At 44.1% G+C, this 144,179-nt stretch overlaps 2 protein-coding genes across 6 annotated transcripts; both read right to left on the bottom strand.

The window, feature by feature from the left end:
* Window positions 1-43,621: 43,621 nt before the first annotated feature.
* Window positions 43,622-96,189, bottom strand: LOC102451581 (hexokinase HKDC1). Of its 3 annotated transcripts, none has more exons than XM_075934937.1 (18): window positions 95,897-96,189; window positions 84,691-84,853; window positions 77,909-78,057; window positions 77,702-77,821; window positions 76,660-76,755; window positions 72,931-73,030; window positions 71,526-71,709; window positions 68,693-68,848; window positions 67,081-67,314; window positions 65,924-66,228; window positions 65,116-65,264; window positions 64,906-65,025; window positions 62,952-63,047; window positions 62,774-62,873; window positions 60,105-60,288; window positions 57,095-57,250; window positions 47,886-48,119; window positions 43,622-44,250 (listed from the first exon to the last, which is right to left on the bottom strand). In XM_075934937.1, the coding sequence occupies exons 1-18, from the start codon at window positions 95,957-95,959 to the stop codon at window positions 44,106-44,108; spliced, it is 2,754 nt and encodes a 917-aa protein (XP_075791052.1). In that variant the 5' UTR covers window positions 95,960-96,189; the 3' UTR covers window positions 43,622-44,105. The 3 variants fall into 3 exon arrangements, with proteins under 3 accessions (XP_075791052.1, XP_075791053.1, XP_075791054.1); XM_075934938.1 differs by lacking the exon at window positions 95,897-96,189 and adding an exon at window positions 89,920-90,052; XM_075934939.1 differs by lacking the exons at window positions 64,906-65,025; window positions 65,116-65,264; window positions 65,924-66,228; ... (7 more) ...; window positions 84,691-84,853; window positions 95,897-96,189 and adding an exon at window positions 64,249-64,289.
* Window positions 96,190-104,189: 8,000 nt separating this feature from the next.
* On the bottom strand, window positions 104,190-142,723 carry SUPV3L1 (Suv3 like RNA helicase). 3 transcript variants are annotated; one of them, XM_006111257.4, is made up of 15 exons: window positions 142,558-142,723; window positions 131,014-131,091; window positions 130,532-130,639; window positions 128,100-128,214; window positions 123,662-123,830; window positions 120,260-120,371; window positions 118,682-118,759; window positions 116,593-116,684; window positions 115,504-115,684; window positions 115,031-115,124; window positions 113,905-114,124; window positions 113,439-113,519; window positions 112,260-112,436; window positions 105,073-105,221; window positions 104,190-104,744 (listed from the first exon to the last, which is right to left on the bottom strand). In XM_006111257.4, exons 2-15 carry the CDS (start codon window positions 131,045-131,047, stop codon window positions 104,246-104,248), a joined length of 2,109 nt encoding a protein of 702 aa, XP_006111319.1. In that variant the 5' UTR covers window positions 131,048-131,091; window positions 142,558-142,723; the 3' UTR covers window positions 104,190-104,245. The 3 variants fall into 3 exon arrangements, with proteins under 3 accessions (XP_006111319.1, XP_075791055.1, XP_075791056.1); XM_075934940.1 differs by lacking the exon at window positions 142,558-142,723 and adding an exon at window positions 141,977-142,309; XM_075934941.1 differs by lacking the exons at window positions 128,100-128,214; window positions 130,532-130,639; window positions 131,014-131,091; window positions 142,558-142,723 and having other exon boundaries at window positions 123,658-123,802.
* Window positions 142,724-144,179: the final 1,456 nt, after the last annotated feature.

The raw sequence follows: 144,179 nt of genomic DNA, 5'->3' as shown, positions 1-144,179 counted from the left end.
TGTTTTATAATCAGCATAAGAATGTCTGTTTTTCTTTGAAAATATCTAATGAAAATATTCATAAAGAGCTAGCTTGTAACTTTATGAACCCCCTTTGCAGAGAGGTGACATATACCTGCACTTGCCCAGGAGCACATCGGAGGATAAACTTAGTCTCGGAGTGAAACCTCCTCCTTGGCTCCTCTCTGACTCAGAGAAAGGAGTCACTTACCTCAACCGTCCTCTCTCAACTTTTCTACAGCAAAGGGGGGCAGCCAGAGCACATGGGTGCAGCCGGGGCGTGGTAAGGCTGTCCCCACTGAGGCAGCCTTACTGCGCCCTGGCTCCAGCCACAGCAAACGGGTACAGTTGCCTGCCACATGATCCGGCCATCTGGGCTGCCTGGTGTCCACTATAGCTGGAACTAGGGCAGGTGAGACTGATCCAGCAGAGACAGCGTCACCGCACCCTGGCTCCAGCTGGAGCACAAGGGGAGGCGGGCAGAGCAGTGGCCCACCAGGCCACCGCCACCACCACTCGCCTTCCAGTACAAAAGTGAGTGGTGGATGCTGCTGCACGGCTCTGCAAAGGAGGCTTAGGAAACTGCTCCCCAGTGGGTGGAGCTCATTAGAACTTGCAGGCGTGGCCTGGCAGTGTGGGGCAGCAATTCACAGACCAATGGTTGGGAACCACTGGCTTAGGCCACTTCTTCGCTGTTAACTTTTGCTAGCACAGCTGTGTTGGTCAGGGATGCGATGAAATATTTATGACAAATGGAATAGTGCAAGAAGCACTTTTTCTAGAAGAGCTTATTTCACTCGGATGGGCTGGAAAAAGCTGCATTGCCAAACCCCCAGCCCAAAAAAAGGTTCCCTACACCTGCCATCGAGCCATCAGAATAGTAGAGAGCAGCCAGACTGCACAAGCAGCCTACAATGTAAATCTGAGGCTCTTGAAAGTTTAGATATTTCAGATTTGATTTCCAGACCACTGTCCCAGCCCTTCGGATGCTGTCAATAATTTTACAAGACCATAGAAGATGGTAATCTACCTTAGGCTTTGGATTTTTATTGTAAAACGTGCCTTGCCATCAGAACAGTAAAAGTACATGTTAAAAATGAACAGTCACCGCTATTTTTAAAAGACCTTCTTCACATGGAGATTTTTGAAGGAAATCCAAAGATAGCAGGTTTTCAGCCAGCTGGTGGCTGTGCTAGAGGAAAAATAGCCATTAGAGTTAATTCTATACTCTACTGGCTATGTCTACATTGGCATGATTTTGCGCAAAAGCTCTTGCTTTTGTGCAAAAACATGCTGCCTGTCTTCACTGGCGGAGAGTTCTTGCGCAAGAACACTGACATTCTAATGTGTGAAATCAGTGCTTCTTGCACAAGAACTATGATGCTCCCGCTCAGGAATAAGCCCTCTTGCGCAACTGTTCTTGGGCAAGAGGCCAGTGTAGACAGGCAACATGAATTTCTTGCACAAGAAAGCCCGATGGTTAAAATGGCCATGGGCGCTTTCTTGCGCAAGAGAGCGTCTACACTGGCACGGATGCTTTTGCGCAAAAGCACATGTCAGCGTAGACACTCTCTTGCGCAAATACTTTAACGCAAAAACTCTTGCATTAAAAGTATTTGCGCAAAATCTTGCCAATGTAGCCGTAGCCCACTGTGTTTTGACAGTTTGCTCTCCACCTTCACACAAGGAGTTAATGACAGTTGCCATGCTGGTGTCCTAATGGCAGTACTCTGGTGATTGATTCCTAGGTTAACTTCTTCCTTGGATTCAAATGGCACTATTCTAAAAGTCACTGAAAGCTGTGCCCAGTTATTTAAGAGCCTTTCAGTGCTGTCCCTTGTCCTGGCAGGGACTAGGGGAGCTGCAGAGCTGGAAGCTCAGCTTTGTTGGGGCTGCCTTGTATTTTTCATGAATTACCTCTACAATCAATTTAAGAACAGCATATGCAGGCAGTGAAGAGACTCATATTGACTAATCACTCAGACACACTGGGTGGTGCGCAAAAACTAAGGATAGAGAAGCTTAAAATGAGATCGGGGAGAAGTAAGGAATATATAGCCAGGACTTCATCATGGAACTGACCAAACATTCTCCTATCCTGCAGTAAGAGTGATCCATACCCAAAATCGTAATCTAAAAGTGTGATTTTCAGAGGTACAAATGGCAGCTACATAGATAATCCTCCTCACACTCCTTCACATTGAATGTCAATAACATTTAAGCATCTAATTTTCATTTGCCTTTTAAATATCTCCCCCTAAGCTGTTAGAACGGTTGCAGCTACATTTAGCAAGCATTAAAAAAAGTAATTAAGTCTCTATTACATGTGTGCATGCTCATAAACATGTATTTATATGAATGACAACTGGTACCTGATTTTGTACTCAGAGATCTTACTACATATGGAAATGAAAAGCTCCAGGCCTGCGAACTGGGAGGAAGGGGACAGCAGTGATGGCCGGAGCCCCAGGCCTTTTAAAATTGCTGCTAGAGCCCCGCACCATGCACTCCAGCCAGCTCTGAGGGCCAGCGGAGGCGGGGTGCCATGCCATCCAGGCAGTGCTGGAGTCTGGCTGTCCCAGCTCCATCCTTTCACCTTAGGCCCTACCCATTGCCCAGGGACCAGCAATCCTGTCAGTTCCCCTGAGAAGCTCATTTAAATTTATCTTACAGCAGCAGCGTAATATCTAGCCTTGTAGCTCAGCATGATACACAGATTTGGGAGCTACATTGGCTTCCTTGGGAGAATTGCTGCTGCATTACAGAGGCATAAGAACAGCCATGCTGGATTAGATCAAAGGTCCATCTAGCCCAGTATCCTGTCTTCTGACAGTGACCAATGCCAGGTGCCCAGAGGGAATGAGCAGAACAGGCAGTAAGATGTAGTAAGATCTCTGAGTGCAAAATCAGGTACCAGTTGTCATTCATATAAATACATGTTTATGAGCATGCACACATGTAATAGAGACTCATCACCCATTCCCAGCTTCTGGCAAACAGAGGCTAGAGAGCCATTCCTGCCTTCCTAGCTAACAGCGATATATTCTAATCCAGGGGACAGAGTTGAAACTGTATCCCGCTTCATTAGTCTGAAGGCTGATTTTCCCAAACAGTTAGTAGGGTCCTGTTCTACTAGGCAAATCAGAGAAGATGTCTTTGGTGGCCTAGATGTTACTACTGACCAGCCAGGAAAGGAAATGAGATGAAAACAAACTTATTTCATATTGTTCATCATCTTGTGTAGGCCATTCTATAAATAGACCAAAATACTGCCCATTGATAGAACAGCAATATGAAAGAAAGGATTATAGGAGGGAATGTCATTTCGAACTCTTTTCAAATTTTGTGAGACTTGTCTTCAGATCTAAAGACACTATATAAGGTACATGAATTATTAGATTGCTAGGTTCTTGTGTTGCATAAATTGCAAGGTTTCGTCCCCTTGGAGGCTAGTCTGATTTACCCCAAGAAGAGAGTCACACTTTCAGGCTGGGTCCAACTCAAGTTTATTGGTTGCAACCAAGGTACGGCTAAGGAACTCAATGTTCAGATCAGAGCCGACCCCCAACATCTCATATGCAGGGGTTTTTATAGGGTTCACATCCTTCCTGGTTTAGGTGCCTTAACATGATAGGTTACTTCATTTTTGACGTTTAGCATTCCTATAGGTCAGGTTAATTTTCCAAACGAGGTTAAATACAATGCCTACTTGCTGACTTTGCGGTTACAGCTGTATTACATTCATTCACTCTTGCTGAACAATGGGCAAGCCATACTTCCCTTTTCCCTTTCCTGCTTGAGCCGGTCACAAGTTTAAAGGATGTGGAATCTATCCATATCTCTACTTAACAGAAGACTGGTTTCACCTCCCCTCGTCTCCTTATTATAAGTTATTACCTGTGACAGGCCTTGACCTTTGTCATGTCTTACTCCTATACAAATAGCAAATATATCTAAGCATTAGCAATGTATGTATATTGTACGTGCCCCTCATAGGGGAATCAATGGCTCCGCGGGATTTGACTTCCCTTTTACACATCACTTGTAAGCTCCCATTACCATAGTATCTGAATAATTCGTATGTTATCCATACTGAGGAGGAAAAGGTTTCAAACACAGCAAAAGTCACACATTTACCTATTAATAGATACTTCAGTCATAATTGCTTAGCATGTGAACTCTTTGAGGTGAGACTGTATTTTTGTTCTGTGTTTGTACAGCACTTAGCACAATAGGGTCCTGGCCCACAACTTTGAAAAATATTTTAGAAAGAATATGTTGGCGATCCAGAGGCTTTTTACATGCTGAAGGGCGAATTCATTCTCCAATGTGCTTGCACAGCTCCCATTGACTTTAAACTAGAACAACAGCCTCCACTAACTGAAGCTAGGGTAGGAGCACTGAATTGATTGCTAGGAGAAGCTAAAGGAAGTTCCCTGCAATTAACACTATGAGGAAATGTATTGGCTATGCTAAAGGTTATTGAGAAAGCCTGTAATTCCCTAAAGACAGCCTTGACATTAAAACATTGCCTTGACAATGTTTGCATCAAAGTCAGTCACTACAGGCAAATAATTAAATATTTGGCCTGTAGGTGCTGTCTTCCTTTTCAAAACTGTTCTGGTGAAATCAGTTCTTTGCATTCACCAAATTCCCAAGCTTCTTTGCAAGGCTTATCTTCCTTTATCTCTGGCAAGTCAGCCCCATTGAGCAGGATTTAATTCCCTAGATTTCTGTATTTATTTAAGCTCAGTTCTTGTGGCATTTCCATCAAGAGTTTCACTGATCTGCATACGTTATTCCTTTCTCTTTTGTTTGGAGGGGGAGGGGAAAGCATCCTTGATTTCCCCTAAGCATGCTTTGAATGCTTAAGGAGAAGGGAGGGATTGCCCTGCCCAATCTGAGAGGCCAGCAGTAATCTTGTGTTTAAAGAATAGGGATCTTTTTCATGCACCAGAGTTTCCTTGTGTGTTCCTACTGGCTTAACTGGATTGTATTGGCTTCCATAGAGCAATTCATCTCCCAAAGACTCCCCTCTATCTCAGAATGTAGTGACAGATGATCAGATTTCTTAATCTGGGAAAGGAAGAGATCTTTCCACTTCTGCCCACCCATTTTGTTGCTGCATTTATAAGTTGCATTAGAGAGAATATAAATGAGCTGCTTCACATGTGACAAAATGTTTTAGAGTAGCTACTTAAATTAATCCTTCTCTCTCCAGGTAGCAAGACTGGCACATTCACTATCAGCCCATTCCCCTCCCCGTTTTTTGAGTTGCGTGAGTAAGAACTCCAGGCACATTCAATAATAATAATAATAGACAAAAGCTCTGTGTGGCTCAAAAGCTTGTCTCTCTCTCACCAGTAGAAGTTAGTCCAGTGAAAGATATTACCTCACCCGCCTTGTCTCTCTAATAACTTGGAACCAAAAAAGCTAGTCTGCATATAATAAATTATTAATAATAATAAATAATAAATAGCACTTAACATGTTATTTTCCTCTTTAAATTATACTCAGCACTGGATGAGAGGGCTGGAACAAGAAGACTGGTTTCTGGATCACCTACATGGCATTCAGCACTGTTTCTGGGCCCAGGAAACCAGCATGAATTGGTAGGGGTGGATTGGTCTGGAAAGCAGGCAGAACAACAGAACTTCTGGATGGGTAATGCTACCTTTTTTGAGATCTGTGCAGAACTGACTCTGGAGTTTCACTGAGAACAAAGTAACAACATGTGCTGCCTTGTACCTGTGGAGAAACAGGTTTCTATTTCCATCTGGAAGTTGGCCACCTCAGAACGTTATTGGTCTGTAGGCAGCCAACCAATTCCAAGAAGGGAGGATTAACTGCTGGAGGTGTTCTCATGCAGATCTGCTATGATACTGATAAGGTGCTGTCTAACCAAGGCATTGAGGCTCTGTAATGCTCAGGAGATTACTTATGTTTTTGCACATATCACTTCCCAAACTCTTTGTGGGGAAACTGATGGAACCCAGGTTCTTATCATTCCACAGGCGGGGCACAGAATCTATAAGCAGAAAGGGGTATTTCTCCATGATACTCCAAGGGCTGGTGAACCACCTTGGCATGTTTACAGACATGAATGCGGGTGGGCTGGGTGGTCCACAATGCCAGGATCCTTTAGAACTCAGTACTATTTAAATTAATGGAGAAATGTACAGTTGCTTAGTGGTTTGAGATGCCAACAACATATCCCACAAAGAACACAAACACCAGAGAGAGTGCTATCAAGGATGCTGTTGTTCATACTTAGTGTTTCCTGCCTAAATCTGTCAGCCTATGTTGGGCGTGTTGGACTGCAGAGATTGTATGCACAGAGATTGTAAACCCCCTGAATTATTTCAACTTTATGTAAAGGATTGTCTGTGTTAAGAGCAATGACTACTTTAATGGATGTATTGTAAACAGTTTTATTATGAAAGAACAATAAAAAGATAATATTTTAATAACACCCATAGAAGAATATATCTTTGCATTTGGAAATATACTTAACAAATCTTTAGTCATCAACTATATGCAAACATTTAATTTCTGCAACAGTGCAAACAAAGCTCACAGTACAACAATGAGAACATTTCAAATACAGTAATTGGTGGGAGAGGGTATCCATAAAGTTAAAAGTGAGTACACACTTTGCCTCTGGCACTTCTTGTCCACATGCATTCTCGGGTTCGGTGCTGTGGCTGATAAGAGCTAGACTCGTAGGCACTGCTGTTCTTGGTGCCCAGAGGTTAGATCTGAAATGTGAATGAGAGCCTCTGAGAGCATTATTGCAGGGATACACAGATTACAAGTGCTGTAATCACTTGGGGGAGGTGCATTTCTTTCTCATTATGGGCCCTCATGTGCAGCCTCCAAACTCAGAAGCTGTCTGGTTTTCCTCTGTGACTCTGCCATGAGTTCTGCCAACACATTGTACAAGTCTTCCTTTTTCTTTCCTTCAGACTGGCAGCCTATTAGTAGTAGATAGAGACTCTATCCTTGATGGCTTGGCTGTTGCAGGTGCTGTGACTATGGGAGTAGAGGCAGAGGAAAAACAGTTTAAAACATATCCCAACCAAGGCATGATAGTTTTTTGGAGGTTTGGAGGGGCTTTTTTTTTTAGATATAAGCAGAGTCTGAATCAATTCTTCCATTATAGCCAGGTGGAATGTGAAAGGAAATACATGTTTCCCATGTTTTTGTAAATACAGTTCACTCAGTTTCTTAGGCCTACTAGATATTCAACTGTTAGAATGGTGTTTTGCCCATTATAATCAATTTGGCCGTTGTGGGGTCACAAACTGTGTTAACACTAAATGCAGGAATTGTGAGATATGATCACCAATGCTTGCAGTTATTAGGGAAATGCAGACTGTGTTTAACTCAGTTCAAAGGAGAGAAACTGTCATGTAAAGAACCTTGGGTACAGAAGTCAAGTGAGGGGAGGGCAGAACTCTGAATCAGCAAGAGCATGAGTGTGAGTTATAAGACTGGTTTAACGTATTTCTCTCCCCCTTCCCCCAATGACAGAACTAGAAAGGACTCCATAGGGAGTCTCTTTTATGATTTTAAAATTTATTCCACGGATGCTGGAATTTTGCGGGGCTGGACTGTGTTTTGGGTCAAGACCTGAAATCACTGAGCAGCTGAAATCACAAGGTTTGGCTCAGAGTCAAATCCATCACAAGGTTGGCTGGCGGGAACAGCAAGTGGGTGTTTGAGGGGAGACTTAAAATGGGTGGCATTGCTCCCTATGGACAGAGCCATGAATGGGGAGTTTGAAGTGTGGGGGGCAAGACACACTATAAGATTTGGGGATTGGACTAACAATCTTGAAGCAAGAGTCTCTGCCCTACAGACATCTGGGGATGGTGTCTTGCTTCTGGGTTTTCTTTGTGTTTCCTTAGATTAATGCTAGATTACTGTTATTAAACAGACTGCTTTTATCTCCAACTCAGTGCTTGTGAGAGGGGAAGAATTACCTTTAAAAGTGCCCAGTGGGTAGGTTGGATTTTTCCCTGTTTACTGGGTGGGAGCTCAAGCCAGTTTGGTTACATTGTTGAAAGAACCCCTAGATACTGAACCCGGCCCTTCTGGCTGCCAACTGCTACTGGCAGAAGGGTTACATAGGTATATGTGATTTTACTTCTGAGACACTCCCCATTATTAGGAGAACCCAGAGGTAAGTGGTCTGTATGTGCACAAAGAGTGTGTTGGGATTTCACTCTATTGTATCTGTTTTCATGCTGTTAGGAGTGTGGTGAGGTGTTTGGAGCTATGTTCTAGTTTTGTTATTACAGCTTTCTTTGTGGACTGGAGGTGCTACTATGGCCTCAGAGGTGTAAAGGGTAAAATTATGGGGAGCAAGCGTAAAGTAATCTCCTATACATCCCTTTAAGCTGCTCTGACACTCAGTGATGTTACACTAAGGGTGTGTCTAGACTACCTAGTTTTGTCGACAAAAGTGGACTTTTGTCGACAAAACAATACCAGCGTCTACACTACCGCGGAGTTCTGTCGACATAACGTCGACAGAACTCCGCGGTTTTGTCGACGCTGGTATACCTCATTTTACGAGGCAAAACACCTTCTGTCGACAGAGTTCTGTCGACAGAAGGTGTTATTGCCTGTAACGTTGCGTCCAGACTATGGAGTTCTGTCGACAAAGCGGCTTGCTTTGTCGACAGAACTCCATGTGTCTGGACGCAAATTGTCGACGGAAGTTTTGTCAACAGTATCTGTCGACAAAACTTCCGTCAACAAAACGCAGTAGTCTAGACGTGTAAGGCACATGATTAGGGGGCAGAGGATGGTCTCATTTAAAAGGCAAAGGGCAGACCACCAAGATACACTGTAAAGTTATTCAATGGGATTGTCTTTCCAGAAGTGCTGCAGGAGTGGAAAGGTTTTGCAATTGATATTGGGGACATGTGGGATAATTCCCTATACTGTGCAAAACAAAAACCAGCTGTTTCTTAGTATGAAAAGTTTTGATATATCTCCCCTGTACAAAGCAAAATTGGTAGGATCCTGCAATGGCTGTCAACTACAATGTGTGTTACGGGATGTCTGTATCTCCATAGGAAGCCTCATTGTCTGTGCTTTGACCAGCCACACAGTGTGCACTCAGGCCTCATGGAAACCATGGAAACTAACCACATTTCTTCCTCTGTAAGCTCTGCCTCTATAAACTGTTGAATTTTTCACAGCTGAATGCTTTGTTATTCAAATCTGCCACAGGGCAAGGCAAGAAGAGGGGACAAAAAATTGTGACTGTACCATGCTGAGGGAAGCCATTTTGAAGCAGCAAAAAGAGGGGAGAAAGGTGGGACTCCTAGCCTACATCCACCACCACCACCACCACCAACAGGAACTTACATGCCCAAGTTCATTCCATAGGATCTGACTCTTCAGGCCCAGCCTGAGTTTCTGGCTGGGATTCAGGTCAGTTGATGCCAGGCAGGAATCAGGGTCTATTGTAGTGGGGCAGGACTCAGGCTGCCTCTCCACTTGGCCATTAGCAGGTTCCGGAGTCCAGAAAAGACCCTGGCTCTCAGAGAGTAGCTTCTTTTCCACATCCTCCTGCTCATCCTCCAGTTGGCCAAGCTGATCATCAGCGATGTGGGGAAACTGCAGGCAGCAAAGTCTGAATAAGACTGGATGGAGTCATATTATAATTTGTAGAATTCACAGTGGGGGGATGTGGATACAGAAGGCGGGGGAAGGCATTGCTTTCCCAAACCACCAGCCTGGCCCCCCACATTCTCCGGCCCCAGAACACTTGCTGTAAGCACACTGGGGGCAAAATGTTGCTGTCCCCCACCACCTGCCCTCCCCATGCTTTGGGGCCAGGGAGGCTGGAGCCACATGCCACTCCCCAACCCCCATGGTGCTGCAGGGGGTGGGGCTGGGACCGCGTGCCACTCCCCCTCCCCAAGGTGCTGCAGGGGGGTGGCTTGGCTCCCGTGGGGGCAGGGCCTGGATAGAAGGGGTGGAACTGGGAGTGGGGAGTAAGAGTGGGGGCATGCCTCCCCCAGCCCTACCTTTACCCACCACCCATGAGAATCCTTACCACTTGGAGTTGGCAATCCTGCACTGAACTTGGGCAAGTCAATGACTCTGACTGACCTTTAGTTTACTTACTAAAATTAGTTTACTTACCTCAGAAGGCGGGGAAGCTTGATGGTTGTTTGTATCCTACTTTAAGCTCCTTGGATTAATGGACTTTATTGTAGTGTCAGGACTGAGGAGAGAGAGAGTAACCCTGTCCCTGCACACGGAATCAGCTCACAGGTAGAAGTACCGCCCTGTGATCATCCTGAATTCTGATTGGGAATTAACTTCCAAAGTCTCCAGTCACTTTGGCCAGTGGCCCTCCTCTTAGGTGCACCACAAGACTAGGGCAGCAGGACTGCAGCCTGCTCCATTGGGAACTATGCACTAAATCCACAAAGAATTTTAGGCACGTAAGTCCAATGTTTGGGTGACAATGAGATTCTCAAAACCCCTCAGCTGCCCTCTGACTGTGGGGGAGCCTAAATTCCTGCCAGTAAATTTCAGGTATATGCAAAATTGCTCAAATCCTGATAACACCAAACAGCGCAGTGTTGTCCTAGCACATCATCTGCTGGGCCCCAATCCATCAAGTGTTCTCAGAGCACACCTAGCACATTGGGCCTCATGCACAAAGACAGCCAGAGGTGAGCTGATCAGGAATGTTTGGGTCTGAGTGACTGGCACAATCACATGTGTATGTGTATCCCCTGGAATAACCAATACCCCCCTGGATAGGTGTTCATCTGGTTGTGTCGGCTTGTTTGCAAATCCCCACTCTACTTTGCTCAGGGCAGGCACCCAGGTCACTCTCATCCTAGGAAAGCACCTAAATCAGGGGTGGGGAATCTTTTTTGGGTTGGGGACAACTGCCATGGCCCCTGACTGAGAAAGAGAAAGACACTTCCCACATTCCTCCCTCACACCAGAGCCTAGGGAGGCCCAGCCTAGTAGCTATTGTGTGCTCCAGCCTCACAGGGAGGCAGCAGGGGAGGAGCTAGAGTTCCAGCTTGGGCTCCCCAATGCTGGGGAGGGGCTTTGAGCCTCAGGGGCCAGATCCACACAAGCCAAGGGCCCTCGAGCCTGAGGTTCCCCACCCCTGACCTAAACCGCTGGGCTGTTGGATTTCTGGCACAGATCTCAGTCTCTCCTGTTGAAGCTGGTCCACACTTCGTATAAACTATTGACTCGTCATTGGGCTAGAACTGGACTCACTGCATATGCCAGTGATTAGAGCCCTCCCTGGGAAGTGGGAGATGCACATTCAAATCCCTGATCCAATGAATACAAAGTTGAAGATCTTCAAGAGGAAATACAGAGAAAGTCACCCCATATAGCCAATAACCCAGCAGTTAGGGCTCTCTTCCAGGATAGGGGAAATCTGGACTCAAATCTCTGTTCCAAATATGGCAGAGTGCCCTAGTCATGGGCTATTGGCTATAACGGGGTGGAAGGTGTGTGTATTGGGGGTTGTTTTTCTGTGTTTTTAACACAGGCCATGGAACTTCCCCTCCAAATAACTCCTAGAGCAGATTTTTGACAAAATCATCCAATCTTGATTCAAAAATTGTCAGTGATGGAGAATCCACTACAACCCAAAACAAATTGTTCCAGTAGTTAATTATCCTCACTGTTAAAAGTGTACACCTTCTTTCATGTCTGAATTTGTATAGCTTAATTTCCAGTCATTCAATCATGTTACACCTCTCTCTGCTAGATTGAAGAATCCATTATTAAATATTTGTTCCCTATGTAGATTGTAATCAAATCACTCCACTTTGATGTTCTCTTTGTTGAACTAAATAGATTGAGTTCTTTTGAGTCTATCATGATATGGCATATTTTCTAATGCTCTTCTCTGAACTCTTTCCAGTTTATCAACATCCTTCTTGAATTGTGTGCATCAGAACTGGACACAGTATTCCAATAGTAATCACACCAGTGCAAAAATACAGATGGAAAATAACTTTTCTACTCCTTTTCAAGATTCCCTGTTTATACGTCCCAGGATCACATTAAGTTTTTTGGCCATATCATCAAAATGGGATCTCATATTCAGCTGCTTATTCACAATAATCCCCAAGTCTTTTTCACAGTCACTGCTTCCAAGAATAGAAGGTTAGGAACCTAACTCTCCCTATGCATTCTACAGAAAGCCTAAATGTTACATGTTGCTACACTGAGTCTTGCACGTCTAAATCCTAGATCTAGGCTTGAAAGACCAGCAACACTTCTTTCACTTCTCCAAGGCCTGACATTCCCACTAGAAAAGGGTGGGGTGGAGGGAGGAAACAACTCTTTAAAATAAAATTGTGTGCAACAATTACAGCTTTCCTATTATACAACAAAGTTATTCTGTATGGGTTCACAGGGAGGATACAGATCATTCTGAAATGCTTGGTAGGAGCTTCACACCAATGCCCAAATGTCTGTTTTTAGCATTGACTGTTTCTGCAAAATGTTTAGCATCTTTAGAGTAAGTCAAGAGAGTGAGTTCATTTGACACCCTACTATATGTCACAGATCTGATGATACATTGTAAGTTTTCCAGACATGAACAATTTCACTATTTGTGCACAAGCCTCCCCTATTGGTCAAACATAAAACAGCACAAGAGAATCGTTTGCAATCTTTCTACAGAGCTGCTAGAAGTAGAAGCAGCAATTAAATCAGTGATCTCCAACCTTTTACACCCAAGATCACTTTTTAAATATCAGGGCAAGTCAAGATCTACCCCAACCCTTTCCCAAGACCCCACTCCTTCCTTCAGGCCCCGCCCTCTCTGTTCCCCTCCACTCCATCACTTGCTGTCCCCAGCCCTTACTCACTCTCACTGGGTTGAGACAGGAGGTGTGGGTTCTGGGGCCGGAATGAGGGATTTGAGTGTGGGAAGGGGTGAGAGGTGCAAGCTCGGGGAGGAAATTTGGATGCAGGAGGAAGTGGAAAAGAGGATGCTGGCTCAGGGAGGAAGCTCCAGGCTGGGGAGTGTTGGGGTCAGGTGGAGGGTTGGGGTGCTGAGCAAGCCACAGGCCTATGGATGTGGGGGTGCAGGGGGTTGGGTTGGGATGCGTGAGGGGCTCAGGGCAGGGGGGCTGGAAGTATGATGGGCTTGGGACACAGATTTGCGGTGTGTGGATGGTGCAGTAGTGTTGTGGCAGAAGACTGGGGGTGCAGAAGTTGGGGATGTGAGAGGCTCTGGGCAGGGGGTGTATGATAGACTCAGATTTGAGGTCGGAGTGGGAGGACAGGAGTGTTATGATGCTGCGGCCACATGGTGGCTTGGCCCCAATTGGGGACTTGCTGGCCAGGCTTCATTTTTAAATAAAATAATATGTCAAACACACAATGTTTCAGCATTGTCTTTATTTATGGGAGAGGTGAGGAATGTGTTTTGGGTCAGAACTCACTGACTCACAGAAAAATCAGTCAGGGACCACACAAGTGAGATGTAAAAAAACAACCTCTCCAAAAATCCCCAAGCCTCACTGATGTGCCCCAACTGAGACACCTCACTCCCCTGGCACTCTAGCCCCATGTGGGGGGAGGGCAGATAGGACTGAGGTTCAAGGCCTCAGGCCAGATTAACTCTTCTGGGGTTCCAGGGTTAGTGGAATTTGTGGGCCCCTCTACATTCTAAAGTGGGGCCAAAAATGAGAGATCCAATGTGCGGGACAGGGCTGCCAGTGAGTGGGATAGTGATGAGGGTGCAGATTCTGGGTGGAAAATAGGATACAGGAGCAAGCTGAGGGTAGGTGCCTGGCCAGGAGGGAGGGGGCAGGAGCAGGGTGCTGGATGGGGTCTGGCCAGGTGGCAGGGGCAGGGATCTGGCCAGGGTATAGGGTGCTGGTGGGGCCCTGGACAGGGTACTCGTGGGGGTCTAGGAAGGGGGAGAGGGTAGGGTGCTGTTGGGGGATCTGGCTGCTCCTCCCCTCCTCCAAACAGCTGTCGCACATCCTGAAAAGCCGGGTCTGGTACACAGCAGGGGACTTCATTCCCCCTGTTGCCTGCCTGCTTTTCCTTCCTTCCTTCATTGGTGGCTGGGGGAGAGGGGGAGGCAGGAGTCCCAGGCTTCATGCCAGAGCCAGCGTCTCAGGAAGCACACGGGCTGTTCCTCCCCTCCCCAAAATAGCTGGTGTACTTCCTCAGAAGCTGGATCTGGTGCGCGGCTTAGAACTTCCTTCTCCCTGCTGCCTGTCTGCTTTCCTGCATGGAGGAGGGTCCCGTAGCCTGGGATTTCCCCTCTGTCCCTCCCTCCCTTTTTCCGCCTTCCTCCTCTTCCCTCCCGCCCCCGCCGCCGGATCATGATCTGGAGCACTTTTTTGTGGTAAACACATTGATGAAGCAGAGATCTCCTTTTATTACCTAGAGCAGTGGTCCCTAACTCAGTGCCCGCGGGTGCCATGGTGCCCAATGGAGCATTTATGTGCACCTGTCAAACAATCTGGACTGGCCCTGCCCCTGGTGCGTGGCACATGTGCGGTGGCGGCCCTGAGCATGTGGCGCATGGGCAGCCCCTGCCCCAGGCACACGGCACATGTGCAGTGCCGGCCCCGAGCATGCAACACGTGAGCAGCCCCGCCCCCGGACACACGGCACGTAAGCGGCCCTGCCCCCGTGCGCCAAACAGCCCCAAAAGGTTGGGGCCCACTGACCTAGAGGCAGGCAGTTTATAAATTATATTTCAAAGCTGCCTGTGATAGAATACACCCCAGTGTTCATACCCCATAAAAGACTATAATCATTTTGTGGAAAGCATATCTCGTAAAGTATCATTTGAAAACTCTTAATTTGCTGGTCAGTATTCTCTTCATAAAATGTGTGGCAACACTATATGTAAAGTTATAAGATTTCCTTGTCTGACGTTGTTACGTTATGCTCCAAACCCCACGGTCCTCCACAAACAGAGGTTGGCAAACAGATCTGTCCTAAACAAAGGAATGTGTGCTCTGCTTAATTTGTATTTAAGAAGTAAACAAAGTCATCAAGCTGGTGAGAAAAAGCCAGCAGGAAACATGCTTCTACATAGATTCTTTGACTCCTAGGCTTCGTCTACACTTCAGCGCTATTTCGGGATAACAGGCTTGCTATGCCAACATCCTGTAATTCTCATTCCACAAGAAGTAAGGGACATTTCAGAATAGCGGGTTATTTCGAAATTTGGCGCTGTGTAGACAATGCCAAATTACAAAATAAGCTATTTTGAAATTGACTCAAAATAAGCTACGCAATTTGCATAGCTCAAATTGCACAGCTTATTTCGAGCTACAGGTGCAGTGTAGGCGCACCCCTAGTGTCCTGCTGGAAGTATTTTTCAAGAGAGGGACTGAATCTATAAAAGGAGGCACAAAACACCCCATGACACTTTCCCCTTTCTCCATGTCCATTGGATTCACTTCACCTGACATGACAAAGGAAGCATTTGTTAGTTTCTAGGGGAGAGTCCTGATTTACATAGTTGAAAGCATGTGGTTAGAAATTTTTATTGAATCTCTATATAGTTTGTTAAGTTAGATATTAATAAACAACTTAAACTCTTTGTAGTTAATATTGTTCTACCATTTTATCTAATCTAATGCATTTAAATCAAAGGCTACGTCTAGACTGGCATGATTTTCCACAAATTCTTTTAATGGAAAAGTTTTCCGTTAAAAGCATTTGCGGAAAAGAGCGTCTAGATTGGCACTGACGCTTTTCCGCAAAAGCACTTTTTGTGGAAAAGTGTCCGTGCCAATCTACACGCACTTTTGCGCAAAAAAGCCCCGATTGCCATTTTAGCCATCAGGGCTTTTTTGCACAAAACAGTACTGTGCTGTCTACACTGGCCCTCTTGCGCAAATGATTTGCGCAAGAGAGCTTTTGCCCGAATGGGAGCAGCATAGTATTTCCACAAGAAGCACTGATTTCTTACAGTAGGAAGTCAGTGTTCTTGCAGAAATTCAAGCGGCCAGTGTAGACAGCTGGCAAGTTTTTCCGCAAAAGCAGCTGATTTTGCAGAAAACTTGCCAGTCTAGACACAGCCAAAGTGTCTGAATAACAATTTCAGGAAGAATAAACTTAAAATACTTGGGTCCATCCAAGAGAGGGCACAGCAGCAGAGGACATACATTTCTGGGGGTGGGGCATGGGGAGAGAATCTGAGAGTGTTGGGTCACCTTGCTGTATAACCAAGGCTGATGAGAGCCAGAGTGTAATCTAAGTATGGCTGGCTGGCTGCAGCTACACACAGGCACCGAGGATGTGGTTGCATTCTGGAGATTCTTTGTGAGCAGCCTGCCCTAAATGAGAACTTCAACAAAGCTTCATAAGGCACCTGAAGTCACACGGGATGGGTGACACATTAGCTTATTGTTCTGGTACATCACACTGGAGTAGGACAGATTCTACTTAATTTTGACAATTTCAGATTTCCATTTGTGCCAAAATAAAGTGTGGTGGTACCACCAGAAATAGTTGGCATTTTATTTTCTCTATTAATAAGGCTTAACATTCTAAAATGCAATTTTTGTTTCACAGTTTAAGAGAAAGTTCTAAAGAATGAGATGAAAATATTCAACACAAGGATGTTTTTTCTCTTCTGTGTTACTATAATCACCATGTTGCTTCCTCTTTACTTAATGAAACAAACTTCCAATCTGTGCAGTGTACTTTACCTTGTATCTCTTTAGATTATTAATCACTTACTTTACATTCTGAGGAAGACCAATAGGAAGACTCATCTAAGGCATTAAGGTCTTCCTCTGTGGCCATAGCTGGAGCACTTCTTGTGATGTCACATTATAATCCCAAGTGGCTGTGAAAAAGAAAGTAGGTAGCAATATATGTTTTCAACACTTCCTCTTACCCCCAAATGCACATATATTTTTTCCTATTTAAATAAATACATCGGAAACAGTTGTACAATTAAAAACACAACCCAAGGCCTTATGATCCAAATAGCTATTAACTTCTCACCATGATGCATTCAAGGCTCTAATAACAAGTGAAACCAATCCATTTATGTGTTTTGGCTTTTGCCTTCTTCTAAGGAAGTTGATCAGAAACAGCTATTTCAGAGTAGATAACTCAGCAAATTACCAAGCACCGACAAGCCAAAAGGGTAAGAGAGATGCCTCAGTGAATAGGATGCTTATGAAACTAATTTCTCTTATATTTATTACTATGGGTTAAACCTTTCTGAAGCCTGTAGGTGGAACAGCCACCCTTTACTTAGGATAAAGGTAGGGAATCGATAAAATCATTTATGCAATCGGTTAGCTGAAACAATAGCAGCCTCTCTCCAGAACACAGCCAAATGCAAGGCACATGTGGATTGACTAGAAATGACAGTGTCAAATACAGATGGACAAAAAAAACTTCTGGAAGTAGTGAAGTGAATGGGAATTCTGCCACTAACAATGGGGGTCCCCTAGATGATCAAGCTATAAAAGGAGCAATCAAGGACGATACAGCCATTGTGGAGAAACTAAATGATTTCTTTGCTTCAGTCTTCACGGCTGAGGACGTTGGGGAGATTCCCAAATCTGCCGTGAAGACTGAAGCAAAGAAATCATTTAGTTTCTCCACAATGGCTGTATCGTCCTTGATTGCTCCTTTTATAGCTTGATCATCTAAGGGACCCACAGGTTTTTTAGCAGGCTTCCTGCTTCTAATGTACTTAAAAAATATTTTGTTATTTCTTTTTGAGTTTTTGGCTAGCTGTTCCTCAAAATCTTTTTTTGCTTTTCTTATTACATTTTTACACTTGATATGACAGTGTTTATGTTCCTTTCTATTTATCTCACTAGGATTGGACTTCCACTTCTTAAAAGATACCTTTTTGTCCCTCACTGCTTCTTTTACATGGTGGTTAAGCCACGGTGAGTCTTTTTTAGGTCTCTTGCTATGTTTTTTAATTTGGGGTATACATTTAAGTTGGGCATCTATTATGGTGTCTTTAAAAAGTTTCCATGCAGCTTTCAGGGATTTGGCTCTAGTCACTGTGCCTTTTAATTTCTGTTTAACTAACCTCCTCATTTTTGTGTAATTCCCCTTTTTGACATTAAATGCCAGGGTGCTGGACTGCTGAGGTGTTCTTCCCACCACAGGAATGTTGAATGTTATTATATTATGGTCACTATTCCCAAGCAGTCCTGTAACAGTTATTTCCTGGACCTGATCCTGTGCTCCACTCAGGACTAAATCGAGAATTGCCTCTCCCCTTGTGGGTTCCTGTACCAGCTGCTCCAAGAAGCAGTCATTTAAGCCATTGAGAAATTTTATCTCCGCTTCTCTTCCTGAGGTGACACGTATCCAGTCAATATGGGGGTAATTAAAATCCCACATTATTATAGAGTTCTTTATTTTGGTAGCCTCTCTAATCTCCCTCAGCATTTCAATGTCAGTATTGCTGTCCTGGTCAGGTGATCGGTAATATATCCCTACTGCTAATTTCTTATTATTGGAGCATGGAATTACTATCCATAGCGATTCTATTCAACATGTTGATTCACTTAATATTTTTATTTCATTTGATTCTACATTATCTTTCACATACAGTGCCACTCCGCCACCCGCCTAGCCTGCTCTGTCTTTTCTTTATATTTTATATCCCGGTATGATTGTGTCCCACAGATTTTCCTCATTCCACCAGATTTCAGTGATGCCTATTATGTCAATCTCCTCATTTAATACAAGGTACTCTAGTTCACCCATCTTATTAGTCAGACTCCTAGCATTTGTGTCGAAGCACTTTAAAAATTTGCCACTGTTTATTTGTCTGCCCTTCCCTGATGCATTGGATTCCTTTGAATGCGGTTGTTTGTCAGCTCTGGCCCATGGTTTGCCCTCTCCCCTCCTCTCTTTCTGACTACAGCTCAGAGAATCTCTATCAATAGATTCTCCTCTAAGAGAAGTCTCCCTCTGATTTACGTGCATCTCCGCACCAATCGGCTTTCCCCCATCTCTTAGTTTAAAAACTGCTCTACGGCCTTTTTAATGTTTAGTGCCAGCAGTCTGGTTCCACCCTGGTTTAGGTAGAGCCCATCCTTCCTGTATAGGCTCCCCCTCTCCCAAAAGTGTCCCCAGTTCCTAATAAATCCAAACCCCTCTTTCCTACACCATCATCTCATCCACACATTGAGACTCTGAAGCTCTGCCTGCCTACCTGGCCCTGCGTGTGGAACTGGAAGTATTTCCGAGAATGCCACCATAGAGGTCCTGGATTTCAGTCTCTTTCCTAGCAGCCTAAATTTGGCCTCCAGGACATCTCTCCTACCCTTCCCTATGTCATTGGTACCTACACGTACCACGACCACTGGCTCCTCCCCAGCACTACACATAAGTCTATCTAGATGCCTCGAGAGATCCGCAACTTCCGCACCAGGCAGGCAAGTGACCATACGGTTCTCCCGGTCATCACAAACCCAACTATCTATGTTTCTAACGATCGAATCACCCACTACTAACACCTGCCTCTTCCTAACTGGCATTCCCTCCCCATCAGAGGTATCCTCAGTGCGAGAGGATAGCAACATCCTCTGGGAGGAGGGTCCCAACTATGGGATGGTTTCCCTCTGCTCCCATTGAATGCTCTGTTCCCTTGAGACTTTCATCCTCCTTAAGAGCACTGGGCTCTCAGACTGGAGGTGGGACAGTACTACAGTGTCCTGGAAAGTCTCATCAGCATAGCTCTCTAACTCCCTTAGCTCCTCCAGTTCAGCCACCCTGGCCTCCAAAGCCCGAACTCGGTTTCTGAGGGTCAGGAGCTCCTTGCAACGGGTGCACACATATGCCACCCACTCACAGGGCAGGTAATCATACATGTTACACTCGACGCAATAAACAGGATAGCTCCCACTCTGCTGCTGGGCTTCTGTCTCCATTTTTCTAATGAATAAGTTTAAGTATAAACTGGTATTCTTTTTAAACCTCTGGAGTATAGATTATTCTAAGAGTTATGTTTTAAAGAAGGTCAGAAGTTACTAGTGCCCTCTAACCTCCCTCTCCAAACTCCCTGTTAGCTGTTCCTGTTCGCAAGCTCCCTGGTCACTGAGTCACAGGCTTATATAGCTCTGGTAGCCCCTCCCCCTGACTGAGGCTCAGCCAATTAACAGAGGCTTCTAGATTTCAAACCTTTTAGAAGCTCCTTCAAACTAACAAACAAACAAACAAACCAAACAGACAAACACAAGCTCAGCGTACAGCAAATAACTTCCCCACACACAAACACACACTCCAGACAGCCACTTACCACAAGGGTCCTGTTTTTACTCCTCTTTTACCAAGACCCTTCAACAACCTCTCTCCTCCCCCGCCCCATTCTAGCCAACGTCTGCCCAACCCCACCCCTCAAGCCTGATCCTTCCTGGCCACCCAGATGGCCAGGGCTCTTTGCAGCTCAGTCCCAGCCCTCCCTGGTGGCTGGGGAGCCAGGCTGGTGCTTGCCTACAACATTACCCACTGCCAATGCTGTGATCCTTGTGGCAGACTGTGAATTCCTGGGCAGGAAGTGCCATTGATCTCTCAGTAGCAAGCCTTTTTAGCTGACTAAAAATCTCATTGATGGGCTGTCAGGAAAGTCCTGGTATCACATTTCAGTGGTATGAAACCTCATGAAAATGTGAGGTGGGGTGGGGTGGAGAGAGAAAGAAGAGGGTAAAATGTATAGACACTCGGGACTTTTTAGAACACAAAAGAAACTTTGAGAAATTGTTGAGAGCAGAAACTCAGCTGCTGAGGAGAAACTCACCATGGTCTGTGAAAATAAAAGCCTGAAGACCATAGCACATCATATAAGCTATCTACAACATACTGCCAGTACCAATCCCTGGCCTTAATTAGGTTGAGTAAAAGTTATACTCTCTCCAATATAAGAGCAGCCACCTGCCGGTCTATATTGTTGATTAATAACAATGGACAGACACAGGGCAGGTACAGTAACTATTCCTTCTCTTTCCTTTTTCTGGCTGCAGGCTAATACTGGCTTATATCTTTAGTTAGGAAGGCATCTAGCAGCAGGAACTGATTGTGCTTTAGGTAGTTGCTGGCAGAAGAAATACAAACTGAGAAGGAGAGGCTGGATTCCAGACTCTAACAGGAATATACAGAGAGTCACATAGACAAGCAAAAGCTGTTACTGCCCTAAGCTGGCTTTCTTCTCAGGCTCTTTGCTTTTACTTCAGCCTTTCCCACCTTCTTCTGAGCCCTTTCACGGGAACCACAGAACCATGTACAGTGCTGCTTAATAGCAGTGCAGCATATAGAACACCCTAACCTGTTGGTGCAAAACTAAGCCTCAGTTTCCCTTGATGGACTTTCAATAAGGTTTTTATATAAGAAACAGGGTCCCTTCAGAGATCTAATTTATTTAACTAAAGGCCAAACATGGTACACAAACACACCTTTTCCCAGTGCCCTAGGTGGGGGAGCTGAATTAATCTTCATCCATATGTCCCCCTTGAGTCTATGCATTCCTCCATTCAGGCACCTTATGACAAAGGTCCTCATGGCCCAGGGTTCCCCTCTTTAATCAAGCCTTTTGTCATCACCTGTGGGAACCTTCCCACTGTCTTCTGTGATGGTGCTGTGTCCAAACCTCTTAACTCTTTTCCAGAGCAAATGTAGTTCTTTTGAAATCTGGGCGGGCTGCCTGCCACTATCAGAAAAGAACCTTTCAATGGGACCAAGTCTCCCTTGGGGTTTGGCAGCTCCTCTCTACAACAGCATGATCCAGGCTACCTGCCAGCATCTGGTAACATCTGTTCACTCAGACCAGGTCTTCCTAGGAGCTTGGCACTCATAGCTCTTCCCTTGCAGAATCTATTTCCTCTAAGGATCACTCTCCTAAGTTGCCTTTCCTGGTGACTTCCCTAACTAGTTCCCCTGACAATCCCTCTTCTCAGTAGCTTCCTCTGTTTTGTGGTGTCCTGTCTGAGCCCTCAAACCTTCATTAGGGCCAAATGTTTTCTTAGCAAATTAACTGTGACCTAGGCATCCACAGATGGATCTAGAGGCTGATTCATTCTCCTTAGCAAGGCCTGTCACAGTTAGGCTGGGCACCTGAACCTTTCAGAGGGCCAGCTACCATGTAAAATGTAGAAATTTAAAGAACTGGTAGCATCAGTTCATTTTGATTGGCATTGGTATTAAAGTTTCACTAAAACAGGTACTCTCATAACTGCTATAATAACTAACATTGCAGAATACTTCCTTTTATTTCCTACGCTTATAACTAAAAAATCAATCATGTTTGGGTATTATATTTTCCATCCTGGCTTGCTTGCCTCCTAGAGAAGATTTTTTTTACGTTGCACTGAGAATGAGGGGCAAAAATCCTTTTCCCACTGCAGAAAACTCACATGCTTACATTCCACAGGCAAGCATGAAGCTTAATATTGGCTAACTAACCTTACCCCTCTATCTTTGCATGTATACATAATGATTTAGGCTTGTCTCTCCGGGTATGTCTAGATTACATGCCGCTGTCACCCAGAGCCATGTAAATTAGACTACCCAACATAGTCAATGAAGCTGGGATTTAAATATCCCTGGCTTCATTAAAATAAAAATGGACGCCACACTGTGCCGGCTCAGCTGATCGTCGGCACAGCGTGCAAGTCAAGATGCGGATTGATCGACAAAGGCTTCCCTTGTCGACTGATCCGCGTCTTGACTCGTGCGCTGTGTCAACGATCAGCTGAGCCAGCACAGCATGGCGGCCATTTTTATTTTAATGAAGCAGGGGATATTTAAATCCCAGCTTCGTTGACTATGTCGGGTAGTCTAATTTATATGGCTCTGGGTCACATAGGCATGTAATCTAGACATACCCTCCGTGTCCAAGTTCTGCTTTGTTCAGGGGAAATAGAGGCCATCATGAATCCTGTTATGGCTCCCTGAACCAGCGTCAGCCCAGCAGAGGCACTAATTAGAGCAGCCAACTGGTGTGAAGTTCCTTTCGGTTTCCTAAGGGACCTACACCAGTGGAGAATCAGCATAAGAGAGCTTTATGCCCCTCTGCTTCCAGCCACAGTCTCACCAGCAAGTGAGAGAAGCAAGAGTGGGGGAATACCAAAAGTTGAAGGGATACACCTTTCTGTGTACAGTTTCTGAATGACATCAGTGCTTCACAACAAATTCAGCCCTTGACAATTTAAGACCTTTTCATAAAACCTGCAGATTGATACAGAAACTTTCCCCTCATTTCACAAGGAGTAACGGTAGTTCGAACTAGGAAGCCTAGTTCGAGCTACCTAGTTCGTGCCCCGTGTAGCCGCGCTGCATGGGGTTCGAACCAGCAGGGTTTTAAAAATGGCGGCTCCCCGCTTATGCAAATGAAGCCCGGGAAATTCAAATCCCAGGCTTCATTTGCAAGTGCGGTATGCCTACATTACCCTCCTAGTTTGAACTAGGAGGGTAGTGTAGACTTACTCTGAGAATGGTTATCCAGCCAGTTAGACATCCACCTTATAGTAGCCCCATCTAAGTTGTATTTGCGTAGTTTATTGATAAGAATATCATGCGAGACCATATCAAATGTCTTACTAAAGTCTAGGTATACCACATCCACTGCTTCTCTCTTATCCACAAGACCCGTTATCCAATCAAAGAAAGCTATCAGATTGGCTTGACATGATTTGTTATTTACAAATCCATGCTGGCTGTTCCCTATCACCTTACTATCTTCCAAGTGTTTACAGATGATTTCCTTAATTACTTGCTCCATTATCTTCCCTGGCACAGAAGTTAAACTGACTGGTCTGTAGTTTCCTGGGTTGTTCTTGTTTCTCTTTTTATAGATGGGCACTATATTTCCTCTTTTCCAGTCTTCTGGAATCTCTCCTGTCTTCCAAGATTTTCCAAAGATGATAGCTAAAGGCCCAGCCACCTCCTCTATCAGCTCCTTGAGTATTCTAGGATGCATTTCATCAGGCCCTGATGACTTGCAGACATCTAACTTTTCTAAGTGATTTTTAACTTGTTCTTTTTTTATTTTTTCTAAACCTACCCCCTTCCCACTGGCATTCAGTATGTTAGGCATTCCTTCACCAGACTTCTTGGTGAAGACTCGAAACAAAGAAGTCATTAAGCATCTCTGCCATTTCCAAGTTTCCTGTTACTGCTTTTCCTTCCTCACTGAGCAATGGGCCTACCCTGTCATTGGTCTTCCTCTTGCTTCTAATATATTTACAGAATGTCTTCTTGTTTCCCTTTATGCCTTTAGCTAGTTTGATTTGTTTTGTGCCTTTGCCTTTCTAATCTTGCCCCTGCATTCCTGTATTGTTTGACTATATTCATCCTTTGTAATTTGTCCAAGTTTCCATTTTTTATATGATTCCTTTTTTATTTTTAGATCATGCAAGATCTCCTGGTTAAGCCAAGGTGGTCTTTTGTCATATTCTCTATCTTTCCTACTCAGCGGAATAGTTTGCTTTTGGGCCCTTAATAATGTCCCTTTGAAAAACTGCCAACTCTCCTCAGTTGTTTTTCCCCTCAGTCTTGCTTCCCATGGGATCTTACCTACCAGCTCTCTGAACTTACCAAAATGTGCCTTCCTGAAATCCATTGTCTCTAATTTGCCGTTCTCCCTTCTACCATACCTTAGAATCATGAACTCTATGATTTCATGCTCACTTTCACCCAAGCTGCCTTCTACTTTCAAATTCTCAACCAGTTCCTCCCTATTTGTTAAAATCAAATCTTGAACAGCTTCCCCTCTAGTAGCTTTTTCAACCTTCTGAAATAAAAAGGTGTCTTCAATGCAGTCCAAGAACTTATTGGATAGTCTGTGCCCCGCTGCGTTAGTTTCGCAACATATGTCTGGATAGCTGAAGTCACCCATCACCACCAAATCCTGTACTTTGGATAATATTGTTAGTTGTTTAAAAAAAGCTTCATCCACCTCTTCCGCCTGGGTAGGTGGCCTGTAGTAGACCCCTAGCATGACATCACCCTTGTTTTTTACCCCTTTTAGTCTAACCAAGAAACTCTCAACACATCCGTTTCCTATGTCCATCTCCACCTCAGTCCAAGAGTGTAAATTTTTAATATATAAGGCAATACCGCCTCCCTTTTTTCCCCTGCCTGTCCTTCCTGAATAAGCTGTACCCTTCTATACCAATATTCCAATTATGTGTATTATCCCACCAAGTCTCTGTGATGCCAGCGATGTCATAGTTGTATTTATTTATTAGTACTTCCAGTTCTTCCTTCTTATTACCCATACTTCTTGCATTTGTATATAGGCATCTAAGATACTGATTTGATCTTGCCTCCCAGTTCTGCCTTGTCCCTCCTTTCTCTCTGCTATTATAGCCCACAATCCCTCCCATTTCTGACCCATCTCCCAGGTCTCTAGGTTCTTTACTTACCCGTGGACTTTGATCTCCTGTCCCCGTCGAACCTAGTTTAAAGCCCTCCTCACTAGGTTAGCGTGTCTGTATCCAAATACAGTCTTCCCTTTCCTCGAAAGGTGAATGCCACCTCTGCTTAGCAGTTCTTCCTGGAATAGCATCCCATGGTCGACTAAGCCAAAACCCTCCTGGTGACACCTTTGGGCTTAAAGTGCAGCAAGGGAGGTTTAGATTGGACATTAGGAAAAAATTCCTAACTGTCAGGGTGGTCAAATATTGGAATAAATTGCCAAGGGAGGTGGTGGAATCTCCCTCTCTGGAGATATTTAAGAACAGGTTAGATAGACATCTGTCAGGGATGGTGTAGGTGGAGCTTGGTCCTGCCTTGAGGGCGGGGGGCTGGACTCGATGACCTCTTGAGGTCCCTTCCAGTCCTATTATTCTATGATTCTATGATTCTATCTTCGCAGCCAGGCATTCACCTTCAGGATGAGGTGTCTCTGCCTGGGTCCCTACCTTTGACAGGAAGGATTAAAGAGAATACCACCTGTGCTCCAAACTCCTTCACCCATACTCCCAGAGCCCTGTAGTCACTCTTGATCTGCTCAGTGTCACACCTCGCTCTATCATTAGTGCTCACATGGATGAGTAGCGTGGGGTAGTAGTCAGAGGGCCAGATAATCCTCGACAATGCCTCTGTAACGTCTCGGATACGGGCCCTCGGCAGGCAGCATACCTCCCGAGATGACGTCAGGGCGACAGATGGGCGCCTCCGTCCCCCTCAAAAGAGAGTCTCCGACCACCACTACCCTATGTTTCTTCTTTGCAGTGGTGGTAGCAGACCTCCCAGCCTTGGGGGTATGAGGCTTCTCCTCCTCTGTTGTAGGGGGTGATTCCTTATCTCCTGTATCAAGAAGAGCATAACAGTTTCCTAGTACCACAGAGGGAGGGTTCGGAGCAGGGGTGGAGCACTGCCTACTGCCAGAAGTAACCAGTTGCCAGTGTCCCCCCATAGCCATCTCCTCCACCCGTGGTGTGTCAGCAGTCCTGTGTACTGGGACAGCTACTTCAGCTGTCTCCACATGCACACTGTCCAGGAATTGCTCATGGATTTGGATGCTCCTCAACCTAGTCATCTCCTCCTAGATTGATTTACAGTCAATCTATCAAGATTTTTACACTGCACTCATTATCAAGTTATTTTCTTTCCAGGTGGGCATTTGGGCATTGAAAAGATGCATACAGAATTTCCTATAACAAAGCACGTGGTTGAATTTGCTGTCAGGATGTTCATGCTGTATTTAAAGTGGCTTTGATCCTATTGATTACAGCTGATGGTCAAAAGATTCAAAATTCAGCTTCAATAAAATCCTCATCGGCTCTTGTTGAGTCTACAGATTTCAGATGTAAATATGTAAATTACACAACAATAGTCTCCCCCCCCCCCCCCAACCCCGGCTTCTTCTCTCCCACCTACAAAGCTTCTGGTATTTCCAGCCCAAACAGAAACAGGAAGAGTCTTGTGTATTTTCACACTTTCAGTCCCTGTCAGATACATGGTATACAAAAATGAAGTAGAATCTGAGAGAAAAATATTCTTGAATCCCAGAATGTGGGTGGATTAAAGAGTCTTTATTTAATCTAAACTGGTTTGTTTGTTCCTGCCACTAGTCTGGTACCCGGAGGGAAAGGGAGTGTGGGAAATAAAAAAAAGGAACAACAGGAGAAAACAATTTCTAAGCAATCTATCTTTGGAGAAAGAATAAAAAGCCCATGCCAGAGAAATGAAAGGTGAGATATCTAAGACAATATTCTTTTCAGAAGTAATTAATTTTTGTTGTTGTTTGATTTTTTTAAATGTTAACGTGTTTAATAATAATGTCAGTATCTACACTCTGGAACTGAACATCTCAGTAATGTTAATAGTTGATAATCTTGTTTTGCAGAAAGAGCAACATGTACAGCTATAACATAGCTAAAGCTGAAATGGATAAAAATCATCCTATGGAGCCTATTATTATAACAGCCCCTAAGATGGGTACCTCCTTAAAGCATCTTTGTTCCCCAACATGGTTAAAATATAGTTCTGCCTTAAAATGTGCCAAGTACAGGAGCTAATGGTTTAACCACAGTCTTTAACAGTGCCTCAGTCCAGGACAAAGAAGAGAAGTAGCACAGTTTGGGAACATAGTTAAACATGCTTAGTTCCAGTCCACAATATAACCATGTTTTAACAACATTGGGAGGGAGAATTGTTTAAAAACCTGACTTTTTAAAGCCAAAAAACCCCTAAAGTTGTGATATCACCCAGCATCAATATCACTCTCTTCCCACTGCTGTTTTTAAAATAAACATATATCAAGTGATGTATATTCATACAAAGATAAAGGTAAACAAACCTCAGGTTTTGGATTATTGACTGATAACTCCAAGATCCTTTCCCCCCATGGATAGCAATGTCTGTAACAGTCTTACAAATGTTCTTTGAAGTAAGGATTACCAGCTCCAAAAAATCCAAGTATATTATGTGGGATTTTTACCTCCTTCTGAGTAGCATCCTCACAACAAATTAATCAGCTTGGCTGCATCCTGTCTCCATTTATCATTGATCTGATCTATGTAATAAACCATACTGGTATGTTTCTAAACAGCATTTTGCTTGGGGCTGAAAACTCTAATTTTGGTCTGGAAATATCAATTTTACACGCACCTAATTTTGTCTGAAGGTACAAGTCTGAGATTTGTGACAGATACATAGAGAATGACACAAGCAAAGGCCACTGGAAGAAGCAAGATACTAGACTTATTTAATTAGTGAGAGACTTCTCTATAGTCAACATTATCCTTCAACTGAAGGAAGACAAGAGTTCAATTTTGGGACTCACTGCCTATATCCAAAATACGTGAACAAACACACACACAAACTTCAAAGCATCTCTAAGTACAATAATACTTTTAACCTCAGGAACAATATAAAAAAGAAACCCAAATACTTTAGAAAACATTTAAATTGATAGGTGTTGTCCCTGAAAACTCTTTAGCCAAGACATCCTCAGAAACATCATAACTTAACATATCTATGACAGCAAACCCAAACTTGAGTGCTGAAAGCTAGGGCTGCTTCTAAAAGAATGCTAACATTAAATATTTCCCCTGTTTCTTTACACAAAGTTTTTCCCTGTCAGCTTTCTGATATTTGTCAGCATGAGACAGGCTCAACTGGGCAGCACAGTAGACTATTACATTTTTCACATTTCTATTGGCAGCAAGCCATCGTTAAAGAGATAAATATTGGTTGGATAAAAATGCTACTTACTGCTTATTCCCGCTGTTGTTTGCTGAATTAAAAGTTTGTTTGAAAGCTGTAAAACAAATTCTTTTTAATCTTTCAATTTCAGTGAATTATGCACTCCGACAATGTAACTTCGTCATCATGAATGAAGGCATTGCTATTGCTCTAATCATGATAACATATCAGCTGGTTTTAGAGTCAATTCCTTTTTGTGTAAAATTTAATGACCATGCAATTATTTAAATTTCAGACTAACAGACTGTGCTTTAGAGACACAATGTTGCTTCCTTGCACTGAAAAAACAAACATGAAAGTAATAGAAAATTTTCTAGACCACGGTTTCTGAATATATAACAAAACATCTTTAAAATTCAATCAGCAAAAATAGAATCATGCCTGCACTAAATGGAGATGCTTCATTGAAAAGTTGAATAGCAGAAGCCAAAGCATTATTGTGTTCCTCAGTGTGGCTGTGTCTACAATACCAGGTTATTTTGAAATAATAACGCCAGAAAGAACTATTTCAAAGTAAGCTTATTCCTCTTCACAAGCAGGAGTTATTATTTCAAAATAACAAGCCCAGTATTTTGAAATAACAGACTTGGTAGTGTGGACACTCACCTTGTTATTTTGAAATAAGGGGTGTTATTTTGAAATAACTCCCTAGTATAGACATGCTTTGTGTGACTACAGTACAACTTAGAACACCTTGTCAGGCCCATCACTTTAACTTAGCTACATTATAAAATCACATCTCTCTCCATTTTGATTTTTAGCATTGTAAGCTCTTTTTGATTTAATTTAATTTCCTGCAGCATTACTGCTTGCCGCACATGTGCCCTTCAGGCATTTAAACAATTTATCTCTCATGCCACATTTAACCCATTCATTTTCCACAATCAGCTATGGTTCTAAAACCACTGTCCTTAACCTTCCTCATTGAAGTTTTGTTGAGGCACCTCTAGCGGCAGCACCTTCCTTGTTTACTTTCTTTTAAAACCTATTGAGCTTTCCAAAGCTTTCTCTGTGTGCTCTTCTCATATTTTTCCCAGCAAATTCGCCTCCCTTGATCAAATTGTCAGTCATGTAGCTTAGCTGCTCAATTAACCACTTCAGTTCCAAACACCATCAATTTTCATTCTTTTATCAAACTTGATGTAACCAAAGCCAGGGTGAGCTGACTGTGACCTATCCAAGATACTACACACAGAGCTGGGAATAGACTCCTGAATTTCTGACTACCAGAGCTTTGCGTTAGCCACACTTTCACCTCCCCTTATTATATCTTCAGTGTTTTCTCTCCTGCCAGCTCCAATCCCCACTCTTTCACTCATTGGCTCTTCCCTCTCTCCCCTCTACCTCCACCTCCCACCCCGTTTTCTGTCTGCTCTTTCCTACTATGATGACCCCTCCTGGAAGGTTGGAATATGTGGTTCTGGCAACAGATGCCTGCTCAAGGCCAGGGGACGGAGCGCTTAGTTCGAACTAGGTAAACCTCATTTTACAAGGATTAAGCCTAGTTCGAACTAGCTAGTTCGAATTAAGGGCTGTGTAGACCCTTAATTCGAACTAGTGGGAGGCTAGCCCTCCCCAGCTGTCCCTGGTGGCCACTCTGGCCAACACCAGGGAAACTCTATGCCCCCCTCCCGGCCCCGGACTCCTTAAAGGGGCACGGGCTGGTTACGGTGCCCGTGCCAGGTGCAAGCCTGCCAGCACCCAGCCAGCAGACCCTGCACCTGGCACGGATCGAGCCAGCCACCCGATGCCCCCCAGCCCTCCCCCTCTTCCCGGGACCAGGCTGGCGGCTCCTGGGAGCTTGCCCGGGACCGCAAGAGGCGGGCACCCGCCTGGGCTAGTGCGGACATCGTGGACCTTGTCCATGATCTCCGCACTAGGCACAGGAAAGTGGCCGGCTTGGGCAGAAGAGCTGCCAGCCTGGCTACCCAGGAGCAGGTGTGCATGAAAATCAAGGGGGTCCACTGAGACCCCCGACCCTGAGCCCTGAGCTTACAATGGCCGTCCTGGGTCAGACAAAAGGTCCATCTAGCCCAGTAGCCTGTCTGCCGACAGCGGCCAACCCTAGGGACCCTGGAGGGGATGGACTGAAGACAGTGACCAAGCCATTTGTCTCGTGCCATCCCTCTCCAGCCTTCCACAAACCTTGGGCAGGGACACCCTCCTACCCCCTGGCTAAGACTACTCCATGGTCCCAACCTCCATGACTTGATCTCACTTCCCTTTAAACTCTGTTCTAGTTTAGCCTTCACAGCCTCCTGCAGCACGGAGTTCCACAGGTTGACTCTTTGCTTTGTGAAGAACAACTTTCTGTTACTAGTTTGAAGCCTGCTACCCATGCCTTTCCTTTGGTGTCCTCTAGTCCTTCTTTATGGGAACTAATGAAGAACTTTGCTGTATGCACCCTCTCCACCCAACTCCTGCTTTTAGAGACCTCTATCCTGTCCCCCCTCCGTCTCCTCTTTTCTAAGCTGAGAAGTCCCAGTCTCTTTAGCCTCTCTTCATATGGGACCTGTTCCCAACCCCTGATCATTGTACTTGCCCTCCCCTCTCCCAGCCTCTCTCTTCCCCCTCCCACCTCCTTTTCCCAGTCTCCCCCAGTTTTGTTCAATAAAGACAGATTCCATTTTTGAACACAATTGTCCTTTATTTTGTATATCAAGAAAAGGGGCTAGGGAAGGGTAAGTGGAAGGAGGTGAGGGAGGAATGGGGTACGAGCCCCCGATGGGGAGGACTGGACTGGCTCTGCGGGCTTCTAGGGGTGGAAGCTCTCCTGCAGCTCCCCAATTGCCCCCTCTCCCCAGATTGCAGCCTGCGGCAAGTGCAGCCGGGCTGATGTCCGAGTGGTGTGATGTGCCCAGTGTGGGCACTCCGGGCACTCCAAGCCAGGGACTGGTTTTCAAGCGGGGCACCCCTGAGAACTGTCTGTCCGGGGTGAGGGTCGGGTCCCTTTAAGCACAGCCCTCGGCTAGCCTGAGACAGCAGCTCCACGCTCTAAGTCCTCCTCTGATGCCCTTCCGGCACTGCTTCCGGCCATCCTTAAGCCCTGTTCAGGGTCCACTCAATGTGGACATGCTAGTTCGAATTAGCAAAACGCTAATTCGAACTAGTTTTTAGTTCTAGACGCGTTAGTTCGAATTAGCTTAGTTCGAATTAACTAATTCGAACTATGTTCGAATTAACTCTGTAGTGTAGACATACCCCCTGAGACACAGTGTAGCCCTATCACAGATTGAGTTAGAGATGGGAAATAAAAAGGAGAGAAAAGGAGGGAATCCAGAAGAACACATTCAGAAATAATATACAGTGGGATCACAATCTTGTAGCATTTCTCTCACACACATATTGATACTACTCACAACAACCCTTCAGGCCATTTTAGAAGTTTAAAAAGCTTCATTTCTCTATTTGAGCCATTATTATAGGATTTATAAACAAAAAGAGAACAGGACACTTAAAGCAAAAATTTGACTTTTAAAGTATCATAAGTGGCTGCAGGATTTATTTAATTAATTCAAAATGGTGGCCATTCTACATATTTGTTTCAAAAGCTATGTAGGGTTTGTCCCAGTTGCCACTGATAGCTCTGTAATTGTAGAAAATCCATACCTTTTCTGGAGTACCTTGTTCTTCTGCAGTTGTTTTATTAAAGGTATGTGAGATTCACAGTGGACTAGGTTTGTACTGCATGCTGCAGACAGCATGTGCCAGGCTCTCTCATTGTTCTGCCACGGCTTTGGCATGCAGAAGTGGGGTTGGGTGCCACACAGCATGAATCAAAAACTGAAAACATGAGGTGTGATCTTAAAGGCACATACTCAAGCGTAAAGCCCCATCTAACTGGAAAGAGTTCTTTGCTGATGTCAATAACTAAAACAATATTGATTTTTTTAAACTGAGTGTGCTTCCCACCATTTACTGCTAGTTTACATTTTACATTACATTCACCACAGTCCATTTCACTTCTCTCCATTTATCTGAGGTATTTCTAACATGCCCAATGGCACCCGCGGACTGGACCAGACATAGTGTGAAATCACCACCAGAGAATCCCCTTCTGCGAGGGAGCAGCATTGCAGGGACTCTTCTAGTGCCTTTTCATGTCCTGGATCTGCAACAGTCAGCACTGCCCAGTCCTCTCACCAGGTCAGCTCTCAGCCCAGACCCTTCTGGGATTTACAGAAAACAAACTGAATCTCAACTTAAAAGGGCCATTTGGGTGATGAAGTCCATAATATGTATCCTAGCCCTACATACAGACCCCTGGCCAGCATTGTCAAGATTAGGCCCTGGTCTAAGACAGGTTACAAGGATTAGGGCATGGAGAGCCTTCCTTCCCAGACTTGGCTTTACCCACAAATGGCCCTTAAAAGAAACAGCCAGCCCTTTTTATCTGGCCAGTTAGTCTCTGATTGGCCTCCCTTATAGGTGCTAAATGACTATCTCTTTCTGGATCTGCCTCCACCTGACCATGGGAGCCTCGTTAGGCATCCCCTGGATGTCTGAACTTTCTGGCTTCGTCCCTTTCTGCAAGACCTATCAAATCATTGAGTAGCTTGGTGAAGCAGGAAATACAGACAATGCTGAAACTCAGAACTATCTGGTTCTACATGGATTTCTGGAGGTTCTGTACTATATCCCAGTTCAACACCTACCTGCCACCATGGTTAGATGAGCTTATGGATAATCTAGGAAAGGCCCAAGACTTGACCAAAGGGCCCAGGCAAATACTCCTTATGCAAGAATAAGGGGGGAAAAGGCATTTGCCACTCCCTTGGGGCTCTTTCAGTTCACCTCCATGTCTTTTGGAGTGCACAGAGCCACAGCCAGCTTCCAGCAGGTCATGGATCACATGCTTTGTCACCATTGCCAGTTTGCAGTGGCATACCTCGATGCTGTGGTTATTTTAGCACAGGTTGGCAGTTGGCACTCGGGCCACATGTCATCTGTACTGCAGATGCCAGGAAAAACTAGCCTCACAGCAAAAATTTCTGAAGTGGACCCCCCACTGGGCTAGATGAACCTTTGGTCTGACGCAGTATGGCCATTCTTATGTTCTTAAATAATTGATTAGTATTACTACACAATTTACAAACAAATGCTTGGTTATAAAAACTCAGCTAGTTTAAAAAATATTAAAATAAGATAAAGAATAGAAGCAAAATTCAGAGGAGGGGAATAGAGACAGGGAAGAAAGGAGGTGTGTAGAGACAGGGAACTGAGAAGATCACCAGGCCTCGCGGTAATGTATGGCAGGGCACCACCACACTCCTGGAAGGGGCGGGGCCTGGGGCAAAAGGGGCAGGGCTGGGGCAGCCAGCCCCCCACACTGCCCAGATGGCATGTTGCGCTCTCTCCCGGCCAACATACTCTTGGCCATCATAACTGTCTGGAGCATGCAGACACTCCCAGCTCCCAGTTTAAATGAAACTTCCCCTTAATAAGTTCATTACTTTACCAACATGATTTGCTATACAAGCACTCCCCAGTCTCCACAGTTGAACTTTTTTATGGCCACTGGCCAGGAAACAAACCAGCCAGCTAAAGTGGGACTGCAGCTTAAAACAGCCAACTCCAAAGATGCAAAAGAAATTAGGTATTGGTTCCCTATAGACCCATTCCATTGAGGATCAAAACATGCTCGGCTCCCCCACTGGCCCTGTGCTCCCAGTCCTGGTGTCATTCAGCACGTCATGGCACTGGGTGCTGTTTAAATAAGCTGCCTCAGGTAAGGCTGAGGAGGCATTTGGGTACAACCCACCCGTGCTGTAATCAGTGGCTGAACTCTATGGTACAAAAATATGTAACTTAAGTTGGAAATGAATTGAGGCTGGGAGGAGGGGAGAGAAGGCTTAGCCCACAGTTCAGAAAAGCCTGGTGAGTGAATAATCACCTTCCCCATGAAAGTGGCTCCTCTGGCTGAGGATATGTCTATACTACAGAGGTTTTTTTTTGGAGAAACAGCGATTTTTCTGAAAAAACTTAAATTACGTTCACACTGCAATTGCGTTCTTTCGGGGGGAAAAATCGAAAGAACTGAGGGGTTTTTCTGACATTGGTAAACGTCATTCTATGAGGAAGAAGCCTTTCTGCTAAAGAGCTCTTTCAGAAAAAGGCATGTGTGGACGGGGAAGAGGGAGTTCTTTCACAAGAAGAGGAAAGAGGAAAAAACACAGGTTCCCTGGTGGCCATTGCACCCATAGTAATCACAGCTTAAATGCAAGATAGAGTCCATTCAGTGTGGACGCTATCTGTCAAAAAAGCAGATCACTTTTTCAATCTTTTGGAAGAAGTTTTTTTAGAAGATCTCTTCCGGAAAAGCTTGTTCTGAAAGAAGCCTGCAGTCTAGACACAGCCTGAGAGACGAGGCCCGTGATCATGTCGGAGCGTGAGAGAACGTGATCACCTGCAGCCTTGTCATACCTTTTCAATGTATAGATCATGGAGGAGCAACCTAGGCTAGTGAGTGGGCTGCATGAGTGGCCCTCCTTCATCTCAGTGGGCCGCAAGATTGTCATAAGCAAGATGGTCTCCCAGGATAAGGTAGTTTTGCTAAATGCACTTGCGTGCCTGGAATTTGCAGGGTGTGCCGACTGAACCAAAGCAGCATTTTGATGGGATGCAGAGGGAGCACACGTCTCTCACAGTCAATGTTGTGTGCAATCACTCAGCATGCACCTCACTTCACATGTCCTTGCTTTACATGTGTGTCACTTCAGTAACATTGGTAGGAGAAAGCTATGTGAATGGAAGCCAGCGGAATCTAGCAATCTGACGCCTGGGGAACAGTACATAAAATGTGTCCTGGGTCACACACAGAACCTCAATGGGCTGCATGTGGCCCACCACTGGAATAAATCAGACTTCTGTTAGTAAAACTGTGCTATCCCTCTGCACAAGCACGGAAACATGGGGTGCTAGCACCAGCTTAGTTAACAAACCATCAATCCCAACAGAACTGGAAGAGACACTGTAAAAGAAGGGACTCGATATAAACAAATCACAGCGGTTTTTGGGGAGGAGGAGCACTGTGTTAAACCCATGTGAGCCCTGGGGTGATGTTTGTGTGACTTATTTTAGTTTCACTTCAGCTGATTGCAATGCAGAGGGATGCAGGACTCAACCTGTAGGCATTGCAGGCATGGGGTGAGGAATGTGATGCGCAAGGAAGGGGATGAGTGGGATATGGAGCTAGGGAGCGGGACTGGGATAGGGAACTGAGTGGTGTGGGAACACTAATTAGGACAAGAGGAGATAGAGGGGCCAGGGACAGAAGGGGCCAGTTGTGAGGTGGGGCTTGAGGGGATGAGGAAAAATGAAGCAAGAGAGGGCCGGAAGTGTCCGTAACCACTAGGACACACTCCCTTCAGAATGTGGAATAGAACCAAGGCTTTGTGAGCCAGTGTTCTTCTGCAGTCAGCTGAGATCTATGAACTCCACTGGAGAAGTATGGAACACATCTTCTAGTGACTAGTGCACACAGAGGATGCCAGACAGCGGCCAACCCTAGGGACTCTGGAGGGGATGGACCGAAGACAGTGACCAAGCCTTTTGTCTCGTGCCATCCATCTCGAGCCTTCCACAAACCTTGGGCAGGGACACCACTCCTACCCCCTGGCTAATACCACTCCATGGACCCAACCTCCATGACTTGATCTCACTTCCCTTTAAACTCAGTTCTAGTTCTAGCCTTCACAGCCTCCTGCAGCAAGGAGTTCCACATGTTGACTCTTTGCTTTGTGAAGAACAACTTTCTGTTACTAGTTTGAAGCCTGATACCCATTCCTTTCCTTTGGTGTCCCCTAGTTCTTCTTTATGGGAACTAATGAAGAACTTTTCTGTATGCACCCTCTCCACCCAACTCCTGCTTTTAGAGACCTCTATCCTGTCCCCGCTCCATCTCCTCTTTTCTAAGCTGAAAAGTCCCAGTCTCTTTAGCCTCTCTTCATATGGGACCTGTTCCCAACCCCTGATCATTTTAGTTGCCCTCCCCTCTCCCAGCCTCTCTCTTCCCCTCTCCCACCTCCTTTTCCCAGTCTTCCCCAGTTTTGTTCAATAAAGACAGATTCCATTTTTGAACACAATTGTCCTTTATTTTGTACATCAAGAAAAGGGGCTAGGGAAGGGTAAGTGGAAGGAGGTGAGGGAGGAATGGGGCACGAGCCCCCGATGGGGAGGACTGGACTGGCTCTGCGGGCTTTTGGGGTGGAACCTCTCCTGCAGCCTCCTGATTGCCCCCTCTCCCCAGATTGCAGCCTGCGGCAAGTGCAGCTGGTCTGATGGCCGAGTGGTGTGATGTGCCCAGTGTGGATACTCCGGGCACTCCAAGCCAGGACTGCTGTGCAGGCGGGGCACCCCTGAGAACTGTCTGTCCGGGGTGGGGGTCGGGACCCTTTAAGCACAGCTCTCGGCTAGCCTGAGACAGCAGCTCCACGCTCTAAGTCCTCCTCTGATGCCCTGCCGGCACTGCTTCCGGCCATCCTTAAGCCTGGTTCAGGGTCCACTTAATGTGGACATGCTAGTTCGAATTAGCAAAACGCTAATTCGAACTAGTTTTTTAGTCTAGATCCGTTAGTTCGAATTAACGTTGTAGTGTACACGTACCCCAAGAAATAAAACCTGGCAATTTTAGCAAGTATGAAAAGTACATTAACAAGAGAAGATCTACTAAAGAACCTGAAACAAAAAAACCCACAATGACATGGTGGGGGAGGGGAACAAAATAGAAGATACACAAAACACAGACACAACTTAAAGTAGCTCACTTTATTGTAAATCTGCTGCAAAAGTTTATATGCTAATTACATACATAATTAATCTGCACCGACATTTGTCTGAAGTTTTCTTATTTTAAACTCCAGCTAAAGCAAAAGAAAGTATTGCTGTGTAATGTGTAAAGGATTTTAGTTCAGCTGCTTAAAATATGGATATGTGAGGCTACAAGTTTGCAACATTCCTTTCACGTTTTATGTTGGCATTATTAGAAACAATGTACCATATTGTTAGCTGGTTATAGAAGAATGTATCTTATTTTAGAGTAAGCTGAAATTATCCAAGTGTATAGATCCTAAAAGTTGTAGCTAACAATCTCTTTAGGAAATCGGTGTGGGGTACCACGCCTCACCTTTCCATTAGCTACCATTTCTCATCTCTGTAGAGAGAGACAAGCGACAGAGACTGAATGTCAGAACCTTGTTCATTATTCCCCTGCCCATTCTCAGAAATCAGCAGGCTCCACTGCTGTTATATCATCTCATTGTTTTGCTGATGTTTTATCATATCTATGTGGGTAGTGTTTGGACTGACGGTGCAACTGGTGCTTAAACGAAGGTTAGACTATATCTGGACTAGAACAATGTCCTTGGCACTTTGAGATATCTTTAGACAATGATTTTCATTTACTGTGAGCAGCATTTTGTGATCACATGATCAGATTCCACAACACCTACAGTAAGTGAAAAGTGAAGCCACAAAAATGTTGTATTGTTGGCCTGGTTCACAAGAAGAACACTCTGTAGCTGATAGGAATGTAAAAGGTTAACCAGTAATCAGTTAACTGGAGAGCTGGGCAGGGAGAGCAGCTGTCCCATCTGCTGTGACCCAGCTGGCAGGACCCCAGACACTTGGTTAACTGGTTAAAATGTTACAATTATATCCTTTAACCAATTAACTTTTTAATGGATATTTATGTCCCTAGTAGCTGAGGTGTTCAGTAACTCTGCTCCAGATTTGTGAGAATTCATTTATGTATGGAAAAAAGTGAAATAGAACATTCCTAAAATACAAAGGTTTGCATTAGTTTGAGTAAACTGATTTTGTTAAATTGGTTCTCAAACTGTGTGTAGAGCAATCCTTAGTCTCCTGCTTCCCAACAAAGTAATATGCCCTTGCCGGTACACATATCTCTAACATTTTTTTAACAAATTAGGTTTTTTAAAAATACATTTATATTAAATATCAACCAGTTTACAGGAAAATCCTATATATTTTAATAGAAAACAAATCAACATTTGTATAAATAAAATAGGAGCTCTAAAAAGTGACTTTTAAAACCTCTAGAGTGTATCGGTCATACACCACTGGAGACCATGCCCTCTCCCCTCCCTGGAGGGGACTATAATGAATTCTCCCCTTCACAGTGACAGTGGGAGCCAGGGCCCATCTCCCTCCAGAGGGAGCTAGTGGCTTTTCTACTGACTCTCACAACTCCATTCAGATTCCTCTTTGTGGTTTCCCCAGTGCTGGTATCCCAGCACACACTGCACTTTTCACAAGAACATTCTTCACTCTGGGACATAAATATAAGCTTAAGCCCATTTGTAGAGAAGCTTAGAAGGTCCCAATACAGGAGCTGCCAGGCCTTAGCATTATTAGGTGAACATTACAATTATTTCCCTAATGGCCACAGCCATTTTAAGTGCTTTGCTCCCAAGCTGGGTGGAGACTCAGGATGTGGTAGCATTTTTGAACATTTCTATTTCCCTACCTATTTGTTTTTAAATATTCATGCCAACTTTATGGCCTGCCACTTACTAATATTTCTATACAAAACTAATACAAATCAAATATCCGTCTTCTGTCATGTAGGGCCAGGATACCATTGAGTCAGTTGACATTGTGGGATTGCTAGTGAAGTTAAAATTAGCTATGCAAAAATCATATAATTATTCCTGAATATAAACATTTGATTGAGGGTCACTAGTTTCCAGCAACCCACTTTTTAAAGAAGGGAGTACTATACGGTAGGTTTGATTTAGTACCTACTACCCTGCAAGAAAAAAAGTCACTCTAGCTATGTTGCTTGTTGCTTTGGAAAAGGTGGTTCCAAATCAAGGGTGGGCAATAATTTTTGATGGGAGAGGGGGCACCCCAAGATTTTGAAAAGTGGTCGAGGGCCACATTCTTCCATGATATTAATGGAGGAAGTGCAGGGTCTGGGATGGAGGTTGAGTGCAGAAAGGAGCTTGGGATAAGGGACTGTGGTGCAGGAGGGAGTTTGGGTGAAGGAGGCAGTTGTGACCTGGGGCACTTGACTGGGGTGCAGGGGTTTGGGTTGGGACCTAGGACAGGAAGGGGTTATGACCTGGGGCAGGGAATTGGGGTGCAGCAGTTTGGGTTATGACCTAGGGCAGGAGGGGTTGTGACCTGGGGTTTTGGGTTGGTCCTTGGGGTGCAGGGTATAGGAGGGGTTCATGAGGGGACTTATGTGGGGTAGAGGAGCCGGAGTGGGGGGGGGAGAGGACTGGGAGGAGGAAGGGGCTGGGGTGCCAGAGACAAGCTCTGGTCAGGAGACTTACCTGGGTGGCTCCTGGCCAGCAGTCCAGCAGGGTTCTCAGGCAGCTTCCCTGCCTGCCCCTGCTCCATCCCCACACATGTTGCAGGGGCCAAGTGTGTTGATGAATAAGAGCCTGAGGCGGGGAGTGGTGCTTTGTTCACTGCCTGTTCTCTGAACAGGCAGCTCCCATTGTCCAGAAATTGGCCAATGGGATTATGCTGGTGGCGGGAGCAGCATGTGAAGAACCACTCTCCCCTCCCCAGGTTCACAACTGAGAAAGAGAAATGGCTGCAATAGCTGCTTTTCTGAGCTGTGTTGAGGCGGTCACGTGGGGCAAGCAGGGAGTCTGCCTGAGGCTCCCTGCTGCATCCGCAGGCTGGCTCTGGTGGCTTGGCAGGCCAGATACAGCCCATGGAGGGTATTTTGCCTAGGCCTTTTCCAAATAGTGCCTGCTTATTTTACTCACTAAAAGTTATTTTCTGTGAAGAGACAGTATTTCATGGGAAAATCCAATCAAGAGGTATAACAAAAAGAAATGTACAATTATTGATCTACTTGTAAGAAATCAAGAAAGAATTCATATGATGCACAGGTATACTTGTCTTTGCAATATGATTGCATAAGTAGCCTGTTCTTAAATATTAAATATGCATTTACCTTCTCCAGCTGGCCAAGAAACAAAAATAATATTTTAGTGTTTTATCAAGTGAAAATCAGTTCCAATTTCATTAATGAGTTTTATTTTTTCAGCCATTCTATAATTTCAATGTCACAGTGAAAGAAGGTATTGGCCAGCTTTTAAAAATTAAAAAATATAAAGTGAATGTATCTTAAAATATTTGATTCACGCTTTCTAGGTTTAAATGTTCAGTCTTATTTCAGTTTTTACATGATTGTTAACACGAAGCCAACTATTTAACACAGTACACAACTGTTATGGACACATCCAAGCCCAGATTATGGCTACTAGTGCCTGGGGCAGGCTGCTGTCAGCACAAGCGCTGTGTCCTGCTGTGCTCCAGCACAAGGACACAAGAATATACATGAACAAAGAGTTAAGAAGATATGGAAGCAGCTGAGATTGGAAACCAGAAGGTTCCTGTTTTGCCATTTTGATCCTTTGTGCCACATATTACTTCATTTCATTTGCTAATCCATTAAATAAGTGTGATATTTTTAATTCATGCCCAGGGATAGTAACTATTTTCAAGGTGTCTATAAATCTCAGCATGTTACTGTTCACTTCCCACGGATATATATAAAACAACCCTCTCCCCCAACAACAACAACCACCACCACCAACAACCCACCCCAGGAATCCTTGTTTCATCCACTGCTGACTGACCTTTGCCCAGCTGCTGAGATTCAATTTTAAAAGTTCATGTCAGTCTGCGTCTCTGCTGCTCTTCCAATGGTACTTGAGAGTCACTTTTGGAGTGAGCAACAAAACATGCTGCTCTCCCAAGAATTAATTTAGGACGATTGGAGACAGGCAGATCAACAGCCAGGGGACTAAAAAAAATGGAAAGAGAATTCCATCTTCCATCAAATGGAAATATCCTGATTTTAGCATTTGAATGGGGAGGAGAAAATAGAATGAAAATAAGGAAGAAAAGAACCAAAGAAATTAATGTGACCATTCTAGAAAATATTTCTCGGACTCAGAGGGTGTGTCTAGATTACATCCCTCTTTTGACAGAGGGATGTAAATTAGACACTTTGAAATTGCAAACGAAGCTGGGATTTGAATTTCCCATGCTTCATTTGCATATTTGCGGAATGGCGCTCTTTCAAAAAAGCGCTATTTCAAAAGTGAAACCTCAGTCTAGACTGAAAGTCCTGTAAGGATCTTTTGAAAGACTTCATTTTCAAAAGAACCACATCTAGACTGCGGTTTCACTTTCAAAATAGCACTTTTTCAAAAGAGCACCATGACACGAATATGCAAATGAAGCATGGGAAATTCAAATCCCAGCTTCGTTTGCAATTTCAAAGTGTCTAATTTACATCCCTCTGCTGAAAGAGGGGTGTAGTCTAGACACACCCAGAGACTAAGAGAGGTGTAATGGAATTAGGGTGGTCTGTCCCTTTAAAGGCTGGACCAGATGTCCGGATTTTATAGATTCATTCCTGATATTAGGGCTTTTCTTATGTAAGAACCAATTACCCCCATCTCCATCCACACTTGCTCTCTAGCCCCCTTATAGGGAACATTCATTCCTGTCCTGAAGAGAAGCCTAACAGACAAGTGCTGGGAATGGGCCAACTCAGCTAGACAACATTTTGTAATTGGATCTGATTCCAAGCTGGAGGTTATAAATGAGGGCCCCAGGTCATGAAAGAGCTTGAGATCAAGAGACAGCTGAGAGTATATTCTCCTGTGGGCTGCAACTGATTCTTGTACAGTATATCCACTTTCTAACAGCATCCACCATATGTGGAGTGCACTGCATTACAACTACTCAGGTATCAAGACAGTAAAAATATGTAGTAATTATGGGCATTGATTAATCACAGTTAACTCTTGCAATTAACTCTAATAAAATTGCAATTTAAAAATTAATCAATGAATTGCAGTTTTAATCTCACTGTTAAACAATAGAGTACCAATTGAAATATTATTTTAATACAAATATTTGCACTGTAAAATGATAAATAACAGAATCTTTAATTTACCTCATACAAGTAATTTAATACGATCTCTTTATAATGAAGTGCAACTTACAAATGTTGACTTTTGTTACATAACTGCACTCAAAAACAAATTAATGTAAAACTGTACAGCCTACAAGTCCACTCAGTCCTACTTCTTGTTCAGCCAATCTCTAAGAGAAACAAGTTTGTTTACATTTATGGGAGATAATGCTGCCCACTTCTTATTTACAAAATCACCTGAAAGTGAGAACAGGCATTCCCATGGCACTTTTGTAATAAAAAATAAATATAAAGCAAGCATTGTACACTTTGTATTCTGTTTTGTAATTGAAGTTAATACATTTGAAAATGTGGAAAACAGTCCAAAATATTTAAACAAATATTCTGTTATTGTTTAACAGCATTTTTAATCATGCAATTAATTTTTTAATCATGTGATTAATCATAATCATAATTAATTTTAATTGCTTGGCAACCCTAGTAGTAATACATATTTCATTTAACATGATACTTCATAGGACAAAGTTAATTATTTTATTCCAATAAGTATATCTAGTTTTAAAACAAGAAAAATCAACCAGTATACCCACTAGAGATATAGGCTACGTCTAGACTGGCCACAAATTCCGGAAAAGGGATGCAAATCAGGTAAGTCAGCATAGGAAAATCCACGGGGGATTTAAATATCCCCGCGGATTTAAATAAACATGTCCACCGCTTTTTTTCCGGCTTGGGGAAAAGCCGGAAAAAAAGCGTCTAGACTGGCATGATCCTCCGGAATAAAGCCCTTTTCCGGAGGATCTCTTATTCCTACTTTCAAGTTAACTTTCAAGTAGGAATAAGAGATCCTCCGGAAAAGGGCTTTATTCCGGAGGATCACGCCAGTCTAGATACTTTTTTTCCGGCTTTTCCCCAAGCCGGAAAAAAAGCGGCGGACATGTTTATTTAAATCCGTGGGGGATATTTAAATCCCCCGCGGATTTCCCTATGCTGACTTACCTGATTTGCATCCCTTTTCTGGAATTTGTGGCCAGTCTAGACGTAGCTATACTGTATCAGGAACTCAATACCCACTGAATCAGATTTAGCTATGGCTAATAAAACCCTAAGACCCTGAAAAACTGGGCGACAAATTCACAGAATAACATTAAGTGGAACAGGAGATCTACTGAGCACTTCAAAAACTGATTTTTGGAAAAAAAATTGTGAGACCTGCTGTATGACACTAGGTATGGCGTTAGGTCATATTGTAGCAATGAGTCTATTGTAGTATCCCAGAATATAGTGTTAACTAGCAACTGGCCACAGCAACCTGCACCCGAGTTACAGTGGGTCAAAGATTTTACTTTTTCTTTATTGGCAGTAGGCTTAGTCTGGGTGCCAGCTAATAGTGGGTATTTCTTATTGGTCTCCACCCAAGTTATTTTGTGTGGTCATCGAGCAAATCTCTAATGCATGTGTACTTAAGTGTGTGTCTTTGTTTTTAATTTTCCCCAGCATTATGCAGTCTTTTCGCCACAGCAGTAATTAGAGCAGCTCCCTTTCCACTTCCATCTTCAGACAGCATGAAGGTTACATCACAGTGAGGTGCCAATTCTTTCACTGTTTCCTGCAAAATCCTAGAAAAACTAAAAGTAAAAAAAAAAAACCACTTAATTTGTGGAGTGATCATTTGTGCTTGTTTACAAATAATTTAAATCACCACCTGATTTAATTCTGTGATTCTGAAATTTGTAGTTTGCTGATGTTATGCTAAGGATTACCATACACAACCACCATAGTGTGCCCCCAGACATAAGGAATCCTGAATGTATTAATTTTGGTCACATCCTTTCTTCACTAACTCAGACTAGAAAGATTTGTTTTACCTTCAGGAAGCAAGGAGCCAAATAAACAATATAGTAAACCCTACCAATCAACATCTCCACTGGTTCTCCCACCTCCTCTCAGTATGTTCTGCCTACTATATAACAGGAAACAGAAATGAGTTCTTGCATCCTGTGAGATGGTGGAAAAAGGGATTCATTTCCTCAGAGGGAGTTCTTTTTCTAGCATGCAGCAGAATGCAACACTGGGTGCCTTTCATATTAGTAATCACTAAGGCTACGTCTACACTGGCCCCTTTTCCGGAAGGGGCATGTAAATTTCACCAGTCGTCGTAGGGAAATCCGCGGGGGATTTAAATATCCCTCGCGGCATTTAAATAAAAATGTCCGCCGCTTTTTTCCGGCTTTTAAAAAAGCCGGAAAAGAGCGTCTACACTGGCCCCGATCCTCCGGAAAAAGTGTCCTTTTCCGGAGGGTCTTATTCCTACTTCAAAGTAGGAATAAGAGCCTCCGGAAAAGGGCGCTTTTTCCGGAGGATCGGGGCCAGTGTAGACGCTCTTTTCCGGCTTTTTTAAAAGCCGGAAAAAAGCGGCGGACATTTTTATTTAAATGCCGCGGGGGATATTTAAATCCCCCGCGGATTTCCCTACGATGACTGGTGAAATTTACATGCCCCTTCCAGAAAAGGGGCCAGTGTAGACGAGCCCTAAAGGTGCCTTTCATAGGTGCCTTTCATATTAGCAAGCACTAAAGCCTTCTATGGCACTACTATCTAGCCAGCTCTCTGCCGTCGCACCCATTGTATTTTATGGGAATTTACCTTTGCCTGTTCCAAGTGGTACAATGGTGAACCCGGAGGCTTACATGCTCATTAGCCCAGTTTACAGAATAGGGTTTTTGGGGGGTTGTTTGTTTTAAAGGAGTGGAGCTTCTTAGATGATGAAGTCCCATTAAGAGCTAATACAGGAATTTGTACCACAGCTGATTCAGAAGAGAAAAGGGGGAAGAGACGCCAAACAGAAGTAGTTAAATCTAAGGAAACATTTCCATAGCCTAGGTTGGTCTGTTGGGATGTGACAACTAGAAATTCCTCCCTATACAACGTGCGAAAACTTAATGTAACATGGAAATATTTTAACAGCAAACAAAAAAAGCGACATCTGGTGGCAGTTTTCATTTTTTGGTTCACCTCTCTTTCCTACCATCATTAGCTGACTTTAAGCAGAGAAGCTGCATATTTTAGACACTGCTGAGGATGATAGACAGTCTCCCTTCTGCAGGGTGGGTCTTCTGAAGTGACTAGTTTGATAGCAAATTCTATACTTTCTGCTACCATGGTTAGGCCTCATTCACGGAACCTTAACAACTAGCGTTATCTTCCATTTCAACAAGGCCAAAGATTTGGCCAAGCCATCACCCAAAATGTTAAAGGTCCAAAATGGCAAAGTTTCATTTAGAACCATTAGAAACTTTCATTGTGGGTTTACAGCATGAAGATTTCCTTTTGACTTAGTTTTTTGTGTGTAGGGGTGGGGTGAGTGGGTTTCTCTCTCTAGCTGGAATTTTAACACACTTTAGACATCCAAAGGGCCATAAAAAGGAAGATATTATATGTGCTAAATGAACCAGAGAGCTGCACAGTCTTTGACAGATGCAACAGCTGGCTTAACACAAGAACAGAGATGACTTATTGTAAAATGAGCTGATAAATATGCCTTTATATTGCATTATTATTTAACATTTATATTGTATTCTCTCCTAAAGGCCAACCAGGCCAGTACCCATTGTATCTGCATTTATACCATATTAAAAAAGTTCAGGTAGTTTTTAAATGTGTGCAACTAGAACGAGAAATTATCATTTCTTGCTTTCTGTGGAAACTTAACGACTGGAAACTAGCCCTTCTGTTTAACTCAAGATCATTCATTAGGACCTCAGCAGAAAGTTTCCCTTTCTTCAGTCAGGTAGCTTTGAACTACAAGTTGAGCCTGTCTAGTCTGGCACCCTTAGGACTAGACCATTTCAGAATCAGGGAATTTTCTCGACGATGGGAAGTCAGTATTGTCTAACAGCATTACCAACACTTCCACTGCTTAGTGAGCTGTTAGAGGACATTTAGGGGTAAATTAGAGTTAAACAACAGCACAGAACACTGAGAACTAGGACTAGTTTCTATAAACAAACTTTATGAGACCATGAGAAACTTGGCCACAACCATGAAAAGTGGACATCCAGCTAACTAAAATCATTCTGGACGATGGATATTTCCAGGCCAGAGAGTTCAGGACTAGAGAGGTTCAACTCGTAGTATTGTACAAGAAGGCACTGCTTTGATTATTAAGTTTTGCAGATGAAACCAAGATGGGAGGGATTATAATTGCGTTGGGGGGGTAGGGTCAAAATTCAAAAAGATCTGGACAAATTGGAGAAATGGTCTGAGGTAAACAGGATGAAGTTTAATAAGGACAAATGCAAAGTACTCCACTTAGGAAGGAACAATCAGTTTCACACATTCAGAATGGGAAGTGACTGTCTAGGAAGGAGTACAGCAGAAAGGGATCTAGGGGTCATAGTGGACCACAAGTTAAACATGAGTCAACAGTGTGACACTATTACAAAAAAAGCAAACATGATTCTGGGATGCATTAACAGGAGAGATGTGAGCAAGACACAAGAAGTCATTCTTCCACTCTACTCTGCACTGATTAGGCCTCCATTGGAATATTGTGTCCAGTTCTGGGTACTACATTTCAAGAAAGATGTGGAGAAATTGGAGAAGGTCCAGAGAAGAGCACAAAAATGATTAAAGGTCTAGAAAACATGACCTATGAGGGAAGACTGAAAGAACTGGGCTTGTTTAGTTTAGAAATGAGAAGACTGAGAGGGGGCATGATAGTGATTTTCAAGTATCTAAGAGGGTGTTACAAGGAGGAGGGAGAAAAATTGTTCTCCTGGGCCTGTGATGATAGGACAAGAAGCAATAGGCTTAAATTGCAGCAATGCTTAAATTCCATCAAATTTTCTTGAGGTTTAGGTTGGACATTAGGGAAAACTTCCTAACTGTCAGGGTGGCTAAACACTGGAACAAATTGCCTAGGGAGGTTTTAGAATCTTCATCACTGGAGATATGTAGGAGCAGGTTGGATAGACATCTATCAGGGATGATCTAGATGATGCGTGGTCCTGCTATGGGGGCAGGGACTGGACTCGACCTCTCATGGTCCCTTCCAGTTCTAGTATTCTATGATTCCATGACCCTCTCTTGGAAATGTTCAACCCTTAGTCCAAATTAATAATCACTTGCAGGGATACACATTCATTTATTGACAATAACTTTTCAGTTTCTCTAATCTGAACAGACTATCGAATATACATTTGTTTGTTTTCTTACTGGACTTTTCAATCAACACTGAAGCAAGGTAGGAACAAATACTCACTGTGGGTGTAGTTTGTATAAAGTCCCATCTACTCCAACAGTGATTTTCAAGTGCTCGAGATTTCTGTTTTCTCTCTTCTTCTCTACGATAGCAGCCAGTCCTGCTCCACATAGCTGGGCTGCTCTCTTTGAAACAGCACCACACACCTCCTTTACAATAATACTGTCATCACAAGTGCTGTCCAGTCCAAGCTGCTGCAGAATTCTTCTCGCCTGAAGAAGGGCCAGCCGGTCACTGTGTTCATACCAACACAACAGCAATTTTGGTTAGGGGACATTCTGCATACTTTTGGATTTTTATAGTCTTACAGATGAAACTGAGTGGCCAGAGATTAGCTCTGGTGAAAACCCTAAACATCCTTAATTTGGGATGTGGTTTTGATTGGTATCCAAATCCAAATTTTGTATCTGGAGCCCTTCTCTAATTGTTGTGTATACCACTTAAGAAGAGTGAGGTAGTTTTGCAAAGGTACAAATAGCCGTTGGGTACCTCTCATTAGGCACCTCCCTGCCATTTCTGCCTTTGCAAAAACTCCCACCAGTGAGTTGCAAATCAGCCCCCTCCCATTTTTTTTAGCATCTTTTCCTTAACGATAAAAAATTGACTTAAAAAATGAGGTGGGGAGGGTTGCATACAGTTCTGAAGATCATGGACAAGCACCCACACAACATGCATATACACACACAGTCAGAACACGTCTTTTTTAAATCTGCTGTTGAATATTTTTTTGTAAAGGTAGTAACATTTGAGTGCCTCAGCGAACACTGTGATGGAGAGAAAGGCTGAGCATGGTGGTAGGGGACCCGGTTCAGTAAGAACGAGAATAATCACTCTTAACAATTACAGAATAATTATGCCCCTCATGCTCCACCCCATTCCTATTTCTAACAGGCTTCCAGGAAGGGGAATACTCCATGTTTTTGTGAGGGAATCACAGAATCATAGGACTGGAAGGGACCTTCAAAGGTCATCTAATCCAGTCCCCTGCACTCATGGCAGATCTAAGTATTATATAGAGCAGGGGTGAGGAATCTTTTTTGGATTGGGGGCCACTGACCCACAGAAAAATCAGTCAGGGACTGAACACAAGTGAAAAGCAAAACAAACAAACAAAAAGCAAAACCCAAACCCTCACTGACATAGACCCCGACTGATAAGGAAAAAGACACTTTCCACATTCCCCTCGCACACCGGAGCCTAGGCTAGTAGATTTTAGGTGCTCCAGCCCCGCAGTGGGGCAGCATGGATGCCAGTGCAGGCTCCCCAATGCTGGGGGTAAGCTGAGCCCGAGGAGCCAGATCCAAGCAATCGGGGGGCCTCATCCAGTCCCTGGACCTGATGTTCCCCACCCTGATCTAGACCATTCCTAATAGGTGTTGTCTAACACAGGAGTGGGCAAGAATCATAGAACACTAGGACTGGAAGGGACCTCGAGAGGTCATCGAGTCCAGTCCCCTGCCCTCGTGGCAGGACCAAGTACTGTCTAGACCATCCCTGATACACATTTATCTAATCTACTCTTAAATATCTCCAGAGATGGGGATTCCACAACCTCCCTGGGCAATTTATTCCAGTGTTTCACCACCCTGATGGTTAGGAACTTTTTCCTAATGTCCAACTTAAGATAGCATCTATAGACCAGATCCGGCCCACCAAGCCATTTGATCTGGCCTGCAACCGCCTTGCCACTCCTCCACCCCAGGGCAATCGAGGCCTGGGAGCAGGGGGGAGCGCACGAAGTTTCCTCCCTCAGACAGAGGCATGCAGCACCTGGAGGGAACTGCCAGCTGTTCAAAACTGCCAGCAGTTCCCTTCAGGTGCTCCATGGTCCTGGCAGGGCAGGGGAGAGACTTTGCATGCTTCCCTCACCCCCAAGCCAATCAGGCCAATCTTGCCCCCCCCCCCCCCTGCTAGGGGTGTAGGGCTTGAGGGAACCACCATCTGTTTTGAACAGCTGATGGTTCCCTGTGGGTGGGGGAGTGCACAAAGCCTCCTCCCTCCGCTAGCGGCATGTAGCACCTAGAGGGAACCTCCAGCTGTTCAAAATGGTTCTCTCTAGGCACCGCGCACCACTGGGAGGGTGGGGAGCAGGGGATAGAGACTTCCACACCCCCGAACCTTGGGCCAATCAGGGTCTGGGGGTGAGGGATCATGTGAAGTCTCCTTTCCCCACCAGGTATGGGTCATACCTAGTAGGAACAGCCTCCTTCTGCCCAAGGCCCAACCCCTTTGGGGGCAGCCCACAACCACTTCCAAAATTCATGAAGTGGCCCCCCTGAAAAACATAATTGCCCATCTCTGATCTAAGCTGCACTTAAATATTTCCAATAACAGAGATTCCACGACCTCCCTAGGCAATTTATTCTAGTGCTTAACAACCCTGACAGTTAGGAAGTTTTCCTAATGTCCAACCTAAACCTCCCTTGCTACAATTTAAACCCATTGCTTCTTATCCTGTACTCAGGGGTTAAGAACAATTTACCTCAATCTTCCTTCTAATAATCTTCTATGTGCTTGAAAACTGTCATGTCCCCTCAATCAAAACAACCCCATTTATTTAATCTTCCCTCATAGGTCATGTTTTCTAGACCTTTAATCATTTTTGTTGCTCTTCCATGGCCCTTCTCCAATTTCTCCACATCCTTCCTGATATGTGGAGCCCAAACTGCACACAATACTCCAGCTCAGGCTTTATCAGCATGGAGCAGAAGAATTGCTGTCTTGCTTACAGCAGTCCTGCTAATACATCCCAGAATTATGCTTTTTTTTTGTTTGTTTGTTTGTTTGTTTGTTTGTTTGTAAGGGGGTTTGTTGTGTCACTGTTGACTCATATTCAGCTTTTGGTTTACTATGACCTCTAGCTTCTTTTCCTAGACCAGGGTGGGCAATAATTTTTGAAGGGGGGACAACTTCACAAATTTCAGAAGTGTCCGTGGGCTGACCTGGAAGGGGCAGGGCCTTGGGTGGATGGGGCAGTCCATGTGCTGTAAAAGGATGCCAAAATGTTTTTTACACAACAAAGTATAATATAGTTAATATAATAATTAACTGCATACAACATTATCCAAAGATTATCATAGAAGGCAACACTTGTAAAATTTGTAATAACAACACTAACACTAAACTTTTAGTTACATCAGTGGTGGGTAGCATCCGACCCACAGAGCAGACACGGTTCACCAGTGCTCTATTTACAAGCACTGGTACAGCTGCTTGAAACGCCCATTCACCATGGAGCACCATCTCTAGCCAATGGGCACTGCTTGAATTGGGACACCACCTCCTACAGCTCATATGAGCTAGGAATGGTGATCCACAGCCAACAGGAGCTTTAAACGGCCATATCTGCAGAGGCACAGGTTATTAAGCATTGGCAGAAGCCACATCCAACGTATTGCCCACCTGGGTTTAATGCAATTTATGTGCATTAAATTTAAGTGTAAAAGAAAAAATGCAACTCAGTGTGAAGAAAGACTATGTTGGGCATTAACAAGGAACATGAAGTCAGGTGTCATTTCAGATGTTGCAATGCAGAGCACTACTGCAAGGTGGTCATCAGGGATAGAAAATCTGTTGTTAGATTTATTGAATTTAATTACAGAAAATGTCTGTTCGCAGATGTAAGTTGATCCAAATACAAGCATCTTTTGGGCATGAGCCTTGATCTTTGGAAAGCTTTGTTCATTGAGAGATGCATAAAATTCCAGAAGTGCTGTTGATTTTAATTGTTCTGCAAGCAAGGCATCACTCTGCAAGTCAAAAAGCTCAATTTGGAGGTCACTTGGAGCATTGGCCACCACATATGTGAGAGGAGAGGAGAGCAAAGCCATGCCCCCCACTTCTAACCTATTGCCTGGCAGCTGAATAGAAGCAATTGAAAGGGTTCACACCACCGGGCAGAGCCCAGGCAATGGGCCAGTGGGACCGAGAGCTGTGAGCCATTTCAATTGCTTCTGTTTAAAGGTCTTGCACCTGCTGGGTGATCGCCAGGCAATGCAACCACCCCTCAGGCAAGCCCTTTAAATAGAAGCAGTTGAAAGGGCTCGCATCTCTGTCTTCCTAACGACTCATTAGAGGCTGGGGGAGCTGTGAGCCCTTTTAAGTGCTTTTATTTAAAGGGCTGGTGCCTTCTCTGTGCCTGTCAGGCAACCTGTTGCCTAGCAGCCGGGGAACACAAGAGCCCTTTAAATAGAAACAGCTGAAATGTCTCACAGCTCCCCGGCTTCTAGTGCGTTGTGGGAGAGGCAGGATCCCTTTGAGCTGTTTCTATTTAAAGGGCTCTCTTGTTCCCCTGGACTGCTAGGCAACATGTTGCCTAGCAACCCTAGAGCAGGCACCTGCCCCTTAAATAGAAAAAGCTAAGAGGGCTGGCAGCTCCCTGCACCTCTAGCACATTGCTACGGAGCCAGACACCAGCCCTTACAGCTGATTCTATTTAAAGGGCTGGTGCCCTCCCTGCAGCTCTAGGCAAGGTGCGGAGAAGACACGAGCCCTTTAAATAGAAGCGGTTTGAAGGGCTCACACCCATCTCCTTCTTCGAGGCAATGAGCTGGGGGGTGGGGCCCGAAACTGCCTGGCGGGCCAGATCAAAGCCTTAGGTGGGCCAGATCCAGCCTGCTTTGAGAGGCTTTGGCCCACCCCATCCTAGACAGTCATTTCCCATTTTGTATGTTGTGGTAGATTCAGGGCATCTGGCTACAATAGTTTGGCGGAGGGCACATGGGCGGCGAGTTATATGGGCTCGTCGTGCCCTGGCTCCACCAATATCCAAAGCCGGGGCCCTGCTCCAGCAATATTTGGAGCTGGGTCTCTCCCCTGGCCCTGCCTGGAGCGGGCCCCGGTCCCCACCTGCCAATGCATCCTCCCCCCGTCCCCCGTCCCCCACGGATGCCACGGCAAGTGGCCACGGCGGGGTGGCCCCACTCCTGCGCCCTTGTGGCGCATGCGCACACTGAGCACCAGACAGGGGTGATGGGATGCGGAGGCCTCGCCCCTGTGCGGACGCCTCAGGCAAGGGGGAGGGTGTCTACCCAAGGCCTGGGTGGTGAGCTCAGGGAAGCGCCCACCCTTCTGCAGAAGCCGGGACCCAGCAGGCAGCCCCATGGGGTGGATGCCCAGACTCCGCAGCCCCAGAAGGAATGGGCAGCAGACACCAGAGCGGCCTATACCCCCTCGACGGACAGCAGGGTGGCAGGGCCTGATTGCAGACTCCAGCCCTGCAAACTGGAAGGCAGACGGTAGGGGAGGGGGAAAAATAGGGAGAAGGAGTGGGAGAGGAAGGGGCTTGTTCTGAGGGGAAGGGGGCAGGTCAGGAGAAGGAAGGGACAGGCACTAAGGGACAGCGTGGAGGAGAGACAAATGCCGGGGGGGGGAAGGTGGGGAGACAATGAGGAAAAGGGCAGGAGGGGACTTGTCAGTGGGAGCAGGGACAGGGTGATGCTGGGAGAGGAGAGGAGAGGAGAGGAGAGAGGAAGGGCATTGGGGGCTAGAGGAGGGAGGGGGAGGTACTGGGAGAAGGCTTGAAAGAAGAAGTGAGCATGAGGAAGGCTGGGATGGAGCAAATCATGTGTGAGGGCACAGAGCGCATGAGGGGATCGGGGGCAGAGGGTGGTGAGGGGGTGGGCATCAGGGAAAAAGGGGGCAGGGGCAGTGAGGGAAGGGGGAGGCACCAGGAGGGTGCAGGGGTAAGGGAAGGTGCAGGTGCCAGGGGATTCTGGGGGTGAAGCAGAAGGGCAGATACCTGCAGAGGAAGGACCAGCACCAGAGGAGAGAGGCAGGGCAGGTGTGTAGAGGGAGGTGTTAGGAGAGGGGATGAGGAGGAGTAGCTCACATGAGCAGAGTGGGGCTATTGGAGGAGTGGGCACAGGGGGCAAAGAAGGGCTGGTGGAGGGGGGCAGATTGCAGGAGGGCTGAAGGCAGTGAGAAGGGCAGGAGTCAGGACAGCAGAGGAAGGTGAGGAGTTGGGGGGCAGCAGGCATCAGGGGAGCTGATGGAACGAGGAGGAGACATAGCAGAGAGAAAAGGTAAAGGTTTAAAAATATTTTTTAATAACTTGGGAGCCACAGTGGTACATCCAATCAAGCCACATGAACTCAGTACTGGTGCACAACACAAAATTCATTCTGCTTATGGGAGGAAACGCTTAGGGTATGTCTACACTGGCAGTTTCTTGCGCAAGAACATCTAGCGCAAGGGTTCTTGTGCAAGAAGTTTTGCGCAAGAAGACGTCCACACTGCCATGTGTGAGCTGTGCTTTTGCACAAGAGCATCCATGGCAGTGTGGACGCTCTCTTGCCCAAGAAAGCTCCGATGGCCATTTTAGCCATAGGGTTTTCTTGCGCAAGAAATCCCTGCCGAGCATCCACACTGCCCTCTTGCACAAGAGAGCTTACACCTGTTAGAAAAGAGCATAGCTCTTGCGCAAGACGCCCTCTCTTACCATGCCATCCTGTAACTTTCCTTGCGCAAGAGCAGGTGGGCAGTGTGGATGCTCTGTGGGTTCTTGCACAAGACCGGCTGTACTTGCGCAAGAAGCCACGAGTGTAGACATAGCCTTAGAGGGAACACTTCCCCCAGCCTCTCTGCCCCTGAGTTAATGTCACACACATTGGGTTAATGCAACTGCAGGATAGTTGCATGACGGGGGTTTGGTAGAGGCCAAACTAATCCCTGTTGGTAGGAGGATAGTGAGGAAAGCCCTTCGAGAGGGGTGACATGACACCTTTTACTTCTGGTCATGTGTCCATCTTGCCCTGAGTGTGTTACCTCCAGAGGCCTGGCTAACAGGAGCCAGGGGGCGTGGCTAATGGGGCACCACCAAAAATTATACAAACCTGTGGCCCATGGGAGGGCAGACATATCGGGAGCTGGGTGAATGTTTTTCTGTTCTCTAAATAAACTGTCAGAGACTGCTGCCACCAAATCAAGGCAGGCAGGCACGTGAGACTAAATTAAGAGTTTGCCTGAAGCAGCAGGCTAATCAGGCACCTGCAGCCTATTAAAATCTGCTGGGTTACTTTAAAAGGTGTCCTCTCAGGTAAGAGAGAGAGAAGGAGAAAAGTGAAGGACTGAGAGAAGGAAGTGTGTTGCTGAGAACTGAGAAAGAAAAGAATGATTGTGCTGAAGCAAGCAAGATTCACTCTGGTACAAAGGAAGGAGGTGCTAGGGGAGTGTTTGGGGAGTGGCCCAGGGAAAAGGTTATTGTAATTGGGACTAGAGGAAAAACCCTGACAGTTGTCACTACTTAGGGTCCCTGGACCTGGTGTAGTGGGTAGGCCCAAGTTCCCCACAACCCTGCCCACTCAGCTAAAAGGTCTGCTCCTGGATAGAGAGGCCAGAATTATGGAGGGGTTTCACCCTAATTCTTTAACTTTGCCATTGATGAGAATGGCTCAGTAAACTGTAACCCTGGCTTCTAGGAAAGGTAAGAGACAGGGTGGAAGGTCACAGCAAGCCTCTGGGACACAAAATAACTGCCTTGGAGCACAGGGCCTATAAGGCATGACAGGAGCATTGCCACAATGGGTACGTCTAGACTACAGGCTTTTGTCGACAGAAGTTTTGTCAACAGACACTGTCGACAAAGCTTCTGTCAACAAAGAGCGTCTAGACTACATCCAGTTCTGTCGACAAAGCAAACCGCTTTGTTGACATGACAGTGTAGATGCAATAACGCCTTCTGTTGACAGAACTCTGTCAATAAAAGGCGTTATTCCTCACAGAATGAGGTTTACCGCTGTAGACAAAACTGCTGAGTTCTGTCGACGTTATGTCAACAGAACTCAGCGGCAGTGCAGACACAGGCATAGTTTTGTCAACAAAAGTCTACTTTTGTCGACAAAACCCTGTAATCTAAACACACCCAATGTGTGCAACAGATTGTTCCTTCTCAAGTGGAATATTTTGCATTTGTCCTTACTAAATTTCATCCTGTTTACTTCAAACCATTTCTCCTGTTTGTCCAAATCATTTTGAATTATGATCCCATCCTCCAAAGTACTTGGAATTCTTCCCAGGTTGGTATAAGCCGCACATTTTATAAGTGCTATTATCTGAAGCTATGTCTACACTATGGGCTTCTTGTGCAAGAAGCTTTTTAAACTTCTTGCACAAGAGAGCATCCATACTGCATGGACGTTCTCTCAAAAGAAAGCACTGATAGCTATACACAGAATGGCCATCAAGGCACCTGTGCTTTTTCCTCTTTCCTGTTTTTGCACAAAACCCCCTGTTGCCCAGCCACACACACCTTTTTGTGCAAGAACTCCTGCAGTAAAAGGAGTTATTTCTCAAAAAAGGAGGAATACCTACCCCGGAAAAACCCCTCTGTTCTTTCATTTTACTTGCACAAAAATGCACTTGAGGTGTGGACGCTCCACGAGTTTTTGTGCAAAAATGGTTGTTTTTGCACAAAAACTCTGTAATGTAGACCTAGCCTTAATCATTCATGAAGATACTGAACAGAACCAGTCCCACAACTGATTCCTGTGGGACACCAGTCAACATGCCCTTCCAGCTTGATTATGAACCACTGATAACTACTTTCCAGGAACGGTTTTCCAATCAGTTGTTCACCTACCTTATAGTAGCTCTATCTAAGTTTGTAATTCCCTAGTTTGTTTATGAGAATGTCAAAAGCCTTACTAAAGTCAAGCTATATCACATCTACCACTTCCACACTACCATAAGACTTGTAACCCTGTCAAAAAATCGTATCGGGTATTTGTACTGGACAAATCCATCTAGATGTTTATTCGCTCCATTATCTTTCCATGTACTGAAGTTAAGCTAACTGGTCTGCACTTCCCTGGGTTGGCCTTATTTCCCTTAAAAAAATAAATCAGCACTATGCTTGCCCTTGATAAATGAATTTTGCCCTTGAATATTGGCTAGTGGTTGATTGGGACCAGGACTCTTGTGAGATGATGAGTCTCCATCAATGAGCATATGGCGGGAGTGAGGCTAAGAGGATTGGCATTTGGGACAGGGCTCCAAGCTGGGGCAGAGGGTTGAGATATAGTGGCATGAGGACTCTCCTGGGGATGCTGCCTCTCTGGCACTGGGTTGGGATGAGGAGCTGGGGTGCAGGCTGCCCCAGGCCTATGTCAGGGAGAGAGGACTCCCCTCAACTCTCTCCCCACAGCAGATCTAGTGGTGGGAGAGAGGAGGCAATGAAAGACGACAGAGACAACCTCTCTGCAATGAATTACCTTTCAATCTGAGACAGGAATTTTGTTTCAAAGATGCCTCTTGTCCTGAGCGATTCTGAAATTTGGCCTCTGAACAGAAGTCCGTGTTTGGTTAAGTCGATCAAAATTTGCCTCACTATTTCACCCAAATACATTCCACTGGTCATTTTTTCATACCTATTGTCCAAAACATACATAAATAATTATAAATAATTAAAAGATGGCAAATTAATTCATTCTGTTTAATAACATTGGTAGTACACAGTATAACCAGCCTCTAAAACCATTAAAAACTCAGGTATTCCATTACCTGTACTCACTGGTGCTAGACTGTAAAAAACACATTATCTGTTACAATCACCCAACTGCAAACACTAGTTACAATATTTCATGTTCTTTAGAAGATAAAGAATTTAGAAAGAAAACACACTATTGCTTCCACCAATGTCCTACAGTACCTGCCCTGATCTCTGCGGCCCTATATATGTGCCCCTCCCCTTTCAAAGCCCTGAGGAAGTATCAGACAGCTGAGTGTTGCTCCATTTAGGGAACAAGGAAAGAACAAATCATTGGAGTGCTTCTGTTCTGCTTTGCACTAGGAACACAGTGGCAGGCAGACTCCTGCTAGCTAGAGGGTGGTAGAGGGGGACAGAGAATTGTGCTCCTTTGATATTCTCCAGCACAAAGAGCTCACAGAGCATAGGCATCCAGTGGCCAAGGTGGGGGAAGGCTTTGCCTTCCCAAACTGCCAGGCATGGCCACGCCCACACTCCACCCTCAGAAAGCCTGCTGGAGGCATTCTAGAGGCAGAGTGTTGCTGCCCCCAGCATCAGCCCTCCTCATGGTCCTGGCTGGGGAGGCTGGAACTGTGTGGCCTCCTCCCTCCAATGGTGCTCCAGGAGCCGCGCTGCATGGCCTCCTCCCTTCCCCCATGCTCCAGGGAAGCAGAGGAGATGAGCCATGTGCATACACTCCCTCACCTCTTTTCCCCTCCCCGATACTCCAGGGAGGCTGGGGCATGCTCAGCATGCTGCCCTACCTCTCTTCCCCTCCTCAGTGCTCCAGGGAGGCTCAGGTGCACTCAGTGCACTGCCCCACCTCCTCTCATCCTGGGGGGACATGCTCAGTGCACTGGCCCACCTCTTTCCAGGGGGGCACATTCAGTGCACTGCCCCGCCTCTTCCCCTCCCCCAGGGTGTGGCCTCAACACAGAGAGTGGGGCTGTAGGTGGGGCTTGGACCATGCCTCCCCAGCCTCAGTTGCACCAACTGCCCATGTCACAGAGCTACTCATGATGCCATTGCCAGCAGCTGAGGAGGCTCTGGGAGAACTAGGTGGGAATCCCAAGATGTGCAGGGACCAGTTCTGGCTTCCCACAACACTGCACTGTGACATGCATAACCAGAGTGCATTGCTCAGTCTGTCAATGATAGTGATAGAAATGTAGCCGTGTTAGTCTGGGGTAGTTGAAGCAAAATGCAGGACAATGTAGCACTTTAAAGACTAACAAGATGGTTTATTAGATGATGAGCTTTCGTGGGCCAGACCCACTTCCTCAGATCAAATAGTGGAAGAAAGTAGTCACAACCATATATACCAAAGGATACAATTAAAAAAATGAACAAATATGAAAAGGACAAATCACATTGCAGAACAGAAGGGGGATGCGGGGGGGTGGGAAGGGGGAGGAAGGAACGTAAGTGTCTGTGAATTGCTGATATTAAAGGTAGGGAGAGTGGGATGTTTGTGAGTTAATGGTATTACAGGTGATAATTGGGGAAACTGTCTTGGTAATGGGTGAGAAAGTTCAAAGTCTTGTTAAGTCCTTGTTGGCAAGTGCCGAATTTTAACATGAATGACAGTTCAGAGGATTCCCTTTCAAGTGCAGATGTAAAAGGTCTTTGTAGCAGAATGCAGGTGGCTAAGTCATTTAGAGAGTGTCCTTTCTGGTTAAAGTGGCAAGAAACTTTTCTCTTTGTGATCTTGTCTGATATCTGTTTTGTGGGCATTAATCCTTTGGCGAAGTGTCTGAGATGTTTGTCCAATGTACATAGCAGACGGACACTTTCGGCACATGATAGCATAGATTATATTTCTGGATGCGCAGGAATATGTGTTCTTGATCTTATAACTCACTTGGTTAGGTCCAATAATGGCATCAGCAGAATGAATATGTGGACAAAGCTGGCAACGGGGTTTGTTGCAAGGGAAGGTACCAGGGTTGGTATTAGTGTGGTATGTCAATGATGGTCCCCCAGTGTGAACATGAACTGTCCACAGAGGGAGGAAGTGTGAACACAAGCTGGTGATTTCTGTTTTGTCAACTTTTGCAGATCAATGTTAGTTTCATCAAAAAGCTTTGTCATGTAGTCATATATTTAAACTTTGTTTACACATTATCAGTTGAGCAACAAAGCTTTTGTCATTCACAGGTGCTTAACACACACACAGCCTCCCTCCCCCAGCAACAAAAGCTTTGCCACAGCAAGTGCTAATGCAAACAGTGCTTTATTGATACACATCACCCATGGGGGGATGGACTTTTTTGTCAGCAAAGGTGCCATTTACACTGCCTGATTTTCAGCGACACAGCTGTGTCGCTAAAAGATTGTAGTGTAGATGCTTAGATCCAGATCAGTTCTGGCTTTGAAAAACCAAATTCAGCCTCCTCAACTCATTTTTTGCAGGATTTATTTTCAAGTTTATTTTTAATACAAACCTTTTGCAACTAATCTTATGAGAAAAGTAATTGCAGTTGTTAGAGTCAAGCCAAGTGGAACAGTAAAGTGAAAGGCGGACACAGTTATGTGTATGTTTTGCACATACCTGCCCTGGCAATGTTGATGTGAGGACTGAGTCATAATTTAGTCAAATACAAAGAACACACACATTCTGCATGATTTATAGTTTGGCAAATAAATTAGGACAGCAAAATCCCCTTGTAAGTCCCTTGTTAAAAAAAAACAGTTCAGGCTCAGTGGATGTTGCAGTAACCTATTCATCATTTAAGAGCAATAAAAATCAGCTTTACCTCTGTTTCCCAGGATTCAATGAACCTTCATCCACTTCTTTATCATATTTTGTTCTGATACTATCAATGCATCCATTGTCACCAAATCCTCCCCATTCTGTGTTAATGCACATTTTCCCTTCAGTCCCTTCCACAGTTTCAATATTCTTCATCTCTTCCATGTAGCACACGTTGCTACCTGTTCCTGGAAGAAATCAACAGGGCTTCAGTCACATTTAGTGAAAGAGCAGCTGAAATGCATAGCAGGAAATCATAATGGCTACACAGTGAAATATTTAAATGTCACTTCTTCTAAACCAGATGTGAGTTATAAAGATATCCCAAGACCTTCATAGAAATCACTGTCAAGAAGTGGCCTCTCTAATTGTGATTTCTAAATAACTGAAATATGAGCATTCAAAACTGATGTGGGTTTCCACAGAATATGCCACAGAAATCAAGAGTACTGAAGAGTCTCTATTATAGCAATGTCCTCTTGAGAGTTGCATTGGAGAAAAACAGATAGGGTAGAAAGGCACAGAACAAGGTGACTGAATACTACCCTACTGATATTTGCATCACGTTTTTCAGGCCGGACAACTCAAGCTCCTATAAAAATTATTTGACTCAACCAGACTTTGTTTAACCCATGTTCATGCATCTACATATTATATTTGCTTGTTTCACTGCTGCTACACACTGCCCAGGCATCTTTATCTGCCTAACAACATTGAACCTTGAGGCCTTTTGCTTGGAGGACAGACCGGATTCATAGCTCATCTCCGCATGTAAACACTTCTCAAAGAGAACATAACAGCTGAATCGAAAATGTGTGAGTGGGCAAAGCATCATCTTTCACGCTTAATTTGTGACAGGGCTTTCCAGGGCTGAGCCCTGGCATCTCTGGGCTTGCAACATCAGTTATGAAAGAAAGCCAGTTGGAGCCCTAGCCCCTAAGTGCTTGAGCCACGGCACCTCTTTTCATTACAAATTAAAAACGAATACTCTTCCTTCCTACAATACTAGCTACAGTCACCAAGGAGTTCTCCGTTATACACTGGAACCTCTTTAATCCATCCACCTTGTGAAATCCCATCTATCTGTTTTTATGCTGTGAAACATAACACGCTGTCAACCCAGCAACTGAAAATTAATGAATGCCATTCTCCTACAGCCTGGTGCAGACCATTAGCACTGAGCTATCAAGCTGGCATGAATTCTCAGCCTGGATCAGTCCACACAAGAGATCCACTTGCTTGACACTACTTACAATTATATAATGGACACATTTCCCCCACCTTCTATCGGAAACTTACCCACTTCTACACTTACCTTCATGCCTCTAGCTTCCATCCCAGACACATTTCTCAATCTATTGTTTACAGCCAAGCCCTAAGATACAACCAGATTTGCTCCAATCCCACAGACAGAGACAGATACCTATAGGCTCTATCTAGAGCATTCTTATAACTGAAATATCCACCCGGAGAAGTGAAAAAACAGATCGACAGAGCTACAAGAGTACCCAGACATCAGCTACTTCAAGACAGGCCAAGAAGAGAAAACACCAGAATTCCACTTGTCATCACCTACAGCCCACAACTTAAACCCCTCCAAGGCATTATCTACAATCCATCCTGGTAAATGACCCCTCACTCTCACAAGCCTTGAGGGGAAGACCAATCTTCGCCTGCAGACAACCCCCTAACTTCAAACAAATTATTTCCAGTAACCATGCAACCCACCTCCATCGTGATCATCCAGGAACCTACCCCTGCAATCAGCCCCAGTGCCAACTCTGCACACACATCTACACAAGCAATTTCATCACTGGACCCAACCATATCAGCCACAACATCAGGGGCTCATTTAACTGTACATCCACAAAAGTAATCTATGCCATCAAATGCCAACAATGCCCCTCTGCCATGTATATTGGGCAAATTGGACAGTCTCTACGGAAAAGAATTAATGGACACAAATCAGATATCCGAAAAGGCAACACACAGAAACTTGTTGGAGAACACTTTAACCTGCCCAGGCACTCATTAATGGATCTCAAAGTCACCGTGTTGTTTCAGGCCAATTCCACAAGCCAAATACACAGGGAAGGGTTGGAAATTAATTTAATTTATAAGTTTGATTCCTATCAGAGAGGAATGAATAAAGATATTGTCTGGCTTGCACACTACCTTCCACATCCTAATGTCTTTACCAAACAAATAATCAATGGGTACTTATAGAGATGCAAATTGTTTTTATCAGCCTCTTGTAACTTGAACAATCTAATTCACTATTTTCTCTCTTTTTTTCCTTCCCTCCACCCATTTTTTCTCCCTCCCCCAACCTCACCTTCCCTTATTTATTCTTGGATCTGGACTTTTAATATTCCTGTCATCTGAAGAGGTGGGCTGTGCCCACAAAAGCTCATGATACCATCTACATGTTTTAAGTAGATGACTTTAAGGTGCTGCTAGACTAGACTATTTGTTGTTTTTAAAGTTTTTCCAGTTACAGACTAACTCGGCTACCTCTCTGAAGCTTATGAATTCTCCAGACATTAATAATTCTTATGAAGTGAACTATTTACTTTGTCTGTCTCAGTTGTATGATTTTTTTAGGTCACAAATCAGTCAATCATTTAAATATTTTGCTTTCATTTTAAACAAGTAATTTGACTAATATTTTACCTGCAATAAGGCCAATTTCACAATTTGGATCTTCATAGCCACATGTCATCATTGTCCCAACAGTGTCATTTACCACGGCTACAATATCCAAGTCAAACTCCTGCAATGGAAATCACATTGTTTAGAAAGGGGTGCAGCTAATTTAACAAACCAAATAGATAGGAACAGAATTCCTTACATTTCTGCGTTTAATGGCCTCTCTTAGCATATCAACAACATCTTCTCCTTCACACTCTGTTGCCTTGAAACCTTTTGTCCACTCCACAAGTGTTCCCTGTAACAGCAACAAAAATTACAAATGTAGTTGGCAGTGAATCCTGTGCACTGAATGGGGCAAGGCTCTGCAGAAAAAATAGTATGAAAGGATGACATTAATTACTATCTATTGTGCAGAGGACTGAATTAAGGTTGCACAGGTAACCTTAATTCTGGCATTTCCTAACATTTGAGTGCTGGACTTTTGCAAACTTATGTTCTTTTAATGTCTTTTTGTGCAATATGGTTTTGGTCCATGTAAAATCCAACTTCCACTCTGCTTGAAGCTCAGCTGCTGTGTGGAAATGACTCTGCTTTGTTTGCTGTTAACTGCTTTTCTCCATGGTTTATTAAAATTTTGCACCATGCTTGCTGACATAAAGGTTCCATTTGTCAAGTTATGCCCCAAATGCTAGACATTACCAAGGTGTAGCCTGTTACCAGAACAACAGAGACACAAATCAGAAGAAGACAGCCTCATGAACCACTAGTAGTCAAATAATAATTGCATTCCTCAGGATTCCCCCAGTGTCTTGTGGTTTTCCCAACAACAGAATAATCATCACAAAGGTCCAGAAGTTTCATCATTATCTAATAAGCTACTCTTCAACCTGATCTAAATACCCAGCCTGCTCTCATCAGACACAAGAGCCTTGGACTTGTTCCCCACTCTGGCATGATGAATGCAGAAGTTGGGGGCCCTCAAGAGCACTCCAAAACCTTGCCTCTACAGGCTCTTGTACAAAACTTCCCCCCACAAAATCCTAATACCCAGATTTTGGGGGACTCTCTGCCACCACCCAAGTAATTCCAAGAAAATCAGGGAAGAGATCACTTGGGAAATCCTCTCCCTAAGGTAAAACTCTCTCCCCTGCCACAACCTGCATTTTGCTTGGAGTTGGAAAAACAGAGGGAATCCACAGACAACAATGGACTCTGCCCTTGTAACTAGGCTCTTAGTCCTAAGGACACAGCAATCCACCAATATTGGTTAATTAGAAAAAAAATCTTTTATTATCAAAACAAAACTACAGTTGCAAGCATAGTAAATTGGCTAGCTGGAAAGAGCCACCACTGATATAGATACTTGGAAAGCCCCTAGGCTGAAGACTTAGTTACAAAAGAGAAAAAAAAACACTTAAGCTCAGACATTATTTCCAAATCCCCAAACAAGGAAAACAATAAACCCTGATGGACTAGCTAAACTTTTCCCTACTTACACATTTTAAGAAATCAGTTCTTGGAGAGAGAAGCGTCTCCCATCTCCCTCAATAGCTGGGAGAGACTGCTCTGAATTCAAACAAAGAAGAGGGAGAAAACCCCCTCTCTTCCAGATTGAAATTTCTACCTGCATTGTTATTGGCTGACCACCTGATACCTTGCTAGGTGCTTCAGTAGCCCCTTAATTACCAAGTGCTGGTCAGCACTCCTGATTATGACAGGACCAATCAACCAAGTAGCAGCAATAGCTGAAGTATTCTTTCTACTTTTTTGGGATGCATTCCCTTCCCACCTACTTCCTTGCAGGTAATCACCTGTTTCATCATTTGTGAGTTGAACTATAACAAGAATTGTATTTACTGTAAATAATTAACCTAATGAGTTTTAAGAAATTTCCATTGCAAAATTTCAGCTTATTTGAGGTGTGATACTCTGTTTTATGTGAGGCAATTCATAAGTCTAGAGATCTGCCCTGAATCTTATTTAAAACCTTGTAAATCCTTGTTTGCGTATTTACTTACATTTCATGTTAAATCCAGCATATAAAAGGGTTTTTTGCATTAAATGTCTGAACAGTGAACAGTTAAAAAAAAATCCACCAAAATGGTCGATACCCACTGTAGCTATTCAACACCGGTTTGTGTTGCAGTCCTTACCTTGTCAATGCTAGCTTGCCTGCAGGGGAAAGAGAACGTGAAGCCCAAAGGGAGACGTGCACCTTTAATTCCCATGTATTCCAAAAAATCTGCTATGCACTGGACTATGTGATCAAAGAGCTGGAAGAACAGAGGCAGTATGTAAAAGCCAGCACACATTTAATGGAAGATTATATGACAAAAATAATTAAACATTGGTTTGGACGTTACCTCTTCTCCTGTTCCTTGCATAATTTCCAAAGGAATGGCAAAGATTTTATTGTACATTCTCACAGATTTTCTTCTCCCACTTCTAATTTTTACAAGCAGAACTCTGAAGTTTGTTCCCCCAAGATCAAGTGCAAGGAATTTTCCTTTTTCTGAATCAGAAAAAGAAATATTGTTTTTAGTGCAAGCTTAGGGAAGCCATTACAACACACTATAAATACTGGTTAAGAGTGGACTAGGATTTTCATCCTGCAGAAAATTCCCAAGTTTAAGAGGTGTTAAAAAATATAACGAAAAATAAAATATCAACATTTCTGTAGAATGAATATTCCAAAACTTTGTTTAGGAAAAACCTTTATTTTGTTTCAAACTTTTAGAAAGGTTTCCAACTCTTCCAGGAGCCCCAGCAATCTGCCTGGTGGGAAGCTCTGTGGTTCAAGGTGCCTGGGAGCCAGGATTCTGTGGGCTTCCAGGCTACTAAAGCATTAGGAGAGCCTGGAATCCCTGGGAAACCTGCCTACAAGACAGCCTTCCACAAAACCAAAGACTCTGGGCACTCAAGGCTGTCAAAGAACTAGGTTTTTCAAAGTCTTGGGAGACTGGACTGCCAAGGAGTCAAGAGCATTTCAGGAGACATTTTGATTCCAATGAATTGGCAATTTCTGTCAGAAAAACGTTCCAGGGGAAAATGTCTAACCATCTCCAGACCATTTGTTGTTTTTTGTCTGTAACAGAGTAACTCGGCTACCCCCTGAAGCTTCATCTCTACTATGTAACCTTGCATTTTGGTGTGATTTGCACAGACCCCTACCTGTTCCATCTGGTGTTCCACAAACATAAGTTGGCAACATTTTCACGGTGGCAATCGCATGTGTTTCTTTCTTCAGTCCATATTCCAGTTCATCCTTCATTTTATTTTTCACTTCTATAAGATTCTCCTCAGAAAGGTGAAATGATGCTAGAACTTCATCAATCTGTTTGCGCTGGGACACCAATCTGCATGCAACTGCAGTTACCATTGCTGCTCCCTTCCCACTGCCGCTTTCAGAGAGAAGAAATCGGACATCACAGTTTGGGACCAGCCTTCTCACAACCTTATGCAAGCGTTTAGGATATCTAGAAGAAAAATCATTGCCGTATATTGTGTGTGTAAAATACATGTACAAAACCATACACATCTATAATGAACACACAAAACTTCAGAAATACAAAAGCAAAATTAGCTAAATGCAACCTCAGAAATTAGGAGGGGGAATGGGTGGGTGATGCCTGTTTTATGGTAATCTGGCTGCTTCAGTTCTGTTACTGAGGGGAGAAGGAAGAATGGGCACCATCCTTCATGATCAAATCCATACAAATAGGCTACAATCAAATTACATTTTGAGTTTTGCTACATTGATATGTACAAGTGGGAAGTAGTTCTTGGGGTGAAAGGAGGCTCCATATGACTTATTGGGGAGGGTGACATGATGGGCCTTAACCAGACCACTCACAACTTGCCACCTTCTCAGTTTTGTGGCAGTGTAGGTATAGATTCAGATCCAAGCTTTGAATCTGGCCCCTCTTTCCATAATGTGCTGACTCTGAACACCCTAGAGTTTGGGTAAACTTATTTAAGATTATATTCTGGATCCAAACTTCTCAACTCAGGCTCATCTCTAGTTAAGAAGGAGTGGCGTACAGCTAATAAATCAAAGGTTCAAAATAGAGTAATGAATTAGGATAGCAGATTAGTTTGAAAACTGCATGTGCGATACATTTTCTTATGATATTGTGTTGTTTGTTTCCTGGGGGGGTGTTATTTGTTTGTTTTATAAAAAAATCTTTCATTTCTATAAATTTCATGGTCAAGTACTTTCTCAGAAAGCTGAATGGTACATAACATCCTTCCCCTCTCCAGAGCTAATGTGAATAACCTTTGCTGAATAACACAGACAAAATAATATAGAAGTGAGGCAGCTTACTTACTGAGGGTGTGTTTTATACAGAGTTCCATCCATCCCAACAGTAGTTCTCAGTCGTGTTAGTTTTTTATTTTCTCTAAGACGGGTCAGTATTGCTGCTAAGGACGCAGCACAGAGGTTGGCTGAGCGAAATGAAACAATGGTGCAGACATGCTGTACAGCAATGCAATCTTCTTCAGAAGGAGTCAGGCCAAGTTCCATCAGTATCTCTTTAGTGTTTTTGAGACCTTCCTTATGTCTAACCCCAAAGAAAGGCACATTAATTAACCTGTATCTAAAACAACAGTCAAATCTGGGCACAACAGAAAACAAGGGAGATTTAGATACCAAGAGATTAGGCAATTTCTTGAGAGCATTGGTTCTCATACTGTGCTTCATAGACTATTAGTGGTCCACAGGTTATTTGTTTCCAGTCTGCAGTGAGCTGCCTGATTACAGATTGATGGCTTCTCCTTCTTATTTTTCACTTTTTAAGGTTTCTTGCTATGAATCAGGTTGTCTAACCAAATAAAATTGGAAAGTGGCCAAAGGCCTGATACATGTCCAGTGAAAGTCAATGAAAAGATTCCCATTGAGTTACTCAAGGCTCATCTGAGTCTTGAAAAAAACGGAGAAGGCAAGTTATGTTTTAACATCAAACAGGCTGCTCCTTTTCTGTACCACTTTCACCCTCGTCTGCTTTCTCATGTTTTAGCCTACTCTGAGAAATAGAACTAGAGCACTACATGCTAATATTCAAGACAAAATACTCTATTTTAAAGGTGCATGAAGTTGTCGTCAGTTTTATAGCTGGAATATGGCCCATGGTTAAAATGAAAGCAACAAAATCAAGAGTTTTCAAACACTATAGATAGTCATCAATTACATGGGCTGTCTGCAGATCCATGATGCTCTTTATTATACCTTATAAATCCAAACATAACAACAGGTAAGCATAAATAAAGGCTTCCACTCTTCTGAAACACTGAAAACAGTTCTTGGAATCTACACAGCTCTATTTGTTACATACGAGAAATAGAATACATTTAAATATTTCAGCATGTGCCTCTGTATTATTTTATTACTAATTAAAGGACTAGTTTGGACTGTTAGATTTTTGCAGTGATTCCAGCACTGGAATGATCTGAGCAGAAATTTGATCATCAATAGAGAATCGATAACAACAATCAATTTTAAATATTTGTTTATTATACAGGCAGTCCCCGGGTTACATGGATCCGACCTACATCGGATCCCTACTTACAAACGGGGTGAGGCAACCCCACACTAGCTGCTTCCCCCCAGCAGACCAGGGAGACGCGAAGCTAGCGCCCCCCTCCCCAGAAGACCAGGGAGACGCGGAGTGGCTTTTCTCAGCAGACACCTCAGCTTGAGAATAAAGGACTGAGGGAAGTTAGGGGTGGGAGAATAAAACTGAGCTCTGGAGAAATGTTTGGCTAGAGTTTCCCCTACAATATGTTCCAGTTCCGACTTACATACAAATTCAACTTAAGAACAAACCTACAGTCCCTATCTTGTACGTAACCCGGACTGCCTGTAATGGAATGGGAGAAGATTAGTTGCACTTATAGAAAGGCAAAAAAGTCATTACTGAGCAGTGTTTTTAAAGTTCTTACTTTTCCATAGCAGCTACATGTTTTGTCTCAACTTTGCCCTTAGTACGCAGAGCGGTTGATATCTTGCCATTGAAGAGCAGGCCTTTCTTTGCCATTTTTAGAAGAACGAGTCTTACAAGTTCTCCTAAATACAGTCCACTAATCATCTTCTCAAACCTATTAGTGAATACAAGCAATAGTTACATGCAAGAAAAATATCTTGGCATCATCATGAATAGTTCTCTGAAAACATCTGCTCAAACTACAGCAAAAGTCAAAAAAGCTAACAGCATTAGAATCCATTAGAAAAGGGATAGATAATGGAAAATATAATAATGCCATGATGCAAATTCATGTACCTTGAATACTGAATGTATGTCTGTCCAAACTCCCTCAAAAAAAGATACATTAGAATTGTAAAAAAATACAGACAAGGGCAATGAAAATTATTAAGGATATGGAATAGCTTGCATGCCAACGCTGTTAAGGAGCAGGTATGTGGTTAATCACGTAGTTGGCAAGAGGAGGCGCTCTGCAGAGCCACAGCGGGGGTAGCTCTCAGAGCTGCCAAGGACTGGGACAGAGCAGTCCTGGCTTACACTGGCTCCAGGACCGCTGCAGCTCTGCATTTAAAATGCAGAGCCGCAGCACAGGTGGCTCCCGGAGCTGGCGCAATCCAGGACTGAGCAGTCCCAGCTCACACTGGCTCCAGGATCACTGCACATCTGTTTTTTAAATGTAGTAAGAGCCGGCAGCGGGGGAAAGTCCAGGACCTGGCGCAAGCCAGGACTGAGTGGTCCTGGCTCGTGCTGAGTCCTGAACTGCTGTGCTTCTGACTGCCCATCCCCACACTGCTGATATAGAGGCAGCAAGGAAGGTAGAATGTGAGTAGTCGACTCAACTACCCTATAAGCCTAGGCTTATCAGGTAGTCAACTAATCAACTACTCTTTTACATTTCCATTGCATACAATGAGAGATTAAAAAGTTTGGAACTGTTCATCTTAGAATGCAGAAGAGGGGATGTGATATTACTTAGTTCTGCCATAAGTGCAGGGGACTGGACTAGATGACCGCTCATGGTCCCTTCCAGTCCAAAGATTTTATGGTAAAGATCTATCAGATCAGGAATGGTATGGACAAAGTGAACAGGGAAGTGCCATTTACCCCTTCACATAACACAAGAACTAAGAGACAGCTGATAAATAGGCAGCGGGTTTAAAACAAACGCAAGGAAGTACTGCACAGTCAGCACATGGAGTTTGTTGTCAAAACTAGAACTAAGTTCAAAACCAAATTAGATATGAAAAGTAGGTCCCTCAACAGCTGTTAGCCAAGATACTCAAAGTCACAACACCATGCTCGTGGCATCCCTAAATCTCCTATTGCCAGAAGCTCTTACTGGACAACAGGGACATATCATTCAGTAACTGCCCTGTTCTGTTCATTCAGTCGCCTTTTGATATACTTGGCACTGGCCACTGTCAGAAGACAGGATTCTTGGCTAGATGAACTATTGGTCTGGCCCTGTCTGGCTGGTTTTATGTTCTTATATATAAAAATACCAAGGTATCCAAGTAATCTAATTCTGTCTCCAGATCACCAGAATGGCTCAATGTTTAAAAGGTTTAATGTAATTAAGCCTACATAAAAAGAGATATCAGCAACCTTCTGTATTTTAAAAATGGTTAAGTCATTGAAATCACATTAAATACGATGCATTTCATTTCAAAGGCTGCATTTCAAACGATGCATTTCATTTCAAAGTACATCACCACCCTGCTCCTCTTCCCCTTCTGCCGTGGTGCTCGGCTGACTTCTGCACCGCTCAGCCGGGCCGCCACAGGGGAGCAAGCAGCGCAAGCGGACATTTGGGCCCTGTGTTCCCCATGCAGCACCCCTGTTTTTCAGATAGGGTACATCTGGACTACTTGGCTCCGTCAACAGAGCCATATAAAATAGTTTACTCAGCATAGTCAAAGAAGCAGGGATTTAAATAATCCCCACTTCATTAAAATAAAAATGGCTGCCGCGCTGTGCCGACGATCAGCTGATCTGGCACAGCGCGGCAGTCTAGACGCAGTGCAGTTGACAAGGGAAGCCTTTGTCGACCACTCCGGTATGCCTCATGAAATGCTTCTTTGACTATGCCGAGTAAACTATTTTACATGTCTCCATCGACAGAGCCAGGTAGTCTAGACATACCCTTACAGACTTACCTCCCTCTGAGACTTTTAAACGTGTGACAGGAACTCCCACAAAGGAAAATACTGACAACAAATCTTCCTCATTTCCTCATTTTACTTCATCACAAAATGACAAGAGAATTACTGTCTCGTCATAATGTCTCCTTCTCATAATGGCTCTGTGGGAATGAATGGTGAAATCCTGACTCCATTGCCATCAATGGCAAACTCCCATTGATTTCAACGGGGCCAGGATATCACCTAGAATCTCCAGCAGGAGCCTTCCATCGATGCTATTGTATCACAGTGACATTTATGCAGTATTATTTGTTAGAGTCTCTGGAATGAGATGCATTGTGTTTAATGTGGTTTCAATGACTGTTGTTAACCATTTTTAAAATACAAAAGGAAAGAGAGCTGCAAAAAAAAAAAAAAAAAAAAAGATTCAGAATGGTGTTCAGTGGCTTTCAAGTCACACTGTATAGTTTGGGGTGCCCCACCCAGTGAAGTCTCCCAGCATCAGTGTGGCACTGCCAGGTGAGAGAGCCCATCGTCAACCAGTAGGTTACAGAAAGAAAGGGGCTCTCAACTGAACTGGTCCCAGAAAGCTTTGGGTAACACGCAACTGTGGAGACTCATGTTAGTAAGTGACTGAGGAATAATACTCACAATTGTTTCCCAGGATTGTCAGATCCCAAGTCAATCTCCCTGTCAAACTCAGTCCTGAGATCCTCCAGTGACCCATCATCTCCAAAGGCTCCCCACTCAGTGTTAATACACATCCTCCCCTCATCACCTTCCACCAGATCAATGTGCCTCATTTCTTCCATGTAGCAAGCATTTGTGCCAGTGCCTGAGTACATCAGAAAGAAACAAATTTACAAATGAAGAGTTAATAGAAAATATATTTTAGAATTAGATTCAGCATTTTCTTTAAGAAAATGTACTTACATTAAGTTGCAAGTTATGTTTTAAAAAAACCTGCTGTATCTGAAACCTGTTAAATAATCATCAACTATCAAGGAAACAGCAAATGAATGAAATGTAGTGAGTATAAGGGCTGAGTCATTCAAAATATTTCTGCTATTTCATATTCCCTTATATACTATACTTAAAATACAATTGAGATAATATGAAACACACATTATGAGAAAAAATACATCATTCTTTTTGGGAAAGGTAAGAGGAGATAAGAGGAGGATTTCTTCAAGATAAAAAAAATGGCTCATTTAGATCACTGGCAGAAACATTTATTTTGTTGGTCAGAATCTCCTGTTAGTACAGTTATAATATCCTTTTTTTTAATGAAAAATCTGTATATGAACAAGATGAAAATTCTTTTACCATTATGGCCCTCTCACTTCCTTACAGTAGGAACTATAATCAATGTCACTTTTAAGCAAGATTATTGCAGTCATCAAAAGGCTTGAAATACAAACTGTACTGAAACAGGTTTTGCAGACAGACAAAAAGAGCTATTTACTGTGAACCCATCCCCAAGAACTCTCCAATGTCTCAGGATTTGCCAATATCTTCTTGTCTTATTTTTGCTTAATAGAACTAAATATATAGATAAAGAGGTAAAATTTTAGGATATAGTGACTTGTCCCAAAGGTTAAGCAGTAGAAGTCACTAGAAGAAACACAAGGAAGGAAAAAGACAGACAGATAGGCATCTGTGTAAGAATAAGCAGAAGCATTCAGTAAATGATAATTTGTAAAAGGTCCCTGTAAAATAAAACAAAATAAATAACTTCTTTTTAAAATATAGATCTTGTATATAAGATGACAACACTTATTTTATTGATTTGAAATTAAATTTTTTCAAGACACTCTTAACAAGCCATTCTTTTTGCATTTGCAAGTTTTTGAATATGCTGATACTGTCACTTAAAGGTTTACATTCTATTTTGTATTCCGAAGTAAGAAACTAGTGCTTGAAAATCCAGCATTTTAGGTTTTTCATTTTCAAATAGTTGATTTTAGAAATGTGAAGGTGAACATGCATCCATTCCCCAGATTTGCTAAAATTATAAGTCTTTTTTTGCAACCCTGATTTAATAAAATAAAATTACCTATTATGACACCAACTTCACAACGCTGATCATCATATCCACAGGTCATCATTGTTCCCACTGTATCATTTACCAGTGCCAAAACATCTACATCAACATCCTAAGAGAATAAAGACCTCTAGTGAATAGAAAAACATTTACAGCCATCTGTATAGTTAAGTAACAGTGTTTAGGCACAACACTGACTAATTTTTAGAGGTCCAATTTAATAAGGATGGATTTAAGTACATGCATAAATCTTTGGTTGTTTTTCCACTTCCTCCAATCCACCAGTCCTTAGCCAAGAAATGAAAGAAAAACTAAAGCTCCAATTTTGATGTGATGGTACCAAAGATCACCTCGCATGTCACTCAGAGCAAGATTCAGGTGCTTTTACTCTTGTGAAGTAGTACCTTTTTTCTTATATAGCCCCACTGATGCCAAAGGGAATTTGGGGGGAAACAGAGCTATCCAAGCTAAATGAGTGCTTCAGACTCAAGCGTTCAGGAACATATATTCATGTCGCAGCTGCACAGGTTCCTGCTGATGTCAGCGAGATTAATACAAAGATAACAAATGAAAAGCAGAGCTATTGGTGATAGGAGATTTTTTTGTTTGTTTGTGTTTTTAGCCATGTGAAAAACAGTGAAATGTAGGATATGCTAGAAGGAGGTCAATACACAGGAAAAATTTCATATTTTTTAAATGTTACAGGACAGAGACGGTATAAAGGAAATTAGCTTTTTCAAGTGCCATGGCATACACACAAGGAGAACGCTAACATTTATATTTTAATTATGTTTCATTACTAAACTTAAAATGTAATAAGTCAACTGAAGAGAGTTGGCAGTTTTTCAAAAGGGACATTATTAAGGACCCAAAAGCAAACTATTCCACTGCATAGGAAAGATAGAAAATATGGCAAGAGACCACTTTGCCTTAACCAGGAGATTTTATATGATCTAAAAATAAAAAAAAGAGTCATATAAAAAGTGAAAACTAGGTCAAATTACAAAGGATGAATATAAGCAAATACCACAACTAAGCAAGGGCAAGATTAGAAAGATGAAGGCACAAAACGAGCTCAATCTAGCTAAAGACATAAAGTGTAAAAAAAGCATTCTACAAATATATTAGAAGCAAGAGGAAGACAGGGGAGGCCCATTGCTCAGTAAAGAGGGAAAAACAATAAACAGAAAACTTGGAAATGGTAGACGTGTTTAATGACTTCTTTGTTTCGGTTTTCACCAACAAGATTGATAGTGACTGGATACCCAACATAATGAATGCTAGTGGAAATGAGGGATGCTTAGAAGTTAAAATAGGAAAATAAGTTAAAAATTACTTGGAGAAGTTAGATGCCTTCTAGGGCTTTATGAAATCTGTCCTAGAATATTCAAGGAGCTAATAGAGCAGGTATCTGAGCCATTAACTATCATCTTTGAAAAATCATGAAAGTTGGGAGAGATTCCAGAAAATTGGAAAAGGGCAAATATGGTGCCCATCTATAAAAAGGGAAATATGAACAAGCAAGGAAACTACAGTAAAACTCTATTGGTCCGGCATCTGATGGTCCAGCACTCCTGATGGTCTGGCACCATCAGGAACCTGGAAGTGCTCCGGGCAGCCGGACCATTGGAGCTGCTCTGCCCCTGGCTTCCCCGATTCAGCCGCTGCTGAAACTGACCAGCGGCTGAATCGGAGAAGCTGGGGCAGAGCAGCTGGAGTGCTGCCGGTAGGTCCCGTAGCGCTGCCCCTTGGCGCTGCAGGACCAACCCGCCAGCACCCCAGCTGTCCCCGATTCAGCCGCTGCTGAAACTGACCAGCGGCTGACTCCGGGAAGCCCGAGTCAGCCGCTGGTCAGTTTCAGCAGCAGCTGACTTGGGGACGCCTGGGGCAGAGCAGCTGGGACCAACCCAGCAGCACCCCAGCTGCTCTGCCCCAGGCATCCCCAAGAGCAACTGGGGTGCTGCCGGGTTGATCTCGCAGTGCCAAGGGGTGGCGCTCCCGGACCAACCCGGCAACCCCCCAGCTGCTCTGCCCCAGGCGTCCTGATTCAGCTGCTGCTGAAACTGACCAGCAGCGGCTGAATGGGGGATGCCTGGGGCAGAGCCGGACTATCAGAAGGGGGAGCTATGAGGGGTCTGGGGTAGCATCCTCCCCACACTACCCTAGACCCCTCATAGCCCCCCCTTCTGATAGTCTGGCATATTTGATAATCCGGCACCCCCTGGGTCCTAAAGGTGCCAGATTATCGGAAGCTTACTGTACAGACCAGTCAGCTTAACTTCTGTTCCAGGAAAGATAATGGAGCAAGTAATTAAGTAATTTATCTGCAAACATCTGGAAAATAATAAGGTGGTAGGCAACAGCCAGAATGAACAAATAATGTCAAACCAATCTGATAGCTTTCTTTGACAGGATAACAGTCTTGTGAATAAGGGGAAAGTAGTGGACAGGGTATACCTAGACTTTAGTAAAGCATTTGATATAGTCTCATATGACCTTCTTATCAATAAACTAAAGATATGTAACCTAGATGGGGCTACTATAAGGTGGGTGCATAACTGACTGGATAACCATTCTCAGATAATAGTTATTAATGGTTCAAGTCATTCTGGAAGGGCATAACAAATGGGGTTCCACAGGGTTCCGTTTTTGGGACCAGTCCTGTTCAATATCTTCCTCAACAAAGTAGATATTGGTGCTGAAAATACACTTATTTGCAGATGATACCAAGCTGAGAAGAGTTGCAAGTGCTTTGGCGAATAAGATCATAATTCAAAATGATCTGAACAAACTGGAGAAACGGTCTGAGGTAAATAGGATGAAGTTAAAGAAGGAGAAATGAAAAGTACTCCACTTAGGAAGGAACAATAAATTTCACACTTACAGAATGGGAAGGGATTTAGGGGTCATAGTGGGTCACAAAGACAAGAGTTAACCAGCGCAACACTGTTACAAAAAAAGCAAACATGATTCTGGGATGCATTAACAAGAGTGTTAATGAGCAAGACACAAGAAGTCATTCTTCTGCTCTACTTTGCACTGATTAGGCCTCAGTTGGAATATTGTGTCCAGTTCTGGGCACCACATTTCAAGAAAGATGAGGAGAAATTGGAGAAGGTCCGAAGCAGAGCAACAAAAATGATTAAAGGTTCAGAAAACATGACCTATGAGGGAAGACTGAAAGAACTGGACTTCAGTTTAGAAAAGAGAAGATTGTGAGGGGGCATGATAGTGATTTTCAAGTATCTAAAAGGGTGTTAACAAAGATAAGGGGGGGAAATTGTTCTCTTTGGCCTTTGATGGTAGGACAAGAAGCAATGGGCTTAAATTGCAGCAAGGGAGGTTTACGTTGGACATTAGGAAAAACTTCCTAACTGTCAGGGTGGTTAAACACTGGAATAAATTGCCTAGATTGTTGTAGAATCTCTATCACTGGAGATATTTAAGAGCAGGTTGGATAGACATCTGTCAGGGATGATGTAGATAGTGCTTGGTCCTGCTGTGAGGGCAGGGGATTGGGCTTGATGACCTCTTGAGGTCCCTTCCAGTTCTAGTGTTCTATGATTCTATCCCATAGTTAGTAAATTTTATTTCAAGTACAGCAAAGTCAAGTACAATTAAAAACTATCCTTTAAGACTGTAAAATATATACACTATCCTTAATTATCAAACAGGGTATTTCTATATGAGGAAATGATTTTACTCTAGTTATTATTCAGATTTCTTCACTATCAAACTTGCCTTATGCTTCTTCAGGGCATGGCGCAGAGAGGTGACCACATCTGTCTCCTGCACTCCTCGTACCTTAAAGTTTTTTGTCCAGGAATGCAGCACACCCTTTAAAAATATTCAATCTACATTATACATTTAAAAATAAGGTTTTGCATTAAGAAATACAGAGTACATTTTATCTATGGCTTTTGGAGAATTTCACAGCCACTATTTCATGTGTAAGAAGTTGAGCAGAAGTAGTGAAATCACACATTGGTGATCAATAGCACTGAGGTTTGGAGGAAAAGTCATTTCACGCAAGCAGAAAGTTTCAGCCTTGTCATGGATAACCGTCACCCAAAACCTATAGAAGTGGTCCAAAATAAGCCTCTGATCTTGATAACAGTTAGGCACATGCTTTGCTTTAAGCATGGATAATCCTATGGACTTTAGTGGGCCTACTCACATACTTCAAGTGAGGCACGTGCATAGCCTTTGCAGTGTCTGGGCTTAATATACTAACTTTTATTAATGTAAGAGAGGTGGCAAAAAAACAGGCAATCAAATAATGGCAGTCATTGCAGCTTCTGCTCCTACCCACCAATGCTATCTGATTATTTCAACCCCTGTATTTCAAATCTATTCTAAATATACCAAACAATAGGCATTAAAATATAAACCTGCTTTAGAGCACAGAAATGCAATGTCTTTTGAAATCCACACAGTGTTTTCTATCAGCTGAGTAGCTTACTTATATCTTGTATTGACACATAAAGGAAGAGCTTTAGCTTACAGCTCCAGTTGCACTGAAATATAACTAATCTTTGAGATGGACTTCGGCATGTAAGTGTGATTCTCTCCACTTTCTCTTGTAGGTTTATAACACTATGCAAAGCATAAAGGGAGATATAAAACTTGATTGAACTATGGAGATTGAATATTTTACTTCCTCAGTAAAGCAAGCAAAGGTTATCTTTCCCTACACTGCCACGTGTTAACAATCCTTTCAAATATTCTCTGTATTCTGCTGCTGCTACAGTGTAGCTACCAATAATTTTTTTGTTAATCTTACCTCTTCTAATTTAGTCTGTATGCAAGGAAAAGAAAATGTAAAGCCAAGAGGGAATTTCTTATGTTTTATGTTTTTAGTCTCCATGAAATCCGCCAGACAGTCAACGACGTACTCAAATAGCTGTACGAAAGAGAAAACAGGACAGGTCAAGAGCTTCATTACATTCCACACAGACAGCTATTCCACAGAGGAAAGTGTGCCACATACTTCTGTTCCATTCCCATGTGTGATCTCTTTGGGAGTTGGGTAGAACTGGCTCTCCATTTGAACTGTCTGCTTCCCATCTTCAGACACATTCACTTTCAAGACTCGAAACCTGGAGCCCCCAAGATCTAGAGCAAGAAATTCCCCCTTTTCTGCAATAAAAATAATAAAGGTTACTTACTATTACAGTAATACAAAGCATATCCTGAAGATATATGTAAGGTAAGTGCTTGGGAAAATGAATGTACTTTATTAATCTTTATTAAACTGTTGCCAGTAGTTAAAGGACTAGGAAGGGTAAATTCTTTGGCTCTGTACCAGATGCTGCAATGAAAATAAGGAATTTTGTAGAGCTTGAAGTGAATAATTGTGATTATATTGGGAATGCCGTCCTATTGAAAAATCAACAGACCTACTCAAATGCTTCAACTTGGACACATGGTTAAATGTCTTCTTGAATTGGGCACTAGTGTGGAGTGTAGAAGTGGGAAGATGTTCTCTCCTGGAACTCGACGCAAGCTGACATAGTCCAAAAGAGGATGTAGGAGAAATTGCTTGTGTAATAATTTGACATTCAGCATTTAATTGTATATATTTACTTTCCCCCTTGCTTTCATTTATTCTTCTTTCCCTTTCTTAGCTCCATTGTTTTGAAACTACCTCTTTTTACTGTATATTTTAGAAATGCCCATCTGTCTGTCCATCTGTCTGAGAGTTCATTTGTCTAGAATGCCTAAACAGTAAGAGCTAGGACCAACACGTGGCATGCAGCTTCCTCTTATCATAACTTAAGGCAAGGTCAGGGTTTGGTTGTGCCAGGATAATGGGATGTGTGTGGAATTTGATTGTTTCTCATAAAATGGAAAGGGAGGGGTCTGAGAGGAGGGACAGGTATAGTGTAGAATGATGACAGGAAAGCAGCAGGGGGCCAGAGATGGGGACTGGGACAGCTGCAACCTCATTGGTCCAGTGGAGGCAGGAGTGGAGAAAAGGACAGCAATATACTATATATTTCAAAGAGTTTGCCTGTGTGTCTGTCTGCCCCCCAGCTGGGGGACATGCATCCCTCCCCTGGCTGTGCCCATTGAAGAGCCATGGACAGACACTTCTCACCTGGTCCCAAGCTGCTGTGGTGAGAGAGGGCTGGGGCAGTGGCATATTGAACCCCTCATCCCCAGCCCCACTCCAGCACAATGATTTAAATGAAGAAAAACAAAACTTATTTGAGTTAAGGACCAGAGCAAGGCTGGATAAATCTTCTAGTAAGCCATATTGGGTATGTCTCCTCTGCAGCTGGCAGCCTGCCTCCCGGCTCAGGCAGACGGGTCCCCTGCTAGGGGGCTCAAGCTAGCTCACTAACAATAACAGTGTGCAGTGAAGACTGCAGTGAAGACTTTCACGCTCACCTGACCCGCTTGGTGTCTGAGCCAAGAATGGTAATAGGGCACTTTTTTGAAAATTTAAGGAAGTGTCAAGTACTTAGAGCACATGTCCGGAAACCAGGAGTTGAAGGGTCCCTTTCCAGCAGTCTAAAGTACTTCCAGATCTCTGGTTGAAGAGTAAACGTTATGGTGGGGTAAAAACCATGGTCACCAGCCAGTAGATTGGGATCTACCAGTAGATCTTGGAGCCTCTGACAGATGATCCTGACTGGTTTGGCCAGGAAGCTATCAAGTGCTGGCACTTCAGTTGCCCCTCCACCCACTGTCCTGCTGCTCCTGTCCTCTGCCTTGGAGCTGCTCCTTGGAAGCCTCCTGTTTGCTGTGCAGAGTGTGGGAGGGAGAAGTGGGGTGCTGATGTCAGGGTATCCCTCCCCGCACACTTCTGTACCCTGTCTCCACACAGAGAGAAGGGGATGGAGGGAGCTTGGCAATGCAAATCTCTGTCACACACACTGTTTGTGCTTCTATCATTCTCACAAACACACACTCTCCTTCTCGCTCATCTCCTGACCCAATGCGTACATGGGGGGTTGTTACTACTTTCACTGCTTGCAAAGTGGATTCTTTTTTGTTTTTGACTGGACTGTGCATTTCATAACTTCCATTTCTTTCTTATGCTTAAATTTAATCTTTGAGTTCTAAAATGCCTAACCTGTCATGTCTGGAGTAATGAACCCTGTGGTTAGTTGTGTTCCTAGAGGGGGCTGGCATGTCCCTGCAGCCCCTGAGAAAGTCAGAGCAGGGGTTCTCCCCAGGGTGTCCTTGCCTGCACGCACCACTTCTGCAGCTCCCATTGATCGATACTGGAGAAGTGTAGTCAGAGGAGGCTATGGGGATGCACATGGAGCCATTGCTGTACATGCTAGCTGCTTTTGGGGGTGGAGCAGGGGCAGGAGTGGGGCTGCCGTGGCTCTACTGCTCCATCCCAAGGGCAGCTGTCCAGCTGCTTCCAGGGTTAGCAGGACTTGAACCCACCACTCTGTCTTTCTCAAGCAACTGCCCTAGTCCATAGTCCACTCCAGAGCCCACCCTACCTTATTTCCTTCAGAAGGTCCCTTATCTTGTGTCTGGTCACTCCCGGGGTGGGTGGAGGGTGTGGGCTTGATGGTAGGGAGTTGGAGTGGGATCTCCAGTGAACTTGGGGATAGGCATCAGCCTCTGGAGCACAGGGTGGTGGGCTCAATCTCGCCCCCCTCCAACCACTCGGGCAATGGCTGGGCTGCCAACACCAGCTAGCTACCCTGGGGATGGACCTGGTGCCTGTATTTGGAAGGCAGGATAATGGACCTGCTGAAGGGGAGGGCGGAAGAAGGGTGCACCCTGGAGTGGCTTAGGGAATAGGGGATTTGCCTGGGGAACACAGGGTGGTGGGCTCAAGTCCAATCCACCCTAAGCTCCCCCACCCGACACAGGACAAGGGACCATCTGAAGGTACAGCAGTGGGGTGGGTTCTTGAGTGGACTAGAAACTACAGCACTTGTCTGAGGAGAGCAGGGTTGTGGGTTGGAGTCTCCACTCCCCCCACCACCAGTAGCCCTGCCCACCCTGGGAGTGACCAAACAGCCAATACAGGACCCACCAAAGGGAGGGAGATCAGGTGGGCTCCAGAGTGGCCTAGGGCATTCACCTGGAAAGCTCAGGATGGTGAGTTCAAGTCCTGGTAGCAGCTGGACAGTCACCACAGGCTGCCCTAGGGATGGACCAGGCTCCTGCACCAGGAAGGCTGGGGAGAGGACCCTGGAGTGACTAAGGGGATAGGGCATTTTCCATACACCCAAGACTAGAGCCTGTCCCCCTATGTGAGCCTGGTGAAAAGTGAATGAGATTCAGGGAGAAAGGGCAACAGATGGCAGAGCAGCAGGAAAGGAAGCCAGGCAAGGGTATTTGGGTTTGAGGTAGATCTTACATTGCACTTAAATTGAAAAAGTGATCTTGTGGTTAAAAAGGTTGGAGACCCCTGGGTTAAAATGACAAAACACTTCCCCCTAATAATCTATTTTCAGATGCTCACAAGTCTGACAAAATGGAGCACATTCCTCCTTTTTTTTAATTTGGAGGTTTAAAAGTTATAGTCGGGTGTGGAAATAGTCCTCAGTGGGGACCAGTGCCAGACCAAGCTATACTTGCGCCCTGGGCAGCAGGCACACGGTGCACGGCACCTGATTGACATGGTAAGGGGCACCACGCCCCTGGACGAGCAGCACATGTGCGGCCACATCCCTGGGTGTGCAGCCATGCCCCCAGGCATGCGGCGCCCCTTACCACTTCAATCCGGCGCCCCCAATAGGTTGGCACCCCAGTCAGCTGCCCAGTCCCTCTGCCTTAATCAGGCCCTGGTGGGGACCCTGTGCACAGAGGAAACTAGTTTGGATTTGGAAGTTATGAGGAGTCTGAAAATTGTTAGCCTACCTGTCAGGGTGGTTAAACACTGGAATAAGTTGCCTAGGGAGGTTGTGGAATCTCCATCTCTGGGGATATTTAAGAGCAGGTTGGACAGACATCTATCAGGATGATATAGATGGTGCTTGGTCCTGCCACAAGGGCAGGGGACTGGACTTGATGACCTCTCGAGGTCCCTTCCAGTTCTAGTGTTCTATGATTCTATGAACCTTAGTTGGTGTTTTTAGCTCAAGTCCCACCAGCATGAATCTGTGACGGGGGCGGGAGGTTTACTCCCAGCTGCAGTGTGGACATACTCATGATGAAGGAAAGAATCATCTTCCCCAATCAGCACTGCCTGCTGCGCTCTCTCACTAACAAGAACTCCCCACTGCCCAGAACCCTTACACATGAAATGTCAATAAAAATAATACTTTAACTCAGGGGTGAGGAACCTATTGGGAACTGACCCACAGAAAAGTCACTTGGGCCACACACAAATGAGAAGCAAAAACAAAACAAAAACCTCAAAAAAACCCACACCTGGCCCCTGACTGAGAAGAAGAAAGACATTCCCCACATTCCCCTCACACAGCAGAGTCTATGGGAGCCAGGGAGGCCCAGCCTAGTAGATTTTGTGTGCTCCAGCCCCATGGTAGGACAGCAGGAGGCACCTCGCAGTACTGCCACCCCAGTGCTGGGGAGCCTGAACCTCAGATATTTGCAGATGAATTTCTTAATTACTTGCTCCATTATATTCCCTGGCATGGAAGTTAAACTGACTGGCCTGTAGTTTCCCGGGCTGATTTTATTTCCCTTTTTATAGATGGGCACTATGTTTGCTCTTTTCCAGTCTTCTGGAATGTCTCCTGACTTCCATGATTTTTCAAAGATGATCATGAATGGCTCGGATGCCTCCTCTATCAGCTCCTTAAGTATTCTGGGATGCATCTCATCAGGCCCCGGTGACTTGAGGACATCTAACTCTTCTAAGCTTCAGGGGGCAGCCAAGTTAGTCTGTACAGGATAAACTTAAAAAACAATGAATCATCTGGTAGCATTTTATAGACTAACAAAACATGTAGGCTCCGTCTAGACTGGCATGATTTTGCGGAAATACTTTTAACGGAAAAGTTTTTCCGTTAAAAGTATTTCCGCAAAAGCACGTCTAGATTGGCACAGATGCTTTTGCGCAAAAAGTGCTTTTGTACAAAAGCATCCATGGCCAGTCTAGATGCGATTTTGCACAAGAAAGCCCCAATCACCATTTTAGCCATCAGGGCTTTTTTGTGCAAAACAGTTCTTCCCTGTCTACACTGTCCCTCTTGAGCAAGTATTCTTGCGCAAGAGGGCTTTTTCCCGAGTGGGAGCGCAAGAAGCACTGATTTTGTACATTACAAAGTCAGTGTTCTTACGCAAATTCAAGTGGCCAGTGTAGACAGCTGGCAAGTTTTTGCGCAAAAGTGGCTGCTTTTGCGCAAAATCTTGCCAGTCTAGACGCACCCATAGATGGTACCATGAACTTTTGTGGGCATAGCCCACTTCTTCGGATGACCAGAGTTTTGAGTTTAGGATGTTCTAAATTTAATTCTCACACCTATGGCCTCAATCGAGATAATGGATGGCTAGAACATTATCAACCAAACAAACAATGAAAGTGCTAACAGCTCTTTGTCTGTGTAGATTCTTGTGTTAGTACCCTTCCTCTCTAATTGCTATTCTATGATCCTTATCTGCTTCTTTTAACTATCCAATTTTTAGGTCCTTATAGATTACCAGTTTTGCCTATTAGGTTTTCCCTTTGATATTTTCATACCCCTTGCTTCTTGTCTCCTGCCACCTTCCATTTTTTTCCCTTCCTCCCCTATTTATTTTGAGTCTGGACATCCTAATCTCAAAACTCTGGTCATCTGAAGAAGTGGGCTGTGCCCACAAAAGCTTGTGATACCATCTACATGTTTTGTTAGTATATAAAGTGCTACCAGACTATTTGTTGCTTTTTAAGTTTAACTTTTCTAAGCATTTTATAACTTGTTTTTTTTTATGTTAACTTCTAAACCTACTCCATTTCCTCTAGTATTCACTATGTTAGGCATTCCTTCATCATCAGACTTCTTTGTGAAAACCGAAACAAGGAATTCATTAAGTGCCTCTGCCATTTCCAAGTTTCCTGTTATTGTTTCTCCCTCCTCACTGAGCAGTGAGCCTACCCTGTCCTTGGTCTTCCTCTTCCTTCTAATATATTTATAGAATGTCTTGTTACCCTTTTTGTCTCTAGCTAGTTTGAACTCGTTTTGTGCCTCTGCCTTTCTAATCTTGCCCATGCATACCTGTGGTGTTTGCTTGTATTCATCCTTTGTAATGTGACTTTTTATAAAACTCCTTTTTTATTTTTAGATCATATAAGATATCCTGGTTGATCCAAGGTGGTCTCCTCCCATGCTTTCTATCTTTCCTAGGGAGTGGAAAAGCTTGCTTTTGGGCCCTTAATAATGTCTCTTTAAAAAACTGCTAACTTCCTTCAGTTGTTTTTCGTCTTGCTTCCCATGGTACCTTACCTACTGGCTCTCTGAGTTTACTAAAATCTGCCTTTCTAATAGCCATTGTCTCTATTTTGCTCTTCTCCCGTGTACCATTCCTTAGAATCACTAACTCTATGATTTCATAAACACTTTCACTCATGCTGTGTTCCACTTTCAAATTTTCAATCAGTTCCTCCCTATATGTTAAAATCAAATCTAGAACAGCTCCCTCCTTCCTCCCCCCAGTAGCTTTCGCAACCTTTTGAAATAAAAAATTGTCTCCAATGCAGTCCAAGGATGTATTGGATAATCTGTGACCTGCTGGGTTAGTTCCCCGATATATGTCTGAGTAGTTGAAGTTCCCCATCGCCACCAAATCCAACCCTTAAATCCAGCCATACCTTAAACCAAAGAAAAAGTAATAATGCACCAGGGTACTCACCTGACCCATCAGGAATTGACCGTACAAAAGTTGGCAGCATTTTTACAGCAGCTGTTGGGTGAGCATCTCTTTCAAGACCCCTCACCATCTCTGCTTGGAAGCGAGTCATCACATCATGTAATACATCATCAGACAGACGCATGTGATAAAGGAACCGATCGACCTGAATCAAGGCATTCAGAATAGTATTATTTGTGATGAGCGAATACCCTGGGGTCCTGGCCATGGATCAGGACCTATTGGGTTAAGTATTACACACACACACACACACACACACACACACACACACACACACACACACACACACACACACACACACACACACAATGGTCCCTGCCTTGAATAAGAGTTTACAATGTTAGCACGTAAGGTATTCTTTATTTATCTCTACCAGAAACCACTAGAGCAGGATTCCTCACCCCCCCCCTAGAACTTTCCCTTCCTTATCATTAGTTTTCAGTTACAAATAAAAAAGCTTACTACACACAAGCACTAATTACAAGGGGTTTGGTGCAGTATTCTGAGCACAGAGTTTAGGACCTGGAACTCCTAAATTCCTCTGCCACTGACTTTTGAATGACATTAGGCTACTCATTTCACAACTCTCTGTATACAGGGCCCCATTTGTCTTAACAGACATTTAGTTGTTGCAGATGAGAGGTCACAGTTGGGGGTAGCAGCTTTTTTAGAACATAAGAACGGTCATACTGGGTCAGACCAACTGTCCATCCAGCCCAGTATCCTGTCTGCCAACAGTGGCCAATACCAGATGCTCAGAGGGATGGAACACAACAGGGAATCCTCACGTGATCCCTCCTCTGTCACCCATCTCCACAGAAAGAGGCTCAGGACACCATTCCTACCCATCCTGGCTAATAGCCATTGATGGACCTAACCTCCATAAATCTATCTAGCTCTTTTGAGCCCTTTGGTAAAAACAAATTCTAGAGAAACAGATTTTAATGCATTGAGTGCAACAAAAGGTGTTTTCCTGTTGTCCAGAGCTACTCGCTCATTTTTTAGTCTCTCTTTTTGTTCTGGGTGTAGAGATCCACTGTTTATCACGTTCTGCAATGCCTGTCTCCAGACTGGATTGCCAACTTGAACGATCTTTTACTTAGGCTTCCCAATTGTGTGACTCGATACCAAAGCATTTTAAGTCTTGCCTGCCAGCATCTTGAAACCTACGTTTTGGGCATCCTCTCTGTCTTTGACATCCTATAAGATGTCTTTAGGAAGCCTTCCATCTCGCAACCTACGCGCAGGACCTAACCAGTGAAGGTCCTGTGCTTGATAATAGCTGCCAGGCTGGAGATTTGTGCCCTCATTAGCACTTCTTTGTCATAATTTTATCTTGCTAGGTGATGCCTAGAATGGATCTCAGGCACCATAGATGGAAGCTATTGAGTCTCTTTTCTTGCCTGCTATATGAGGTCCATACCTCACTGCCTGTGACAAGGTACCTGAGAATTAGCTCCATCCTCATGCAGGGCACCCTCCTCTGGTGAGGTCTCACCATCTTCACCTCTGAGCCCATCTCTCTCCCTGGAGTGGATGCACCCTTCCCAGGCACTGCCCTCTGGCTCTGCTATGCCCTATTGCCTCCCTGCTTCCAGGGGAGTAGTACTAGCCCACTATCTGTCACTCATCTCTGTAGCCCACTGCAGTCATCACTCTAACCTCTTGCTTCAGGGGCAAATCGTAGTCTCACTTGGCCACTCTTACCCTTAGCAAGTGTGGGGAGAAGGTGGGAGCCCAGGTCCACCCACTACTCTGGGCCCCACCCCAGGGCAGCCTCCCTCCGCCCTTCACTGACTTTCCTCTGCTTCCCTGAGCCACTCCCCTAGCACCTTCCCTGTCCTTGCCTCAGGACTTTGGTCTAGGAGTCCCCTAACTGCCCAGCACTGCACTCTCATGGTGCTAATGGTTCCTTCCCTGCAGGGACCTTCTCCCAGGGCTCTCTTGATTCCTCCCATCTCTCAGCTCCTTTTGTACAGGGCTTGCTTTGCTCTGATTGGCTATTCTTCAATCCGCATTCCTATTGGCTTTCTTCTGATCAACACTCCTATTGGCTTTCTGTGGCACAGACTCTCTGGGGGATTCCTTTAACACTTGCAGGGAACCTGTACAACGCAGGTACCCAATCATACGGCCCTAACGGAGAATGCTGACTATGCAGGCATTATAAAAATCAAGATTTTAGTCTTCATCACAAGCTTCTTGTTCTTTCATGCTCATTTTGAGAGGTGACCAAAATTGGTGTCTGCCTCTCCAATACAGGCCAGTACGCAGGGTGTGTGTGAAGGGTGTGAACGCACCACCTCATTGTCTCACAAGTAAGCATGCTCTGGCTGGCTAGGGGAAGGCAGGAGCAGCACACTGCCCAACTCTCCCTCTCTCATGCTCTGGCCAGCTGGGGGAAGGCTGGGGCTGATTTCCCCACTTACTTGGGGAACCATGGGGGGTGCATTCACATCCTTCCACATTTCCAAAGAAAGCACCCCACACACACACAGAAATTCCTGCATACGGGCCTGCAATACATATGTCCAACTCCTCATCCAGTAACAAATTCTTAAGAGCTCCCAGGTAACAAAATGAATCCACAGTTTGGAGATGGATATTGCTGAGTGTAATGGAAGGCTGGTATTCTGTGCCTTGCCCCATGATTACTGTCTTTTTCACACTAGTGGTGAGTGAGAAAATTTTACATGCATCTTGAAGGTGATTTATGAGCTCTTGTAGATGAACTTCACTATGAGAGACAAGAGCAGTGTCATCAGCATAAAGAAATTCTCCCAGAACAACTTTTCACACCTTAATCTTTGCTTTCAGTCTAGCAAAGTAGAACAGCTTACCCTCAGATTACATAAAATAAACAGCTTCTCAGTACTTTTGAGCTATGCATTTAAAAACACAGAAGACTATTCCAAACACTGAAGGAGCTAAGACACAACCTTGTTGTACTCTTCTTTTTATCTCAAAACTTCAAATTGTACTGTGTTTTGCATACTGTCATGGAAAGACTGTGTTATGCAGAGGAGCTTTGGGGGGCACCCAGGTTTTCAAAGTACTTTGTACAGAATTGACTAAGCATATCAAATGCTTTGGTCAGGTCAATGAAAACAATAAAAAGTGGTTTTCTTGTTCTCTATTTTTCTCCTGTAGTAAGCAAAGAGAGAAATAGCATCTCTCATGTAAAGCTACCTGCTCAAAATCCACATTGTGTCTCTGAGTAGACCCTTTCAGCAAGTATTTGCAGCTATATAAGCACCACTCAAGCAAACAGATTGCCAGCGATGCTGAGAATTGAAATACCTCTGTAGTGGTTACAATCTCCCTTATTGCCTTTGTTTTTGTAAAAGGTAATGATATTTGTATCATACGTGTCCTGAGGAACTTTTCCTTCTTTCCAGAATTGAAGGAGACTATCTAGATGTAATAAAAGAGCTAGTTTCTCTCTATGACAGTGCATTTCATATACAGGCAGTCCCCGGGTTACGTACAAGATAGGGTCTGTAGGTTTGTTCTTAAGTTGAATCTGTTTGTAAGTCGGAACTGGCATCCAGATTCAGCCGCTGCTGAAACTGACCGCCAGTTCTGACTTACATACAGATTCAACTTAAGAACCCCAAGTCAGCTGCTGCTGAAACTGATCAGCCGCTGATTCCAGGAAGCCCGGGGCAGAGCAACTCTGCCTCGGGCTTCCTGTAGTCAGCGCTGGTCAGTTTCAGCAACAGCTGACTTGGGGATGCCTGGGGCAGAGCAGCTGGGGTGCTGCTGGGTTGCTCCAGTAGTGCCCAGAGCGGCGCTGTGGGACCAACCGGCAGCGCACCAGCTGCTCTGCCCCAGGGTCCACAACAAAAGCCTGGTCTGCTGGGGGGGGGGGGTACACTAGCTGCGCCCCCCCCCCCCCCAGCAGACCAGGAACACGGGGAGCAAAGCCGCAGCGGCGGGGTGCCTCGCCTCTGAGGCTTTGCTCTGGCACGGGACCCGCTTTGCTCCCGGTGCCCCTGGTCTACTGGAGACGGTCCCCAGCAGATCAGGGGCACCGGGAACAAAGCCGCAGCCGCGGCAGGGTCCCGCACTTCTGAGGCTTTGCCAGAGCAAAGCCTCAGAAGCACGGGACCCCGCCACGGCTGCGGCTTTGCTCCCGATGCCCCTGGTCTGCTGGAGACGGTCCCCAGCAGACCAGGGGCACCGGGAGCAGCTTTTCTCGCCCCGGAGGTCGAGGTGGCTGACCGCTGCCTGTGAGCTCCGGGGCGAGAAAGCCCCGTTCGTAAGTGCGGATCCGACATAAGTCGGATCAGCGTAAGTCGGGGACTGCCTGTACTTTATGACTATGCATAACTGGAAAATGCTTCATGCAAAATAGTTAATGTAAGGTATCATTGGAAAGCTTGTAATCTACTGAATGTGTATATTCTATTTGTATTCATGTACCATTTCTGTCTCTGAAATTAGGAATATTGACTGTAGATTTATTAGCAATGAGTTCACATTGGGAAACGCTTGTTTTCAGCCCCAGGAATAACAGGGAAGAAAAGGAAAGGTGTCCTGCATTTGTGGGCACCCCCTCCCTCACCACTGCCATTGGCTGAAGTTCTCAGTCTCTGTCTGTCTGCATTGTTCCACCTCACTCAGAGATCCTACAGACAAGAGCCTCATTCAATATACATCTCTAGTTCACACAGTGCACCGTCCATGCTGTGCACTGAAGGAGAACATAGTCCTGTGGAAAAACTAGTAGGTGAGCACAGAATTAAAACTCTGAGCATCATATTGACACCCACGTGGATCGTTAGCAGGGTTAGCATCGTTAGAACCATTCAGGACTGGATTAAAGGGCCTTCAGGGGCTGCAGCCCAGGGCCTCATGCTATTGGGGCCTCCTTCAGCCACAACCCTTGGCTGCAGTCACTAAGGCTTCTGTGTTCTGAGCCAGCTCTTCCTGGTCGGCAGAAGGCAGCTCCAGCAACTGCAACTTCTCACCCATTGCCCCCTTGGGCTGGAGCCATGTCACCGGGAGTGCTGGGAAGCTCTGTCCCTGTGCTGTACTAGCCTGAAGGCTCTGCCCACTCCCATTGTCCAGGAATGAGGGCCCAAGGGAGCTGCAGGGCCAGTGCCTGCAAGAGAGCATGGGGCAGCACAGCCGCATGGAGCCACGTGTTCCCCCAGGCTCCCAGAAGTGTTAATCTGTCTCTGAAACCATTGCACATCTCTCACCTACCTGTCCCTAACACAGTAACTCAAAGCAGTAATAGGTTAACATCCTCTGTGTACACTAGTCACTAGAAGATGAGTCACACACTTCTCCAGTGGAGTTCATAGATCTCAGCTGACTGCAGAAGAACACTGGCTCACAAAGCCTTGGTTCTATTCCACATTCTGAGGGGAGTGTGTTCTAGTGGTTACGGACACTTCCGGCCCTCTCTTGCTTCATTTTCCCTCATCCCCTCAAGCCCCACCTCACAACTGGCCCCTTCTGTCCCTGGCCCCTCTATCTCCTCTTGTCCCAATTAGTGTTCCCACACCACTCAGCTCCCTATCCAAGTCCCACTTCCTAGCTCCATGCCCCATCCCCTTCCTTGCGCATCACATTCCTCACCCCATGCCTGCTATGCCTACAGGTTGAGTCCTGCATCCCTCTGCATTGCAATCAGCTGAAGTGAAACTAAAATAAGTCACACAAACATCACCCCAGGGCTCACATGGGTTTACCACAGCGCCCCTCCTCCCCAAAAACCCCTGTGATTTGTTTATATCGAGTCCCTTCTTTTACAGTGTCTCTTCCAGTTCTGTTGGGATTGATGGTTTGTTAACTAAGCTGGTGCTAGCACCCCATGTTTCCGTGCTTGTGCAGAGGGATAGCACAGTTTTACTAACAGAAGTCTGATTTATTCCAGTGGTGGGCCACATGCAGCCCATTGAGGTTCTGTGTGTGACCCAGGACACATTTTATGTACTGTTCCCCAGGCGTCAGATTGCTAGATTCCGCTGGCTTCCATTCACATAGCTTTCTCCTACCAATGTTACCGAAGTGACACACATGTAAAGCAAGGACACGTGAAGTGAGGTGTATGCTGAATGACTGTGAGAGATGTGCGCTCCCTTTGCATCCCATCAAAATGCTGCTTTGGTTCAGTCGGCACACCCTGCAAATTCCAGGCACGCAAGTGCATTTAGCAAAACTACCTTATCCTGGGAGACCATCTTGCTTATGACAATCTTGCGGCCCACTGAGATGAAGGAGGGCCACTCATGCAGCCCACTCACTAGCCTAGGTTGCTCCTCCATGATCTATACATTGAAAAGGTATGACAAGGCTGCAGGTGATCACGTTCTCTCACCCTCCGACATGATCACGGGCCTCGTCTCTCAGGCTGTGTCTAGACTGCAGGCTTCTTTCGGAAGAAACTTTTCCAGAAGAGATCTTCTAAAAAGATTTCTTCCAAAAGAGCACATCCACACTGCAAAAGCACATCGAAAAGGCGATCTGCTTTTTTGACAGATAGCGTCCACACTGAATGGACTCTATCTTGCATTTAAGCTGTGATTACTATGGGTGCAATGGCCACCAGGGAACCTGTGTTTTTTCCTCTTTCCTCTTCTTGTGAAAGAACTCCCTCTTCCCCGTCCACACACGCCTTTTTCTGAAAGAGCTCTTTAGCAGAAAGGCTTCTTCCTCATACAATGAGGTTTACCAATGTCGGAAAAAACCCCTCAGTTCTTTCGATTTTTTTCCCGAAAGAACGCAATTGCAGTGTGGACGTAATTTAAGTTTTTTCAGAAAAACCGCTGTTTCTCCAAAAAACCCTCTGTAGTATAGACATATCCTCAGCCAGAGGAACCACTTTCACGGGGAAGGTGATTGTTCACGCACCAGGCTTTTCTGAACTGTGGGCTAAGCCTTCTCTCCCCTCCTCCCAGCCTCAAGAATTCATTTCCAACTTATCCTGTTAAGTTACATATTTTTGTACCATAGAGTTCAGCCACTGATTACAGCACGGGTGGATTGTACCCAAATGCCTCCTCAGCCTTACCTGGGGCAGCGTATTTAAACAGCACCCAGCGCTGTGAGGGGTTGAATGACTCCGGGTCTGGCGAGCACTGGACCAGTTGGAGCCGAGCATGTTTTGATCCTCAGTGGAATGGGTCTATAGGGAACCAACACCTAATTTCTTTTGCATCTTTGGAGTTGGCTGTTTTAAGCTGCAGTCCCACTTTAGCTGGCTGGTGTGTTTCCTGGCTAGTGGCCATAAAAAAGTTCAACTGTGGAGACTGGGGAGTGCTTGTATAGCAAATCATGTTGGTAAAGTAATGAACTTATTAAGGGGAAGTTTCATTTAAATGGGAGCTGGGAGTGGGGTAGATTGGCATGTTTTAGTACCAGATGTGTGTATTTGCATGGACCATGTCTGAAAACTAATTGCTCATTCATAGTCCCATTTTAAACTAATAAGCCAAGATTATCCAAAGCATCTGCATGAAAATCAGATAAGAAACAGGCCAATCTATCAGATGCAGCCAGGACTTTTGGAATAAGCTAGAAACATATCTGACCATAGAGATTGTTGAAAAAATTATATTGAAATGTTCTTAAACACTTGCATCTCTCCTCCCTCTCTTTCACGTGTGTGCACACAATTTTCTCCAAAGAGGCTGATAAGTGTGACAAAACTATCTGAAGAGGGATCAAAAAGTTCCTCCTCTTTGGCAGAAATCATCCCCTGCTCATCTGCTGCCTTTAGAAAAAACAGATTAAGGCGTGGGGAGTACGTGCACGTTAGGCTCAGATTATATTCTAGTTGCATTTTCTCAGGCTCAGTTTGGATAATCACTTTGTTTAGCTGCAGATTGTGAACATGTATAAACCCATCAGGAGCTTCTGCACTTAAGATAAGCGAGCCCTTCAAAACAAAACATTCCAGAAAGACCAAACAGAGCATCCTGTGATCTCTAAACTGCTTTGCAACCAAAGCATGGCCCTCCCTGCACACATGGGCTGTGTCTACACTGGCATCCCTTCCGGAAAAGGGATACTAATGTAGCACTTTGGAATAGGCAAATCCGCGGGGGATTTAAATATCCCCCGCGGTATTTGCATTAACATGGCTGCCACTTTTTTCCGGCTTGGAGATAAGCCGGAGAAAAGCGCCAGTCTAGACGTGATTCTCCGGAAAAGAAAGCCTTTTCTGGAGGATCTCTTATTCCTACTTTCAAGAGATCCTCCGGAAAAGGCTTTATTTTCCGGAGAATCACGTCTAGACTGGCGCTTTTCTCCGGCTTATCTCCAAGCCGGAAAAAAGCGGCAGCCATGTTAATGCAAATACCGCGGGGGATATTTAAATCCCCCACGGATTTGCCTATTCCAAAGTGCTACATTAGCATCCCTTTTCCGGAAGGGATGCCAGTATAGACACAGCCATAGACCTCCCCCCTCCCTTATCACAGAGACCAGTCGCCTATGAGCAAGGCCATACCATTAAATTGTTTAATTATAAAAATAAGAGCCTTCGTAAAAGCAGGAAAATCTCTATAAAATTTTACTGGGCTTCTATCTAACCATCTGCCTTTCATCCCCTCAGACTGCCTTGCCTGTGAAAGTGACATTGTAGCAGGGCTCTGGGCCACTCCTTGTTAAAATCTTGCCACCAAAATCAGAGGCTGAGGATAATTTTCTTGCCTCTGATGAAGTCTCCCCACTTCTTCAGTTAATGAAAAATAAGTTGTACTAGACACCACTTATCTCTGTCCTCCAACAAGAATACTTCCAACTTGCAAGTATTTTGTCTTTAGGGAGGACTAGATTGCAGTGACTGGTAGGCTGTGTTTTTGTGTGGAGTGGGGTCGGGGCGTAGGTGTTGGTTAAATAATGTCCCTCCCAGAAACCCCACAATGGCTTCCCTCGTCTGTTAAAATTATATATCAATAAACTCTTTTTCCTGAAAAATACCCAACACAATTCCAGGAAAGGTGCTGTTCCAAGTGTTGTTGCTCACTTCCCTTAGTTATGAGCATGAAACAACATTGCTGTTTACATGGGAACACAAACTGAGGTTTATCACAGACAAAGGGGGAAATCAGAGTGTTAAGCTTGTTAAGATATTGGGGCATGTTTACCCCTTGTGATCACCACTCAACTCTTTCTTAAAGAAAGGATATAGAGGGTGAGTCTACACTGCACCCTTATCTCAAAATAAGTGACAATTTGTGTAGCTTATTTTGAGGTAATTTCAAAATAAAGCTATTCTAAAACGTCCCTCAGTCCTTGTGGAATGAGGTTTACAGAGATGTCGGACTAGCAAGCCTGTTATATTTCAAAATAACGGGCATGCTCAAAAGATGCAGAATAGCTATTTTAGAATACTTCCAGCATCCCGAAATAGCTCTGCAGTGTAGACGGAGCCTGAGAGAACAAGCAGCAAGCCCTTCCAGCACAAAGCACTGGCTTATTCAAGGAGCAGGGGCAGAATCCAACCTTCTTTGTTTTATTGCTGGTGATGCTTATTTCACTCATGGGGATCCAGCTCCCTAAGGGTGGCAATGTCAGAGCCCAAAGGGAGTCAAGTGTAGACCACTTCATCCCCTTGGGTCGGAAGCAGATGGCCACAATATGAGACAAAGGTGGTGTTAGGTCAGGAGGCAGGAAATCGGTGGTTTGACCGAGATGCAGAAGACTAACTGGAGGAGCATGCGGAGTATATGAGGGGTTTCTCTACAATGCCATGAATCTACATACCAGTGTACAGACTAGACTAGGCTGTACTGGGTCCCAGGCAGAGCACCGTTACCTAGTTTTTTTGCACATAGAAAGCTTAAAGTGTGGTCTCTCTTGGACTTTGATTATTGTTTATTAAAACTCATATTTGTGAACATGAAACATTTTGGCTGAGATTTTCAAACCCAGGTCAGAGATCTAGACCAGTTCTCAACTAGCAGCAGCTCTAGCCTGGCTGCACTGCTGGTAGTGGCAGCAAGAGCCCCTGTGCCATTTTAAATGGCCCGGGGTAGCGGGTGGACCAGGGGATGCACTGGGAGGTGGGGGTAGGGGATCACGCAAGGGCAGCAGACAGGGCTGGGGTGGGGGGAATAGACTTGGCCCCAGCTTTTCTGGAGCTGGGCCTCAGCCCAGGAACATTCATAGAATGTTCTCATCATAGAACTTGTCCCCCATGGCTATACTTCTTGGGGGTAGGTTCAGAGCAGGTCGTGGAATCCATCATCTGGCCCCTGTTGCCGGCTCCATGTTCAGCTGCCAATTCCCTCGTGGTATAGTCGTGGGTTCCAGCTGCCCGACGCAGGACAGCAGAGTCCAGCTGACAGCCGCCTGATTACATGCAATAGAGTTCCTGAGGATCCAGGTGCAGCACCAGTCATCTGGCACCACACAGCAGTGCTCCTGGCTGCAGCCCTTTGGCCCAGCTGCTGGTTTCTCTATCCTACACCGCAGGGTCTGGGTCCACTTGTTTCATGCATCCAAGTCTGGCTGCTGGCTGGCTGGACCGCAGTGGGGGCTCTGGCTACCTGGCCCAGCTGCAGGGCCCAGGGTCCATCTGCCAGGTCCCACATGGGGGTTCTGGTTCCTAGCTGCCCGGCCCAGCACCTAATGCTCATGCTCAGCTTCTGGTCCCTACTCTGGGGCCAGAGGTTAGGGAGCTCACTGTGGTTCTTAGCCTGTGGCCCACAATGATAAACCTACTGATCCAGACATAAAACTTTCCAATTAATATGAAAGGAGTTGTGGCTCCAAATTCCTCTGGGCCCGATCCAAAGCCCACTGAGAACAATGTATTTTAATCAATTTCAGTGAACTTGGAGACCCCCTCCCAGTTTTGAAATCCTTAACCTCATTGTCCTAAACAAAGTGATAATGCAAGCAAAACAAAAGCGAGGCATTTCAAAAAATGCTTTTTTTTTTTAAACTTTCAAAAGAAGCCTCAGAACCAACATTACAGGCTTCTCTTGCTGAAGATTACTTACACATTCACTATTCAGAAGAGAGTTTTGTTCCCTAACATTATTCTAAACTTAGCAGATCTAAAGGCTAAACAAGAAGACTGTTTTAAACATGCAAAGATTTACCAACCCTTTGCGGAGAGCAGACTACACAGCATCCACACATATTTTTTTACTCATTCTGTAAAGTATTCTCTGCTCCCCCATAACTCGTATCAATCTTCCCAGCAAACAAAACAGGCCCTTACCTTTTTGATTTGATCTTCTTTTAGTTTTGTACAATAAAAAGCTAATAAATGCACAGCAAACATTTTCTTTAACCTTACTGGTGTTCCAGTGATGAGAGCACTGCTATGAATAATTAATTCCAAAGAGGTAGATCTTACTCGTGAGCCAAGAGTTTAAAATACTTCAACAAAGACATGTCTCCAGGAATGAGATATTAGAGCTCCAGGGAAATCAAGTCCAGGACTAACTCCAATCCGTTTAGTTGGTTCAATGATTAAACTTCAGTCTCTCTCTCCGTCTCCCTGCCAGTCCCTCCCTTCCCCGATACACTCTGTCATCTAATAGTAAGCATCTGGCTAGCTGCCAAGGTGTGACAAAAATGTGTACTGGTCCATTCAGGAATGTTTACCACTTAATCCAGTTGCTATGCAGTGTTCTTTGCTTAACCCAGCACCATCTATTGCAGCATTTGACAGACTTCAAGCTGCTTCAATAAACTTTAGGTCACTTAGATCCTTTTGCAGAGCTGATGGAATTGAGGGTGTCTCTTTCATCTGGTTAGAAAGCCTGTGTTTCTCAAATGTATCACACTCTTTCTGGTACACACAGCCCGGCCCCTTCTTCCCTGGGGCTTTAAGCTCTCACATGTGCCCTGGTCCAGCAATAGGTATCCCCTAGTTACTCCGTACACAATTCCAACTTGCAGAACAATGTTCTCCCTTTGTCTATATTGCTTGCAGAGGCAATGCATAGTGAGGGTGGGAGTGGGGAGATAGATATGTGGGGTCACTTCTGCCAAAGTTTATATGCCTTGCCCTGAACCCCGCCACATATCATCAGAACCTTTCAATCGTGCCTCCTCCCACTCTGATCAACAGTAACATTTTGTCATCTCAACTACTCAAAGACAATATGCAAGACTTTGTCCTCATAACAGCACATGCAAGGAAAAAATACGGTCCATTTGGCAGCTGGATAATTTTAATATTAGACTCAGTCTTACACAGACAAATTCAATCATAATTTAAGGTGTGCAACACCCATTGAAAGAGGAACCTACTGAGGAACCATATCTATAGCTTTTACATTTTTGGGGGGTCAAACAAATACTAGAAAGAGGATGAGAACACAAAAAGCCCAAATGTAACACAAACAAAAAGATGAGCCTGCTATAAATAAGATTATTTCTAAACTAGATCTTTTACTTTAAAAATAAACTAAAAACTGCCAGCCTGAGATGATGGTTCATTTCGCCTTGATACATCTTTTAATAACAACTGTCTGACCTAACAAGCCACACACACGCAGATGACCTGTTGTGTACTTTTCTCATTTGAGTCACACCACTGGCTGGCCAATTAAATTGAGAGCACCACCTTTTAAGATCCATTCTTCTTTATTCCAGAGCTCATTGTGTGTCTAATACAGGTTTAATTTTCACTTTCTCATTAGAAATAAACACAAACATCACGTGAAAAGTGTCTCAAAGTTTTGTTAATCAAGTGGTATTTGTCAGTTTAATTTTCAGAACATCCTTGTTTAGATAATTAGGAGGGTAAAGAAAGGAGGAAAATTATTATTTCCATGAAATTGATTTTTCAACACACTAACAGTCATTTAGAGAAAGACAAAATTTGCACTATTCTGGTCAGTGGTGTAGTGACATTAGTGCAAATGATAACTAAGGACCAAAAGAATATACCAGCTTCAATTACCTGTCATTTGTTGCTATTAATGCATATTCAATATAGCCATGTTTTATCCAACCAGCCAGTTACATATCCTCCTTCCTACATTTGGATCACAAAGAGACACATATCTCTGTAATACTCCCTTTGCAGCCACATCCTGAGGAATTATGGAGTGTTCTGAGGCGGCCAACCATCTACAAGTCAACACGCAATTACCTCACAGTCAAAGACCATCAGGTAAGATTGTCATAACCAGAACGGAGAGCTTATGCCTAGAAAAATTCCAACACCTGCCCCAATGCCAAGGAAAACACCTGTTTACATCCCCTGGCAAGGGATGCTGGTGATGGTCCTGCTGCCTGCTAGCCTCTCACTCAGGGTGCTAAATGCTGGAGGGAGCTGACGATGTTCTCACTGGAGATGCGCCTGCAGCCTGCTGCCTGTGAGCAGGCCCAACTTGGGACAAAGCTTCTGATAGAAGTGGAGGAGGTCTGGTGCTAGAATAGGAAATAGCCACTTCCTCTTCCCTCAAATGTGGCAGAGTGGGTTCATTCCTGTGTCATCTCAGCACTCAAAATGCCTTCTGAGACACTCTCCTTTCTGTGGGATATCATTTCCCCAGTGAAGCACGGCAGAAGTTGTCTTTAAAACAAGCACTAAGGGTGGCTATGCCGATGTAGGTCATAGCATGGAGTCTGTGGATTTCAGTACTGTCTCTCACTCTCTTTGATAGAGTATAAGGAGAAGATGGTAAAGAGCCAGTAATTGGTAGGTGACTTAGGGCTCAGGATACTGGAAAGGAAGATAAGTAACTGTAGAGTAGCTGGGATGAGGTCATGTAGTCTCACTAGCATACAGTTTATATTGAAGGCCAAAGGAATAGTTCTATACAAATGAAAACCTAGGTCTTAGTCATTCAGTATCCATTAAAATGCATTATTTCTACCGCAGTCATGACAGTCTCCAGGGCAGGGTGTCTTGCACCCTGATTTGGAAGAACTTCCAGTCAAAAGCACCAACTCTACAAGCACAACTCTGCATGGGCCCACGCTTCCATCCAAATTGATGTAATTGCAGGATCAGGAACTTGTGTTGGAGACCAATGGATCACTACCAAGTCTCATTTGCCAATGTGAATACTCCCCACAATACGATCTTCCCCAAATCGCTCCTGTGTCCTGAATCTCACTTAAAATTTTCAGATGAATATCATTTGCAGGGTCTCAAATGATTGACATCTCAGCTATTTTTCAAATAAGATGTGGTTAAAAAAAGTTATACAAAATTTTCAAAAAATGAACATCTCCCTCTCCGCCGAGTTTCATCTCAACAAAATACTTTATATGAATGAGTTCAAGTCTGGACAAAAATCAATTCACCCAGGAGCACAGGACGGCAAACTGGTGGAAAAAAAGTGACCCTTTTGATGGCTTTTTGGATTTGAGGGCAATATTAGGTTTGTCCTGACTTGGTTTTACTTGGAGTGGCATTGGTTTCCAATAGCTTAATTTACCGAACTTGTCCAAACTATTTCCTGTTTTGTGCAAACAAAATCCATGTTAAAAATGAGTTCCTAGTGTAGCTTTGCAACATTAGTTTTGATCATACCATGTGAGGCCAATTTGACAGCAATGTTAATTGAATCTAATGACAACTGTGCCATTAGCTCAGAAGAAAAGAAAACTCTCTTTTATGAAAGTCAGTCCTAGAAATGCCTGAATAAATTTCAGCGCTCTTACAACAGTTACTATGGAGTCACTATGGGAACAAGCAATGAATTAAGCTGAAGTGCTAATCTCAGCAAAATACCAAAGAATGCTGTGTGGTTACTTAGCTTTTTTTCCCCTCATTAGAAGGGCTGTTGCTCAAACACAAGACTTCAGTTTATGCTTCTAAGTATCCAAATGAAGCCCTTCCTTACTAAAAATATATATTAAAAAGCAGCCTTGTGTACAATTAAAAAATAAACTGGTTATCAAAATACAATGGAAGCTGGGAGTAGAGCAGGAATATGGGTTTTGAACTCAAGTTCAAGCTTGGGACTAAAGTTTGTAGCCTAAAAGTTAAAAACTTAAACCCTAAGTTTGAAAGTCATCAGAGAATTCAACAACAGCATACGGGGGTACAGAATGTTCTATATGAAAGTCAGCCGTTTTCATCTTTGCACACACCATACCTAATTTCTAACCCTTCTGAACGTGAGCCTCAGATACAAAACAAGAGCCCAGAGAAAGTCTGTGTCATAATCTGTCCAATAGCTGTTTAGCTTTGTAAATAAAAAAGTTACATGAACTTGGAAAACAGTTACACACATTTCAGAACCCTAATCAAATACTTATTCTGAGTATGGAACATATAATGCATTAAGGCAGTAGCGTAAAACTCCTAGACCCCGGGCCACCCCTGGCTGGAGCAATTGAATAATCTCCTGGGAGTCCCAGCAAGGAGTTGTTGTTAACGGTTCTAAATCCTGCTGGAAAGGGATAACAAGTGGAGTTCCTCAAGGGTCTGTTTTGGGACCCATACTGTTCAATATCTTCATCAACGATGTAGATATTGGGATAGAGAGTACGCTTATTAAGTTTGCAGATGATACCAAACTGGGTGGGGTTGCAACTTCTTTGGAGGATAGGGACATAATTCAAAATGACCTTAGCAAGTTAGAGAAATGGTCAGAGGTAAACAGGATGAAGTTTAATAAAGAGAAATGCAAAGTGCTCCACTTAGGAAGGAACAATCAGTTCCATACATACAAGATGGGAAGCGACTGTCTAGGAAGGAGCATGGCGGAAAGGGATCTAGGGGTCATAGTGGACCACAAGTTGAATATGAGTCAACAGTGTGATGCTGTTGCAAAAAAAGCAAATATGATTCTAGGTTGTATCAACAGGTGTGTTGTAAGCAAAACTCGTGAAGTCATTCTGCCGCTCTACTCTGCACTAGTTAGGCCTCAGCTGGAGTACTGTGTCCAGTTCTGGGCGCCACATTTCAAGAAAGATGTGGAGAAATTGGAAAGGGTCCAGAGAAGAGCGACAAGAATGATTAAAGGTTTAGAGAACATGACCTATGAAGCCAGGCTTCATGAACTGGGCTTGTTTAGTTTGGAAAAAAGAAGATTAAGGGGGGACATGATAGCGGTTTTCAAATATCTAAAAGGGTGTCACAAGGAGGAAGGCGAAAATTTGTTCCTCTTGGTTTCTGAGGACAGGACAAGGAGTAATGGGCTGAAAGTGCAGCAGGGGAGGTTTAGATTGGACATTAGGAAAAAATTCCTAACTGTCAGGGTGGTCAAATATTGGAATAAATTGCCAAGGGAGGTGGTGGAATCTCCCTCTCTGAAGATATTTAAGAACAGGTTAGATAGACATCTGTCAGGGATGGTGTAGACGGAGCTTGATCCTGCCTTGAGGGTGGGGGGCTGGACTCGATGACCTCTCGAGGTCCCTTCCAGTCCTATTATTCTATGATTCTATGAAGGAGCTATCCATTCCCCAAACTCTGCCCTTTCCTGCAATTACGCCATCTTCTCCCGCTGTGGCACCCTGTCCCCTGAGGAGGTGGATTTGGGGACCACCAGGGGGGCTAGTGCAGCGTGGCAGCAGTGGTAAGGCCCACCCCACTTCCTGCAACAGCGGGAACTACAGGGAAGTAGAGCGCACTGAGCTGGGAGAGAGCTCTCCCAGTTCTGAGGTCAGCTACCTCCACAAGGGGAGTAGTTCTCTTCCAGCCTTGGATCTGTGAGACTCCATTGCCACATGAAAGCACTGTCATGGCTGCACTTTAATCTTAGAAGTGCAGACAAAGCCTAAAAATAACTAAGTAAAAGAAACAAGTGCTTTAACTTGCTTCCACACAGTAGTTCGTGGATTCTGTTGTACTCAATATCAACTAGAGCTAAATACAACACAGCTGGACACAAATTAAACCTTCAACCCAATCAGTAGACATTTGTATCCAGGCATTTTAAGAAGTCAGGAATCCATTAAGAGGAAATTAAAACTTGCTTTCCAGTTTGCAGTAATTGATGAGAAGAGCTCTAATATTCCAACAGTACCACGACATCTCTCCAGAATCCAGTACAGTAGCAGAAGCAGAATGACTTCCTCCCCAGAGCCATTACAACATGTCCCAGTGCTGAAGATCACTTCTTTGGAGTTTCAGCTTTTACACACTTTTATTGGTGTCTTTGAAGAAAGGCCACAGACAGAATTTCACCTTCAAATTATCTAAATCAAACTAATTTAGTTATCAGGACTAGAATGCCTATGAACATGTGCAATAAGGCCAGAGCATTCCCCTCCTTTCTACCAATTGCTTGAAGTATGTAGTGATTAAGGCATTACAAAAACCTGTCAAAACAGGGTCTGTGGAGAACTTAGCCAGATAACATCCAACTGGAGAAAGGTCAAACTAAACAACCAACTTTCCAATTTTAAGCTAGCTGGTTAAACGTCTCTTAACAGCGTATCAGAGGTACAGAGGTCATGGATGTCTAACATGCACTGCACGTTGCACTCTAGATTTTTAGAGCTGATCTATAATTGTAGATTTTACTTCCTCCCCCAACAATGAAGAATTATGAAGGCTGATCTTTAAAATTAAAAAATAAATAAAGTCTATTATATATTTGAGAGAGTTTGTGTGTCTGTCTGTGAGTCCGGTTAAAAGCTAGGACCACCAAATTTGGTATGTAGCTTCCTCTTATCATAACTTAAACCAAAGTCATGGCTTGGTTGTGCTAGGATAATGAAATGCAATTTTTTCTCGTCAAATGGAAAGGAGGGGTGTGATAGCAGGGATATCAGTGCAGCTGTAGTAGAATGGGCAGCAAATGTAGATGTGGCTTCTCCCTAGTGGTGGCCTGCGGGGGGCTCTGAGTCCCCCACTGACCCCGGGCTGGCTGGCCCCCGGGGGCCAGCCAGCATGACTTCTCCGCCCCCGACAGCAGGGGGCGCAGGCCACCCCTGAGGAGAAGCTACATCTACATTTGGGCCTGTGATCATGATTCCCAGCTCATGTAGATACACACTTTAGCTCTCATTAAGCTACTGTGCCAAAATAGTAGCCATATTTACAACTTTGAGATTCTTGACACAGTAGCACAGGCAGTGGGGGCAGGAACTATTCACCCTGAATACATACAGCCCTGCAAATCTGTGGCTATGCACTTTATATCCACAAACATCAATGCGGCTTATTTTCACGAATGCAGATACAAATTTTGTATCCATGCAAGTCTCTTTAAATATGTATCCACAGGGTCTCAGCAGATTTGTAAAGGGGGCAACTTGCTGCTGCCCATTCTACTACAGCTGCACTATTATTTTTAGTGCATTATCTCAGTGGAAACTAGCTTAAATGCATTTACGTGAGCTAGGAATTGGGGATGTTAAATATAGATTAACTAATCGAATAGTCGATGAGATTTCCATCAACTATTCAATTAGTTGATAAGGACTAGTGCACGTTCCACCTTTGAAATTTACAAGAGCCCCAGCAAGGGGGCTCTTGTGCATTTCAAAGACTGAAACACCACGTGAACCTGGGGTCAGCGGGGGACTCAGAGCACCCCACTGGCCCCAGGCTCCATGTGGCACTTCCTCTTTGAAATGCACATTTCAATCTTGTGCATTTCCAAGAGGAAGTGCCACCACTGCGCCCCTGCCCCGTCTCACGGAGCTGAAGGGAACCAGCTTTTAAGCCGGCTCCCCCTAGAACCCCCCTCCTCTTCCCCCTTTTGCTCCCTCTTTGTGACAGAGGCAGCAAGGGCGGCTGGTCCACTATCCAATAAGCTTTTGCTTATCGGATAGTCAACTAGTCAATTATATCCCTACTAGGAATCACATCCATAGCGTGAAGCATTTACATGACCCTTCATGAAGGGAATGTAAAAGAGTCAGGACAAATGGACTTTTGATTTTACTCAAAGTAAAGAAACAGCATTAAGCAAGTAATTCAGGGAATATACAAGTAACATCACAAAAACATCCATTCACAGGTTCATATTTTTACAGTGCAACCTTTTTTGGCTTTGCCTTAATAAGAGCATGTCTAGCTCTCTCGAGGGGAAAGAATGATTTTTTTTTAATATATCAATTTTTAGCCTCTAGAAACTGTCAGATAGAAAGAACTTAAAAAGCTGTGACCTTTCCTCTAGAATTCTGTAAGAAATACTCTGAGTTGCTCACAACTAAGATATTAACAGATAAATGCTCTCCACCTACTTATTTCATATTCTTAGAGAAGGCAAAGTTGAAAAGTACAAGATTCTAATCTCATTTCCTGTGAAGTTGTATATTACATTTATAGCACTTATCTGTTGAACTATGTACTATATGAAGGTGTGGAATGATTAGCCAATTCATTATTAAGGAAACATACCTGACCATTATGGTAAAAACAGTTTATATATTTTGTAAGGATGTTTTAGGTTCAAACCTTTATATAGGAACACAACTATGACATTCAGCATAAAAAATACTGTTATGAGGAAAGCATTTATCAAATTAACAAAGTAACCTTTCAGTTTATAAAACTTCAGCTTTGAATATTTGCTTCATAAAACTAGCCACCAGGAAAAAAAAATGCAACAGCCAGTGTAATCCAGAGATGACAGAAAAAGTTACTAACACAGTATTTATTCTGCGAACAAAAATTAAATGGAATTAGGTCATTGTTTCACTTTTTCTTTTTCCCTATTCCCTTTGAATCATTCCGACTCTCTCTCTTTTCAGCTGGGACATTTCCATTATTGTAGCCAACCTGCCACTCTCTTTCCAGCTGTTTCAACATTTCTCGAGTAAGGAGTCCTTCACGCAATAGTCTGGAAGCAAGAGATCCTGGTACATGACTTTTCATATCTGACTGTATGTCAGCAGGTTTGTAGCCCAAAGCTTTAGATCCCCTCATTCTCCTCTGTCCTGGGACCTTTGTGCCACTTGAAAATTGCTCTTGGTTTGCTGCTGGAAGATCTTCCAAGTTCAACATCCTGTCATTAATGTTAGTCCTCTGAAGAGGAAAGTCATCTGGCACAGTTATAGCACCAGAAGCAGAAGTAGCTTCTGAAGCTCTGATAAGCCTCGTAATGTTGCGTACGCCAATTTGTATAATGTTGTCCAGTTCTTTCTGGATGTCCCGTACAAGGTTGGCATCTGGGAACATGTCCATAAATCGGTAACTGAAAGAAAAATATGTTTTAAACTTGCCAACATAAGAGCCACTGTAGGTCAATGTAGTAAGCAGATAGCAAGTTGCTGCCTTACCATTATATGGTATACAGGAAACTGCCTGTCTGCTCCTACCCATATGCCACATTTACAATCTCTGAAGAACATACTGATTTGTACAACCTTAACAACAGTTGTACTGGTAAGATTTTCTCTAATGATCAGGCATACTCCCATACAGTGCTAAATTTGCACAAACACAAAAACATGGCTTCCATTTGTCCATGGGCTGTGTATATATAAAAGGAGAAAACCAAAATAAAATTAAAGTTTCAATACCTTAACCACAGATAGAGGTCAAAAACATCATGAACAGCTTCAAGGTGTACAAGGTCCTTGATGTTCTTTGGTGGAACCAGAGGCCAGTGAGTATGCCTGCATATCCAGTCGAATGTCAGAGGCTCATTTCTACTAAACTGCCTCGCAAACTGGAAAATAAACAGATTCAACAGGTTCTTATATTAGTCTGTTAGAACTGAGTATTTTTTACACCATACTAATTCACAAAACCCTTTCAAATTTCTATCCTAAAGCCTGAAAAATAGACTCTATTGGTGAGAGTTGGAGTACAAATATATCCTCCTTGTCTGTGTTGACATGTGTCTCTTTCTGTTGTAAAGGTCATGTAGTATAACAAAAGAAAATCATAATACTAGCAAATACAGAACAGATTAGTAACTATTTTTTGTAACTGTTGAGATATGTCCACTGTACTTTGGGTGTGTGCAGATTTTTCCCTTGGTGGTACATGCAACTCTTTGCTGTCTTGTGGTGCTGAGTGATGACAAAAAGGCAGAGCTGCCTCACAAACCTGCCCATTTCTTTCTTATTGGGCACACTGATTTGGAAGGGAAGGAGGATGGTTCACAGGATGGACATGTATAACATATTTCAAAGAGCACCCACTTAGTTTTTTCTTCAAGTGATTGCACATGCCCATTCTACTTCGGGTGACTCAACAAATTCAATCTGAAGGTTAAATCACGGCACATCCAAGCTGTAAGATGAAGAGTCTCAGCTTTGGGGTGAAGACGACTGCGGTCCTGTGTCATCAGATCTGAATCTGTTTTTTGTTAACAGAGCCCTGATTGAAAGGGACAGTGGAGCGGAAAAGCAATGCTGTAAGCTTTCCCAGGACAACAGGGATCACATGAGCATGATTCAGTCTGATTTTTTAACACCACTCTGGGAAAGAGTGGCATCAGAGGGGAAGCATAAATGAGGTTGTCTTTCCAGGGCAACAGAGAAGTATTGGCCAGAAACTCTGGACTGTGACCTGCTCTCAAACAAAACTGGTAACACTTCCTGTTGTGTCAGACTGCAAACAAGTCTATGACAAAGAGACCACTCATGGTAACTGGTGAAAAAATCTGCTCAGCTGATGGGCCAAACCATTTTATACTGGAATGTAACAGTTTGATACGGACAAAATTGGCAACACAAAAGACTCCCAAAAGAGTATTGCCTCTTGGCATACGTGTCAAGATACTCCCTCTGTGTCTGTTCACGGAGGGCATTGCTGCTTTGTTGCCCATAAGAACAGGCAAAATCCTTCCCTTCAGATGGGAGAATGGTATGATAACCTAGATGAATAGCTCTCAGCTACATTCCTTTTGTGAGGAAAGCTAAATCCTGGACAGATCAGCAGAGTTGCCAGGTGGACACCTTAACCTAAGGCAGAAGCTTCTGTAACCTGAGTCAAAGTAGGTGGTGGGGGAACAAAAGAAACTTCCACACAACATTGATTAGATCCATCCACCAGTCCAAAGAGGTGAAGACTTCTCTTGGCAAATCAACATGTCCAGTGGATGACGAGTTGGGAAGCGCATCATGCTCGATCAGCCATGCAGCTTCCTGAGAGGCTAAATATGAGAGGCCACTGCGGCCCGGAAGCCTGAGAAAGTTGCATACTGTCACGGTAGAACGGGCATTCAGGTCCAACAAAATGCCTAATATAGTCTGTAAGCTGGTTTACAAAAGGAGCACCCTGGCTTCTGGTGAATCCAAGACGGTGCCTATAAACTCAAATCTCTGAACAGGTCAAAGGATTGACTTTCTCCCCATTTATCAGCACCACTTCACTTTTGGATCAGCCTCTCAACAGCTAGTCATCCCAGATACGGAAACACTTGTACCTCCCACTGCTAAGTCGTGATTTGTAAAAACAGGTAGGGCCACAGTCAGGCCAAATGGCAGGGACTGCGATCTGATAGTAGGATTTCTAGTCCAGTGGGCCAACTTATCTCTATTATATTCACTGCTTTGCATTATATTCTGCTTTATTATATTGCAATAATACAAGGAAACTGCAGACTCGCACCCTGTAATACACTGGCTTCAGCAGTGCCAGGCCTAGCTTGACACAGATACATTTAGGTAATTCTTAAGTTTTGGGGAAGTGGAAGTAAAAAGTGTATGGGGCAATTCTGTACATAACATCAGCCAACCACACAACATGAACTGATACCAGAGCTCATGGAAGGTTTTGGACAGAACATACAACTACAAAAGTGCCATGGCAACAAATTGGCATATATGATAATGGAGTGAAATCATAAATACGCTAACCTAAAGGACACCTTAACACTTGTAAAGGGAGGAAATACAAATAAGGAAGAGAGAAAAGTAACCCTTATTGAATATGCATTGACGTGGTAATGTCAGCGTAACAAATTAGAAGAGTGGCATTAAAGGCAGTAAGAGAGATGTAACCCTTGGGAGGGGCCAGAATGATGGCCTACTGGAGAAGATGAAGAGGGTGAGGTAGGGATTAGGGATGTGAACGACTAGTTGCTCACCCCCTTGCTGCCTATCAGAAAAGAGGCAGCGGGGGGGGGGGGGGTAGGCGGGGGGGGGGGAAGAAGGGAAGCGAGAGGGCGTGATTCAATACAGCAGTGTTGAACCATGGCTGCATGCAGCGCTTCAAAACAGCAGGGCCATGTGGAGCCCTGGGTCAGCTGGAGAATCTGACACTTTGAAATGCTAAGGGGAGCATGGACTGCTTGAGTCCCCTGCTGGCCCTATGCTCCCCACAGCACTTTCACCTTTGAAGTGAAGCAACAGCCCTGGGGCTGTTGCTACACTTCAAAGGCAGAGGTGCCCTTATCAACTAATCGAATAGTCAATGCAAATTGCATCAACTATTTGATTAGTCACAGAATCTAAATTTAACATCCCTAAGAGGCAGCATGATTCAACAGCCATCATAGGTGGAAGAAAGAACTTAGAGCTGGGCAGCTCTGCACTTGATATTACACATGGACATGAGGAAGAAAAGGACGCAAGCTGCCCTAACAGGTACTGGTGAGGGAAAAATCTCTGACACAAGTGCACTGGGCTTGCACACACCCAAAGTAGAACTGACAGAATCAACATTCTGTCTGTGACAGAATACTTTGTCAAATGATGTTTGTCTAGAAAAGCAATATCCCTTGTGATTTCAGAATTAATTTATTAAGAATGAGCATCTATTGCTGAAGGATAAGGAATAGACATTTAAGAGTGTGAGGGTTTTGTAGCTATTATATTTTAATAAGTGACTGAAAGTTTGCACATATTTCAAACAAAACAGTTTACTTTATGCAGCTTAGAATTTTCTTCAAGCTACCACACATTAGTTTTACGTAACTATTCAACCCAAGAGTCATCTCTCCCATCCTGTGCCTCATTAAAACAATTTTGTTATGGGCGATACACACAGATAAGAAGCGAAGTATGCAACTATCCTAAAAATGAGAGTAGTTTCATGGCCTGATGATCTCCTCCTTGCATGTTCTCCATTGTTTTAGATCTATCATCAGCCAGTCATTGTTTTGTGGAATCCCAACAATACTTCTCTTATTTCTGATTATTCTTCTCAACTGAGAAAGTGATGTTGGATACTCATTCCAGGACCTAACAAGGACACTATTCTCAGATAAAATAATATGTTTTAATAGAAGTTAACCACTGATACTTGGGAATCTTAGCTGTTTTGCCAGCAGACAGCTTAATCACGTCAAGGCCTAAATTCTTCCAAATGAGCACTCAAAATCACTAGTCATCCTCAGTCACTGGACAATGGTCTGATGTGCAGAGGTTAGGAGCTCAGCATTTTCTGAAGATAAGGCCCTTTTCAGTAGCTTAAATGAGACAATCAGAATTTGAGAAAAGTAAAATCACTAGCTATTTTGTAAAATATAGGTCTATTTTCACACAAATAAGAGACTTCCTCATTTCACTGACATGCAGCAAAAACGTTATATTTTTTACTCAGAAAAAGTGTTTTGTCCAAACAAAGTGAAACAAATGTAGCAGCATTTGGTATAAAAAAACCCCACAAAGTCACTGAGCAAGGGACTAACTTACATGAGTAGTTCCAACTGCCTTCAGTGGCCAGAATGCCACTGAAGATAACCCAAGTCAGGCTTTGCAGGATTACATCATGAAAAAGAGCCTTTATGGTCACATAATTCAGCACTTAATTGTATGAATTCACTATTAGGTTAAGTTTTGGGATTTTTTAAAGTTTACTTAATTACAGTAAACTTCCGATAATCCAGAACTTTTAGGACCCAGGGGGTGCCGGATTATCAGATATGCCGGAATATCAGAAGGGGGGCTATGAGGGTTCTGGGGTGGAGTGGGCGGGGATGCGCCCCTCGGCGCTGCGGGCCAACCCGGCAGCATCCCAGCTGCTCTGCCTCAGACTTCTCCAAGTCAGCTGCTGCTGAAACTGACCAGCGGCTGACTCCGGGAAGCCCAGGGCAGAGCAGCTGGGGTGCTGCCGGGTTAGTCCCGCAGCGCCGAGGGCGGCAGCAGGGTACCAACCCCAGCAGCACCTCAGCTGCTCTGCCCCAGGTGTCCCCAAGTCAGCCACTGCTGAAACTGACCAGCAGCTGACTCCAGGAAGCCGGGGGCAGAGCTGCTCCAATTGTCCGGCTGCCTGGAGCACTTCCAGGTTCCAGATGGTGCCGGACCATTAAGAGTGCTGGACCATTGGATGCCGGACCACTGGAGTTTTACTGTATAACATCAACAATTGACCTAGTTGAGTTAAGAGATCTTCTATTTTGTTCACAAATTGGATGAAGAGAAAATGGCACCAGCTGGCTGTAGGCAAGCTACTGCTAGCAGAACCATGCAAAGCTTAATGCCACACAATGCCGAATATGTACATCATTCCTGAAATCTGTTAGTTCAGAAATTCCCACTGGACAAGTTATGGGATTGTGTGGCACAAATAAAGGGAAACTTAAAACAACTTTCTTTACATTCCAACATGGAAACTGAGCTCCAATGTGAAAAAACTAATGACCTTATAAAACAGTATCTGAACAGTTAATAGAGGGTGTATTCTTTACAAATTCACAAGTTAGTTTGTATTTCTACTTCCATTTGAGCTTTTTAAAATGCACTTTTTACATAGAATACTAGGACTGGAAGGGACCTCGAGAGGTCATCGAGTCCAGTCCCTTGCCCCCATGGCAGGACCAAATACTGTCTAGACCATCCCTGATAGACATTTATCTAACCTACTCTTAAATATCTCCAGAGATGGGGATTCCACAACATCCCTGGGCAATTTATTCCAGTGTTTAACCACCCTGACAGTTAGGACCTTTTTCCTAATGTCCAACCTAAACCTCCCTTGCTGCAGTTTAAGCCCATTGTTTCTTGTTCTATCCTCAGAGGCCAAGATGAACAAGTTTTCTCCCTCCTCCTTATGACACCCTTTTAGATACCTGAAATCTGCTATCATATCCCCCCTTAATCTTCTCTTTTTTAAACTAAACAAACCCAATTCTTTCAGCCTTCCTTCATAGGTCATGTTTTCTAGACCTTTAATCATTCTTGTTGCTCTTCTCTAGACCCTCTCCAATTTCTTCACATCTTTCTTGAAATGCGGTGCCCAGAACTGGACACAACACTCCAACTGAGGGCTAACCAGAGCAGAGTAGAGCAGAAGAATGACTTCTCATGTCTTGCTCACAACACACCTGTTAATGCACCCCAGAATCATGTTTGCTTTTTTTGCAACAGCATCACACTGCTGACTCATATTCAGCTTGTGGTCCACTATAACCCCTAGACTCCTTTCTGCAGTACTCCTTCCTAGACAGTCGCTTCCCATTCTGTATGTGTGAAACTGATTGTTCCTTCTTAAGTGGAGCACTTTACATTTGTCTTTATTAAACTTCATCCTGTTTACCTCAGACCATTTCTCCAATTTGTCCAGATCATTTTGAATTATGACCCTATCCTCCAAAGCAGTTGCAACCCCTCCCAGCTTGATATCATTTGCAAACTTAATTAGCGTACTTTCTATGCCAATATCTAAATCGTTGATGAAGATATTGAACAGAGCTGGTCCCAAAACAGACCCCTGCAGAACCCCACTTGTTATGCCTTTCCAGAAGGATTGGGGACCATTAATAACTACTCTCTGAGTACGGTTATCTAGCCAGTTATGTACCCACCTTATAGTAGCCCCATCTAAGTTGTATTTGCCAAGTTTATTGATAAGAATATCATGAGAGACCATATCAAACGCCTTACTAAAGTCTAGGTATACCCCATTCACCGCTTCTCCCTTATCCACAAGACTCGTTATCCTATCAAAGAAAGCTATCAGATTGGTTTGACATGATTTGTTCTTTACAAATCCATGCTGGCTGTTCCCTATCACCTTGCCACATTCCAAGTGTTTACAGATGATTTCCTTAATTATTTGCTCCATTATCTTCCCTGGCACAGAAGTTAAATTAACTGGTCTGCAGTTTCCTGGGTTGTTCTTATTTCCCTTTTTATAAATGGGCACTATATACATATATATATTTGGAAGTGCACATATATTTGGTTAAGACTGACCTAAACTTTCTATATATTTTAGAAATGTCTGTCTGTGTCCCTGAGTCCATTTATTCAAGAACTCATCCTAAACAGTAAAAGCTAGGACCAACAAAATTGGCATGCAGCTTTCTGTCATCATAACTCAAAGCAAGGTCAGGGTTTGGTTGTGAAGGGACAATGGGATGAGCATGGAATTTGATTGTTTCTAGTAAAATGGAAAGGGAGGGGTCTGGTAGGAGGAAGTTATACTACAGAATGACCACAAAAAGCAACAAGAGGCCAGAAATGGGGACTGTGGCAGTCATAACCCCTTGGGGCCAGCAGGGGGCAGGGGTGGAAAAGGGACAGCTATCTACTATATATTTCAGAGAGTTTGTTTGTGCGCCAGTTTGTTTATCCCCTCCCCTGGCTGTGCCCACTGGAGCAGCCATGGAGAGGCGCTTCTCACTTGGCCCCAATCTGCTGTGGTGAATGAGGGCTGGGGTTGTTCTTTCTCCCCAGGGCAGCCTGCATACTGAACCACTCATCCCAGCCACACCCCAGAACAATGATTTAAATGAGAAAAAAAACCATATTTGAATTAAGGACCCAAGCAATGCCAGGTAAATCTAGTAATGTGTATTTGAAGAACTTACCTTTAGCAAAGAGGTGCAAACAAAAGGCTGTTTTTTGTTGATGGGTGCTGTGCAGAACACATACCGTGCTCTTAAGTTTAGTGGAATGTGCTGAATCATATCAGCTAGAAATTTGAAGTCATCAACATTGCAGACAAAGTAAAGCCCATCCACTTGTGAGAGGCTCACAAAGATATCCTGTCCAGAAAAAAAAATAGTCTTAACCTCAATCTGAACTTCAACGAGTATCACAAATGACAGCTGTCAACTTTCATATTGCCATACTAACTGCTGAATACGCGATGAGTTATTTTAAAGTCTGACTACATTTTTAAAAAGCCCAATCATTTTTGTAAAGGTTGTGTTTGCTCTCTCCCGACACAATTTCCTTTAAAAATTATATCTGTAATGCAGATTCAGTAACAGCATAGAAAGTATGCAACACTGTATTTAAAACAGGTAAAACAACTTTTTCTTAGACATATAATAGCATACATATAGGCCACATAATATGATCTCATAAAGACAGTTATTTCTACATTAAAGAGTTGTAGGTTTGTGTCACTAGCGTAACACAAGATAGATTTCATTGTACTGGCTAATTCAACCATTAAATTATTCTTGGTTTTAGAATTTTTGAGATAGCAAGAAAATGTAGAGAGAAAACACAGAAGTTGAGATCAACGAATGTAAATACATACATATTCCTCACCACCTGTGCTTGAAACATATGTAAAATTAGATTATTTTAAAATAAGTCCACAATATTAGGGTTTTTTTTAGTATCGCTATTATTAGGAAAGTATAAACCACACATCCACTCAACCACTGATCTGTGTGCCTGAGAGGATATGTATCACATATTACAATTGTAAGTAGGGAATTTTATAATCAGATTTTGAACATGAAACATAATATGAAGATTATTTGTATTCTTGGAGACTGCTTTCTAAAACTTCAAAGTCTGAAACTTAAATACACGTGTCTATTCTGTCAGCATGAGTTTTAAACAAAGCCGCCTCTTGGATAACACAAACCCTTCTTTTTCATAATATAAAAGTCTAATTGCTTAATAAACACTCCAAAATAGCATCTTGGTTTTTTAATTACACTGACTGAAGTAAAGTAGCAATGATAAGGAAACATTTAAGTCATTTTAAAAATGAAAGCTCATGTTTCTATTTGTTTAATCATTCTTACTATTAGATTTGATAGAGTAGCATCAGGGAGATGGTATGCAAACATTTCTATCTGCTCAGCAGTAGGATGCAGGCCAGCTGTCTAAGGAAAGAGAGAGAGCAATGTTAATTAGTTCTTAAAGAAAAAAAAAATCTTTTAAAATATCTCTGAAAAGCAAAAATCCAACAGAAAAAAATGCAAGACACCACCATACTCCCTGGAATCCACCACAGGGCACCACCAGCCTGAAATTTTAAGAACCAAAATGGCAAAGCTCAAAAGAGTCTGGAGGAACAGCTGCAGCATGTGAGAAACTTCACAAGTTTTATAGAACCTGCAAATACCCACGCATTTGGAATGATGACACTGTACAATTTACTTTTCTTACGCAGATTCAGAGTTGTGCCATGAAGAATAATGCTGGATCACAATATATAAAGGCAGTTCCAAAACACTTTGGTGAGAATAGAACATTTAAGACTCTTACCTCTATGGGAGGAACAGACCTATTCAATATTTCTTTCAGCAGTACAAGGTCATCATGGTGCATTGTAGTGACTTCCCCTTCCTTGAATACTGAGCTAAATCTTCCAGCTCTGCCAGAAATTTGTAGAGCCTGAGAGGTTGTAATTGCATCCATTTCCTTCTCTCCCTTTTCATTGATACTTGGCTTTATCAGAGAATTAAAAATGATTCTCTTTATACTCCTGAAATATTTAAACAAAAAACAGACAAAAGCTCATTGACGACTTTCTCTTATAGAGAAAAGGTGGGTGAGATGATATCTTTTAATGGGCCATCTTCCGTGGACGAAATGGTTGGTCCACCTCAACCACCTAGTGTCTATAATATCCTGGTACCAACACAGCTACAACTACACTGCAGACTTTCTATTCAATCATGCAAGTTATTTCCATAAAACTAATTACTTGAGAGAAAGGAGTCACTTTTTCTCTCAAGGTCCCTTCTTTTCACAAAGCAGGTAGGTCTTTAGACTACAGATGTTATTTTAATGTTTAAAGTGGCCAGACTGAAAGCACTGGAGGGCTTTATTTAGCCATGGAACAGATATAAAATGCACAATAGCAGTGTAAATTCCCCGCCCCCTCCACCTCAAACCAGGCCAACACCTATCAGTCTTGTTTAAGAAGGAACACCTAGAGTAATTAGATTTCCCCTAATTCAGCACTTCTTTATCTCAAGAGTCCAGTGTTTCCACATCACAAAAATATAGTGTAACATTTGGGACTTGACTAAGACCTCTCAGGTTTCTGAAATGCCCATCACGAGTTTTCACATCAGGGAACCTGATCTTCTGTAGAACTGAGCACTCAATTGCCACTGAATTGAAAAGCAACTGAAGATGCTCAGTGCCAACAGGATGAGTTCTAAATGAGCAGTTTAATTGTTGTAATTATTTTCAGTATCTAAAACGTATAGCTTCACCCAGTAAGGTCAGCCACCACTTAACTTGACTGTGGACACATGCACTCACATATTAGGTAGCGTACCCAATGGACTTTTATCCACTTTAAACAAACTCAGAAAGACTGAGGAAAACCAGCATGCCTGTCTCATTGAAATACAAGCCACAAGCTGTTTAGAGTACTTACAAATTAAGCCCCATTCCAATGGCATCTGTAGCAACAAGAATTTTACATGGATCATCGGGGTCATTGAATTTCTTTGCCTGGGTAAGTTTTGTCCCTAGAACACAGTCATAAGTGTTTCATTATATGAAACAGACCTTCCCCATCAAAAGAGGTTATACAAAAAAGACTACATGCTCTTACATTTCACTGAACAAAGGCATAACAGACATGTATGTATGAATGTTAATTTTTGCAAGTGTCCCCAGAAAAATGGATAAATCAAAATAAAATGAAGGTATTGTTGGAAGAACAAAATAAAAATTACACTTCTGATAAAAATCTAACTTCAAGATCATAATAAAAGTTAACAAAAATTTGCTTAATTCAATATCTAGATATAAAGAAAAACAAAATCTCATTACTAAATTATTTTCATGATAGCAGCAGCAAACAGAGTGTTCTCTTTAAAACCAAGATAAAGCTAAGTATCTTACCAGGTGGGAGACTGCCATATATGACAGCACATTCTAATCCTCGGGCTTCAATCTGCCGACTCACAGAATAAATATCATTCTTATTGAAACAGACAATGCAGTCACCAGGACGGAGGTTATCCAATGATTCTAGTGCGTAATCCAACACAGTAATAGGGGTAAGCCTCTTGTAGTTTCTGACCTAGGATTAAACAGCAGTTTTGTCTAGGCAAAATACAAAAACCCTTTCAAAATCTACAATTACTATAAAAATGTGACTTTGTGACAAATCAGTCATAAATCTTATGACTATGGTGTGCCTCCCCAGAAGAAAAAGCTGGCACACCCTTATGCATTCCAAACCATAATGAACATTCTCATGAGCATTTTCAAACTGAGAATTTAAAAGACCCTCTTCAGGAGACAGAAATTGATCCATTTTTATTTTTAAGTTAGATTCCATTACAGACATATATAATGTAAGAAAGACCGTATTATTGTTAGAGAGAAAAAAAGTGTGCTATCCAATGTGGGAATCCTGAATGCAGAATGCTATCAAGATCAGGATCTATGTTTGTAAAATATCTCTTACAGAAGACTCTAGTCTTGCAGATGAGCATATGAAGGTAGCTAACAGCACTGAGTGCATTTTTCTTTTTACAGTGGTTATCCTTGGCAGATGTTAACCTTTTTATCATCTTAATTCTTCCACTGATTTTTGATTTCTGAAGAACAAGTAACAGTAAAGTGACCTGAGCAAAAGGTGGGTATTATAACCTCTAGGAAAAATGGGCATATAAAGGTGACCTCAGGATAGATCTAGCATTCTCTTTGGGTAAGTAATCAGAAATTGTAAAACCCATTGTTCTCTTAAGGGTGACAACTTTTTTTGTTTATGTTGCAACATCTCCAGGAAAGCCCCGCTTTGATTCAGGAGACCTAGCCAGCGTGTCAAACACAAGATCTGACTCCTGCAGAACTGATTGATATTTTCTCAAATGAGTCACTTGCAAAATTTTAGATACTTTTTAAAAAACAGATTACATGAATACTGTGTACACAACTTTATAGCCATTGGACGGGAGAAAAAAGGGGAAGTGTAAGAGCTACCTCCACTTCTTCTCCTGTAGAATACATAAGCTCTGTCACCAGGTCAATAGCAGCAGCTTCTCCACAAATATGAACTTCCTCAGCACAGAGTCCTGAAAAAAACAACCAAGCGAAGTGTTAAAATATCAGTGCTCACACAAATCAGCAATACTGAGTGTTGGCAGAACAAATCACACTTGCTGGAGATGACAACAAAGAATGAAATTTCTTTCCTTGTTGATTTTTTTCTTCCTACCTTTCCATAGTCACTGTGGCTTTTACTTGTGCCTTTGCCTAAACCACTATATACACTGCTTAGTCTCAATGGAGCAATTACTGACCCTATCAGTTGTCATCCATTTGATAACTATTTTAAAAGTTTAATATTCTGCTGGCACTAGGGATGTCAGCATAGAGTCGTTTAAACGATTAACTGATAAGCATAGGCTTATCAGTTAATCGTTTAAACAGCTATATGCACTTACAAACACATATACACACACCCCTTGCTAACTCTGTCTCAGAAACAGCAAAGGGGGGTACGCAAGAGGCTGTGCCCATGGGGAATCAGCTTTTAAGTCAGCTCTTGTAGCTTGCTAGTTCCCATGGAGCTCCCTGCCCCACCCCTCCACTGCCTCCTGTAGAGGCAGCAGTGCAGGGGGCAGGCAGGAGCTGGTGCTGGGGAAGCTAGCTTAAAAATTGGCTCCCCATGAGCACTAGAGCCCACAGAGCCACCTCTCTCTATGCACTGATGCTTCTCACGCTCAAGGGGGAGGGGAGGTCAAGCAGGAGTTGGTACATGTGGGGAGCCGGCTTGCCAGCTCTCTGCACATGCCAGCTACATGGAGTCACCTGCCTCCCACAGAGGTAGTAGTGCTCAGGGGAGAGGAAGAGGCATAATGCTGGGGCACGCCCCTGGTCATAGGAAGCTCAGGCCCCCCACAGTCAGGGACTGCTACCATCCCATATTGCTGCTTCTGTATCAGCGGCAACAGCAAGGGACAGTAGATGGGAGCCAGTCTGTGTGAGGAGCCAATTTTTAACGCCCCTCCCCCAGGGAGCATTTTAATAACCATGTAACCAATAAAACATTTGTGGCTACACAATTACTAAAATAAATGTTATCTAACATCCCTAACAGGCACTCTTGGTGCCTTGATCAGGGTACCAAGATGCTATCACTTTCTCATCTGCCCCAGGTGGGAACATGTGCCTACGGTTACATCACTTCACTTGATAAAGGAAAAATTAAACTAACTTGTTACGCCAACATTTCAAAATTTCTGCAACTATGGAAAAGTTAATTTCCTTTTTCCACTCTAACTTTTCAAGAGATGGAGACATTCATAAAAGGTCAGAATAGGGAAAAAGTGAAAATCAGGAGGAAAGGGAATGTTTCGTTCTTTTCTTCATTCTGATTAATTCAACGGTAAAGGAAGGGAAAGGAAATGTCAATATGAGATTTCAAGTTTTTGAAAAGAAAAAAATTCAAGATTTGCATTGAATAATACCATAACATTTTTTCCAAAATTTCCTACAAGAAATTTGGTTTATAATTTAATGCATTTTTGGCAGAAAAAAAAATCAGCCACTTCTATTTACATTTTAAAAGATTATTCAAATGATTATTATTGGTCAAGCTAACAAATTCAACACTAAATTTTAATATTAAAATTTTGATGGATTACCTATAGTTAAAATTTTTCAACCATCATAGGAAATTTTTTATACAAAAGTGGAATAAGTAGGTTATAGGATAAAATAAGACTTCTTTACTACTCAAGTAGGCAACAGATAAGAACAAATACATTCTGAGACAATCTGGAGAACAGAAAAACATAGCATTTTAAAATAATTTGCCAGGTAACATTTACATAAAGGAAAGCAAAATGACAGATGAAAGTAGAAAAGTAACTTTATGTAAGAGAGATCTTTCCATTGTTAAAGCAAAGCTGTGAAGAAGCAACAATTTTAAAATATTTTAATCATATTTTGCATTATACATATTATATTGGACACATCTCTCAACATAATGAATACTACGTTTAATACACTTGGGTGCTACCTTATTAAATGTAATATGGCTCAGTTTCAATACTGGTGGACATACCTAAAAGTGCTCTGGTCCAGGCCCATCCTCGAGCTGGGTCTTTGATCATCTGAATTTCATCAATGACAGCCACTTCATCTTAAAAACAGGAAAATTACAATGCTAGGTGAAGAGCACTTCGATGACATAACTACATATGAAGTACATATCTCCAAGAAGTGCAACACAAAAGGAACAAATTATTTCCTAGAAGAATTATTCAAATTCAGTATGGGTATGTCTACACTACCCTCCTATTTCGAAATAGGAGGGTAATGTAAGCATACCGCACTTGCAAATGAAGCCTGGGATTTGAATTTCCCGGGCTTCATTTGCATAAGCTGGGCGCCGCCATTTTTAAATCCTGGCTGGTTCAAACCCCGTGCCGCGCGGCTACACGCGGCACGAACTAGGCAGTTCGAACTAGGCTTCCTAGTTCGAACTACCGTTACTCCTCGTGGAATGAGGAGTAACGGTAGTTCGAACTAGGAAGCCTTGTTCGAACTACCTAGTTCGTGCCGCATGTAGCCGCGCGGCACGGGGTTCGAACGAGCCGGGATCTAAAAATGGCGGCGCCCGGCTTATGCAAATGAAGCCCGGGAAATTCAAATCCCGGGCTTCATTTGCAAGTGCGGTATGCCTACATTACCCTCCTATTTCGAAATAGGAGGGTAGTGTAGACATACCCTATCTTCTGCATTCCAAGACTGCCCTGAGACTATCCAGATTTAATAATTGTCAGATCAGTGTTACAGCATTATTCAAAAGTTGTTAAATTAAGAGTTCATACAGCATTTGCAAAACTAGAATGAATTGTTTTAGTTTTTCTTATAGGATGTGGGATAAATATGAAATTAAAGAATTAGAAGTTTTCTTCTGTTTGGTTAAGGAAACAACAGAAGAAGAAAGTAGAGAGGATGTCTGGTTCAAAACATAATCGATATGGGGAAGTTTCTAAAAAGCTGGCCTTTGACAGATAGCAGTGACTTCAGCTAGTTTTAAATAAAACACAGAAAATCGGTCTTAAAACGAGCCAGCACAGTGCTTCTCCAAATCACACACTAATGTCAAATCATGTGTGAACCCAGATTCAACGGGAAAATTGTTGCACAAGAAGGAGGAGGGAAGGAAAGGACATGAGAAGAGAGGCAGTCATAAATCTTACCTGGATTAAAACTGGAAATAAGGGTGAATGCCAATTACTGACATCAGCAAAAAAAAAAAAAAATTGGAGACCAATGACATCGCTTTGTGTAAACGGATATAAAAAGTAAACTCTTCAAAGGTTCATTGCTAATACCTGCCTGACCACACTAGAGCTTACCAATATGGGTTTGAGCAACCCTGGGTTTAACAGCCCATTTGTAAGTATCTTGATTAAATTCTTACAAATGTTTTGTTACTGTTTGAATATAGCATTTTGCCTATTAATTAGGCTTTTTAGGCATGTTTAGAACAATTGGTCTTTTGATTTTATAAAATATTTATGAATAAATTAGTGTTTGGCAGTTTTCTATATTAATAATTTCAACACAGGTATAAACATCATTGCATATAAAGAAACTCATGTATATGAAGAAAATAACTATTCATACATACAAGGCGTAGTAACACTGCACATCTCAATAGTGCAAGCAACATGGGTAGCTTGTCTGCCTTCTGAATCAACAAGAACACGCTCTTCTCCTGTTACCAAGTCACATGGCACATTCTAAAAGAATTAACAAAGTTGAAATTAAATTTTAGCTTAAAAAATAGAATTAGAATATTTCCAAAAGGGAAAAAAGTTGGGAAAATTGTGACAGAATATACTCCTGTACTCAGACCCTGTAAACTAATGTAATAATCTTTGTACAAGGCATATCTTGAAAGGTGGCATTAGAAAATTCATATTAAGCTGGTTAGTATACTCCAAATAAAATGTGTGGTAAAATTTTATGTATTTCCCTGTATGATCATGTTAATATCTATTCCAAACCCCATAGCCTTGCCAACTTCAGTTTGGGAAAATGGCTTGTCCTAGACAAAGGAACGAGTAGTCCTGTGGCACTTTAGAAACTAACAAAAATATACATAGTTTCATGAGCCTTTGTGTGCAAAACCTACTTCTTCGGACAGCTTGCCTGGATCAGGCCCCAAAGCTCAAGGCTTTCCCCTCCCCTCAACATAAGGGAGCTGATGCTGGCATTCCAGCTCTGTGGTCCCCCCACATCACTCCCCACAGGGCTGGAACACCAGTCCTGGCTCCCTATTGCAGGAGGTGATGGAGGGGAGGGGGCAACCCTGAGCTTCATGGGCCAGAGTCACAAGCTCTCCTGGGCCCTTCCTCTTTCCCCTCCCCCTCTCCCCAGCTGGGAAAGCAGCAGCACAGCAAAGCACTGCCTGGAGGCCCTCCCCCCCACACACACACACTCCAATTAGCCATAAACACAGCCAATTGGATCAGCAAGAGGCCGTGCCTGGAGCAGCAGGGGACATGGAGCCAAGTACATCCCCAGGGAGCTGCGCTAGGTAAACAACCCTCTTCAAATTGCCAAGACCCCACATTCCTATTCCGTTCCTGCACCCCACCTCTTGCCCAATTCTCCCACCCCAAGATCATTCCCACACTCTCCTCCTGCCCAGACCACAGCCCCCAAGCCTGCTTCCCACACACTGAACCCCACATTTTAGCCCCACCCCAGAGCCTAGAGGGACCCACAAAATCTTCTAGCTCAGGCCCCCATAGGTTTGGATGTGCAAAGGAAATGTGTAGGGGGGTGTCTTTCTGCTTCTCAGTTGGGGGCTACACCAGTGAGGTGGGGTGGGGTTTTTTGGCTTCTCCTTTTTGTGCAGCCCCCAACTGATTTTTTTGTGGATCAGCAGCCCCTAACCCAAAAGAAGTTCCCTAACCTGAGCCTAGCTTGAAATGTTTTTCAAGAGAGAATATGTAAGTGAGGGACAAACATCCCAAAGCACCACTGTCTTTCTCCACATTCCCTCATGCAACAAAGGAAGCATTCACTTGTCTCTGGGGTGGGGTCCTAACCTACAGAGTTTGGTCAGCATAACTGCTGAAAGTGGTGAGAAACTTCACTTCAATTTGATAAAGTTTTGTTAAGTCAAATATCAGTAAGCATCATCTTTATTTTTCTGTTAACCATTTATGCATTAATTGGACTCTATTGACTACAAAGATTTTAAGTATCTTGTTTTACTGTTCTCTAATCCGCTCTGTTTAACTTGAAGTGTCTGAATAACTACAGGCAGTCCCCGGGTTACGTACAAGATAGGGACTGTAGGTTTGTTCTTAAGTTGAATCTGTATGTAAGTCGGAACTGGCGTCCAGATTCAGCCGCTGCTGAAACTGACCGCCAGTTCTGACTTACATACAGAATCAACTTAAGAACCCCAAGCATCCCCAAGTCAGCTGCTGCTGAAATTGATCAGCAGCTGATTCCAGGAAGCCCGGGGCAGAGCAACTCTGCCTCGGGCTTCCTGTAGTCAGCGCTGGTCAGTTTCAGCAGCGGCTAAATCAGGACGCCTGGGGCAGAGCAGCTGGGGTGCTGCTGGGTTGCTCCAGTACCGCCGCTCCTCGGCACTACTGGACCAACCCAGTAGCACCCCATCTGCTCTGCCCCAGGCGTCCTGATTCAGCAGCTGCTGAAACTGACCAGCAGCGGCTGAATCGGGACCAGAGCAGCTGGGGTGCTGCTGGGTTGGACCAGTAGCGCCCAGAGCGGCGCTGCGGGACCAACCGGCAGCACCCCAGCTGCTCTGCCACAGGCGTCCGGAGAAAAGCCTAGTCTGCTGGGGGGAAGGGGCGTACTAGCTGCGCCCCCCCCCCCCACCCCAGCAGACCAGGAAGACACGGGCGGCGGACCGAGACGCACCGCGGTCCCGCCGCCTGGGTCCTCCGCGGCTTTGCTCCCCGTCTCCCTGGTCTGCTGGAGACCAGCAGACCAGGGAGACGGGGAGCAAAGCTTCTGAGGACGCCGGCAGCGGGACAGCCGCGGGGCGTCTGGGCTGTCCCGCTGCCGGCTTCCCCCGCGGCTTTGCAAAGCCGCGGGGAAGCCGGCAGCGGAGCAGTCCAGGGACGCCTGGGCTGCCTCGCTGCCCGAGCCCCCCCGCAGCTTTGCAAAGCCGGGGGGGGGGGGGGGCTCGGGCAGCCCAGGTACCCCTGGGCTGCCCGAGCCCCTCCGGCTTTGCTCTGCGTCTTCCTGGTCTGCAGACCAGGGAGACGCAGAGAAAGCCCCAGAGTACACGGGTGGCAGGACCGCGAGGTCCCGCAGTCCGTGTACTCTGGGGCAGCCCCGTTCGTAACTGCGGATCCGACATAAGTCGGATCCGCGTAAGTCGGGGACTGCCTGTATTTGAGATAATAATATGGCACATTATTCCTTACCAGGAACTCACATTCCTTAAAACAGACTTAAATTGTACTGTCCAGGAGAGGACTAGGCAGCATAGGACTGATAATTCTTGGGGGAGGAGGGAAATCAGAAGATACCCCCACCCTCCATAGTGTAGTATTATATTTTAACTTGGTACTTCCTCAGCCCCAGGAGATGCTTTTATCATGTCAGCAACAACATACAATATGCTGAGCACAAACCACCCTCAACAGATAAAGGAAGCTTTCTCCTAACAACTCCACTAACAATGAGTGCGCGCGCGCGCGCACACACACCCACCCACCCACCCACCCACACAGAGAGACAGTTTCAGGTTACTTATTCAAAGGCAGATGTTTGGTCCTAGGTATTAGAACTTCTTATTAATATAAAACGTGTTGGAAATTAAACTGGTGAGAATTACAAACTCACTATCATTAAAGAATTAATCAGAAGTCAGCACTGCTAGTATTAATATACACTGACAGTGTCATAACCGAAGACTACATTGCAGCAGAGACTAGTTGAAAGACTACCTAAAAACTTGAAGTTATTAAAACAAAATGTTTTCTGTAATGACATGAATGCATATAAAGTTGAAGAGAAATTGTTTAAGTAACATACTGACAGCATCATTACTCTTTTGGAAGATCTCGTGAGCCAGCAGTTTTAATGGACCACAGTATATTCCTGATTTTGCTGCCAAGTATCTTTGGATAGCATGATGAGTTTTTCCACTATTTGTGGGGCCAGAATGAAAAACTATCCTTCTTTGAATAGCCCTGGCTTCTGGATACCTAAAACACAAAGAAAGACAATAAATACACATAGAAAACAAATAATGGAGCAGAGCGTGCGCTTATAAAATTTGTATAGAATACCAAACTGGAAGGGGTTTCAACCATTTTGGAGGATGGGATTAAAATTCAAAGACAAACTTGACAAATTGGAGAACTGGTCTGAATTCAACAAGAGGAAATTCAACACAGACAATGGCAAAGTACTTCTCTTAGTAAAGGAAAAATCAAAGGCATAACTACAGAATAGGAAATAGGTGGCTAGGTGGCTGTATTGCTGAAAAGGATCTGGTAGTTACAGCAGATCACACTTTGAATATAAGTAAAAAATACAGTGCAGCTGCATAAAAAGTAACATTCCAAGTGTGTCTTAATACAGGTCAAGCCTCCCTTGTCCAGCACCCTCAGGACCTGAGTAGTCCCAAACCACAGAGTTTGCCAGAGAAGGGGAGGTCAAGGCTCCCTACCCAGGTGTAGGGCTCTGCTCCTGACTGGGACTGCGCTCCCTGATACCTGCCGCTGCCTCCTGCTCCCCACCCTGCCAGCCCTGGTTGGGGCTGTATCCCCCACCATATCAGCTTCCAACCCTAGCCAGGGCTGCACCCCGCCCCCCAGAGGCACTTGCCCGGGCTCCATGCCTACCTGCCGGCCCTGCTGACTCCAGCCCTGGCTGGGGTTGTGCTCTCTGCCGCCAGCCCTGTGTTCCTGACTGCTGGCCCCAGCCCCAACCGAGGCTGTGTTTTGCACTGTGCCAGCCCCGACTGAGGCTGCACTCCTGGCTGCTGGCCCCACTGCCTCTAGCCCCAGCTGGGGCTGTGCTCTATGCCACCAGGCTTGTGCTTCCCACCATACCAGCCCCACTGGGGATGCATTCCCCACTGGCAACCCAGCTTGGGCTGCACTTCTGAAATTGGGCAGCCGGGGCTCTTTAGTCCAACACTATCCATGATCCTGCCAGATCATGGATGTGGCCAGACCAGAGAGTCCTAGATTTTAGAGGTTCAACTTCTAGAAATGTTGCATATAAGACATGGGAGTTATTTGTTCCACTCTACTCATCAGCACTGCTAGCCTAATTTTGAGCATCACAATTAGAAAAAGTGAGGACAATTTGAAGAGAGTCCAGACAAGAGGAAAAAAGACATTAAAAAACTGGGTACAGTGAGGGGGGGGGGGGGCGGGGGCAAAGTTTTTTAACATGTTAAAGATTGTTATAAAGAGGATGGTGGGCCAAGAAATAATGTGTTTAATCTGCAACAAGGGAGATTTAAGTTAGATATTAGGAACAACTTTCTAACCATAAAGGGTAGGTAAGCTCAGGAATTGGCTTCCAAGGATGGCTGTGGTATCCCTGTCATGGGAAGTTTCTAAAAACAGATTCAACAAATACCTATCATGCAGTGTTCCCTCTAAGCCAGTGGTCACTAACCAGTAGACTGAGATCTACCAGTAGATCTTAGCGCTTCTGACAGGTCATCCTGACTGGTTTGGCCAGGAAGCTATCAAGCACTGGCACTTCAGTTGCCCCTTCATCCACTGTCATGCTGCTCCTGCCTTCTGCCATGGAACTGCCATGCTTGCTGTGCAGGGTGCGTGAGGGGCGTGAGGGAGAAGGGGGGACTGATGTCAGGGTGTCCCTCCTCCCCCCACTCCTGTACCCCATCTCCACACAGAGAGAAAGGGATGGAGAGAGCTTAGCAATACTGTACATGCCAGCTGCTTTCAGGAGTGGTGCAGGGCGAGGGTAGGAGTAAGCCTGCCTTAACTCCACTGCTCCATCCCTGGAGCAACTGTCCAGCTGCTCCCAAGGTGGGTGTTTGGGAGGGGATAGAGCTCAAGCCCCCAACTCTGCTCTCCCCAGACAAGTGCCATATCCCCTAAGCCACTCTAGAACCCTCCCCACCTTACTGCCTTCAGAGGGTCCCTTATCCTGTGTTGGCTGTCTGGTGGCTCCCACCATGGGTGGAGGGGGGTGAGTGGGACTTTGGTTGCCTAGAAGGGGTGGGACTTGATGCCACCACCCTGTGCTCCCCAGGTGAATGCCCCTAAGCCAGTCCAGAATCTCTCTCTCCCCCGCACCATCCTCCCTTTAGAGGGTCCCTTAGCCTGCTTTCTAAGTGCGGGAGGCAGGCCCATCCCTGGGGAAGCTGGTGTTGGCTGCCAAGCTGCTGCCTGAGTGGGTGGAGAGGGGTGGGAACAAGCCCACCACCTTGTGGTCCAGAGGCTGATTCCCAAATTCACTGGAGATCCCCCTCAACCTTCCTACCATCAGCAGATCCCTTATTCTGCCTTCCTAATACAGGATCCAGCTCCATCCCCGGGGCAGCCTATTTTGGCTGACCAGATGCTCACAGGGTGGACAGGACATAAGCCTCCAACCCTGTGCTCCATCCCCTAGTCCACTGCAGAACTCAATCCACCTCCCTACCTTCAGCAGGTCCCTTGTCCTGCCTTCCTCATATGGGAAACAGCTCCATCTCTGGGGACACCTGTGTTTGCTGCCCCAAAGCGCCAAGGGTGGGTGGTACTTGAACCCATCACCCTGTGCTTCCCCCAGACAAGTACTCCAATCCCTGGTCCACTCCAGAACAGAACCCACCTCACCTTCAGAGAGTCCCTTATCCCACTTTGCTAATGCAGGACCAGATCTAAAACTAGGGCAGTCCATGTTGGCTGCCCAACTGCTGCCTGAGTGGGTGGAGATGGAGCCCACTACCTTGTGCTCCAGAGGCTGATGCCCTGTCCCACCATTCACTAGAGATCCCACTCCACCTCCCTTCTGCTGGTCCCTTCTCCTGCCTTCCAAATGCACAAGTTAGCTCCATCTCTGGGGAAGCCCCTGTTGGCTATTCTGCTGCTCCCAGGGTGGGCTGTACTTGAACCCACCACCTTGCACTCCCCAGTCAAGTGATCCATCCCTTACTTCATGCAAGAACTCACCCCACCACCCTCACTACTTTCACAGGGTCCTTTATCCTCTGTTGGCTGTCTGGTCACTCCCAGGGTGCGTGTTTGCAGGGGCAGGACTCAAACCCCCTTCTCCCCTGCACTCCCCATGGAAATGCCACTCCAGAAGCCCACCCCCCTACCTATCTTCAAAGGGTCCCTTGCCCTGCTTTCCATATGCAGGAACTGGCTCTGTCCCTGGGGCACCCTCTGTTGGCTATCCTGCCCCTCCCAGGGTGGGTGAGACTTGAACCCATCACCCTGCCCTCACCAGGTGACTACCCTATCCCCAAAGGGACCCACCCAACCTTCACACCATCCTTTATCCTGCTTTCCTAATGCAGGTGTCAGCTCCATTCCTGGGGTAGCCTATGTTGTCTGTCCAGCCACACACAGAGTGGGCAGAGGAATTCAGACCCCCAACCCTGCACTCCCCAGGCAAACACTCTATCCCCTAGGACACTCCAGAACCCTCCACACCTCCCAGGCATCCCCTCCCACACTCTGAACCTCTTGGCCTAAGATCAGAGCCTGCACCCCAACCCCCTACTCCAGCCTGGTGAAAGTGAAAGAGATTCGGGGAGGAAGGGGGATGGAGTGAGCAGAGTGAGGCCTCGTAGAAAGGGTGGAGCGGGGGCTAGGCCTCAGAGAAGGGAGGGAAGGAAGCAGGGCAAGGGTATTTGGGTTTGAGATAGATCTTACATTGCACTTAAATTGAAAAAGTGTGGATAACAAGGTTGGAGACCCCTGCTCTAAGCAGTGGGGCAGCACAGCTTCCCAGTGATTCATCAGCCCCACCCAGTCAGTGGCTCAGGGCTCCATGCACAGAGCTCACTGATGAGCAGGGCTGATGAATCACCTGTGAAGTTGTGCTGCCAACCAGCTTAGAGGGAACACTGCTGTCACGTATATTAGTTCGTTTGGCCCTCCCATGGTGCAGGAGGCTGGACTTGAGTTCTCAGGGTCTTTTTGAGTCTTATGTTTTTATGATTCTATGTCACATGACCCTTGATTTAAAAGTTCTGCATGTTTTCCTGAAATAAATACCCACCACAGAGATGAGACTAAGCTCTGCATCAGGTTTAGATATATAGCAAAGCTTTAACTACTAACCTCTACTGAACTAATCAAAACCAGTTACTCTTCTGTACATATTAGTTCATATTTACACTGGTACTATCAGTCAGATGTACACAGTATCAGGTTTTATAATTAGCTATGACAACATTATCTTCCAGATAATGAAATTAGTATAATCTTTAGCATGAAAACTGTTGTCACTGATAACAGTAATATGGAAGTCTGACACTTAAATACACTAACCAGTTGGGTGGCAATCTTAAATCACTGATCTTGCGCAGATCATCCATACAGTCCAGCATAGGAAAGATCTGCTTAGCATGTCTCAGAAAAAAAGGAAAGAGATCATCAACGTGACCTAGAAGACAAACACTTTTAAGAAAGTTTGCTACTTTTACAAAATAAGTTAGGGTTCACATGTTAGGTTTAAAAAAATAATATGACAATATGGATTAAGGAAGGCTACAATGCAATATAATCTAGTACAGTGGTCACCAACCAGTAGATCGAGATCTACCGGTAGATCTTGGCGCCTTTGACAGGTGATCCTGACAGGTTTGGCTGGGAAGCTATCCAGTGCTTGCACTTCAGAAGCCCCTCCACCCACATGCTGCTCCTACCCTCTGCCTTGAAGCTGCCCCTTGGGAGCCTCCTGCTTGCTGTGCACGGTATGGGAGGGAGAAGCCTGATGTTAGGTTGTCCCTTCTCGCCCCACTCCTGTACCCTGTCTCCACACAGATGGTAGGGGGTGGAGGGAGCTTGGCAATGCAAATCTCTGTCACGCTCACACAGTGTGTGTGTCTCTGTCACTCTCACAAACACACACTGTCCTTCCCTCTCATCTCCTGACCCAACACACACATGGGGGGTTGTTACTACTATGTCCCTGCAGCCCCTGAGAAAGTCAGAGCAGGGGGGCTCCACATAGTGTCCTTGCCTGCAGACACTACTCCTGCAGCTCCCATTGATCAATAATGGAGAACTGTGGCCAGTAGAAGCTGTGGGACTGGGCCCTGGAGATGAGGGACAGCACATGGAGCCATTGCTGTACATGCCAGCTGCTTTCAGGAGTGGTGCAGGCCAGGGCAGAAGGCCACTCCCAAGGTGGGGTGGGGGGGGGAGGAGTGGGACTCAAACCCACAGCACTGCCCTCCCCAAGCAAATTCCCTATCTCCTAGGTAACTCAAGAGCCCACTCCACCTTCATAGTGTCCCTTATCCTGTTTTCCTAATGCAGGAGCCAGGTCCATCCCTGACACAGCCACTGTTGGCTACTCAGCCACCACGGGGGAGGGGGAGGGACTTGAGCACCCAACCCTGTGCTCCCCAGGCAATGTCCTATCCCCATGACCACTCCAGAACCCACCCCACCTCCCTACCTTCAGGGCGTACCCTCCCACGCTCTGAACCTCTTGGTCTAAGACCAGAGCCTGCACCCCAAGCCCAGCCTGGGGGAAGTGAATGATATTTGGGGAAGAAGGAGGATGGAGTGAGCAAGGTGAGGCCTCGGAGAAGGGGAGGAGCAGAGGTGGGGACCTCAGAGAAGTGGGGGAAGGAAGCCGGGCCAAGGTATTTGGGTATGAGGTAGGTCATCTTACACTGCACTTAAATTGAAAAAGTTATCTTGTGGTTAAAAAGGTTGGAGACCACTGATCTAGTATTTAAAAAAAACACTTAAAATCAAAATCTAACTTCAGTACAGTGACTTCGGCTATTCCACAGATTCTTACTGAACATTCTTACAGACTATTTCCAGAACAAGCAGATTTTTAGGATTATTTGTATAGGCTAAACCAAATAAAACAACATTTACATTTTTTAGATACTCTTCAATAACTATTTTGTCCTAAAATTAGGGTAATTTTGAAATATTCATGTATAGATTTTTACAGGGTGAAGCTCTTTCCTTAACTTGCTTTGACATATATTTTATGTGCAAGCAAAGGATGCAAGCAAATACTTTGGGTCCATAATTTATTTCAAATACAGAGAACTTTTGTCATGTCTAACACTTTAGAACTGCCACCATTTAAAAATAAAGAAATGCTACTGTTTTTGTAGCACATATACTACAGATCTGTGTGCACTCTTGTGCAGTTTCCACAACCATCAACTAGCATCTCATCATGGGCACAGACATTATGTATGTTGCTGCATACAATTATCAGAACATATATTCCAGTGTCAGTTCTGACCCTTCAAAAAACCCACCAAAAACCCAAAACAAAAGATCAAAAATATACTCTTCAGCTTCATAAAAAAAAAAAAAAATCAAACAAATAATATTAAAACCAGTAATGAAACAGAATATTCTCAAACAGCACCTTAAAGATCATAGATGTTGAAACGTCATAACAGAAAAATATGAGATGAAAAAAGTGAACATGGTCATAAATTCTTTTCTTAAAAACCTGTAACTATGCAAGGAATAGGTACTTTTGTGGAAGATGTACTTCAGTATATGTATCCTTATGTTGGTCGGAAAGAATTAAGTACTAACAGGTTAGATCTCACCCAAGTGAAGTGTACACCTCCCTTCCTTCCATTCCCACTTTAGTGGGCTTTCAAGCACCTCAGAGATTCAGACCAATCTTCTCTATCCTTACAGAAGTGAGAATAGGAAGTAAAAATATCCACAAACTAAGTTTTATTTTAAAAGATGTATTATATACTTGCCTGCACCACAACATATATCATTTAGAATAATATGTACATCAGCATTCAGGAAACTGGACTCCATAATGTATTTCCTAAAGCTTATAAATGCTTGGTGAAAAAGACGAGCTGTGGAAGGGAAAAATACACAAAAAATATTCACTGATACATAAAAAGTTGTACTTCGAAATTTCTAATAGAAAGAGCAAAGACTCAATTTAAATCAAGTTACTTAACTAGAAATAAGAACATATTTTATAGAAGAGGTTTTGTATTCAGATTAATAACAAAAAGCAAGCTGCTCAGATAAGGTTTATCTACAACAGTTTTTCTAAAAGCCAGGTAAATATTAGGCAAAGCCCAAGAGTTCATATTTCTTTTTGATATAGGAAGTAGGAGAGTTATTCTACTAAAAGGGGGAGACAGGAGAACCTCAAGGAAAAACACCCCCAGATATCTTCCTTTTAAAAAATGGTTAGTTCCACAAAATACATTTTTCTTACCATCCAGTCCATTTTCTCCTCCCAGTCTCTGCATTTCTTTACGCTTGTAAAACTTATTTAAGATTTTCAGGACTTCACCTATAAGATAAAAATGCAGAATTTCTTAACTTAATTGACATGTTAGATTTACCTTTGCTCAAACTGAATTAAGGAAGACTCGTTATTTTATCAACTCAGTCTAAGGGCCAGATTTTAAAAGGTATTTAGGCATTGCCTAATTGATTTAGCAGCAGAAGTCTCTCAGAAAAATCAATGGTACTTGAGTTAGTAAGAGCCTAAGTCACTTTTGAAAATGGTCTACTTAGGTCTTGCCACACTGAACAGACCACCTAAACACAAACATTTAGAGCAATTTTTAAAGGTAAGAAAATAAGTGCTTGTCTCTGACCAAAAGGAAAAAAAAAAAAAAGGAGTGCTGTGACACCTTAGAGACTAATAAATATTGTATCATGAGCTTTCAAGGGTAAAACCCACTTCATCAGATGAGTTGGAGTGGAAATTACAGAATCCGGAGTACAAATAATAGCATATACTGATGGCTCTCCTTATTGCTCTCGTATTTGGCTGCTCAAAATCTCTGGATAGGAGCTCTACCTCAGCTCCCCCTACCCTGACAGGTAACTTTCCCCCTTGCTCTCATAAACATGATGGAGCACACAACAGGCTGCCACCACAAAGGGAATGTTGCATTCACTGAGGTCTAACTTAGTCAGTAGACACCTAAACCTTCCCTTTAAATGCCCAAAAGCACATTCCACCACCATTCTGCACTCGCTCATCCTGTAGTTGAACTGCTTCTTACTGGGGGCCAGGTTGCTCGTGTACCGCTTCATGAACCACAAGGAGCAGGGGTTAGGATCGCCAAGAATCACTCTTGGCATTTCATCGCTCCAAATCTGATTTTCCAGTCTGGGGAAAATGTTCTAGTATGCATTTTTCTGAAGAAGAAGGTGTTCCCAACCATCCTACGTTGACATCAGTGAAACAGTTCTTGTGATTCACCAGCATCTGCAGCACCATTGAAAAGTACCCTTTCCAGTTTATGTACTCCTTGGCAAGGTGGTCAGGAGCCAAGATGGGGATGTGCATCCTGTCTATCCTCCTCACTACCGTTAGAGAGCCCCATCTCAGCAAAGTCATCCACTGTTGTATCCATGTTTCCCAGAGTTACACACTTCTCCACTATATGATCAGGTCTTCCTGCATGTTAGGGCAGGCGAAAGCCATTTGCAAAGTTCCAAGAAAGCGGCCTTGTGCATTTGGAATAGGGATATTAAGAAGCGGGTATTTAACTAATTGAATAGTCGATAGAATTTTTATCGACTACTCAATAGGCAGCCAGGCTCAATCCTGGCTCACACTGGGTGCTAGGCCAAATCCCGCTGTGGATCTGCAATTGAAGAGGCAACAGAAGCCCGGCAGCCTGCCTCTGGCTGATACAGAAACAGTAAGGAGGAGGGGGGAGAGCAGTCGACTTCACTACCCAATAACCCTAGGCTTATCTGGTTGTCGACTACTCGCCTACATCCCTAATTCAGAAATTTTGTAGCCACTGCTGATGGTCCCATACCTGCAGCATTGTGCAGCCCCACCAGTCTGTACTTGTCTCGCTACACCAGAACCAGTATTCCACAGTGTCGACAGGATCAATGCTGACTGTGTTTCCAATTTCCCACTGAGACAAATGCCTTCCCTACCCCATGCTGCTACCTCAGTATCAGAAACAGCAGTGTAAGAGGAAGGCAGGGGCAGGTGAGAGCCGGCATGCACAGGAAGCTGGCTTTCAAACTGGCTCCCCGCACATACTGGCCTTCATGGAGCAACCAGAGGCAGTGCAGCAGGGGAAGGTGGGAGAGCCAGTGCTTACAGGAAGCCAGGTTAAAAGCTGGCTCCCTGCAAGTATCAGCTCCCGCCTTCCCTCCCCTGCAAATGTGTACCTTCTGAAAATTTCATTGGGTACACATTTACACAAATAAATTAGGACTACACCATACCTCTTGCCTTGAAAGCACAGTCTCTTCCTTTCTTAAAGGGCTTGTCTTCATTACAGAGTCTTGGTCAATATAATGATGCCAACAGAGCCCTCTAGTGTAGATGCAACATAAGTTGGCGAAATAAGTTTGCTTGTTTGCACAGTAACATCACCTCTGTGAGGAGTTTAGCTAACCAACAGAAGAGCTCTATCAGCATGATCACATCTATCCTGGAGGTTTTACTCACATAGCAATGTCATCTTTGCGGTGTGGGTCCTCCTTCTTCCCTACACACTCTTAGCCAACACAGCTATGCCAGCAAAACTGTGCATAGACGTGCCCTAAATAATTCTACTTCCTTTCACAGAATGTTGTGCAAAAGGCCAAGTCTACATGAGACCTTTACTATGAAAGGAATTCTGACATACTATACATGCAAAGTGCTCCCACTGTGGGCAAAGCTACACGAACAAAGCTACACATTCTACCAGGATATCAAAACCACCTCTTAGAAATACAACAAGATACAGCAGCAAAGTTTTGTTATACTAGGGATTCTCTGTATAACTCAGCCAGTCAGAGATCACAATTCTTCAGACTGCTGACCAAGGTTCCCTCTAATTCTTTCTACCCATGGGTAGAATAAATTTTCTTATGTGCACTGAAGCAGGTGCAGATGTGCACCACCAGTAGAAACATGCTGCTAGCAGCAGATGCACTGCTAATTAGCTGGGCAGCATTTAAATCTCTCTTGGGTGACCAGGGAACACAGCTGCTGATCAACAGAGCTGTGCAAGTGAAAATCCATACCACAGATCTACCCTTAATGTCCAGACACAATTTAAGTGCACCACAGTCCTGATCCCTAACTGGAACCTCAAATATTACCTCCTCCCAGGTACATCAAAGAGCATTTCTCTTTAATTATTCTTGATCTTTCTCTTGCATTTGATACAACTGAGTCCTCATCATTTATGTTGTACACTTCCATAAATCTTTCCTCTCAGTATTATTCTTCTAATTGTTTTTTCAGCATTGTATTTAGGGGCTTCTCATCTTATTATCTATTGGCATCCCAATAGGGGTCTCTCTCTCTCTCTGTATATATTGTCAAAGACTCAGGACTCACAATTTTGTTGACCACTCTGTTTTATTAGCAAAACGCTTCGCTAATACAACCAGAAAAGTGAGACCGCATCCCAAACCCAAGCCACCTTATTTATACAGATAAAAGGATTTAAAAAGGGCATGAACTGACAAAGTGTCCACATTTGTCCCCAACATGCTATCTTCATATAGGTGTTTTTAGTTCTATTTTTAAAACCATTATCCTAGAAGTAAAGCTCCCCAGACTGCAATTCCTAGCATTACTAGCATGTTTTTCTCAAGACAGGTTTAACATTTCCCACTCTCCAGTCTTCTCAAATAGCAGCCAATTTCAATGACAGATCAGATATTTTTACGAGAAGCTCAACCGCCTTATTCTTAAATTCCTTCTGAATTCTTGCATATATACCATCCAGTCCTGATAACTTCTTGCACTTAATTTTAATCAAGCTTGTTCTAGCACCTCCTGTTTCAATGATGAGCCACTTGTGGCCCAGTGGCCATATGACTCATCAGGTTAAACCGCTGGCAGGCCACCAGACAGGCTATTTACTTTGCATCAGGCATGGCCACTCACAGCTCTTGGCCAGTGGTTGCCCACTACTGTCCTATTCTGATACTTTAAACTCTACCAGCACTTTATCTTTGTTACCTGCCTTTGGACCTACACTGCTCAGAATCTCTTCACCACTTTCTTTCTGAAGGTAGCTAAAGATAAGATCATTCAGCTTTTCTGCTATGTCTATCTTTCCTTATTCCCTAGCAGTCCAGCAGACCTACTGATTCTCTCTCAGGTGTTTGATATACAAATAAATAATAGGAAATAGTTTGAGTATGTCTCTGTTAAAGGGATTTTGAAGAATAAATAGCCAATTAACTGTGATGCAGCGGAGCTGACTCGCTGAGCCCCTGGGCAAGGGAGAGCAGTCAGGGTCTCAGGTGAAAGGGGCAGAGCTGGGGCTAATCTCTTCCAGGCAGCCCTCACTGCTACCCCGAGTAGTGGCAGCCCCAGGCCTTTATGAATTGCCAGGCCCCAAGGCAGTTGCCTCCTTCACCCTGCTTTCATGTAAAATATTTTAATTGACATACTTTGTTCCTTTCCCTATCCTTTACTAGACTTGAAATTTCATTTCATTGTGAGGGATACCTGCTTCACTCAAACAGCGTCTTGAACCTTGCCTTTCAATCACCCTTTTTCTCTCTTGCCTTCCTGCTTCTTTTTTAAAGTTTAATATCACAGTGCCAGTGTTTGGTATGATCTCGCCCTCAAGAATATTGAGCTACTTATATAATGGTCACTTATGAGTTGGTTGCTCAGCTAAAATTACTTTTTCAATCAATTCATTAATTCTTTAGAACTGAGTTAAAATGGTTGTTTCTTGGAACAATTATTCTTAAGATGCACAGAAACTGCTTCTCTGAACCTTCTTCTATGCTGACATTTGACCAATTTAGATATAAATATGTGAAATCACTCTATTGTTTATATTGTACTTAGCTGGGTTTTGAACTCCCAAGACATTGTATATTCAACATCCTTTTTCTGATCAGGTTGCCACCAATATAATCCTTTTATATTTATAGTCTTATTCATTTATTTTTACTTTAACAAAAATGATAGAACACCGAGTTATTAATACAAGTTTCTCTATAAAGTATCAATGATATATGCTAAAAGGACAAAGAGGACAGAGAAATACAAAAAGTACACTTCTTCCAGTAAACTTTTCAAAGAAATTCAATATTTCCAATTAGTTATAGGCAGATTGCAAGGACAGTCTAGGTGCATCTAGACTGGCACGATTTTGCGCAAAAGCGGCCACTTCTGCGCAAAAACTTGCCAGCTGTCTACACTGGCCGCTTGATTTTGCGCAAGAGCACTGACTTTGTAATGTACAAAATCAGTGCTTCTTGCGCAAATACTTTCACGCTCCCGCTCAGAGATAAGCCCTCTTGCGAAGAATACTTGCGCAAGGGGGCCAGTGTACACAGGCACCTTAATTTTTTGCGCACGAAAGCCCGATGGCTAAAATGGCCATCGGCACTTTCTTGTGCAAAAGCACGTCTAGATTGGCACGGATGCTTTTGCGCAAAAGCACTTTTTGCACAAAAGCATCCTTGCCAATCTAGACGCTCTTTTGCGGAAATACTTTTAACGGAAAAACTTTTCCGTTAAAAGTATTTCTGCAAAATCATGCCAGTCTAGACGCAGCCGACATGTTTACAGTGCACTTATTTAAACCACCAGAAAAATGTCAAACTTCAACTTTTTTTTTTTTTAAGATTTAAAACAACTCTATAAAAAGAGACTTCAGAATCAATAAAACCATTTATGAAAAGCCTTTGGCACCTACAGGTACTATGGAGGTACGGTATGCAAAAATGTAATAGTGTGCAGCTATGAAACTGCATGTATAGAATGTAGAGTTCAAAGTTAAGCAGCTTGTCTACTATCAGAGACTTCATAACCTTAATTGTTAAGTTGTCAATGTTCATTTGAGTGTTCTTGAATTTTTGGCTACTGTATGAGTGCTACTTATTAAAATTAACAAACAGGTGATCCATTGCAGAATTATGCACAATGTAGAAAATGGACTCATTATTTACAGGATCAGCTGATATCTTTTAGTCTGCTTACCACTTTACTTTGATTTTTCTACATGAAAAATCATTTTTAATTCTTTTAAAAGCAATAAAATACTGAATTTCTTATTTAAAATTTAATTGTAACTTATTATCACAAATATGCTAAACCTGTACTTATAGGCAGGGCTCGACAATCTTTGTAATCTACTCGCCCATGGCGAGTAGATTACAACCCAGAAGAGTCGGGTTCCAGCGATCTGCGCATGCACAGAACGCCAGACAGCGTAGCTGGCGAGTGGGGTTTGCTGCGGGTCGCCGCGGCTCGGCAAGCCCTGCTTATAGTTTCATAAAAATGAATTAATGACTCTAGTCTGTCTACTCTAACAACCAGATCTTGCTTCTTGAAAATTCTGAGCTTTAATTTCTGTTTCCCAGCAGAATAAAATAACGTGTAAAAAAAAAAAAGACACAGGCTGGATAGGATTGCTTTTGTTCTGTGTTTATGTGGTGGTAGACCTGGGCCAAGCATGACAGAGTTAGTTAAGACATTGTCTAAAGACAGACACACAATATATATAAAAGGATGCAGGCAGAATAGAAAGAAACAGTGGAGTGTACCAGAAAGAAAAATGGGAAGACATTATTCAGCAAACATAGACCTTCCTATATCCCCCTACACTTTTGCCACAGAAAAACTGTCATGACTTCTGGGTATAAAAAAGACCCTATCTGGGAATATTTTGAAGAAATTCATTTCTTGGTCAAAAAGGAAAACCTGTCAAGTACAAGCAGTGCAAGATAGGGATATTAAATTTAGCTTAATCAACTAGTTGATGGACTTTCCAACAACTAGTCAATTAGTCAATAAGTGGGGGAGCTGCTGTGAAGTTAGATCTTAATGTGTTTAAAAGGCTGTTAGCTCTTAATACATTTAGAAAGCTAAAGCGCAGCAGGAGGGACCCACTGTGAGCCCAGGACAGTTGATTCCTGGCTTGCACAGGATCCCCCTGCTGAACACCTGTGTTTTACATGTATTTAAAAGGCTGGTGTGCAGTGGGGAGCAGAGGGGCCCTGTGCAAGCCGGGAGTCGGCTGTCCCAGCACACACCGGATCCCCCCACTGCGCCTCTGAATTTTAAATGTATTAAGAGCCGCGGGGGGGGAGGTGTTGGAGGGGGAAGCAGTCGACTAGTCGAGGGACTAGTCGACTATCCAATAAGCTTTGGCTTATCAGATAGTCGACTAGTCACTTACCTCCTTAGTGCAAGAAGAAAATGCAGGGCCTAGCTATAAGAATGAAACATAAGGAAAACTGCTTATTGGGAGAAAGTGATACGAATGAAGATGTGGATCAACTTTGCAATGCATCATTCTTCAAGACTCTCTATGCTTTTTAGTGTAAGTGTGATTTAACAAGTAAATTCCCAAGCTGTTTGCTATGTTGGATGTTGCTGGAAAAAAAGTTTAGTTTAGCTAATCCTTATGGCTTGTTTAATTAGTTAACAAGGTTCAGAACCTATCACCCAAGTATGAAGTACAGAAAGCTGCAGTAAAAGAAACCTAGAATGGCCAGCTGCCACTGTTATTTTCTTATTTTATATAAGGATGTTAAAATGTGGTTATCAGACTAATCATATAATTGATACAATTTGTATCAACTATATGATTAGTCGATAGGACCGCTCTGCAGAACCACAGCAGGGTCAGATCCAGGAGCTGGCTCAAGTTGGGACTGAGCAGTCCCAGCTTGTGCTGGCTCCAGGAAGCCACCCGCATTGCAGCTCTGCATTTCAAATGCAGTAAGAGCCATTGAGCGCAGCGATCAGCACGAGCCGGGATTGCTCAGTCCTGGCTCACACTGAGTCCAGCAGCCCCTCTTCATGGCAGACAGCAATTTTATTTCACATAAAACTAGGAATGCAAAATCTGTTTAATTGGTTAAACAATGTTTAACTGGTTAACTGATTACAGGGGGGTAAGCACAGATGCCATTTCAGCCTGGGAGGATTTAGCAATCCTCCCGCCATGGCAGCTCGGCTGGAGCAACCGTTGACTGCAGTGCACTTGGGCCTGCCACAGACAGACAGAGACTGCTCGGATCGAGTGGGAATGTCCTTGTCCACAGCAGGCCCCACAGGGCTGGAACAGCCCCCTGCCCATGGGGGGAGGGTGGGAGATCTGCTCCAGCCCGTACCAGTTAACCATTCACATGCCTACATAATCCCCTTATATTGGAACATCATGGTCATGGTGATGCCATACGTCATTTTACTTCAGCATCACTCAAGTTTTCCCAAAGGAACATCATCCTATACTTGTTTTGTATTAATCCCCATTGAAAATTAACTGCACTCTAAACTAGGGATGTGAATGGGCTGGAGCACTCCAGCCTGGCTGTAGCAGCACCCCCTTGGCAGCGAGGGGACCGGCTCCAGCCTGGGCACAGCAACTAGGCTGGAACAGCCCCCACATCTGTTCCTGCTTTAATTCATTAACTGGTTAAACACTCTGTTTAATTAGTTAACCAATTAAACAGGATTTTACATCCCTACTCTAAGCACGAGTCAGTTTTTTTGATAACTCGGAATCAGATCTGCATCAAAATGACAACGGGAGAGGAGAAGATGAAAACTAATTTTTGGGGGGGTGATTTAAATTGATTATTTAAAGAGTCTTGCTTCAAATCAATCCAACCTGCTTTGACCATGTCAAAATATTGCTAACAATGAAAAGAAGGGAAAGGATTTGAAAATTGTGATTCTGTTTTTTAAAGAGAGGGATACATTTAAAAAAAATAAATATTAGGTCTGCTCCTTCCTATTACTGCTGCACTTTAAAGTACAGAACCTACTGGTAGCAATACAGAGAAGACCAGAGGCTAGATATGCCTTTGTGGGCTCCTGCACTGCTTTCTCCTCAAACTTAGAGCAAAGACTTCAATTCTTTTAATCGTTTTAAAGTAATCAATTATTTGTAGAAAGATAAAGCATTTAACTAATCTGTCAAGACAGGCTTTGTTCTCTGCTCATAGGGTACTAAAAATCAAACAGATTATATGTGTTTTTCCTAAATAATTTCTCAGTTGTAATTTTAAATAAAAGCTAAAATGAATTTCTAATGTACATCAAATAAAGACCACTAGAGGTTGAACTGTCTAGACCAGCGCTCTCTGCTATGGCAACATCCATAGTCCAGCATGATTTTAGTTAGCCAGATGCCCATTTATCATGAGTGTGGCCAAGTTTCCCCCAGTCCCATAAAGTTTGTTTACAGCCACCAGTCCTGACTCTAGGTGTTCTGTGCTGTTATTTAGCTCTAATTTACCCCAAATGTCTTCTAAGAGCTAATAAATAGTCGAAGTGCTGGTAATGCTGCTATACAATATTGACCTCCAATGGTTTGGCACCGGTAGGTTCCAAGGGAGTCAGATTAGAGAGGTTCAACCTGTATTATTGCCATTTTAGTTAGTTATCTTGCTTTGCTTGCTATCACCTTTCACTTCAGTTTTAACGTGTGTAGACACTCTTTGTCAAAGGCATGTGAAGGAAGCTAGATGTAATAAGCAGGGCTCGCCAAACGGCAGCAAGTCCTGCTCACCAGCCGCGTGGTTCTGCGAGCTGCGCATGTGCAGATCACGTGGCGCCAGCTGTGCCGGTTTGTAATCTACTCACCACGTGTGAGTAGATTACATGATTTGTCGAGCCCCGGTAATAAGAATACTAAGGTTTAAGGTCAATGGGAGCCTGTACAGGCAGTCCCCGAGTTACGTGGATCCAACTTACGTCGGATCCGTACTTATGAACGGGGCTTTACTCACCCCGGAGGATGCGGGCGGCGGGACCGCCCAGACGCGCCACGGTCCCGCCGCCCACGTCCTCCGGGGCGAGAAAAGCTGCTATGCGTCTGGAGCAAAGCCTCGGAGGACCCGGGCGGCTGGACCACGGCGCGTCTGGGCTGTCCCGCCGCCCGCGTCCTCTGCGGCTTTGCTCCGCGTCTCCCTGGTCAGCTGCTCCCCCCCCCCAGTAGACCAGGGAGACGCGGAGCAAAGCCGTGGAGGACTTGGGCGGCGGCACCGCGGTGCATTTCGGTCCCGCCGCCCGCGTCTCCATGGTCTGCTGGGGGGGGGGGCAGCTAGCGCGCCCCCCTCCAAGCAGACCAGGCTTTTCTCATGGACGCACCACTCCTCGGCGCTACTGGACCAACCCGGCAGCACCCCAGCTGCTCTGCCCCAGGCATCCTGATTCAGCCGCTGCTGGTCAGCTTCAGCTTCATGCCTGCGGGGACCTCCCCGGCAGCACCCCAGCTGCTCTGTCCCAGGCGTCCACATTCAGCTGCTGTTGAAACTGATAAGCGGCTGATTCCAGGAAGCCCAGGGCAGAGAAACTCTGCCTCGGGCTTCCTGTAGTCAGCCGCTGGTCAGTTTCAGCAGCGACTGAATCTGGACGCCAGTTCCGACTTAAGTACAAATTCAACTTAAGTACAAACCTACAGTCCCTATCTTGTACGTAACCCGGGGACTGCCTGTACTCCCGTTGGCTTCCCTTACTCCTCACAAATCAAGGAATACTGGTTCAGAGCAGGGGCACCCTCAGCATCCGATTTAGCCAGCCCTTACTAAACTGGCTAAATTGAATGCCAGAAGTGCAATATCTGGTGTAGCAAGTGGAGACATGACCTTAGTTTTCATGAGAAATACACAGATCTATACAAAATAAACACTTAAGAATCCTGGAATCCTTCTGACTTTAGCTATTCATACACAATAGACAAGTCAACCCATTTCTTCTTTTCTGACAAAACTTCTGTTTGTCTGAGAGTCTCCTGAGTTTACATCTCTCCACACCAACACCTGAGGGGTAGCCATGTTAGTCTGTAACTTTAAAAATGAGTAGCTCTGTGGCACCTTAGAGACTAAGAAATTATATATCATCATGAGCTTTCACGGATAAAACCCAGGTCATCAGTTGAGTATGTCATGAAGCCACTGTCAGGAAAGCACATTTCTTATATATTTAGGTTCTTTTAATATAGCATTTCTGTCATTCCATAAAGAGATTATGGCCGTCCCTAAACAATATTCGAACAGCTCTTTGCTACAGCATGGCATAGAACGACTTCTGCAGCAGGTAGGAGATAAAGAGCTGAATTATGACAGCACCAAGAACTAGACTGGCCCCCTCAGACACGTCGTCTTTTAAGTTTCCTGGCATTGTCACAATGCAGGACTTCTCCTAAGCCTGTTCGCCTGCTACCTGACGCAGAGCCGCTCCTCGTGGCGGGCGGCCCAGAGCCACTTACTCTTGTTGAGCGGCTGAGTGAGCTCAGCCCCGATGTCCCCCTCCGGGCCCGCAGCGCGGGGCTGCATGTGCAGGGGCACGAACAAGGAGGTGTCCGGGCCCCTGCAGCCATTCCCCTCGGACGAGGAGGCAGCGGCCCGACTCGGGAGCCGCAGGGCCCCCAGGCTCCGGAAAGCAGCCGAGACAGCGCCGGCATGGTGGGGCGAGGGTCTCGAGCGGGCCGGCAGCCGGGCCAGTAGCCGCACACAGCGGTTCATGAGCGCACAAGAACGGACACTAACGCGCTCCGCCGGCAAGCTGTTGGCGCGGCCCTAGCGCGTCATCACTGAGCGACACAGGCCCCCGGAGAGGGCTGTCAGGCAAAGTGCCTGAATGGTGAAATATTAACCAGCGAGGGACTAGCCCCGCCAGGCTTGCTGTACATCCGGAGGGAGAGGAAATGCTGGACTCGGACGCACCCCTTCCGCCAATACCCGGCCGGCACCCTCCTTAGCTACTACCACTAGGACAGGCAGTGTTGCCAGCCACCAGGCCCCACTTTAATGACGCGCTAGGGAAGAAGGACCCAAGGCGGGGACTTGCCTGGGTAGCAGCGGCCTCAGGCCGGGAGAGCGAGCGCCCCCAGGCAGGGGCGGCCCGCTCCCCCAGTGACCGCGGCGTCGGGCCCTTCGGGAACTAGCGCTCAGGCTCCGGCGGAGCGTACCGGGGCGGTAACTGGCCGCAAATGTGGAGGAGCCGACGTGCCTAGTAACCCCGCCGGGGTGCGTTTGCCATGGTAACGCGCAGGCGCCTGCCCGTCGGCTGCGCTGTGCGCGCATCGCTCCCTCTGGTGTGATGGGCACGGCCTCAAGCCTGCGCTTACGCGGGCACATTTACGTGGTCTAGTTTCCTTAGTCTCCTCTCCTCTGCAACTACCAGGAACTCTCCATAAAAAAAAAAAGAAGAGCAGAAATGGAGGATGGGAAAGGCTCCTCCAAAGCTAGCCCCCAAAGTATTGGAAAAAAGAAAAAGTACTATTGTTGCTACAATGACAACTGGTGTAGAGACCCTGACTATAAAAACTGGCTTCGCAAAGTCGACGAATTTACAGCAGAATGCATTTTGTGTCATCAAGCATTTTCCATTAAATATGAAGGAAGACGAGCGATTAACATCCATGCAGAATGTACAAAACACAAGGAGGCTGTGAAAAATCGGAAACAAACACCTCAGATTGCATCCTTTTTTATTAAAAAAAATGACACACCTCCCGAAAATCTAGTGACAGCAGCAGAAATTGGAGAAACGTACCATGGCGTTATTCATCATTTAAGTTATGCTAGTCAGTGTGGTAACAATATGTTTCCAAGGTTTCTACCAGATTCTGAAATTGCAAGAAGAATGTCTTGTGGACGGACAAAAGCAACTAGTATTACTGAGAATGTTTTGGCACCAAAATCACAAGAACTTTTGCTTAATAATCTTGAATTAGCAGGATTTTTTTCAGTTGGATCAGATGCCGCTAATAAGGGAAATAGGAAGTTTTTTCCAATAACTGTTCGTTATTTTTCCAAGACAGATGGGATTAAACATGGCTTGCTTGATTTTTACCGTGATAACGATGAGTCAAGTGAGGCCATTGCTGCACGCATTTCAAATATTTTAGAAGAAAATGGCCTTAGTATAAATTGTGTGTCATCTTATGTAGCTGATAATGCATCTATTAATTTTGAGAAACACAGGTCAGTTTATCAGAAGCTTAAACAACTGAACAGCAGAATAATTGAGGTTGGATGCAAGTGCCATGTAATTCATAACTGTATTAAAAATGGTATGAAAGCTTTGAGTTTTGATGTTGAAAGTCTTGTCCTGAAAGTGTATAGCGAGTTCTCTTCCTCTGCTAAAAAGGCAGAATCTCTCAGTTCATTTTTTGAATTTGTAGAAATTGAGTACAAGGAACTTCTGCATCATGTACCAACTAGGTGGTTGTCCCTTCTGCCTGCCGTAGAACGAGTTCTACAGTGCTGGTCTGCATTAAAGGCATATTTCATATCAGAGGGGGAAGAAGAATGTGTTAAGATTATATGGGAAGCATTCAGTGAGGATGAGCAGCGGTCTCTCCCTCTTTGTTATGTTTACTTTCTGCATAACCTAATGGGAGTATTTTATGAAGCACTCAAAAAGCTAGAATGCAATAATGCCAGCTGTACAGAATTAGATTCTGT

This window comes from Pelodiscus sinensis, chromosome 8, assembly GCF_049634645.1.
Source record: "Pelodiscus sinensis isolate JC-2024 chromosome 8, ASM4963464v1, whole genome shotgun sequence".
Taxonomy (NCBI): domain Eukaryota; kingdom Metazoa; phylum Chordata; order Testudines; family Trionychidae; genus Pelodiscus; species Pelodiscus sinensis.
This window is presented reverse-complemented; position numbering and strand designations above follow the sequence as displayed.

What these genes read in the sequence shown, in the direction of transcription:
- SUPV3L1 (XM_075934940.1), bottom strand. Translation starts at nt 142,232, where the DNA reads ATGAACCGCTGTGTGCGGCTACTGGCCCGGCTGCCGGCCCGCTCGAGA. An exon ending in ATTGGAATGGGGCTTAATTT is followed by an intron (nt 114,125 to 115,030) that starts GTAAGTACTCTA and finishes TAAATATTTCAG; the next exon opens with GAGTATAAAGAGAATCATTT. An exon ending in TTTGCACCTCTTTGCTAAAG is followed by an intron (nt 105,222 to 112,259) that starts GTAAGTTCTTCA and finishes TTTATTTTCCAG; the next exon opens with TTTGCGAGGCAGTTTAGTAG.
- LOC102451581 (XM_075934937.1), bottom strand. Translation starts at nt 95,959, where the DNA reads ATGTTTGCTGTGCATTTATTAGCTTTTTATTGTACAAAACTAAAAGAA. An exon ending in CTGTATAAAACACACCCTCA is followed by an intron (nt 66,229 to 67,080) that starts GTAAGTAAGCTG and finishes TTTTTCTTCTAG; the next exon opens with ATATCCTAAACGCTTGCATA. An exon ending in TGGAACACCAGATGGAACAG is followed by an intron (nt 65,265 to 65,923) that starts GTAGGGGTCTGT and finishes TTTCTGATTCAG; the next exon opens with AAAAAGGAAAATTCCTTGCA.